This window comes from Coregonus clupeaformis, chromosome 7, assembly GCF_020615455.1.
Source record: "Coregonus clupeaformis isolate EN_2021a chromosome 7, ASM2061545v1, whole genome shotgun sequence".
In the NCBI taxonomy this organism is placed as follows: domain Eukaryota; kingdom Metazoa; phylum Chordata; class Actinopteri; order Salmoniformes; family Salmonidae; genus Coregonus; species Coregonus clupeaformis.
This window is the reverse complement of record NC_059198.1, coordinates 5239587-5363105: the sequence shown is the minus strand read 5'-3', so window position 1 is coordinate 5363105 and position 123519 is coordinate 5239587. Positions and strand designations below refer to the sequence as shown.

The 123519-nt window shown below is 45.6% G+C and overlaps 3 protein-coding genes across 3 annotated transcripts; 1 reads left to right on the top strand and 2 right to left on the bottom strand.

Annotated features, from left to right (window-relative positions):
- Nucleotides 1–29830: 29830 nt before the first annotated feature.
- LOC121568772 (myeloid-associated differentiation marker homolog) lies at nucleotides 29831–33255 on the bottom strand. Its single transcript, XM_041879190.2, has 2 exons — nucleotides 32262–33255; nucleotides 29831–32044 (listed from the first exon to the last, which is right to left on the bottom strand). The coding sequence occupies exons 1-2, from the start codon at nucleotides 32469–32471 to the stop codon at nucleotides 31400–31402; spliced, it is 855 nt and encodes a 284-aa protein (XP_041735124.1). The 5' UTR covers nucleotides 32472–33255; the 3' UTR covers nucleotides 29831–31399.
- Nucleotides 33256–35421: 2166 nt separating this feature from the next.
- On the bottom strand, nucleotides 35422–38562 carry LOC121570357 (myeloid-associated differentiation marker). Its single transcript, XM_041881813.2, has 2 exons — nucleotides 37854–38562; nucleotides 35422–36833 (listed from the first exon to the last, which is right to left on the bottom strand). Exons 1-2 carry the CDS (start codon nucleotides 38118–38120, stop codon nucleotides 36246–36248), a joined length of 855 nt encoding a protein of 284 aa, XP_041737747.1. The 5' UTR covers nucleotides 38121–38562; the 3' UTR covers nucleotides 35422–36245.
- Nucleotides 38563–54330: 15768 nt separating this feature from the next.
- LOC121570736 (Na(+)/H(+) exchange regulatory cofactor NHE-RF2-like) lies at nucleotides 54331–122067 on the top strand. Its single transcript, XM_045221075.1, has 6 exons — nucleotides 54331–55147; nucleotides 56916–57212; nucleotides 106989–107207; nucleotides 120814–120967; nucleotides 121349–121467; nucleotides 121669–122067. Exons 1-6 carry the CDS (start codon nucleotides 54941–54943, stop codon nucleotides 121834–121836), a joined length of 1164 nt encoding a protein of 387 aa, XP_045077010.1. The 5' UTR covers nucleotides 54331–54940; the 3' UTR covers nucleotides 121837–122067.
- Nucleotides 122068–123519: the final 1452 nt, after the last annotated feature.

Sequence of the window (123519 nt, the reverse complement as noted above, 5' to 3'; positions counted from 1 at the left end):
CAACCCCATTGCTCATTATCAAGCTAAACATGTTTGACATGAAAATGAGTGACAAGGAGTTGACATGACAGCACAAACAGATTGACACTCAGGCTACATTTTAATGAATTTTTTACACATAAATGTGATATTATCCTTCCTTTCAAACATTTTACTTTTATAATTTAAACACATGACAGTCACCAACAACAACAGAAAACATACAACCGAAACACAATGCACAACACAAAACAACAGCAACAATGTCAAGGAAGTCCAAAAACATATTAGAAAAAGAAGAAGAAAAACAAGCATTGTCACTATGTTCCAACTCCTCACTCCTTCTTCCCTTCCTTCCCTTGTCCCTCATCTTATTCTCTCACGGGCTAGCCAACCCCCTCAACGAAGCATCCTCTCCCATATACCGAACCACAGGGCTCCAGATTCACAGAGATCTATCAAGTTTCCCCTGGAAGGCATACAGTACGTCAGTCCTTCCAGGGGATATAACCACAACCACAGATTATCTACCCTGGTATAGCCACTACTGTCTCTGCTACAGTAGGGCCTAGACAGGTCACCTACAAGCTGAAAACCTTATAAAGTTGTTTCTCAAATTACAAATCCTGGTCCCGGGGACCCAATGGGATGCACTTTTTAGTTGTTGCCCTATCACCAGCACACCTGATTGAAATAATAAAAGGCTTTATGATGAGTTGATTAGTTGATTCAATGTGTTAGTGCTACGGTAAAAACTAAAATATTCACCCCTTAGGATCCTCATGGCCGGACCAGGATTGGGAAACACTGACCTATAGCCCACATCAGTTGATTTATGCTTGTGGCCCCTTGTGGCCAAAGTCGTACTGATTATGTTCATATGTCTGGATTTACTTCGAACCTCTGCGGTGAACCAACAATTGAAATGTCAGGAAGAGTACCATGAGAAACTGGTTTATATATTTGACTCAATGGCTGTGTTCACATAGGCATCCCAGTTCTGGTTGTATTTTCACTAATTGGTCTTTTGACCAATAAGATCAGCTCTGAAAAAGATCTGATGTGAAAAGATCTGATGTGATTGGTCAAAAGACCAATTAGTGGAAAAGAGATCAGAATTGGGCTGCCTGTGTAAATGCAGCCATTGAGTGACAACGAGTTGGGATGATAGCACAAACAGACTGCCACTCAGGCTGCATAATTGAAATACATGACAGTCACCAACAACAACAGAAAACATACAACAGAAACACATAACACACACAATGCAAAACACAAAACAACGGCAATGTCAAGGAACTCCAAAACAAAAACATATTGGAATGTGGGTTTTTTCGACTCCTCCCTCCTCCTTCATTCCTCTTCCCTCTTCTTCTTCTCTCAGGGGACCGGGATTGAGAAACACTGACCTATACCCTCCATCAGTTGTTTAAGTATTGGCTATCCATCACTCCCATGTGGCCAAAGTTGTACTGATTATGTTCCTATGTCTGGATTTGGCAGGAACAGTACCATGAGAAACCGGTTGATATATTTGACTCATTCCTCAACTTCCTGCCTATACTACTGGGATGTGTTGATGTATTTTCCTGTGTTTGAGAATTGCCTTGTGTTATGGTTTAGTATGCCCTTGGGTTATTTGTATTATATGGAAAACTACACTGAGTGCACAAAACATTAGGAACACCTGCTCTTTCCATGACATAGACTGACCAGGTGAAAGCTATGATCCCTTATTGATGTTACCTGTTAAATCCACTTCAATCAGTGTAGATATAGGGGAGGAGACAGTTTAAAGAAGGATTTTTAAGCATTGAGACAATTGAGACATGGATTGTATGTGTGCCATTCAGACGGTGAATGGGCAAGACAAAAGATTTAAGTGCCTTTGAATGGGGAATGGTAGTAGGTGCCAGGTGCACCGGTTTGAGTGTGTGTCAAGAACTGCAACACTGCTGGGTTTTTCACATCAACAGTTTCCTGTGTGTATCAAGAATGGTCCACCACCCAAAGGGCATTCAGCCAACTTGACACAACTGTGGGAAGCATTGGTGTCAACATGGGCCTGTGGAAAGCTTTCGACACCTTGTAGAGTCCATGCCCCGACGAATTGCGGCTGTTCTGAGGGTGAAAGGGGGTGCAACTCAATATTAGGAAGGTGTTCCTAATATTTTGTGCACTCTGCCTGTCAACTATGTGTCTGTCTATCCCTGTTCTCTCCTCTCTGCACAGGCCATACTCTTCCCTCTCTGTGGATGACTTCGTCAACAATTTAGAAAAGAAGGTTGATGACATCCGATCCTCATTTATTAAGTCAAATGACACCGCTGGTCCTGCTCACACTGCCCTACCCTATGCTTTGACTTCTTTCTCCCCTCTCTCTTCAGATGAAATCTTGCGACTTGTGACGGCCGGCCGCCCAACAACTATGCCCGCTTTATCCCCTCCTCTCTTCTCCAGACCATTTCCGGAGACCTTCTCCCTTACCTCACCTCTCTCATCAACTCATCCTTGACCGCTGGCCATGTCCCTTCCGTCTTCAAGAGAGCGAGAGTTGCACCCCTCCTCAAAAAACCTACACTCGATCCCTCCGATGTCAACAACTACAGACCAGTATCCCTTCTTTCTTTTCTCTCCAAAACTCTTGAGCGTGCCGTCTCTAGCCAACTCTCCTGCTATCTCTCTCAGAATTACCTTCTTGATCCAAACCAGTCAGGTTTCAAGACTGGTCATTCAACTGAGACTACTCTTCTCTGTGTCACGGAGGCTCTCCGCACTGCTAAAGCTAACTCTCTCTCCTCTACTCTTATCCTTCTAGACCTATCCGCTGCCTTTGATACTGTGAACCATCAGATCCTCCTCTCCACCCTCTCCGAGTTGGGCATCTCCAGCGCTGCTCACTCTTGGATTGCGTCCTACCTGACCGGTCGCTCCTACCAGGTGGCGTGGCGAGAATCTGTCTCCACACCACGTGCTCTCACCACTGGTGTCCCCCAGGGCTCAGTTCTAGGCCCTCTCCTATTCTCTCTATACACCAAGTCACTTGGCTCTGTCATATCCTCACATGGTCTCTCCTATCATTGCTACGCAGACGACACACAATTCATTTTCTCTTTTCCCCCTTCTGATAACCAGGTGGCGAATCGCATCTCTGCATGTCTGGCAGACATATCAGTGTGGATGTCGGATCACCACCTCAAGCTGAACCTCGGCAAGACAGAGCTGTTCTTCCTCCCGGGGAAGGACTGCCCGCTCCATGATCTCGCCATCACGGTTGACAACTCCATTGTGTCCTCCTCCCAAAGTGCAAAGAACCTTGGCGTGACCCTGGACAACACCCTGTCGTTCTCCGCTAACATCAAAGCGGTGAACCGATCCTGCAGGTTCATGCTCTACAACATTCGCAGAGTACGACTCTACCTTACACAGAAAGCGGCACAGGTCCTAATCCAGGCACTTGTCATCTCCCGTCTGGATTACTGCAACTCGCTGATGGCTGGGCTCCCTGCCTGTGCCATTAAACCCCTACAACTCACCCAGAACGCTGCAGCCCGTCTGGTGTTCAACCTTCCCAAGTTCTCTCATGTCACCCCGCTCCTCCGCACACTCCACTGGCTTCCAGTTGAGGCTCCCATCTACTACAAGACCATGGTGCTTGCCTACGGAGCTGTGAGGGGAACGGCACCTCCTTACCTTCAGGCTCTGATCAGACCCTACACCCAAACGAGGGCACTACGTTCATCCACCTCTGGCCTGCTAGCTCCCCTACCTCTACGGAAGCACAGTTCCCGCTCAGCCCAGTCAAAGCTATTCGCTGCTCTTGCACCCCAATGGTGGAACAAGCTCCCCCACGATGACAGGACAGCGGAGTCACTGACCACCTTCCGGAGACACTTGAAACCCTACCTCTTTAAGGAATACCTGGAATAGTATAAAGTAATCCTTCTTCCCCCACCCCCCATAAAAAAAAGGTGGTTGTCCCACTGGCTATCATAAGTTGAATGCACCAATTTGTAAGTCGTTCTGGATAAGAGTGTCTGCGAAATGATGTAAATGAAACAGAGAGAGAAAAAAGAGAAAGTAAAAGTAAGGCTGCATTTAGACAGGCAGCCCAATTCTGGTACTTTTTTCACTAATTGGTTTTATGACCAATCAGATCAGCTCTGAAAAATATCTGATGTGGAAAGATCTGATGTGATTGGTCAAATGACCAATTGGTGGAAATAAATATCAGAATTGGGCTGCCTGTGTAAACGCAGCCAAAGAACAATGCAATGGCCTGGGTCAAACACAGCCAATTATATGATGACATGTAAAGTAGCCTTTGTAATCCTGTGGCAGCTGCAGTTTGACTTTCAACTTTAAAAATATCACAAAGCAGAGAGAGCGAGAGAGAGGGGGAAAGGGGGATACCTAGTCAGTTGTACAACTGAATGACTTTAACTGAAATGTGTCTTCCTCTTTTAACCCAACCCCTCTGAATCAGAGAGGGAGAGCGAGAGAAAGATAGCCAGCCAAAGAAAGAAAGAAAGAAAGAAAGAAAGAAAGAAAGAAAGAAAGAAAGAAAGAAAGAAAGAAAGAAAGAAAGAAAGAAAGAAAGAAAGAAAGAAAGAAAGAAAGAAAGAAAGAAAGAAAGAAAGAAAGAAAGAAAGAAAGAAAGAAAGAAAGGTGAGAGAGATTGCATTGCAGAGTGGGGCTGAAGGGCATGAATACACTAGGGGTGAGAGAGGGAGGAAAGGGGGATGAAAGAGGGCTGAGGGAGGGAGAGATGGAAGGAGGAAAGGGGGGGGTGAACCTATTTGACAATGATTGCCTGAGACACCCTATAGCTGTCACTCTGATGAATGAACTGAGTCCACCTCCATTGCCCTGCTTTACCCGGGAGGTAAACTGCCACCACCCCTCTTCTCTCTTCCCCTCCTTCTCACCACCTTATACCTTATTTTAGACCTCATCCTTACCTCTCCCTGTCCCTTCCTTCCCTCTCCTCTTCTCTTCCTCACAGCCCCATTCTCTCCATTCTAAGTTTTCAAATCACCCATATTCTACTTCTCCATCCACCATCCCCACCTGCCCCTACAAGTCTCCCGTAGCCCTGAGACGGGCCGGTAACCACCATGAGATTGCCCAGTGCCCTGGGGCAGCCTCCAGGTAGCGGCAGTGTGAAGCACTGGTCAAGGGACCACTATAGCTACGTGTCACTACTTACTAAGGACTATTGTATTTTAGAGTGATTGTACATTTCTCTCTCCCTTTCTTTTTCTCTCTCTCTCTCTCTCTCTCTCTCTCTCTCTCTCTCTCTCTCTCTCTCTCTCTCTCTCTCTCTCTCTCTCTCTCTCTTACACAAAGAATTATACCTACTTCGGCCTAACAATCAAGACCACAGGTAACTTCCACAAGGCTGTGAACGATCTAAAAGACAAAGCAAGAAGGGCCTTCTATGCCATAAAAAGGAACATAAAACTTGACATCCCAAATACTTCAATCAGTTATAAAACCCATTGCCCTCTATGGTTGTGAGGTATGGGGTCCACTCACCAACCAAGAATTGACAAAATGGGACAAACACCCAATTGAGATTCTGCGTGCAGAATTCTGTCAAAATATACTTTGTATCCAACGCAAAACCCCAAACAATGCATGCAGAGCAGAATTAGGACTATACCCGCTAGTTATCAAAATCCAGAAAAGAGCTGTTAAATTCTACAACCACTTAAATGGAAGCAATGGCCACACATTCCACGACAAAGCCCTCACCTACAGAGAGATGAAGCTAGAGAAGAGACCCCTCAGCCAGCTGGTTCGCGAGCCCTGTTCACAAACACAAACAGACCCAACCAAATTATGAGTAAGCAAAAAGATAACTAATTGACATACTGGAAAGAATCAGCCCAAAAAATTGGAACGTTATTTGGCCCTGAACAGAGAGCACACATCGCCAGAATACCTGACCACTGTGACTGACCCAAAATTAAGAAAATCCTTGACTATGTACACATTCAGTGAGCATAGCCTTGCTATTGAGAGAAGTCGCCATAGGCAGACCTGGATCTCAAGAGAAGACAGGATAATAATAATATGCCATTTAGCAGACACTTCTATCCAAAGCGACTTACAGTCATGCGTGCATACATTATTTTTTTGTGTATGGGTGGTCCCGGGCCTCGAACCCACTACCCTGGCATTACAAGCGCCGTGCTCTACCAGCTGAGCTACATAGGACCACATATGTGCCCACTTTCCACAAAATGAGGTGGAAACTGAACTGCACTTCCTAGCCTCCTGCCAAATGTATGACCACATTAGAGACACATATTTCCCACAGATCACAAAGACAACATTGATAAACTCCCACATCTGTTAGGCAAAATACCACAATGTGCAATCACAGCAGCAAGATTTGTGGCTTGTTGCCATGACAAAAGGGCAACCAGTGGAGCACAAACAACATTGTAAATACCACCAATACTTATCTGTTTATTAAATAGTTATCTTCCCCTACTATTCATACTACAACTATTTGCACGTTGCTAAAACACTGATGATATAACACTTGAAATGTCTATCTTTTTTAAACTTTTTTGACTGCAATCTTTACTGTTAATTTCTAAATCGTTTTTTGTTGATGTTGTTAAATTAGTTTCTTATCAGTTTTGTTTCTTGTTTATTTCACTTGTTTTGGCAATTAAATAAAATTGAATTGAAATTGAAAGAGAGAGTGAGAGAGAAAGAGAGAGAGAAAGAGCGAGACAGTGAGAGAGATGGAGAGAGACGAGAGGGAGAGGGAGAAGTATCCACCAGCATATGAATTGATGGATCCCTAGAGGCAAGGAGAGGAGAGGGAGGAGTGGAAGGAGAGAGGGAGCAAAAAACATCAAATAGAGGAACAGATAAATAGAGGACAAAGGCAGGGAAGGAGGGATGGTAGAGCTAAAAACAAAAAGACAGAGCACTCTTCTAAAGCCTGTGGATGGGGGTGAAAGTTCACAGGGTGAGGAAAGACCTCTGGGGTTGACTCCTCCAATGACGCATGACACCCTCACTTGACTTGGTGTGACAACATTGTCTATGTCCACTCTCTGAACATGCATCACTCAAAGAGATGAGGGTATGGTGACATGTCCTAACTTAAAAAAGCTATATGTTCAATTCAACAATGGACCAGTCAATTTGACAACAAGAGATTTGCTGGCCCCAGTCAATTTGACAATAGTGACAGTTTGTTGTTAAATTGTTACATGTAGTACCTTGTCACGACTTCCTCCGAAGCTGCCTCCTCTCCTTGTTTTAGCCACTGCCACTCCACTTTTCATCATTCCATTTGTTTTGTCTTGTTTTTCACACACACACCTGGTTCATATCCCCTCATCAGTCTCTGTATAAGTATTCCCTCTGCTCCCCATGTCTTTGTGTGTTATTGTTTCCATGTGGAAGTGTCGCTAGATCGGTTGAGCATTATGTAATTTTGTCGCCGGGTTATTCACCCATGTGTTTTTGTTTTCCCAGTACGCATTTTAGGCGCACTGTATTTGGTTTACGCATTGCTGCTAACTGCTGTATTGGACGAATAAACAATATTCTGTGATTCACACCTCCTGTGCCTGACACCGTCCGAATCACCCGCTACAGAATCACACACCCAACAGCATGGAGTCAGCAGGAGCGGGGAATATGCCTGGAGTCTTTGATCGGGTCCGGGAGCATTCCAATATGTTAGCAAGCTTGGGCGAAGCGATGGATCGGGTTCTCCAGGTCATCCAGCGCCTGGAGAGGAGAGGACCCGACCCTGCGGAACCAGCTGAGCGACCGGATCCAGCCTCCCACACACCAGCACCCAGAGGTATTCACCTATCTCGACCGAGGAAATACGACGGGACAGCTGCCCGCTGCCAGGGTTTCCTCCTGCAGCTGGACCTCTTTTTCAACACCAGCAGCCCTGCTCCATCGGATCGGCAGAAGGTGTCCGCCCTCGTCTCCTGCCTTTTGAGGAAAGGCCTGGAGTAGGCCAACGCGGTCTGGAGTGAAAGAGGAGATGCGTTGGACAACTACAGAGAATTCGCTTGCCTCGATTTGGCGCACGCTTTTTCCAAAACGCAGGCAACCAAATTACCACCCCATCGGCCAGGGGATTGCGCGATAAACCTCCGGTTAGACGCTGTGCCTCCCAGGAGTCATGTATATCCCCTGTCGCAGGCTGAAACAGAGGCTATGGAGACATACATCTTCGAGTCCCTGTGTCAGGGGTTCATACGTCCCTTTACTTCACCCGCCTCCTCTAGTTTCTTTTTCGTGAAGAAGAAAGACTGGGGTCTGTCCCTTGCATTGATTACCGTGCACTTAATCAAACTACCATTCGCTATAGTTACCCTCTACTCCTCATTTCCTCTGTGATCGAATCAATGCATGGGGCGCGCTTCTTCACGAAATTACATCTCAGGAGTGCGTACAACCTGGTGCGTGTCCGAGAAGGGGACAAATGGAAGACAGCATTTAGCACAACCACGGGCATTATGAATACCTGGTGATGCCGTACGGGTTGATGAACGCTCCATCAGTCTTCCAGTCCTTTGTGAACAAGGTGTTTTGGGACATGCTTGGTCGCGGTGTGGTGGTCTACATCGAAGACATCCTGGTGTATTCCGCTACGCGCGCCGAGCATATGTCCCTGGTTCGCAGAGTGCTTGGCCGACTGTTGGAGCATGACCTGTATGCCAAGGCAGAAAAATGTCTGTTCTTCCAACAATCCTTCTCCTTCCTCGGATACCACATCACCACTTCAGGTGTGGAGATGGAGGGAGACTGCATTTCAGCCGTGCGTAATTGGCCGACTCCAACCACGGTAAAGGAGGTGCAGCGCTTCATTGGCTTTGCCAATTACTATCAGAGGTTTATCCGGGGCTTTGGCAAGGTCGCAGCCCCCATCACATCTCTGTTGAAGGGTGGGCCATCCCGGCTCCGCTGGTCTGCTGAGGCTGACAGGGCTTTCAGTAACCTGAGGGCTCTGTTCCTCAGCCCCGGTACTGGCCCATCCCGATCCATCATTGCCGTTCGTAGTGGAGGTGGACACGTCCGAGGTAGGGGTAGGCGCTGTCCTATCCCAACGCTCGGGCACGCCACCCAAGCTCCGCCCCTGTGCCTTCTTCTCTAAGAAGTTCAGCCCGACGGAGCAGAACTATGATGTTGGTGATCGGGAGCTGTTGGCTGTTGTCAGAGCCGTGACAGCGTGGAGGCACTGGCTCGAGGAGGCTAAACACCATTTCCTCATCTGGACTGACCACCATAACCTGGAGTACATCCGGGCAGCGAGGAGGCTGAACCCTCGCCAGGCCAGGTGGGCCTTGTTCTTCACCCGGTTTGATTTCACGCTGTCCTATATACCAGGCACGAAAAACGTGAACGCAGACGCACTGTCACGGCTGTACGACACAGAGGAGAGGCCCATTGACAACATCCCCATACTCCCGGCCTCCTGCATTGTGGCGCTGGTGGTGTGGGCGATGGACGCGGGCGTTACGCACAGAGCCATCTCCACCTCAGTGCCCCGCTGGGCTTCGGTACATGCCGTCTAGTTTCCGTGATCGTCTTATATATTGGACACACACGTCCCCCTCCTCTGGTCACCCAGGTATCAGTCGTACAGTGTGCTGCCTGACCGGAAAGTACTGGTGGCCTACCTTGGCTAAGGACGGGAGGGTGTACAGTGAGGGAAAAACGTATTTGATCCCCTGCTGATTTTGTACGTTTGCCCACTGACAAAGACATGATCAGTCTATAATTTTAATGGTAGGTTTATTTGAACAGTGAGATACAGAATAACAACAACAAAATCCAGTAAAACGCATGTCAAACATTTTATAAATTGATTTGCATTTTAATGAGGGAAATAAGTATTTGACCCCTCTGCAAAACATGACTTAGTACTTGGTGGCAAAACCCTTGTTGGCAATCACAGAGGTCAGACTTTTCTTGTAGTTGGCCACCAGGTTTGCACACATCTCAGGAGGGATTTTGTCCCACTCCTCTTTGCAGATCTTCTCCAAGTCATTAAGGTTTCTAGGCTAACGTTTGGCAACTCGAACCTTCAGCTCCCTCCACAGATTTTTTATGGGATTAAGGTCTGGAGACTGGCTAGGCCACTCCAGGACCTTAATGTGCTTCTTCTTGAGCCACTCCTGTGTTGCCTTGGCTGTGTGTTTTGGGTCATTGTCATGCTGGAATACCCATCCACTAACCATTTTCAATGCCCTGGCTGAGGGAGGGAGGTTCTCACCCAAGATTTGACAGTACATGGCCCGTCCATTGTCCCTTTGATGCGGTGAAGTTGTCCTGTCCCCTTAGCAGAAAAACACCCCCAAAGCATAATGTTTCCACCTCCATGTTTGACGGTGGGGATGGTGTTCTTGGGGTCATAGGCAGCATTCCTCCTCCTCCAAACACGGCGAGTTGATGCCAAAGAGCTCCATTTTGGTCTCATCTGACCAAATCTGACTCATCTTCACCCAGTTCTCCTCTGAATCATTCAGATATTAATTGGCAAACTTCAGACGGCCCTGTATATGTGCATTCTTGAGCAGGGGGACCTTGTGGGCGCTGCAGGATTTCAGTCCTTCACGGCGTAGTGTGTTACCAATTGTTTTCTTGGTGACTATGGTCCCAGCTGCCTTGAGATCATTGACAAGATCCTCCCGTGTAGTTCTGGGCTGATTCCTCACCGTTCTCATGATCATTGCAACTCCACGAGGTGAGATTTTGCATGGAGCCCCAGGCAGAGGGAGATTGACAGTTCTTTTGTGTTTCTTCCATTTGCGAATAATCGCTTCAACTGCTGCTTGGCGATGGTCTTGTAGCCCATTCCAGCCTTGTGTAGGTCTACAATCTTGTCCCTGACATCCTTGGAGAGCTCTTTGGTCTTGGCCATGTTGGAGAGTTTGGAATCTGATTGATTGATTGCTTCTGTGGACAGGTGTCTTTTATACAGGTAACAAGCTGAGATTAGGAGCACTCCCTTTAAGAGTGTGCTCCTAATCTCAGCTCGTTATCTGTATAAAAGACACCTGGGAGCCAGACATTTTTCTGATTGAGAGGGTCAAATACTTATTTCCCTCATTAAAATGCAAATCAATTCATAACATTTTTGACATGCGTTTTTCTGGATTTTGTTGTTGTTATTCTGTCTCTCACTGTTCAAATAAACCTACCATTAAAAGTATAGACTGATCATTTCTTTGTCAGAGGGCAAATGTACAAAATCCTCTGCACGGTCTCCCCACGGCCCTGTAAACTGCAGAAGCCCTGTTTACTCACGTCTTCTGGCACTACGGGGTGCCAGAGGACATAGTGTCTGACTGGGGTCCCCAGTTAAGTCTAGGGTCTGGAAGGCGTTCATGGAACGTCTGGGGGTCTCGGTCAGCCTTACCTCTGGGTTTCACCCCAAATCGAATGGGCAGGTGGAACGGGTGAATCAGGATGTGGGTAGGTTCCTGCGGTCCTACTGCCAGGACCGGCCGGGGGAGTGTTCGGTGTTCTTGCCATGGGCCGAATATGCCCAGAACTCTCTCCGCCACTCCTCCACTAACCTGTCACCATTTCAATGTGTTTTAGGGTATCAGCACCGTGGCATCAGAGCCAGACTGAAGCTCCTGCGGTGGATGACTGGTTTTGGCGCACAGAGGAGACGTGGAACGCCACCCATGTCCACCTCCAGCGCGCCGTGCGTCGCCAGAAGGCCAACGCTGACCCCCACCGCAGTGAGGCCCCGGTCTTTGTACCGGGTGATCGGGTCTGGCTCTCGACCCGGAACCTGTCCCCTCCGCCTGCCCTGCCGGATGATGGGCTTGCGGTTTGTGGGGCCGTTCAAAGTCCTGAAGAGAGTGCACGAGGTTACGTATAGGTTGCTGCTCCCTCCTGATTACCGTATTAACACCTCATTTCACTTGTCTCTCCTTAGGCCGGTGATGGCTGGTCCACTCCTGGAGTCTGAGGTGCGGGAAGTCCCTCCACCCCCTCTGGACATCGAGGGGGCCCTGGCATACTCCATCCGTTCCATCCTGGATTCGAGGCGTCGGGTGGGGGGCCTTCAGTTCCTCGTGGAGGGGGTCCCGGTGAAGGATATCCTCGATTCCTCCCTGTTGCGGGATTTCCACCGTCGCCATCCAGATCGCCCTGCTCCGCGTCCTCCTGGCCGTCTCCGAGGCCGGTGTCGGCGCGCTGCTGGAGCTGCGCGTCAAGGGGGGGATACTGTCACAACTTCCTCCAAAGCTACCTCCTCTCCTTGTTCGGGCAGGCTTCGGCGTTCTTCGTCACCGGCCTTCTAGCCACTTCCTTTCCTCTTTTCATCATTCCATTTGTTTTGTCTTGTTTTTCACACACACCTGGTTCATATCCCGTCATCAGTCTCTGTATAAGTATTCCCTCTGCTCCCCATGTCTTTGTGTGTTATTTTTTCCATGTGGAGGTGTCGCTAGCTCAGTTGAGCATTATGTACTTTTGTCGCTGGGATATTCACCCGTGTGTTTTTGTTTTCCCAGTACGCATTGAAGGCGAATTGGACGAATAAACCATATTCTGTGATTCACACCTCCTGCACCTGACTCCGTCCGAATCACCCACTACATACCTTTAACCCTCTATCTCTTTCTTTTGCTCTTTCTCTCTCAATCTCTCTCCCACTTTTTTCTCTGTCTTCCATTTTTCTCTTTCTCTCTCTATAACTGTTATCTCCCTCTCTCTGTGTTTCTTTTTCTTTGTCCTCTGTCTGTTTCTCTCACTCACTCTCTCTCTATTTATCTATCTATCTATCTATGCAGTGTTGCTTCCACAACACCCATTTCCCTCTCCATCCACCAGATGCTGTAAAATAATTGTTTATCTTCTTTGTTTCCACCTGCAGCACTGCATCACTATCAGCTGCTCTCCCCCTAGCCTTCCTCTCTTCATCACAGCGTTCTGTTCCTGCAGTCTATCCTTTGAGCTTTGTCCTTCCTGGTTCCCCCTGTTCATCTGTGTTCTCTCAGCCATGTTGTCTAATCCCAGCCTCGCAATCCGCCTGATCTCTCGAACTTACATGGCTGTTCGCTACGCAGCGGTAATCAGTCTGGTAATTACAAGGCTAGTCTAATCCCTCTGTGACCAATAAATACACAGTAGAAAGTCAGAACAGATACTATCTTCCAGACCTGATTTCAAATACTATTTGAAATCTTTCAAATATTTTGGGTGTTTGCTCTATCGTGCCTGGACTGCCAGATGGGCGAGGTTTGCAATTTTGAGACTATTCTATTGGTCTATCAAGCCAGGCAAGTTCAATCAAGCACAGCTATAGTATTATAAATTATTTCAAATAGTATTTTAAACCATGTCTTCTATAGTCGTTGGCTAAGGGATGTTCAGTGTAGCCCTCCACTACTAGTCACAACTCTGACTGAAGAATAAAGATACAGAAATAATAGTATTCTCCTTTGCTACTGTTGGTGGATTTGATATGGAAAAGTAAGACACCTATTTGGTATTCTATTCAATTTCAGACAGTCTGCAAGTTGGAACGCAAGAAAGAAAGATTTTAAAAGAATACATCTCTGTGCATGTTATTATGTGTATGTTATTCGCAGAAAACAGCAGCCAATAGGTCGGCGCATGGAGCAGACCAGTGACGACAATGGACCCACGAGGAGAGGAGAGGAGGAGGACAAGAAGAGGGTTTGGGCAGGGTCAGTGCTGGCCTTGCTCTCTACTCCTCTGGGAAGAGAGTAAATAAAGACAGAAAAAAAGTTGCATTCTTTCTGATTGACATAGCCTTCCTAAACATACACATCCACTGATACAGTGTCCATATTAGGAATACATGTCCAATGCCAGGGCCTATGGATGGAGATGAGGATGGGCTGGGTAGAGGTAGCGGTTGTTGGAGACTAGCTGTGAAAGTCGTGATATAAATATGCATTTGAAAACTCATTGCATAAATTGAACTGTCAGAGAGACTATACAGTGCATTCGGAAAGTATTCAGACCACTTGACTTTTTCCACATTTTGTTATATTACAGCCTTATTCTAAAATGGAATAAATAGATAAATGTCCTCATCAATCTGCACACAATACCCCATAATGACAAACCGAAAACAGGTTTAAAGAATACATACGTATTCAGACCCTGTGCTATGAGACTCGAAATTGAGCTCAGGTGCCTACTGTTTCTATTGATCATCCTTGAGATTTTTCTACAACTTGATTGGAGTCCACCTATGGTAAATTCCAATTGTTTGGACATGATTTGGAAAGGCACACACCTGTCTATATAAGGTCACACATTTGACAGTGAATGTCAGAGCAAAAACCAAGCCATGAGGTCGAAGGAATTTAGGTGCCTTTTGGCAAACTCCAAGTGGGACAAGTCTCTGAATGTCCTTGAGTGGCGCAGCCAGAGCCCGGACTTGAACACGATCGAACATCTCTGGAGAGACCTGAAAATAGCTGTGCAGCGACACTCCCCATCCAACCTGATAGAGCTTGAGAGGACCTGCAGAGAAGAATGGGAGAAACTCACCAAATACAGGTGTGCCAAGCTTGTAGCGTCATACCAAAGAAGACTTGAGGCTGTAATCGCTGCCAAAGGTGCTTCAACAAAGTACTGAGAACAGGGTCTGAATAGAGTAGAGAGTTGAGAGTTGCACCCCTTCTCAAAAAACCAACACTCGATCTCTCTGATGTCAACAACTACAGACCAGTATCCCTTCTTTCTTTTCTCTCCAAAACTCTTGAGCGTGCCGTCTTTAGCCAACTCTCTTACTATCTCTCTTGGAATTACCTTCTTGATCCAAACCAGTCAGGGTTCAAGACTGGTCATTCAACTGAGACTGCTCTTCTCTGTGTCACGGAGGCTCTCCGCACTGCTAAAGCTAACTCTCTCTCCTCTGCTCTTGTCCTAGACCTGTCTGCTGCCTTTGATACTGAACCATCAGATCCTCCTCTCCACCCTCTCCGAGTTGGGCATCTCCGGCGCGGCTCACTCTTGGATTGCGTCCTACCTGACCGGTCGCTCCTACCAAGTGGCGTGGCGAGAATCTGTCTCCGCACCATGTGCTCTCACCACTGGTGTCCCCCAGGGCTCAGTTCTAGGCCCTCTCCTATTCTCGCTATACACCAAGTCACTTGGCTCTGTCATATCCTCACATGGCCTCTCCTATCATTGCTACGCAGACGACACACAACTAATCTTCTCCTTTCCCCCTTCTGATAACCAGGTGGCGAATCGCATCTCTGCATGTCTGGCAGACATATCAGTGTGGATGACGGATCACCACCTCAAGCTGAACCTCGGCAAGATGGAGCTGCTCTTCCTCCTGGGGAAGGACTGCCCGTTCCATGATCCCGCCATCACGGTTGACAACTCCGTTGTGTCCTCCTCCCAGAGTGCGAAGAGCCTTGGCGTGACCCTGGACAACACCCTGTCGTTCTCCGCTAACATCAAGGCGGTGACCCGATCCTGTAGGTTCATGCTCTACAACATTCGGAGAGTACGACCCTGCCTTACACAGGAAGCGGCACAGGTCCTAATCCAGGCACTTGTCATCTCCCGTCTGGATTACTGCAACTCGCTGTTGGCTGGGCTCCCTGCCTGTGCCATTAAACCTCTACAACTCATCCAGAATGCCGCAGCCCGTCTGGTGTTCAACCTTCCCAAGTTCTCTCTCACGTCACCCCGCTCCTCCGCACACTCCACTGGCTTCCAGTTGAAGCTCGCATCTGCTACAAGACCATGGTGCTTGCCTACGGAGCTGTGAGGGGAACGGCACCTCCGTACCTTCAGGCTCTGATCAGTCCCTACACCCAAACAAGGGCATTGCGTTCATCCACCTCTGGCCTGCTGGCCCCCCTACCTCTGCGGAAGCACAGTTCCCGCTCAGCCCTGTCAAAACTGTTCGCTGCTCTGGCACCCCAATGGTGGAACAAGCTCCCTCACGACGCCAGGACAGCGGAGTCACTCACCACCTTCCGGAGACACTTGAAACCCCACCTCTTTAAGGAATACCTGGGATAGGATAAAGTAATCCTTCTACCCCCCCTTACCCCACCCCCCCAAAAAATTACAAAAATTAAAAATAAATACATATTGTAAAGTGGTTATCCCACTGGCTATAAGGTGAATGCACCAATTTGTAAGTCGCTCTGGATAAGAGCATCTGCTAAATGACGTAAATGTAAAATGTAATACTTATGTAAATGTGATATTTCAGTCTTTATTTAATTTTTTACGAAATGTTCAAAACATTCTCATAACCTGTTTTTGCTTTGTCATTATGGGATATTGTGTGTAGAATAAGGCTGTAACGTAACAAAATGTGGAAAAAGTCAAGGGGTCTGAATACTTTCCGAATGCACTGATACACTCTTAGCACCTTATTTCTATCTAGAACCTAAGAGAGCTATTTGGCTGTCCCCATTGGAAAACCCTTTGAAGAACCCTTATTGGTTCCGGGTAGAATCCTTTTGGGTTCTCCTGTGAGGACAGCCGAATAACTCTTTTGGAACCCTTTTTCTAAGCGTGTATAAGTAGACAGGATTGTTTTTCTCTAACCTTGCAGGCGTCCATAGTGCAGCACCGACCTCTAAGCTCTAAATCCAAACACATACAGCTGACTGAATAAACATGAAGGAAGCAACTGGTGAGGAAGTGGCTTTATGTAGCTGGTCATGGTAGGCTCTGTTGTCTCTGCAGGGTATAGATGTGTGTAGTGGCCCATGTAGAATTTCAGAATATAATATATTCAGACTTTCAGCGACACTCCTTTGATGCTCGTTTTCTTTACTCTTCCATCGTAAATCTTGGGTACTGAAGATCTCCTTTATGATCACTTATAAGTAATGGTACTACTGTAGTCCTTCAGGCCATACTTCATTGTTTTCATTATGTTCTTCTCACAAGCTTCCAATTTAAAAGATGGACTTTTCACAGAGTGGAGATTCAATCAGAGAGCACAGACAAGCCCTTAACAATGACTTAATTAGATATTGACTTGTGTTTTATTATCTGCTTTACAAAATGTTTTCCTCCTTTCTTGGAGAGCTTAATTAATTAATTAATTGATGATTCATTGGTTATTTTAATCAATCAGTCCTCATCTGTAATGTAAATAACATTAGCTGCCAGTTGAGCACTATTAGGTATAAACTAGTTAAAAAGTATTCTAAAGGCTTTTTTATAAACCCAATTATAGTTAGAACATACTGTACAAAGAATTAAAATATGAAAAATATTCCCAAATTCTCTATTAAAATATGTTCTGTCCCTTAATTCTCAGACATTTGAGTGACAGCTTTGTATAATTTAACTTTAATTAGGATAATCAAATCAAAATGTATTTGTCACATGCGCCGAATACAACAGGTGTAGACCTTACCGTGAAATGCTTACTTACAAGCCCTTAACCAACAATGCAGTTCAAGAAATCGAGGGGGGGTGTCAATGTAAATAGCCCGGGTGGCCATTTGATTAATTGTTCAGCAGTCTTATGGCTTGGGGGTAGAAGATGTTAAGGAGCCTTTTGGACCTAGACTTGGCGCTCCGGTACCGCTTGCCGTGCGGTAGCAGAGAGAACAGTCTATGACTTGGGTGACTGGAGTCTTTGACAATGTTTTGGGCCTTCCTCTGACTCCACCTAGTATATAGCTCCTGGATGGCAGGAAGCTTGGACCCAGTGATGTACTAGGCCTTACGCATTACCCTCTGTAGTGCCTTATGGTCCGATGCCGAGCAGTTGCCATACCAAGCGGTGATGCAACCGGTCAGGATGCTCTCGATGGTGAAGCTGTAGAACTTTTTGAGGATCTGGGAACCCATGCCAAATCTTTTCAGTCTCCTGAGGGGGAAAAGGTGTTGTCATGCCCTCTTCACGACTGTCTTGGTGTGTTTGGACCATGATAGTTTGTTGGTGATGCGGACACCAAGTAACTTGAAACTCTCGACCCGCTCCACTACAGCCCCGTCGATGTGAATGGGGGCGTGTTCGGCCCTCCTTTTCCTGTAGTCCATGATCATCTCCTTTGTCTTGCTCATGTTGAGGGAGAGGTTGATGTCCTGGCACCACACTGCCAGGTCTCTGACCTCCTCCCTATACGCTGTCTCATCGTTGTCGGTGATCAGGCCTACCACTGTTGTGTCATCAGAAAACGTAATGATGGTGTTGGAGTTGTGCTTGGCCACGCAGTCGTGGGTGAACAGGGAGCACAGGAGGGGACTAAGCACGCACCCCTGAGAGACCCCCGTGTTGAGGATCAGCGTGGCAGATGTGTTGTTGCCTACCCTTACCACCTGGGGGCGGCCCGTCAGGAAGTCCAGGATCCAGTTGCAGAGGGAGGTGTTTAGTCCCAGGGTCCTTAGCTATGGAGAGCGTGATCACACAGTTGTCCGGAACAGCTGGTGCTCTCATGCATCCTTCAGTGTTGCTTGCCTCGAAGCGAGCATAAAAGGCATTTAGCTCGTCTGGTAGGCTCGCTTCACTGGGCTGCTTGCGGCTGGGTTTCCCTTTGTAGTCCGTAATAGTTTGCAAGCCCTGCCACATCCGACGAGCTTCAGAGTCGGTGTAGTAGGATTCAATCTTAGTCCTGTATTGACGCTTTGCCTGTTTGATGGTTCGTCTGAGGGTGATTATCAGCGTCCGGATTAGTGTCCCACTCCTTGAAAGCGGCAGCTCTAGCCTTTAGCTCAGTGCGGACGTTGCCTGTAATCCATGGCTTCTGGTTGGGATACGTAAGTACGGTCACTGTGGGGACGACGTTGTCGATGCACTTAGTTTTGAAGCCAGTGACTGAGGTGGTATACTCCTCAATGTCATTGGATGAATCCCGGAGCATTTTCCAGTCTGTGCTAGCAAAACAGTCCTGTAGCATAGCATCCGCGTCATCTCACCACTTCCGCATTGAGTGAGACACTGGTACTTCCTGCTTTAGTTTTTGCTTGTAAGCAGGAATCAGGAGGATATAATTATGGTCAGATTTGCCAAATGGAGGGCGAGGGGGAGCTTTGTATGCATCTCTGTGTGTGGAGCAAAGGTGGTCTAGAGTTTTTTTTCCTCTGGTTGCACATGCTGGTAGAAATTAGGTAAAACGGATTTAAGTTTGCCTGCATTAAAGTCCCCGGCCACTAGGAGCGCTGCTTCTGGATGAGCATTTTCTTGTTTGCTTATGGCCTTATGCAGCTCGTTGAGTGTGGTCTTAGTGCCAGCATCGGTTTGTGGTGGTAAATAGACGGCTACGAAATATATAGATGAAAACTTTCTTGGTAGATAGTGTGGTCTACATCTTATCATGAGGTACTCTACCTCAGGCGAGCAATACCTCAAGACTTCCTTAATATTAGACATCAAGCACCAGCTGTTGTTGACAAATAGACACACACCCCCCTCGTCTTACCAGACGTAGCTGTTCTGTCCTGCCGATGCATGGAAAACACAGCCAACTGTATATTAACCGTGTCGTCGTTCAGCCACGACTCGGTGAAACATAAGATATTACAGTTTTTAATGTCCTGTTGGTAGGATAGCCTCGAACTGAGATCATCCAGTTTATTATCCAGTGATTGGACGTTGGCCAATAGAACGGATGGTAGAGGCGGGTTACTCACTCGCCGACGAATTCTCACAATGCACCCCGATATCCGCCCTCTATATTTCCGTCCTTTCTTCACGCGAATGACAGGGATTTGGGCCTGGTCTCGGAGAAGCAGTATATCCTTCGCATCGGACTCATTAAATAAAACGTCTTCGTCCAGTTCGAGGTGAGTAATCGCTGTTCTGACATCCAGAAGCTCTTTTTGGTTATAAGAGACGGTAGCAGCAACATTGTGTACAAAATAAGTTACAAACAATGCGAAAAAAACACACAAAATAGCACAGTTGGTTAGGAGCCCGTAAAACGGTAGCCATCCCCTTCGGCGCCATTCAAGGAAGCACTTGGACTATGTGTCCATCTTTATTCTTCAAGGAAAGCAATAATCTATTCTAGAATTCTGTGTTTTAGAATAATTATCTAATTTGTTCTAGGCAGCCCCATTTATATCCTTCCACTTCAATGTGATTATAAGTTTAAATTCCCTGTCTGAGCCTTGAGGTGTTTCTGTGGTTTATGTTGATATTGGGTAGGTATGACAGTGGCCTAGCTGGCCACACAAGACTTGGTTATGGGTGCCGAGATTAGTGTGACAGGGTTACCCAAAAAAAGACCACTCACACTTCACAAGTGGCAGTGGCAGCTTGGATTTAGGTCACTTGCCTCCCCTTACCTTCCGGCAGAATGTGGCCTGCATAGAGACATGCTGCCAGAGGAAGGAGCTGCAAATAACCTTCCATGAGGCAGGTGTGCGTGTGCGCGTGCGCGTGTAAGTACAATTGGTTCTGAATGTGTGTGCGTGGGTAGCGCAAAAAAATATTTGTTAAAGATACCTCATCAGACACTAAATGTAGACTTGACAACATCTTGATTGACAGGTTGTTGATTGTCAGGTTATTAAATACAAACTTACAGGCTGAATGTCTGTCACAATGCTGTCTGTCTCAAACAGTGGATCTATCCAAATGAAGAAGATGTAATGTAAGACTGAGTGACATATCAGTCTGTCAAAGGCCATCTCTTAATATGCCCACCACGGCTCAACTGCTTTATGGATGAATGGCTCTCCTATCCTGGGGTCCTAGAGAAGTAAGATATTGTAAGAGAGGAGTCTTTAGTTTGGGGAATGCATGTTTGTAGTTTTCCTTTTTGTATGTTTATTTTCGTCACCATCTGAACAAATAATAATCAGCTTGGACGACCAGGAGGTCAAGAAGGAGCTGGCTCTGGACCTAAGGCAAGGTTGCTGTCTCCTGGGTACATGCATTCAACACCTGGTCACATACGCTTACTTCTCACATTTACGCACACATCAAATCAGGTTACAGATCATGTAGCTAGGCCTAAGACCCCTAGACGAGTGCAGCAAAATCAGTGGGCTAGTTACTGGTTTCGTAACATATGGGGGCTCGTCCGGGATGAATGTTAACAGATGTTACCATTTGTGGTTCACCTTCCTCACTAGGGAAAAGCATTTCCTGGGAACCACTGTCGTGCGTGTGTGTGTTTGTATGCATGTATATGTGCAAGCAGACATAGGCATGAGTATGCATATTTTGTGTGTGTCCCCTTATACAGTATGTGTGTATATATAAATGCATGCATACACACTCATTCCACCCCTCTACATCTGCAGTAGCACCATACTTCCAGCTCTCCCCATCTCCCTCCGGACCCCAGACCCAGTGTCAGTCCCCTAGTCTGCAGGTCTTGCCCTGGGTTGGTAGGTCCAGGGGAAGCAGACAGCTGGCAGTAATATATGACTTGTTTCAGGAAATTAAGCTTATGTCGCGCGTCACTACTTCACAGGAGTTTTTTGGCAGAAATGCCTTCTGGAACATGTGAACTTTCATGTGCCTTAATAACAAACTTGTATGCCATCTGTAAATACTAATAAAATGTTTAAATTACGAGCCTTGTTGGTTTAGCCATGGAAAAAGACAGCAACCTTCCAGCTAGCCATGATTGGCTGAGATGAGTGGGCTGGACATGCCGAGAGATTAATTCAGATTGGTCTGCCATGTAGCATGCTTTTGTCTATAATATGAGCTGGTCAGTATATGTAGGTAATCCTTTCTAACACAGCTTTTTTTTAAGATATCACGTAGTAGAACTGCATAGGTGTTGCTCTCCACTTTCTGAAGGACCGAGTTTTGAAATCAGTGGAATTAGAGCATGATAGGTAAGGAGATGGAGAAAATTCTGGCATTTGATTGCAAATATGCAGACAGAGTCGAAAAGAGAACACAGAAAGCTCTGGATTACATCTAGGGTAACCATGGCATCTGTGACAGAGAGGGAGAAACGTCCATCCATGTATACGGGTAAGAGAGTCTAGCTAGCTACATTTTCAGATATTACACGTTTCAAATTTTGTCAGAAAGTCATTTTCATTTCAAGTTAAAGTGTACTGTTAGCTAGCTAGCTAACGTTATGTGTATGATCTGTGTAGTAATATTATTCATATCTCAGAGCCATTTGCATTGCTAGTTATAGCCTAATGTTAGCTAGCTAACATTGAACCTGGTTGGTTAGCTACCTGCAGATTCATGCAGGGTAGTAACGTTATGAGTTGGGATTATGGTTCATTGTTTACCTAGCTAGCTACATGTCTAAACAAAAGACTCCACTATGCAAGTAACTAAACTCAGCAAAAAAAGAAACGTCCCTTTTTCAGGACCCTGTCTTTCAAAGATGATTTGTAAAAATCCAAATAACTTCACAGATCTTCATTGTAAAGGGTTTAAACACTGTTTCCCATGCTTGTTCAATGAACCATGAACAATTAATGAACATGCACCAGTGGAAGGGTCGTTAAGACACTAACAGCTTACAGACGGTAGGCAATTAAGGTCACAGTTATGAAAACTTAGGATACTTGTTGTCATTACAGGCAATCTCAACGCTGTGCGTTACAGGAAGACATCCTCCTCCCTCATGTGGTACCCTTCCTGCAGGCTCATCCTGACATGACCCTCCAGTATGACAATGCCACCAGCCATACTGCTCGTTCTGTGCGTGATTTCCTGCAAGACAGGAATGTCAGTGTTCTGCCATGGTCAGCGAAGAGCCCGGATCTCAATCCCATTGAACACGTCTGGGACCTTTTGGATCGGAGGTTGAGGGCTAGGGCCATTCACCCCAGAAATGTCCGGGAAGTTGCAGGTGCCTTGGTGGAAGAGTGGGGTAACATCTCACAGCAAGAACTGGCAAATCTGATGCAGTCCATGAGGAGGAGATGCACTGCAGTACTTAATGCAGCTGGTGGCCACACCAGATACTGACTGTTACTTTTGATTTTGACCCCCCCTTTGTTCAGGGACACATTATTCAATTTCTGTTAGTCACATGTCTGTGGAACTTGTTCAGTTTATGTCTCTGTTGTTGAATCTTGTCATGTCCATACAAATATTTACACATGTTAAGTTTGCTGAAAATAAACGCTGTTGACAGTGAGAGGACGTTTCTTTTTTTGCTGAGTTTATTTCAATAGAATGTTTATGATGTCACTGTGACAACTGTTGATAGACGTAGCTGGTAAATTCGCTCTGGCTATCTACTCTGATTTCAGAGCACTCTCGTCTGAGAGTGCCAGAGCGCAGAATAACTGACGAATTTACGAACGTTCAACACCCGCTGAATATGGCCAGTGTCAGTAAACATTGTCAGAAAAGCATAATTAAATTGTTGCCAGCAGCACAGTTGCAGTCACCAACGCTCTGGATATCATAAAAACAGCCTAACCAGCTCTGCTAGGGCGAGTAAAATGGTCAGAGTGAGCTGTTCTCTCATTTATGTCTGGAAGTAGCTAGCAAGCTAGCCAACGTTAGCCAGTTAGCTTGGGTGCTTGACTGCTGTTGTTAGGTCAGAATGCTCGGATCAACCCTACTTTTCGGCCAGAGTGTCCAGTGTGCGCCCCGAGAGTGAAACGCTCTGAATTTACGAACGGCCAATCTGACAATGTTCTGAGTTTACGAACACCCAGAGCACACTCTGGCACTCCAGATTAAATTTACGAACACACCCGTAGTATAAACCAGCCTTTAGTCTTGAAATATTTGGTTGTTTAGTACATAGCCTCACATGTGAATCCTTAAATAGATGGGTGGGGCTAAAGCTTAAAAGGGTGGGAAAGATGCTGAATCGGTGTAGACAAAGAAGAGCTCTCCAGTAGATACCAAATCATTCAAGGGCCATTTTCTCAAAAGTGAGGTTACAAGATTATCAACTTTCAAAGCAGAATTACTTTCCCATTGGTCCTCAGCTGTAGTGTATGATATACAATTTTCTAGTTCTGAGTCTCTACTTTTATCCAATGTAAAAAACACAATTTGTCATTTCTAACAAGACCGAATTGAGCCGGTCGGTCACATATGTCTGGAGCCTATCAACTACCTGCAGAAGTAGAGGGATGACCGCAGCACCTGCTGGCCTCGACAATTGCAGCGTGGTCACAATTTTTCATGCTGCCGTCGGGAGCGGCGGTCAGACAGACAACTTTGGGAAGAAAATGTTTTTATGCATTAGCCTAGACCTACCTGTTGTATTAAAAGCACCTCTTTGTCACATTATTCACACACTCTCAGCATTCGCTTCTTCAAGTTCAGTAGCCTACCTCTCCCCTCCTATGGGTTTGCGAGATCAAGTGTGTCTATGTGTGTGGTCTCAATGAAATATAGTAGGCTGCCTACAGTATGCATGGGCGGAGAATCTCGTGGCAGTTATCTTTCCAAGGAAATGAGCTTAAATATGATTAGGCTATAGTTTAGGCCTACTATATTGCCTGGAAATAAATATTGATCAACCATATTTGTATCCGTCTGAAAATCGTCCCGCTCCTAAAAAGGTAGGCTATATTGAAACCGTAGCTCAAGAAAAAGTGTCTGCTCTCTCTCTTCAAACTAAGTTTTACATTTTACGTCATTTAGCAGACACGCTTCTCCAGAGCGACTTACAGTTAGTGAGTACATACATTTTTTTCATACTGGCCCCCCGTGGGGATTGAACCCACAACCCTGGCGTTGCAAGCGCCATGCTCTACCAACTGAGCTAAACAGGGCCTAGCCTAACGGCTGATATAGTCCATACCAATAGCCTAATATATTGGGCCACGTGACAATCTCTAGTAATTCAACCTATTTCTTAGGTTATTTTGGGGCATTTTGATATTGCCTATAGGGCGCAAAATTGCTGGGACCATGGCATTGCGGTTGGGTTCGGGACCAGTTCTTGCGGGAGAGGGCACCGACAGAGATCATTGCGGCGCGGTCATAATTTTTCATGCTGCCGTCGGGAGAGGGCGGTCAGACAGACAACTTTGGGATTAAAATATTTTTATGCGTTAGCCTAGACCTACCTATTAAAAGCACCTCTTTGTCGCAGAAGTGGTTGTTCATCCACCAGAGGGCAAGTGATGTGATGTGCCAATTGTTTAAAAACATGTCATGATTAATTATAATTCCATGGTGCACTGAGATATTTATAATTTAACAATGAGCATGTTTACATGTTCACTAATAATTCGATATTAAACTGATTATGGCAGTAGTCATGTAAACACTTTACTCTGCTTCGGTGTAAGGTCAAAATCGAAGTTAGCATATGCCGATTAAAACATCTGGTTTTCTGAGCAATCTTTCAATTTATTAGGACATGTAAACAGCTTAATCAGTGTTCCAGCTGTGTATTTGATCTGCGCATGTGCCAGCAATGGTAGCACAAGCCTCACTCTTATGCGCGAGTGAAGTGAGTTCAGAAAAACTGAAAGTATGTATCTTAGAAATAGTTTTCTGCATTTATTTAAGTCCCATAAGGTAGCCTGATTTCAGATGTGTCTATGTAAACAGGATTATTAGGGAAATCGTTCTTCTTGCAAAGCAAGACCCACCTCTCTGCTGCATAGCTTGCTCTCAAACTCTTAAGTCATTGGAGGACACCAACACAGCCTCCATCACTATAATTCCTCGGAGGTAAAGTCAACACCTATTTGATTATGCTCAGGGTTGGGTAGGTTACTTTCTAAATGTAATCCATTACAATTACTAGTTACCTGTCCAAAATTGTAATCAGTAACGTGACTTTTGGATTTCCCAAACTCAATAATGTAATCTGATTACTTTCAGTTACTTTTAGATTACTTTCGCCTTAAGAGGCATTAGAAGAAAGGAAACATTTATATTATCAATTGAACGACGATCTATTGCAGAATAAATCAATGAGTTTTCACAGCAGGCCATAAATTGAATTTGCATTTTACCATATGGGTTATGTAGGCTTCTTCTAATCCATTGCTTTCTATTTCAATACAAATATTAATACGATTAGGCTATATCTTTACAATAAAAACCAAAGTCTGTCAGATTTCCAGTCATTCCAATGATTTAATACCCCTTGATTTTCAAGAATAGGACATGTAAATATGGAAATCTAGATTAGCCAAATTGTTTTACCTGAGCAGAACCCCAAAGACAAAGAACGTATTAGCCTACTCTGTTGTTTATGATTTTGTTGTCATGGAGGACTGACTGGGCAAGGAGGACTGATTGCTTTGAGTTGAAAAATAAATGCTGCTCTCATGGAATGGCATGCTTTGAGCATTACCGAAAAGTGCTATTTGCATGTGAAAAATGAATGCCATATGCTGCATTTGCTATAGGCCTATTGTTTACATTTTTGTTGGTGACACTTTGATATCTTAATCATTTGCAGCTGTTTAAGTCCCTCAAAAGTGCATGCGCGAGTTTGAGCATGTATCCGTTAGACCTAGGAATATTATTTTTGAATCAGCACGAATAAGATTGAGCAACAAAAGCCCCACTTGTGGTCTTCGTAAATTAAACTGACAGTATGTGACGCAAAATACCACGGAGGAGTTTAGAAGAGAGGAACTCCCTCAAACGTTTATTCCATAGGCTGGGATCCGCACTATGCAGCTGTTGCAAGAGCGCATTTTTCACTGGCTGTCCACTGGTCGCCATAACAATGATTGATAGGCAGCTTAAACTTCTTCAATTCAACCATTAATAGGTTAAAATGCACATATACATTTGTGAACAGCCATACAAAACAACCGCAATCTTTAAGCCGCAAATAGCTAAATGAATAAAAGAAAAGAATGCTTCATAAACAACAGGTGTAGACTAACAGTGAAATGCTTACTTACGGGCCCCTGTAGTGTATTAAGATTATGACTTTGCTAATGTTTTTAAGTGGAACCTGAGATGATGTTTATTTCGTGTCAGAAGGAATTGTTTTAGTGTGACACCCCGGATGGGACAGAGAAGTCAGTGTGTTGTAGACAGGGGATTGGACAGTAGAGGGAGCCACCCATATTTTGGGGAAGATTATATATACTGGGTTTAAACGAAGAAGCGGTTAGAGCAGACATTACAATTCGAGGACACTGCTCTCCGGGTGATCTGGACACCTGTAAACTTATGCTGAAATCTTGTGATATGAATAAAACTTATAATCAAAGTACAGCCTAAGCGGACTCTTTGTTTCACAGCAATAATTGCCAGCATTGACTCGACACTACACCCCTTCCCAACAATGCAGAGAGAAAAAAAGAGAAACAGTAGAACATTTAAAAATAATAACACAAGGAATAAATATACAATGATAACTTGGCTATATATACGGGGTACCAGTACCGAGTCGATGTGCAGGGGTACGAGGTAATTGAGGTAGATATGTACATATAGGTAGGGATAAAGTGACTAGGCAACAGGATAGATAATAAACAGTAACAGCAGAGTATGGGATGAGTCAAAAAAGTTAGTGCAAAAAGGGTCAATGCAGATATTCCAGGTAGCTATTGGTTAACTATTTAACTAACTATTTAGCAGTCTTATAGCTTGGGGGTAGAAGCTGTTCAGGGTCCTGTTGGTTCCAGACTTGGTGCATTGGTGCCGCTTGCCATGCGGTAGCAGAGAGAACAGTCTATAACTTGGGTGGCAGGAGTCATTGACAATTTTTAAGGCCTTCCTCTGACACCGCTTGGTATAGAGGTCCTGGATGGCAGGGAGATCGGCCCCAGTGATGTACTGGGCCGTACGCACTACCCTCTGTAGCGCCTTGCGGTCGAATGCCAAGCAGTTGCCATACCAAGCGGTGATGCAGCCAGTCAAGATGCTCTCAATGGTGCAGCTATATAACTTTTTGAGGATCTGAGGGCCCATGCCAAATCTTTTTAGACCTGCTCCACAACAGCCCCGTCGATGTGGATGGGGGCCTGCTCGGCCCTCCGTTTCCTGTAGTCCACAATCAGCCCTGTGTTAAGAGTCAGCATGGCAGATGTTTTGTTGCCTACCCTCACCACCTGGGGGCAGCTGGTCAGGAAGTCCAGGATCCAGTTTCAGAGGGTTGTGTTTAATCACATGGTCCTTAGCGTAGTGAAGGTGGGCACAATGGTGTTGAACGCTGAGCTGTAGTCAAATTGGATGTATCATCTTTGCATTCCGACAGCAGTCGCACCCATTGGAAGACATAGCTTGGACTGTAGCCTACAAAAGCCTATTCCTGCTCTTTTCCCACGATCTATAAAATGCATTTGGTGTGTCATCATAGTGGTCTCTGGCTTGTGGTCAGACTCGCTCGGGCAGATCAAAACTTAAATTTGCACCTTTTTTCATTGCTGATTTGAATATCATTAATCTGATTACAATAATTGTGCTGATAACGTAACTGATTACAGTTTTTTGTAATCCGTTACATGTAATATGTGCATATGGATTATATGTAACAGATTACATGTAATCCGTTACTCCCCAACCCTGATTATACTGGACAGGTTCACTCAGAACACAGAGGCAGCAAGAGACGGTCAGCTTACTCTCAACCTATGACCTCCTTTGTGTCCAAAGGTCCAGGCAACTCCCTTACCCATGTACAATGCCTCAGCATGAGTCTATCCATATACACCAAGGGCAGTCCTGAAAAACCAAGTATTTCCATTTTTGTCGATTTTGATTATTTTACATACATTTAAAGTAGTTATTGCCCTGCATATGTTGTAAATGTTTTATGACTCAAGGATAAATTAAAATAATCCGAAACACCATGTCAACTTCCAAGACTCTATGATATTAGATCTGAAAACAATTCCTAAAAAGTAGACATTTTGGAAAGACAAGGTTTGTTCTTTGCACACATGCCTCCAACCAGACTCCGAGAGAGACAAAGAGAATTCCAGACACAAAGCTCAATTTATTCGCATCAACCTGGTCCCATGGAGGTATCAGATTCAAGCTGCTGTCCACAGCGTAATGTATACATGAAACAAGTCTCCATTGACAAGTATGCTCAAAACTCATGACGGACCAAAGAGGAGAGTTAGAGAGGCCAGAGGAAATATGGCACCACATTTAGCTTAAATTGCTCTCTTGAAAGAGTCTGCAGGCAGGTCTGATATATATATCATCATTTATTGGCTGCCACTGACTCTTGGTGCTTGGCTGCAGGCCCAGTTGTTTGACTGGCATGTATTATGAACATGATCTCATTTCTAAAGAAATAGATATGTAAAAAATAAATAAATAAATCAACTTTTCAGTGAACATTTTCTTTGAAATACTTTCTACTTTGTTTTCATATCTGAAGTCCAAGTATCCACCTTGAACGTGTGTCCATAGTTATGAGATATTAACTGTATCCATAAATCGTAAGTCTTCAGTCCCCACTTAAATACCTCATAGTTTTGCTAACTTTTTACTTCCTAGGAATATTACCTGCTCTTTCTCATTCGGAATAGCCTTCTGTTTACCCTTTTTAAATTAAATTATCCAAGGTAGAGAATTCAAAGCCCGGTAGGTCAAATATGCACAAACCACAAAACCTCACTTCCCCAACATTTTGCATGTAAACTTACTGTAGCGGCTCAAACACAGCAGCAACAGAAAAAAACTCAGTCTTTGTCGGTTTAGAAGAACAACAATAGTTGAGAGGAGAGCTTGCAAGCATTTCATTGTACTGTGTACACTTCACTGAATCCTGTGCATATGACAAATACATGTTGATTTGACAATAGACAGTGCTGCAAGGACAAGCCCTTTTCTCTCTAATGGCAGCTAAGTATTCATACAGTATATTCAAAAATCTATCTTCTCTCCAGACTGGTTTATACTTCAAATTTTTAACTTAATGAAACTTTTCAGAAGTACAATGAGAGTCTGATGAGAGAATTCTTTCTCCTCAGTCATATGATTAAGCCATTATTTAGCTCACGCTTCAGCAGACAGAAGTTACAACCGTGAAATCTGTCACTTATTTTTATTGTACAAAATACAATATCACTTCTGCTATTTTCAAGTTGGTTACGTTGATCATGTCAGTAGGACTATTGTTATTGAGTCATAAACTACACATGGCAACACAGCCTAGCAACCCACATCAACACAACCTTTGGGTAATGATTAATATGATCACACCAGGGGGTGTAACGAATGACGTGAACCAGTCGGACTGTTGCGGATAGAGAATGAAAAGAGCTGACACGATTCCCTTTTCTTAATGATACGTTTTACACAATCTATTTCTATCTGAACATTTGTTTGCGTTGCACAGCCCTTGTCCAGCACTCTCTAGTTCAGCCACACAGTGAGGTGGAAGGGAACAAACGTTAATGTGTGTCATTAATCACTCACACATCTCTATTGTTAGCATGTAGCCGTAGATTTTGGTTGTCATTCACTGATATACTCTATGCAAGTGACGCGGCAAGTAGCATTGTAGTTTTTGAATTTTATAGGCTTTTTGAATGGTCTTCAATAGGCAAAACGTAGCGCAATTTTCTTCAGCGCAAAAACGTAATGAAAGGCATCTGGCAAAAATAAATTAATTCACAAACACTATTTTTGTAATATCTTATATGACTTTGTTTTCATGAATTTGATGATACAATCGTCAAGCCCATTCAAAAGCGGACAGAATTAATTCTCTATGTATGCCTCCAAAATGGCACCCTATTCCCTATATAGTGCACTACTGGACATTTTGAATGCACCCTTTGTCTGCATCTGAAAGATGGTACACTTGAATGGAGAAGGTCTCCTGTCCTGTCACAAACTTATTTGGCACTATATAGAACCGTTTCTTTTTAGTGTGCAGTCCACATGGCACTTCAGCAGCTAATCAACTATCTGGCAGTCAGTGAGCCAACTAGCAGAACAACACGAGAACATGTCAAACAACCGAGAAAGAAATGATGAACATGAATATAAGATCACAAATCCTTTGTAATTCACAGAATCTATAGTGCCGCTAGTGCATTTGGCTCTACAGAACGGTTACACATACAGTAGATTTAGAAGAAGCCAGGTGACTTTGTGACACCATGTTGCCAGATTAGACATTAATGTGATATTTGCTTCGGGATCCAAAGTTCTGTAATTTTTATTTATATGACGTCGATACGATCAATCATTAACTCAGCCTATTACTGCACCCTTTAATAGCTGCAAGTGGTAAACAGTGTGTCCTTGCCTGTAGATTCCTCATCCGCAATGAGTTAATTTACAGTGTCATAGGAATAACTTAATATTTTCCACATGTCTGAGGCAAAAGACGTCAGCAAATGTTCTGCCAACGTTCTGCAAATGTTCTTCTTTCAAGCTCTCAGTCATCGATTTGAAAAGAAACTCTTCATTCTCTAGAAATGTAATGGATCTTTTCAACCATATTTGGAGAATAAAGATCACCAATGTGCTGGAGTTTCTTATTCAGTAAACAGTTTTTCTCCATGCAATATGATAGTGTGCGAGTTGTACTCAGTCGTTGACCGGTTCTGGAGAAGTTGGAGTGAAGGTTCCTGAGAATCTGGCCTATTCCTCATCCCGTGTGAAGAAGACCACCTTTATCGAGTAGATCGTATCCAAAATATAGATCACCAGGTTGATCACGGTCATGAACGTCACCACAACCAGATCGTCCCAGGAGCAGTGGGAACACGGAACGGGCCGGGGGTTGCTCTCGAAACCGTACAGCGGCCAGATGACCATGGCGGTCATGTACATCACCGTGGCCAGAATGTTATAGACCGTGAGTAGTTTGTCGAACGAGAAGGGAAAGAGCGACAGCAGCTGACTGACAGTGAGGAAGATGATGACGAGTGCGAAGATGAAGCAGAGGGAATAAACTGCCACGCACCACTGCAGTCCCGGGTACAACGAAAACCTTGCCGGATCCAGCGACGTGAAGATAATACAAGCCACCAGAGTCTCTAGTATCTTGAGGAGGCCCGGGACAGTGGACAGGAAGCCACTGATCTCACCGCCGGGCCGGAGGCGGGCCAACACCACCTCGCTGACGTACACTCCGAAACAGAGTATGGAGATGACAGTGGCGGCGATCTGGTGGTAGCAGGTGGGGCAGGTGAAGAAGGTGGGGTAGATGATGGAGGAGGTGAAACACATTAGTGTGGCTAGCATGGCGAAGGCCGTGGTGAAGTCATCCCAGGAGATGGGCACCTTGAGATGATGAGGAAATCATTAAGGTTATTTCTAGGGCCAAGAGTTTTCCTGAAAAATGTGTTTTCCTGAAAAACTTGCAACTACATCTACTACTGCTTTACAATAGAAATACATATTAGAAAGATATAAGACAGGTATGAAACGATACACGTAAGCTACAAATTCACCTCCCACCAATCTATTCCATCAAATCCAGACAGTAAACATCCCCCACCTTGGCGCTGAAGCGGGTGAACTCCATGATGAGGATGAAGAGGGAGAAGAAGCAGCAGAAGCACCAGGTGAACATGCACCAGGCCCAGTGTGTGGAGAGCACATGGCCTGCCGAGGCCACCAGACTGAAGGAGATACAGGTGAGGACCACCTCCACCATACGGATGATGCCCACCGGCAGGGTGAGAGACCTCAGGTCCAGGTTCACCATGATGAGATACGATTGAATGATCTATCTAGGGACCCTGCGTGACTGTTCACTCACCAAGGGTTCCTTGACTTTTTTGTTTAGCTAAAGTGTCTATTTTTCCTCTCTCTTTCATCTGGCTAATGTTCTTCTTTCTGTCTCTCTCCTTTGCTCGCTTTTAGCAAATGCACGTATTTCACGTTTGAATTAATTACTGATTCTATTAATTGTGATCAATTACTGTTGCCCTCTTAAAGTATTATATTCTCCTCTTAATGAAAGCTCACCCAGTAATTTTCTGCTGTGTCACTCTCTTCTCTCCACTGTGTCACCTTGACATCTCCACTCCTCTCTCTCCTTCCGTCTTTTACTCTATGTGCATTCCCCTGCTGAGTAAGGACCTTATAGTAAAGCAATACAATTCCAAGAGAGGTAAGACCTTCTCTTGTTCCTGCCTTATCCAAGTCTCCTTCCTCATGCTGTAGAGACCAGAGCATGCCTGTGTAGAGCAAAACTCCTCCCGTGTTTATGATGGTGTGTATCCCATAGAAATAGAATGAATAGAACAGGCCTCCCCATTCATGTCGATGATGGCATAATGCGTGGACTGTCGGCCATTGTGAGTGTACCCATAGGCTAGGTTGAAGATAACAAAGGTTAAGACAGCTTAATTATTAAATGCAGAAACGTTCTAAAATAAACAAATTCATTGGACCAGCGCCGGAATGAAAATGACTGGGAGAGAATGGTAGCAGTACAGAAAGTTCACCAACAAAGTGGAAAATAACTACAATCGTAGTGAATTTCAGCTAACTACTCAGCAAACAAATAGCATAACTGTTTTACTGTCATTCTAGTCATTTTAATGTTTTTTAAATGATCTACAGCCACTTCATTACAGGATTTCCCGACCGCTGGTCATGTTTTCAATGCTAATACTGTAGAATCAGCAACTGCACTGGTCCAATGGATGTGTTTATTTTCAAACACTCAGCATGGAATTGTTACATTGTCTTAACCTTTATTTTTTCGACATAGCCCATAGGAGCAAAGCAAGAAGTAAAAGCAGGAAGTGTACCAATCTGTGCTGTGATTTGTGAAATCAACTGACATTTAAAAAAATAAACATTTCATTGCACGAGCAACATCACTTAGCATCATTGGAATGAACATTTTACATTACCATGGAAATAATTGCATCACAATACCAGGCAGCCATTGCGAGTGTACCGATGAGTTTAGAGGCTCCAAGCCCATTCTGTTCATTTTATTTCTATGGTGTATCCTGCCCTCTCTTGGATTTATTGCACGTTTTACGACCCAGATTCAAGGAGCTCATTGGACGCCGGTCCAGTCTTATCTGGCTCGCCCACACCACACATACTGGACTCTGGTCTCTGTCTAAGGTGAACTTCAATACAAACCCCATCCCTGGGAGTGGGACCATATCAGACCTGGGTTCAAGTAAGATTTGAAATCTTTCAAATACTTTGAGCATTTGATTGAGTCTGCTTGGAAAGCCAGATGGGTGGGGTTTGAACCTTTGGGACTATTCTATTGGATACATTGTGTCAGGTAAGCTCAATCAAGCACAGCTAAAGTATTTGAAAGATTTCAGATACTATTTGAACCCAGCTCTGGTCCAAATGCACATCCCCCAAACAGGGAAACCCATGCTTGTGTAAGTAACCTCACGTTTGTTCAATTCAGTGTTCCTAACTTGACTGAAGTCCTTTTTTGACACTTGACAGCTATTGACTGATGTCCTCATCCATGTTCTTGAGAAAGGGAGAGAAAGAGAGGCAGGGAAGGGGGAGGAGTGGTAGGCAAATAATTTGTAGAAGCGCTATTCTGTTTCCACTGATAATAGAAATCGAATAGTGTTCTGGTTGATAAAGCTAATACAATATGCATACTACTGCCCAAGCTCAGAGTGTACCATACCAACTTTTAATTTAACGCACCAGATTTTTTGAATCACTTACAAAATGCATTAGATTTGGATTCCCTGGTGCCACTAAATATTGTTGGTGCATTGCCTAGCTCTCTCTCTATTGTTTTATACCCTCATATCCTTCTTTTCCCTGCTCCTCTCTCTATATACTCCTCTCTCTGTCCCTCTTCTCTCTCTCTCTCTCTCTCTCTCTCTCTCTCTCTCTCTCTCTCTCTCTCTCTCTCTCTATCTCTCTCTCTCTCTCTCTCTCTCTTTCTCTCCCACTCTCACTTCTCCCTCTCTCTCTCTGCCTCATCCATCTTTCACTTTTACCTCCCTCTTGATCTGTGCCAAGGAGACAGCAGCAACATAACTTCATTTATCTTTTGAATAAATCAATAATCCCTGTCAAAGGTAACATGACAGACAAAAAGATGTGGACATAAAATACCTTGACTTCATTACCATAATCACATCAGGAACCTCCATCATTCTGCTGGCTTTTGTTTTGGAACAATGATTCTTCATTCGTCACTTAACTTAATTTCTCTTTTCAAGGAAGGAATAACCCCTGCCATATGTATCACAAAACAAAGTGTGGACATTGAAGACCTTGACATCATTACCATAAACAGATCAGGAACCGCAATTATTCTGCTGTCTTTTTATAAATAATAATTCGTTTTGCAGCCTCAGAATGGCCCAATACGTTCCCTATCAAATCAAATCTGTGGTAAGCCACGGACCGTGAGGGATTGTGTAAGAGAGTGATGTCATCCAGGTGGGACGGAGCGGAGTGTGGTTGAGACTTATCTCGCTCTCGGCTTCCCCTCCGCACTCAGTAAACACAGAAAGAGACATGAAAGCAAAGCCCAGGGCCGGACCTCGACATCCCACGGCATTTCATCCAATGGGCCTCTCATAGCAGACACACCCTAGCAAACAGGGAGAGGAAGGGAGCATTGCTAAATGTCCTTTCCCAGTGTTGTAGAAACAGAATAGGTGTTACAGTAAATAAATAAATAAAATATGATTCTTATGGACTTTTAAGCAAATGTTTTCTTTATTTTATTGTTATATAACATTAAAACAATTTAGTCACATTTCAGCAAAATTTTCAAATGTCAATAGTTATGTGTACCTATTCAGATTCATGTTTGAGCTGAATTCTGTCATATCTGTCTGGACTGTGTGTTTGTCAAGATTAGATTAGGTCCTAGATTCAATCAGTTCAGCGTTAACCCGTGATAACCGACAACTGCATAGCAGATCTGTTAGTTTTTTGGCCATGACGAAGGTGTAACTGCGTTGGAGCTGTCAAATCAGTAAAAACAATGATCAGCTATGCAGTTGTCACTTATCAGGGGTTAACGCTGAATTGAATGAATCAAGGAGAACAGAATAAGAGAAGAAAATGAACATATCATGAACAGCTCTTTGATCTTTCTATTTGCTTTTGATTACAGCCCATGTGGACTGAATAGGGTGCACTGCATGGTTCCATGTGTAGTTTAAAGACATGAGATGGGAAGAAAAAATATAAGTTGAATCTACGTACGGATCCAAGCATTCCAGAACATTCTTATCCACCTCATGGTTTGTGAATTGCTAGCAGAATTATAACCCCATTTTATGCATGATGAAGCATTATCATTCACAAAAAATTTAATCTTGCCAAGTAAAACGGTTATTATCCACCATACAGAAACATTCTATCAATACGCATGAGTGTTCCAAAAAAACAGCATGGTTACAGTTAGCTGTATTCATACAAAAGCAAAGTTCAGTCTATCGTTTAAGATCCGGCACTGTGTTTCAGGGCCAGTGCTCAGGTTGGATAAGGTGGGTGACCTTTGACCTTTGACCTATGCCGGGGTGACGAAGAACACCAGCCTGAAAGAGTAGACCGTGTCCACGATGTAAACCACAAGGTTGAAACAGGTCATGAATGCCACTACGACCTGGTTATCCCAGTCGCAGGAGCGGCCACACCCGCTGGGTCTGCTGTGGTTGTTCTGGAAGCTATAGAGAGGCCATATCACCACGCACGTCATGTACATCAGCACGGCCAGCACGTTGTAGCCCGTCAGCACCTTGTCGAACGGGAACGGGAAGAGCGACAGCAGGCGGCAGATAGTAAAGAGGATGATGATGAGGGCGAAGATGAAACATAGCGAATAGACCGCCACGCACCACTGGAGCCCTGGAAACTGCGAGTAGAGGCGGTGGTCCAGCGAGATGAAGATGATGCAGGCCACGAAGGCCTCGAGGACCTTGAGGAGGCCTGGGACGGTGGAGAGGAAGCCGCTGATCTCGCCGGGTTTGGCCCGGGTCAGGCCCACCTCCGTGGCGTACAAGATGAAGGCCAGGCAGGAAGTGACGGTGGCAGCGATCTGCTTCCCGCAGGAGACACAGGTGAAGAAGGTGGGGTAGATGATGGAGGCAGCCAGCACCTGTTAAAGCCCAAGACAATGGATGATGATGATGGATGAATAACAACAATGGAATAGGATGACAACATCGGAGTTTAAAGGCAATAACATGGAATGTCAGTGGACTTCATTTACCCATTAAAGTTGTCAAAGTGCTATGGGTGTCACCTTTTACCTCCACTTCATCTACTACCAATGTAGCTCCTACTCAATAAATCATCCCAAAATGTTGGCAAAGCTACACAAACTCCAACGCACTCCTCAAGGGTTAAAACCTTTCCTTTTATTGCATTTATCTAATTTCCTCACTGATCTGACTAGAGAGGTGATGTATGGACTACACAAGAGCCAAAGATAGATTAGCTGCCTTGCTGTTGTAACATACTGAAGATGAAATCATCACTTGATCAATAACTCGTTCTAGTTCAGTGGAAGTAGCAATTAGAAATTACTATTGATACATCGGTATCTGCTGGCATGTATGTCTCAGTTTAAGTTCATTTGCAATTAGTGTGAAAGTAAATTTACAGACACGACTAGCAATTGCTTCCATTATTGGATCGACCAACAACTCTAAGTGGTACTAAAATATTGCATGTTTCATTTAACCACTGTGTTCATGTACAGTATGATAACAACAACTGGCTGTCCAAGGTCCAGTGCTGGATCCTCACTCTAGATAAGTGCATTATATACATGTAAAAAAGTAAGTAGCCTTGTCTCAGCCAGAACAGCCCATAGGGCAGGAACCTAACTCCTGTTTCTGAAGCATGAAGCAGTGTGATGTACAAGTACACCTCCTCGACAGGAGTCTAGTCTATCGCAGGGAAGATTGATGTGTAATCTCCCCAAAATGTCCTATTCATTGATTTACAGTTACACAAAAGTAAACTACACACAACCATCTCTTCTCTAGTTTTGAATGCCTATATTGTCTCTAATGTAACTCTCACACATTGACACTAATACGTAGGTATGTGATCTTGATTCTACCCCTTCTGGTCTAACTCACAGACAGAAGACGGCGTGGGCGTTACCCACCATGAGCGTGGCCAGCATGGCGAAGGCGGTGGTGAAGTCGTCCCAGGAGACGGGTACACGGGCATGGAGGGTGGTGAACTCCATGATGAGGATGAGGAGGGTGACAAAGCAACAGAAGACCCAGGTGAACATGCACCAGGCCCAGTAGGATGAGCTGAAGTGACCCACCGAGGCCACCAGGCTGAAGGAGATACAGGTGAGGACCACCTCCAGCATTCTCACGATGCCCACAGGCACCGTCAGGGTACGCGTGTCCAGGGTCACCATGGCGATGCTAGTTCTAGTCAGATCCGGGTGTCGTGTACGGTACGGTAAGGCGGTTATACCCTTTAACCTACTGAAAACGACTGTAGATGGCTGTTTTTTGTTTTCTCACCAATGTTTTTTTTCCCCTGTCGATCTCTTTGGTCCTATTCAGAAACAGTCAGTACTACGATATTCTTCCACTTCCTTGGACAGCTCTCTCTCTCTCTCTGAGCTCTCCCTGCCCCTCTCCCTGACTTGACTCAAAAACAAATATTTCTCTACTTCTTTCTCTCTCACACCTCTCTCTGACACTCTCTGTCAGTCTCTTCAGGCTTCCTTCTTCCGATCTGATCTATATTCTCCTCCTGTATGTGATCCTCCTGTATGTGATCCTCCTGTATGTGATCCTCCTGTATGTGATCCTCCTGTATGTGATCCTCTGTAAAGTCTGGACTACTCTCACAGGGCCACATTAGGAATGCAGAGAAGGGCGTAGACTGCCTGCCACTACCTCTACTACCTTAACAGGACTTCCTCAAATGGTCATCAGGTGTGTGTGTGTGCGTGTGTGTGCGTGTGTGTGTGTCAAGCCCCGGATGTCAATGCTGTGTGCTCATGAAATAGGGTGTAGTCGGTCACCCTTTTCTTATCAGTAAAAGTGAATAATACCTTAGTCATTTAAGTAGTAAATATACTGAGCTGATCTTGCTGTGTATCATACCATGTACTGTCGCCTACTGTATAATGTATACGATACGATATACTTTATTGTCCAGTTACATTCATTTCTTGACGTCAGCATACAAATACACAAACACAACACAAGATATTACATGCAGTACAGAAACACTGGAAAGTTAGCACACAACACACACATTTACATTTTCACATATTCAAAGTCTCTGCGGCCTACTGTCCGACCATGTATTGTGCCTGCATCTGTCCTATGTCCCACTGTTCAGCATCCTACATCTGTCCTATGTCCCACTGTTCAGCATCCTATATCTGTCCTATGTCCCACTGTTCAGCATCCTATATCTGTCCTATGTCCCACTGTTCAGCATCCTACATCTGTCCTATGTCCCACTGTTCAGCATCCTACATCTGTCCTATGTCCCACTGTTCAGCATCCTACATCTGTCCTATGTCCCACTGTTCAGCATCCTATATCTGTCCTATGTCCCACTGTTCAGCATCCTATATCTGTCCTATGTCCCACTGTTCAGCATCCTATATCTGTCCTATGTCCCACTGTTCAGCATCCTACATCTGTCCTATGTCCCACTGTTCAGCATCCTTATCTGTCCTATGTCCCACTGTTCAGCATCCTACATCTGTCCTATGTCCCACTGTTCAGCTTCCTACATCTGTCCTATGTCCTACTGTTCAGCAGCCTGATGGCTGATGGAATGAAACTTGCCCTGCTCCTATTCTTGCTGAACAGTGGGACCCTTAATCTCCTTCCGGAGGCCAGCAGCTCAAAACATTGGGTAAGATTGTGTGTAGGGTCCTTTATGATGCGCTTGGCCTTGTCTATCATAGAGGCCCTGAAGCCCCCTGCACTGCAGCCCACAGAGCTTGGACCCCAGGTTTACAGTCCTCCTGAGGATACCCATATTGGCCACTGACAGCCCAGCGTACCAGGCCAGGAAACAAAAAGTCAGCACACTCTCTATATGACAGGTGTAGTAGTCGTTGTTCGTATTTTTTCACGTTTGAGAAACATGGATAAACGTCTAATTCTGATGTGAGATTGTGAGAGCCGGTAGGTTATTGCCCCAGTCATGAGATGTACACAGAAGGGATGTACACAGAAGGGATGTTGTGTTGTTGAACATGGCATACGGCCCCCTGTTCAGCAGGAAGTCCAGCACCCACAAGGTAATGCTGGGGTCCACCTGTAGGTGGGAGAGTTTATCACAGACAAGGTGAGGCTTCATGCAGTTAAAAGCAGAGGAGAAGTCCAGGAAAAGGATGAGCACATAAGAGTGAGGCAGGTGTGTCACGGCACTGTGCAACACCATCAGGACTGCAGCCCCCACTGATCTGTTCTTCCTGTATGCAAACTGCATTGGGTCAAGGGCTCTGTCCACATGAGACCTGAGACGTGTGAGTATCAAGCGCTCAAGGCACTTCACAGCGACTGATTTTAACGCCACAGGACAATAGTCAATCAGCTCCGCCTTTGGAACTGGTCGGATCTCAGAGGTCTTTCAGAGTGACACACTAAGTATGACAGTAGTACACAGTTGGTTTCTCATTTAGTGACATCACTCTGTCCTGTGTTTGTTGACATTTGACATTCTGGTCTCGAACACTCCAGGGTGAAGTTACAGATCTAGGATCAGCTTCCCCTCCACCAATCATAACCTTAAAGGAAAATCAACACAAAAACGATGTTTAGTTTTTTGTTTCATTAGTCCACTTTAGTCCCAAAATGTTTTGCATGTCATCAGTCAAGTTTAAGATATTGGACTTTCAAGATGAAATAATGTCACTGCAAAATCATGATGAATACCAGAAGATAGTTTGAGTGGAGTTTTAACTAAAGATCAGTGTCTAGGGGCAACTTGACCCTACTCCTGGTCTCGAACAGAGCCCAACCACCTGTGGATCTGTCCAATAACAAAGGGAGGGAGGGAGAGGAACATGACAACACCTCGCTTAACGTCCCTGACCCTCTTCTCTCATACCTCAGAAATATAAAAAATCCATCCAGCTAATTAGACTTATACCATTCAGCTCACTCCAATATACATGATTCACTGTGGGTCAATGCAGTGTTTTTTATGGCAAATCTCCCCATGGACATCTACAGTAGGTTAAGATATAATGGATTGTGTCTCTTGCTATTTTTGAGAATTCAACCACTTTTCCTCACAGAGACTCGATGCAAAGCCCACATACACACCCGATGCAAAGCCCACAGACACACCCGATGCAAAGCCCACAAACACACCCGATGCAAAGCCCACAGACACACCCGATGCAAAGCCCACAGACACACCCAATGCAAAGCCCACAGACACACCCAATGCAAAGCCCACCGACACACCCGATGCAAAGCCCACAGACACACCCGATGCAAAGCCAACAGACACGACTCATCTCAGCATCATTGGACAGCTGTGAGACCAAACGTTCTCTTTGAGAGTTGACCTGAAATAGAAACTTCTGACTTTGTTCTGGAGCGTTCCTGTAACTTACAGTGGGGGAAAAAAGTATTTAGTCAGCCACCAATTGTGCAAGTTCTCCCACTTAAAAACATGAGAGAGGCCTGTAATTTTCATCATAGGTACACGTCAACTATGACAGACAAATTTAGATTTTTTTTTCCTGAAAATCACATTGTAGGATTTTTAATGAGTTTATTTGCAAATTATGGTGGAAAATAAGTATTTGGTCACCTACAAACAAGCAAGATTTCTGGCTCTCACAGACCTGTAACTTCTTCTTTAAGAGGCTCCTCTGTCCTCCACTCGTTACCTGTATTAATGGCACCTGTTTGAACTTGTTATCAGTATAAAAGACACCTGTCCACAACCTCAAACAGTCACACTCCAAACTCCACTATGGCCAAGACCAAAGAGCTGTCAAAGGACACTAGAAACAAAATTGTAGACCTGCACCAGGCTGGGAAGACTGAATCTGCAATAGGTAAGCAGCTTGGTTTGAAGAAATCAACTGTGGGAGCAATTATTAGGAAATGGAAGACATACAAGACCACTGATAATCTCCCTCGATCTGGGGCTCCACGCAAGATCTCACCCCGTGGGGTCAAAATGATCACAAGAATGGTGAGCAAAAATCCCAGAACCACACGGGGGACCTAGTGAATGACCTGCAGAGAGCTGGGACCAAAGTAACAAAGCCTACCATCAGTAACACACTACGCCGCCAGGGACTCAAATCCTGCAGTGCCAGACGTGTCCCCCTGCTTAAGCCAGTACATGTCCAGGCCCGTCTGAAGTTTGCTAGAGTGCATTTGGATGATCCAGAAGAGGATTGGGAGAATGTCATATGGTCAGATGAAACCAAAATATAACTTTTTGGTAAAAACTCAACTCGTCGTGTTTGGAGGACAAAGAATGGTGAGTTGCATCCAAAGAACACCATACCTACTGTGAAGCATGGGGGTGGAAACATCATGCTTTGGGGCTGTTTTTTCTGCAAAAGGACCAGGACGACTGATCCGTGTAAAGGAAAGAATGAATGGGGCCATGTATCGTGAGATTTTGAGTGAAAACCTCCTTCCATCAGCAAGGGCATTGAAGATGAAACGTGGCTGGGTCTTTCAGCATGACAATGATCCCAAACACACCGCCCGGGCAACGAAGGAGTGGCTTCGTAAGAAGCATTTCAAGGTCCTGGAGTGGCCTAGCCAGTCTCCAGATCTCAACCCCATAGAAAATCTTTGGAGGGAGTTGAAAGTCTGTGTTGCCCAGCGACAGCCCCAAAACATCACTGCTCTAGAGGAGATCTGCATGGAGGAATGGGCCAAAATACCAGCAACAGTGTGTGAAAACCTTGTGAAGACTTACAGAAAACGTTTGACCTGTGTCATTGCCAACAAAGGGTATATAACAAAGTATTGAGAAACTTTTGTTATTGACCAAATACTTATTTTCCACCATAATTTGCAAATAAATTCATAAAAAATCCTACAATGGTGACATTGGACAAATGACCAATGTCACCATTCCCATAGAGGAGAAAAGAATTAATACAAATTCATACTGGATATTCATACATGTATTCATTACATTCGACTGCTGTTACACTCCTTGTCCCATTCACTGATAACATCAGCCCTCTGTTACACAGTCTGCCTCTACAATAACAAGAACCCAGCCAGAACCAAGGAGCATCGGGATTATCAGGAATATTCTCCATTCGCAACACTCCATCTTCCCACCCCTGGAAGCCAAAACATCTCCGCTTCTCTTCCTCCTGTAATGAACTCTGTTTGTCTCACAGAAGGTTCTAGAATGGAAACATCTGGCTCCATCAGAGTCATGTGTATGTGTGTGTGTGTGTGTGTGTGTGTGTGTGTGTGTGTGTGTGTGTGTGTGTGTGTGTGTGTGTGTGTCTGTGTGTGTCTGTGTGTGTCTGTGTGTGTCTGTGTGTGTCTGTGTGTGTGTGCACGCATGTGTCGTGTGTGCTTGTGTGTGAGAGAGAAAAAGAGAAAGAGAAAGAGAAAGAGAAAGAGAGCGAGAGAGAGAGAGAGAGAGAGAGAGAGAGAGAGAGAGAGAGAGAGAGAGAGAGAGAGAGAGAAGAGAAGAGTGTGTGGGTGAGGGAGGGAGGGAGGGAGGGAGAGGGAGATTGGAAGAAAAAGAGGGAAAGAGACAGGGCTAAAGATGGGCATAAACTTCAATGTATGATAGAAACACACACTTAATGTTACACACTGAAACAGTCATAACTGATGCACAAACTGCAACAACATACACAACATAAACATTCACATACACACACAAAAATGTATTCTGTCACTGAAGCACTAACACAGACAGACATACACTGCCACACCAACACACACACAAACACACACACGTGACGCAGTACACTCCACTTTACCCCACACTAACTCCTACACACTGTGACCCACACACCCACCTACAGTGTCCATGCAGGACACACACTGCAGCAGTCATCAGGTGTATGACAGCTCTCCTCTATTTATCTGCTGGGATTCTCTGCTTGTTTCCTGTAGTTCTGAACTCATTACTGACTGTGGTGACCTCCATTCCTCCCACACACCTCTACAGAGTCCTGCAGGCATACTGGGTGGGTTTGTAGACTATGTTACAGAGTCCTGCAGGCATACTGGGTGGGTTTGTAGACTATATTACAGAGTCCTGCAGGCATACTGGGTGGGTTTGTAGAATATGTTACAGTGGGTTATCTGTGTGAATGGGGTTTTGCATTCAACATAGCAGTTTCTCTATTTTGGCCCACTGACTCCAAGACACCTCTGTATATGTAAAAGAATGGGAGCACAATCTTCTTGTTACCAGTCCTCTCTCTCTCTGTCAACTTCTTTTAAAAATGTATACCATTCATACTGAAGTTGGGAGATGGCACCTCCATTGTAAACTTTGTCAGTGCTTCTCCTCCCTACTTGACAGTCTTGGATGTCAGCGATTTTAGAAATTGACAGATTTGATAACAACTTTGAGAGGAGGGAAGAGGAGGGAAACTTGTCTCCTATGGACAGTGAGGAGGATAAGGTGAGGGATGACGTTGTGGAGGTGGAGGGAGGGAAGGAGGGAGGAAGAGAGTCATAGAACAGTACTCTGCTGGTCTGCTGTGACCTGATAATGTGCTACTCTTTCTCTCTGTGAGGAAAATAGAGCACACAGACTTCTCTCTCCCCCCTCTCTCTCTCCCCCCCTCTCCACCCCTCTTTCCCTCTCCCCCCTCTCTCTCTCTCTCATGTAAACCTTACTGTAAAATCACCATCAATTAGGCTGCTTAGATCTTTATTTATCCATCAATTAGGCTGCTTAGACATCAGGTACAGCATCTCTCTCCATCCCCGTCTCTCTCTCTCCCCCATCCCTCTCTCTCTCCATCAATCAAGGTCAGATGTAATGTTAATGTGAGAACATGCTCAGAAGAGTGTAGGGCTGAAAACGGGACGTCGAGGAGGATTTAAATTATTCACATCTGCCGTGAACCTGCTGTCATGTTGGACAAATGACCAATGTCACCATTCCCATAGAGGAGCAAAGAATCAATACAAAGAAATACTCTGTATTCATACATATATTCATAACATCAGATTGCTGTTACACTCCTGGTTCCATTCACTGATAATGTCACCCCTCTGTTACACAGTCTGCCTCTACAATAACAAGAACCCAGCCAGAACCAAGGAGCATCGGGATTATCAAGAATATTCTCCATTCGCAACACTCCCTTTTCCCACCCCTGGAAGCCAAAACATCTCCGCTTCTCTTCCTCCTGTAATGGGATGACACTGTGGAGGTGGAGGGAGAGAAAGAAGGAGGAAGAGAGTCATAGAACAGCACTCTGCCTTTCTTCTGTGACCTGATAATGTGTCACTCTTTCTCTCTGTCAGGGAAAGAGAGCACACACACTTCTCTCCCCCCTCTCCCCCCTCTCTCACCCCTCTCTCTCTCTCCCCTCTCTCTCCCCCTCTCTCTCCCTCTCCCCCCTTTCCCTCCACCTTCACTCTCCCCGTCTCTCTCTCCCCCTCTCTCTCCCCCCTCTCCCCCCCTCATGCATACCTTACAGTAATGATGGTTCCAGTCACTCACAGTGACTTGAGTAAATTGCTGACAATCATTTGCGTTTCCCTCCTCACCAATAAAGTGCATTTTCATGCACATTTGTGTATGTACAGTGGGGGGGGGAAGTATTTAGTCAGCCACCAATTGTGCAAGTTCTCCCACTTAAAAAGATGAGAGAGGCCTGTAATTTTCATCATAGGTACACGTCAACTATGATCCAGAAAATCACATTGTAGGATTTTTTATGAGTTTATTTGCAAATTATGGTGGAAAATAAGTATTTGGTCACCTACAAACAAGCAAGATTTCTGGCTCTCACAGACCTGTAACTTCTTCTTTAAGAGGCTCCTCTGTCCTCCACTCGTTACCTGTATTAATGGCACCTGTTTGAACTTGTTATCAGTATAAAAGACACCTGTCCACAACCTCAAACAGTCACACTCCAAACTCCACTATGGCCAAGACCAAAGAGCTGTCAAAGGACACCAGAAACAAAATTGTAGACCTGCACCAGGCTGGGAAGACTGAATCTGCAATAGGTAAGCAGCTTGGTTTGAAGAAATCAACTGTGGGAGCAATTATTAGGAAATGGAAGACATACAAGACCACTGATAATCTCCCTCGATCTGGGGCTCCACGCAAGATCTCACCCCGTGGGGTCAAAATGATCACAAGAACGGTGAGCAAAAATCCCAGAACCACACGGGGGGACCTAGTGAATGACCTGCAGAGAGCTGGGACCAAAGTAACAAAGCCTACCATCAGTAACACACTACGCCGCCAGGGACTCAAATCCTGCAGTTTTTTTTATTTTTATTTCACCTTTATTTAACCAGGTAAGCCAGTTGAGAACAGGTTCTCATTTACAACTGCGACCTGGCCAAGACAAAGCAAAGTAGTAGCAGTGCCAGACGTGTCCCCCTGCTTAAGCCAGTACATGTCCAGGCCCGTCTGAAGTTTGCTAGAGTGCATTTGGATGATCCAGAAGAGGATTGGGAGAATGTCATATGGTCAGATGAAACCAAAATATAACTTTTTGGTAAAAACTCAACTCGTCGTGTTTGGAGGACAAAGAATGCTGAGTTGCATCCAAAGAACACCATACCTACTGTGAAGCATGGGGGTGGAAACATCATGCTTTGGGGCTGTTTTTCTGCAAAGGGACCAGGACGACTGATCCGTGTAAAGGAAAGAATGAATGGGGCCATGTATCGTGAGATTTTGAGTGAAAACCTCCTTCCATCAGCAAGGGCATTGAAGATTAAACGTGGCTGGGTCTTTCAGCATGACAATGATCCCAAACACACCGCCTGGGCAACGAAGGAGTGGCTTCGTAAGAAGCATTTCAAGGTCCTGGAGTGGCCTAGCCAGTCTCCAGATCTCAACACCATAGAAAATCTTTGGAGGGAGTTGAAAGTCTGTGTTGCCCAGCGACAGCCCCAAAACATCACTGCTCTAGAGGAGATCTGCATGGAGGAATGGGCCAAAATACCAGCAACAGTGTGTGAAAACCTTGTGAAGACTTACAGAAAACGTTTGACCTGTGTCATTGCCAACAAAGGGTATATAACAAAGTATTGAGAAACTTTTGTTATTGACCTAATACTTATTTTCCACCATAATTTGCAAATAAATTCATTAAAAATCCTACAATGTGATTTTCTGGAGAAAAAAAATCTCATTTTGTCTGTCATAGTTGACGTGTACCTATGATGAAAATTACAGGCCTCTCTCATCTTTTTAAGTGGGAGAACTTGCACAATTGGTGACTGACTAAATACTTTTTTCCCCCACTGTATGTCTACATTTTCCTCCTATTCCAAAGGCCTAGCAGAGCTTACAATTGTATTATCAATTACTATTTATCAAGGGGCTATTTATTAATATTGGTGCATATTACAGAAAGTATGTGTGTGTAGGTGTGTGTGCATAATAATAATAATAATGGTCCCCTGTAGCTCAGTTGGTAGAGCATGGCGCTTGCAACGCCAGGGTTGTGGGTTTGTTTCCCACGGGGGGCCAGTATGAAAGAATGTATGCACTCACTAACTGTAAGACGCTCTGGATAAGAGCATCTGCTAAATTACTAAAATGTAATAATATTAATAATAATAATTTGGTGGGTGCTTACATTTGTCCTATTTCACACATGTATAAGTCTGTATTAATACGCATGTGTAAATTGGAAATGTGTTTTATGCATATCCAGTGGCATGTATTCATGGATGCCAAGGAAAGGCAGGCTTCCCCAAAAAATTTGACCAAAAAAAAAATATACCAAATAATGTATCTTTCGTCTCTTTCGTCTCTCTTTCCTTCAATTTGTAAGTCGCTCTGGATAAGAGCGTCTGCTAAATGACGAAAATGTAAATGAAAATGTAAAATGCAATTCGCAAGAGGCTGAATATATCTCACCGGAGAAAGCATCTGGTCAGAAAGAGTATGACATTGTTGCAGTCAGTAGCATTGAATGGAAGGGAAGCAAGCGAGCATTTGGCCTCCCTAGATAAAAAAAATATAAAATCATAGCCAATCAGCGTTGAGCTAAACAGAGTGTGAATGGTCTTTGCGCACCAAAAGAGAGTGTCAAGGGGATCCAGTTTGGATTTGGACTTGTGGTTTTACTTAATCCTCTGTACTGGCCAATGATTATAATGGCGATTCTGATCCAACCATAAATTCATACATTGTGCCCCTGGTCTGAGAGGATGGAAGTTCAACACGTAGCTAGATGTAGTATACTAATGTTAATTAGCTGGCCTGGCACTTCGTTGCCCATGAAAGTTAATTAGGCTAGCAAGCAAGCATTTTAGCCAGGCAGCCTAGGACAACAAAAACTAAAAGTGTGTACTGTATGATAGAGGCATGTTTTTTCTACTTGCACGCACGCACACACACACACAAACAAACAGAAATCAGAACCATGGACAGCCACATCATACGTTCATTGGACTAAATTGTTTTTGGTATCTTTTAGTTGTCACTGTATTAGACTAAGCAGAGGTAATTAGATGATGTTGAAATGTTGAAGTTGAAATGGTGCTGGAATAGAGGAGGCAGCTCCTGTTTTCTTTGCAACTTGCTGCAACTCTCCGTGGTTCTAAATCAATAGTTGTTTAGTGGTCCTAAAATGTTGGAAACATGAACTTGCTGTAGGTCATGTAACTGTTTGTTACATGCAATATGCTTAGTGGGCTTCACCAGACAGATGTAGCTCTCTGGTTGAATTTATTCTGCAACTGTGTCTTCTTACTGTCTTGGCCTTAGGCCTATATATCACAGTGTCAAGGCATATGAACTAACAGGTTATAGAGCAAACAATGCAATTATCACAACACAAAGGTTGTAATATGGCTTTTTTTTCTGGCTTGGCTTCCCCAGTGATTTTACCCACGCACCGCTACTGTGCATATCCCAACTCTCCCTGAGACACCCTCGGAGAGTGGGGTCATGGCCAAGGTGTCACGATCGTCAGGGAGAGACCAATGCGCAGCGTGATGAACAAACATACTTTAATTAGTTAAAGTTTAACCATGATACAAAACAAGAAACGACTCGTGAAGTCCACGGTGACAACGACCGAACACGGAACAAAAACCCACAAACACAAAGTGAAAAACAGACAGTTAAATATGGCTCCCAATCAGAGACAACCAGCCAACAGCTGACACTCGTTGCCTCTGATTGGGAGTCACTAAGGCAAACATAGAAAACAACAAACCAGAACCCCCAACATAGAAATAAACCACATAGAATGAACACACCCTGGCTCAACATATAGAGTCCCAGAGCCAGGGTGTGACAGTACTCCTAAAAGGCGCGGACTGCGACCGCGCCTCAACCAGAGAAAAATAGGGGAGGGCTGGGTGGGCACTCCTCCTCGGCGGCGGTTCTGGCTCCGGGCTTGCCCACCACCCTCCAATAAACCCCCCATAGCGCCCCTGGTCCGGTCTGGCCCCGCTGGCTGGAGCTGACCTGGACGTCGCAGGAGCGGCTAGCTTCAGCTCCGTTGGGGAGCAATAAAGCGGTACCTGATTTGGCACCGATGACCCAGGCATGGGTTGTGCCGGACTGACGACGCGCACCCCAGGCTTGGTGCGTGAGGCAGGAAAGGACCGGACCTGGCTGTCGATGCGCACCCCTGGCTTGGTGCGTGGAGCAGCAACGGGCCGGACCGGGCTGATGATACGCACCCCTGGCTTGGTGCGTGGAGCCGGAATGGGCCTCACCGGACTGACGATGCGCACCCCTGGCTTGGTGCGTGGAGCCGGAACGGGCCTCACCGGACTGACGAAGCACACCACTGGCTTGGTGCGTGGAGGAGGAACGGGCCTTACCAGGCTGACGACGCACACCATAGGCTTGGTGCGTGGAGCAGGGACAGGCCGGACTGGGCTGACGAAGCGCACCACTGACTTGGTGCGGGGAGCAGGAACAGACCGGACTGGGGACACACACCACTGGCCCTACACCGGGATCTGGAACGGGCCGGACCGGACTGGTAACATACCCCAGTACCTCTCGCCGTGCCTCTCCACCTTCCATCCCCTCTTCGACCAGTGGCCCCCGTAACCTGGCGGCCTCCTCTGCCAACCCGCTGGACCGCTCTATCGCGGCCTCCTGCTGCCCCGACGTCGTGAGCCCCCCCTAAAAATTTTCTGGGGGTCTCTCCTCCCCGTGGGCCAGGCCTCTATCGTTCTCGCCCAACTCTCGCTCTTCTGCCCCCAATTCCAGCCATTCTGCTCTTCATTAGGCTTGACCCAGTCGAGACTCTTCCTCCACTGTTCCCAAGTCCATCCACTCTGCTCTTTACAAGGCTGGACCCAGTCGAGGTTGCCACGGAGATCTGCAAGCGATTCCCCTGGCGATGGCTCCTGGACACGCTGCTTGGTCCAGTTTTGGTGGGTTTTTCTGTCACGATCGTCAGGGAGAGACCAATGCGCAGCGTGATGAACAAACATACTTTAATTAGTTAAAGTTTAACCATGATACAAAACAAGAAACGACTCGTGAAGTCCACGGTGACAACGACTGAACACGGAACAAAAACCCACAAACACAAAGTGAAAAACAGACAGTTAAATATGGCTCCCAATCAGAGACAACCAGCCAACAGCTGACACTCGTTGCCTCTGATTGGGAGTCACTAAGGCAAACATAGAAAACAACAAACCAGAACCCCCAACATAGAAATAAACCACATAGAATGAACACACCCTGGCTCAACATATAGAGTCCCAGAGCCAGGGTGTGACAACGGTATTGGGACTGACCCTGTATATAGCTTCGTACTTTCTCCTGTTATTTTTATTTTTATTAATATTGTGTGTTTTTGTTCTATCTTGTTGTTTTTAGTACTACATTGATATTGATTACTGCATTGTTGGGTTTGGAGCTTTTACCAACCTACAACCAAGACAGCTTGTCTAAGATAACTCATGAATGCTTATTAATAAAATGTAATGTAATGTAATTAATAAAATAAATAATTATTATTTGCAGTGGGGGCAGCAGGAACAGTCTATCCACCTCTTTGTGACCAAGGAAAATCAGAGAGGCAGCTTGACATTTTGGAAAGCGGCCTGTAATTCCGAAAGCAGGGCATCTGTGAAATTATATTTTGGGTTTAAGTTTCTGACTGGTGAGATGCCGGGTTTTGGAAAGAACTCTATCAAATGATTATTCCATCCTCTCTCCTGTAATCTTTTGGTTGAAGAGAAATGAGTACATATTAATGTAGAGTTGAGAGAAACTCTGTAGGTACTGCATATGGCTCAGTTACAGTATTTACACACGCACATGCACACACGTCAAAGCACGCACGCTAGTTCGAATCCCCGAGCTGACAAGGTGAAAAATCAGTCGATGTGCCCTTGAGAAAGGCACTTAACCCTAATTGCTCCAGAGAATGGCAGACCTTGTGTCACACCCTGGCTATGGGACTCTAGTTGTTGAGCCAGGGTGTGTTTGTTCTATGTGGTGTGTTTCTATGTTGGGGGTTCTAGTTCGTCTATTTCTATGTTTTGCCTGAGTGACTCCCAATCAGAGGCAACGAGTGTCAGCTGTTGGCTGGTTGTCTCTGATTGGGAGCCATATTTAACTGTCTGTTTTTCACTTTGTGTTTGTGGGTTTTTGTTCCGTGTTCGGTCGTTGTCACCGTGGACTTCACGAGTCGTTTCTTGTTTTGTATCATGGTTAAACTTTAACTAATTAAAGTATGTTTGTTCATCACGCTGCGCATTGGTCTCTCCCTGACGATCGTGACAACCGTATTTACAATGTGCAGGGATACTGGATCGATAGAGGTAGATATGTAAATATGAGTGTGTGTGCGTTTGTGTAGAGTCAGTATAAATGTGTGTGCATGTTATGTGTGTGTGAGCAAATTGTCTGTGTCTGTGTCTGTGTGTGAGAGTGTGAGAGTGTGAGTGTGAGTGTGAGTGTGAGTGTGAGTGTGTGTGTGTAGTGTGAGCGTGTGAGAGTGAGTGTGAGTGTGAGTGTGAGTCCAACAAGCTGTTCTCACCATCCCCAGTAAAGCTATACTAGGCCTATACTTGTCCATTTGGAGAGTGAGAAGTCAATGTTAACAGCATAAATGTGAATGTGCATGACACAGCAATACTCTGATGGCTCTGTATAGCCAGAGGGAATTGCCATGTGTTCACAGCGATGCAGATAATATTTAACAGAGCAAACCACAGCAGATGCTGTTTTTTTTTGTGGTCAGGAAAAAGTCATGGCCCGAATCATGGTACAGTATATCAATTTATATCAGCTGCTATTGGTTTTTATTTTTTATTTTACCTTTATTTAACTAGGCAAGTCAGTTAAGAACAAATTCTTATTTACAATGACGGCCTACACCGGCCAAACCCAGACAACGCTGGGCCAATTGTGCACCACCCTATGGGACTCCCAATCACGGCTGGTTGTGATACAGCCTGGAATCGAACCAGGGGGTCTGTAGTGACGCCTCAAGCACTGAGATGCAAGAGAGAGACAGAGAGATACAGAGAGAGAGAAAGAGAGAGAGAGACAGAGGGAGAGAGAGAAAGAGAAAGAGAGAGAGAGAAGAGTAGAAGAAGAGTAGAGGAGGAGTGACATAGAGCCACTTATACTGTAGAGCCTGGATGGATGGATGGATGGATGGATGGATTGTGTTCTTTCTGTCACAGTGTGCGTCTGCAGAAAGTGATCTGGTTCCCTGAGTGACGTACAGCTCCTCCAAGACGAGACACTAATATCCTGGGATGACACTAAAGACAACACTACTCCTCCTCAGTTTGTCTCTGTTGTTGTGTTTAATCCACAGTTTGAAAAGTATGAGAAATAGCACTGTCTGCAAGTTACAAAGAGACAACAACGTAAGAATATACTGTAAATACAGTATGTGAATATACTGTATCAGCATTATTTCCCCAATGGAGAGAAGTGTTTTGTTTTTTTATCCTCGACGGTTGTTAAATGCATTGTATCCACATTTTGTGGTTGTATTGTGTTTTTGAATTGTCAAATAAGACAAAATAAAACAAAATATAGTAGGCTAAATATAAATAGAATCGCTAGAACCGGCATCCCCATTCAAGTCAATGAGACATAATGGGTGGACTGGCCATAGAAATCGAATGCCTAATTCTATTTCTTGATAATGTATCATACCTGTACTGTTGGGCAACATACAGTACAGGTACAGTCTTCGTGGCCTCTGCAAATACATTCCTCTGCTGCCACCTGCTGTTTCTATGTATAGACAGCAACAGCAAAATAATATAGACTACTGTATTATAACATGAAATTACAACATACCGTTACCGTACATATATAGCCTACTATACCGTATATACAGCCTCCTTGGCTTTAGTAAAGACGGAGTAGGGTATCAGCTTCCCCTACCCCAATCCTAACCTTAACCATAGTGAGGAAAATGCTGAACTGACCCAAGGTCAGTGTCTAGGGGAAACTTCACCCCAGAGTGGTAAAAACACTCCTCTGCTGCCCCCCTCTGTCTTCATGTATTAGTGCTCCTCTCACCAGTTTGACTGTGACAATGCAGGCCAGACAGGCTCCCCCTTCTGTTGCAGTTCAGCTTGTACTACTCAGTGGTGAGTGTCCAATAGCTGCGTTCCAATAACATCTCCTTTCTCCTGAAGTGTACACTTGTTCACTAGTTCCCACAAATCTAAAAGCATTGGATTGGTGAAGGCATTGGCAAGGGAGCTTCCACCATATTTCTTATACCAGTCGATTCCTTTCAAAGCAGTGAAGGGAAGTGCACACATTAGGAGGAAGGAGAGACAATTGGAATGGATGCAACCCATGGTCAGAGTTTTTCTTGACCACATGAATCTGGTTCCTACTGATTACAGCTGGAAAATTAGGGAGTAGATTAGCTCTTTTGCTCTACCATTGTGGTCACACACAACCTCTGTCCCACAACATGTTTATTCAACATGTTAACAATGTTTGTTTATCCAAGGAAACAACTTGTGATTAATTCCATTGTTGATCTACATGTTTGGGAGAGGTGTCAGAACACACGTCCAAACGCTATGGGGGGTGATGGAGTTAGGCTGGACCACACACACACACATACAAAAGGATACTTTTCTCAATTGTCATACCCTTTTTACATGTATTTCTTAATTTGACCACTTAGTGGCAGTGTTGTAACATGAACGGTATGCGTAATTGTATGCCATACGTAATGGTGCTAGAGGGGTCATGTTGCAAATAAATCGTTATTTACCTCAATTTAATGACAATAAATCATTGTGTTGTCAACATGATAGAACTGAGTCCTTTCCGACAACAACAAAACAACCTCCCAACTCTTTTTGGTGAGGTCGCCATTTTGGACACTTTGAGACACCCAGCGAGCACACTGATTGGTCGATTACATGCGGAGGCCCCGTACCTGGAACCCCATCCCGTGCTAAACCGCAGCATTTTCATAGCATGACCTTGATTAGGCTACTCAGTGAGAAAGGATCCCTTCTTAGACCACTCTTCAAGCGCTGCGCTCTGATAATGACAGCCCTAGGCAAAACTGACAGCCCTAGGCAAAACGGTTGTTATGGACGGAGGTCGAGAGAGGAGTTAGTTAGTGATTGTTAGTCTTTCCTGGTGCAGCATGTTGCACGGGGGTCTCTCGCTTTATCAGTCCTCAGGATGGGCAGTTGGAGGGATTGAGGACGCTGCGCCGCCAACAAGAATAATTCACTCATTTTTGGAGACCATACGACTAGCAGAGAGCTTGGCTCCACCAAGCAATTCGTTCGCCTGAGTCGATAATTTAGGCTATTTTCAGGAGGAGTTTGCCTTTATTGCATGTGAAGTTCTATGCTGGAATGTCATTTTTAATACGGAGAGTTTTCTTGTGTTTGGAGCGTTTTCGTGTTTGAAGAACCTGCAGAGCTACTTTTGGAACAAATTACGCATACGAAGAGGATGGTGTTTTACATGTAGAGTGAAAGTTTCACTCTGCGCTCTGTTGGGTCATTATTGTATTACATTTTTGTAGTTTTTTCTGCTTTGGAAACTATATTCAAGAATAAAACAGTTTTAAAGTTCTGGACTGCAGGGGAAATGGCCAGCGAACTGAAACCACGGCTTTGTATCATGACAAAGACTGAGAACGGGTACGGGTTTCACCTGCACGGTGAGAAGGGGAAGACCGGCCAGTACATTCGCAAAGTAGAGCCAGCATCGTCAGCCGAAGCGTCGGGGCTGCGCGCTGGGGATCGTGTCATTGAGGTGAACGGGGGAAATGTGGAGAAAGATACGCACCATCAAGTGAGTATAGCACATCACGAACTGTCCAACTCCATTCGATTTTTTCTGTCAGTGGACTACATCGACATGTTTAATATCTTATGAGCCTAGTGTTTCGGTAATGATATTGTCATGGAAATGACAGATAGACAGACAGACAGACAGACAGACAGAGGAGGAAGAGAGAGGAGGACACGGAGGGGTCAACAGAGCTACTGTATCATGCATTGGCATTCAAAAAGTTCAAAACGTTGAAGGAGCACTTGACATTTGATTTGATACTTGAATTTATTCACTGCACCCTTAATATGGTTTTATAAGCTAATTATGCCTATATAAAATAATCATAGTATACAACAATGGACAATACCAAAATAGACCATTACTTTAGCTCCCCTAAAAACAACTCAGCATTTCAAGATGCAGTGGCATAATATAAATCATAACTAAACTCCTAACAACTTTTCCAGGTTAAAATATCCACTTTTTTATGACTAGCCTACTTAGCACATTGAAACCATGTAAAGACACAGTGAATGGTTAACATCGCACTCTAGCCATGTTGTTTAGTCTATAATGTTCTGTGGTCTGTGAGAATAAGCAGACAGTCTAGACAGCCTTTCAGAAGTTACTGGAAGACATCACACATCTCCCTATCATCAGCTGCTGAGAGTGCCTGGTCACACACACACTCACACTGCTGTGTTGATAGTGATCTGAGTTCTTAGTGAATGGCTGTGTTGTATCTCCGATGGGCAATGTCAGCCTGAAGATGAGACAAACACACATAAAGCAGACATAGCATGCATGAGATTGAAGTGCAGCCAATCTATTCCAGTGAGGTAGAACGTCTGAAATGGCTGTCATCATGTTAGTTGCATGTCAGTGTGTGTCACCTCTGACATTGTGACCCAGTATGAGCCATATAGGAAGCCCTGCACTGTAAGTGTGTAACACTTTGGTTCGGTGAGCCACACTCGCATGATGAGGAACCTTGCCTGAGACCTTGTCTGATACATTTACATTTGAGTCATTTAGCAGACGCTCTTATCCGGTTAGTGAGTGCATACATTTTTCATATATTTTTCATACCTTTAGTTAAGACCTAATACTTATAGACTTTAGCTCAGTGGGCTAACACAGTCTTGTGGCGCCCATGCAGGAGACCTGAGATCAAAATCCGGTTAGTCACGTGTACTCCACTGGGTCTGCAATCTGGACCTCATAACCAACTGTCTATAAATCACCAGAGTTCCAGACGTCCTCGTTGTGTTTACATCCCAAACCCCGCCTTCCTTCCTCCCTTACCCCATGCCACTCAGCAGTAAGTAATGAACGGCAGAGACAGACGTCTAATGGGACGTCTGGGACAAGGGAGTCCCACTTTAGACACTACAACAAAGAGGCTGACTTGATGTAGGGCCCAGATACTGTAGAGAGTGTTGGTGTTTCTGTCTCATATCACATCCTATTCCCTGTAGTGCAATACTTCATTGTTATGTCAATAATCATGTTATTACTCTCATTCTCATATTTCTCTCCCTATCTTACCCTTTCATCCTCTCCTCTATTCAATTCAATTCAAAGGGCTTTATTGGCATGGGAAACATATGTTTACATTGCCAAAGCAAGTGAAATAGATAATAAACAAAAGTGAATTAAACAATAAAAAATGAACAGTAAACATTACACTCACAAGTTTCAAAGGAATAGACACATTTCAAATGTCATATTATGGCTATGTACAGTGTTATAATGATGTGCGATAATGATCTCCCCCTCCCCCCAGGTGGTGCAGAGGATCAAGGCAGTGGAGCAGGAGACCAGGCTGCTGGTGGTGGACCGGGAGACAGACGAGTACCTCCGCAGCCTGCGCCTCGTCTGCACCGAGGAGATGGCTGTCCGCATGGGGGGACCCACCTCTGTGTCCCCCGCCTCACCCCCAGCCTCACTGCCCCCCTCCTCGCCCCCGGCCTCCTTGCCCGCCGCCAAGAGAGAGAACGGCTCCGTGTCCAAGCTGCCCGCCACCCTGACTAGAGAGGTGCCCAAGCCCACGCGAAGGTCTCCGTCGCGGGCCACCAAGAAGGTGCGGTTGAGACTCAATGGTTTTTACACTGTAGGGGTGTTGTGGTGGTGGGTTAGTGCTGGGCTGGAACAAAAGCATCCACATGTACAAACACACACCAGAGACCCCCAGCTGACATAGATACATGATTTTTACACTACACTGGAGTAGGGCTGTGTTCTTGTCTTAGTGCAGGGCTGGAACAAAATCCTGCACTCATATCTGCACATCAGATATGGGCTGAAGGCTCCTGGATCAGGGGATGGTATTTTGGGGATTATGGTTAAAAGTAGTAGGGAATGTTCAAGGGTACATACTTAGGCCGTTGAATTCCTTATGGAATTGCACGCTTCCAATCTCTTCCAAACTCTTCTGTCCTGCACCATTCCTTCAAGGTGTTGCTATGTCAACCCCACTTTCTTCATGTCTTGTTCTGCCACACCTCCAGGTGTTCTTGGGTCTTCCTCTCTTGCTTTCACCCTGTGGGTTCCAGGTAAGATCGAGTTCAAGGTTAGCTCAAGGGTCCTAACCCAAACTGCTATCTGTTAATTAAACACTACCATGCTGTCACAGTATGCTGGTATTTTAATGTGGGTCAGCATTCTCTCGCTGTAGCAGCCAGAGAAGCCGATGTATAACATCTGATTGCCTTTAGTCACAGATCTAGGATCAGCTTATCTTCCCCAAATCATAACCTCCACTATTAGGGGGGAGACATAAAAATTGACCTTAGATCAGTGTCTAAGGTTGACTCCATCCTATGCCCGCTGAGATCTGATTACCTGGGTCTTGTTTTTCGAGCTGGCTGACTGAGATCCAACCTGATCTGATGGCCTAGATTAGATTAGACCTGTCCTCTGTTTGAGGCGAGCCCTGTCCAAGACCTGTCAACACACAGTAGTAACAATGTGTTTGTGGGGTGTGTGTGTGTGTGTGTGTGTGTGTGTGTGTGTGTGTGTGTGTGTGTGTGTGTGTGTGTGTGTGTGTGTCGGATGGCAGGATTGGTACTCAAAAGTCAAGGGTCATTACATCACTGTGGTTAGGATTCTGACCTAATGGACAATGCAGCAATTCTCCCTGTGCTTGCCAAGTACCTAAGTGACATCCTGTGGCTGTAGAAACGACTCTCCACACAGTATTACAGTAGACCTCAGAGTTTGAGTACTGATCTAGGATCAGTTTAGCGTTTTAGATCATAATGAATAAGATGGATGGACGGGGGACCTAATCCTAGATCAACACTCCTACTCTGTAACGCTTTATGAATAGGGACCCTTGGGTGAACATTTTCTGGTGAATGGTTGTATGTGCAGATGTCTGAAATATGATAGCCCTTGGTTGTAAACAGTTTGTTTTCTGAAATCTAGTTCAAGTATTGCATGTTGATTTGGAAAACCGGATACATTTCCGTTGGGTCCCTGTCTTCCTGACAATCTACTCTGCTTTTGTTTTACATCTGCCCTATCTGCAAGATGAGGCTTCTCTGCTTCTGTTTCATGCATTAAACAGAACATGTGTTTTCACTTACGCTCGTCTTGCCAATTGGTGCACGATGCAGAACTCTTATTTCTACATAAGCACTGACAAGGCCAATCAGTGTGGGTGTGTGTGTGCGTGTGTGCGTGTGTGTGGTGTGGTGTGGTGTGTGTGTGGTGTGTGTGTGTGTGTTTAGCCTTTGCTCAGCTGCGATCGCTTTGTGAGCCGTGGAGAGAAATCCCAGCAGCCTGAGGGGCCAGAAGGCCTAGCTAAGCTCAGGAAATGTCTCTCTCTCTCTCTCTCTCTCTCTCTCTCTCTCTCTCTCTCTCTCTCTCTCTCTCTCTCTCTCTCTCTCTCTCTCTCTCTCTCTCTCTCTCTCTCTCTCTCTCTCTCTCTCTCTCTCTCTCTCTCTCTTCTCGCTCTCTCCTTCTCTCCCCCACACACACACCCCTCCCTCTCTCTCAATCTCTCTCTCCCCATGCTTGCCTGAAGAGAACATAAAATACACAGAGACCCCAGAAACAAATCCTTTCCAAGCGGAGGAGAGGAGAGGAGGTTTATAAAGACCTTCAGGAGCTGCATGCCAAAAGGCATCCCAAACTAAAAGCAAAATGATTTGAAAGACAAAGCCTGGAGTTTGGAATGGCTCAAACTCTAAAGCCTCATGTTGGAAGCATCCTTCCAACTGAAGTTTCAACTGTCATTCAGTTTACAGTAAAATACAAACAAAGGAAAAGTAATACAAACAAAGGGAAAGTAACACTGTGGTCAAGACTTACAGTAAGAGTTCAACCAGGCAAGGAGAAGTGTCCAGGATGTTACCCAGTAGAGACAGTTCAAACTGGGGGGACTGGGTGTTTGGATGAATGAATGAATGAACGAACCCATGAAGTAGTCATCCATCCATCCTTCCATCCTAACCCCCAGTCAGAGTGCTGATGTCCAGCCCAGATGGGTGACCGTCAGGCTGACATTTGATCTTCCATTTAGTGGCACATTCCTCTGGCTCTCTGTCATCAACATCTCGTACTGTAACGCACTGTTTCCCAAACTCGGTCTTGGGGACCCCAAAGGGTGCACGTTTTGGTTTTCAAAGCTTGATGATGAGTTGATTATTTGAATCAGCTGTGTAATGCAAGGGCAAAATACAAAATGTGCACCCTTTGGGGTCCCCAAGACCGAGTTTGGGAAACCCTGCGACAACAGCCAGTCAGCGGGTCAGCGTAGGGTAGTGTTTAAGTCTGGAGGACACACACACACACACTTTCTCATGTATGCACGGCACGCACACACACACTCTCACGTATGCACGGCACGCACACACACACACACACACACACACGGAGGACTAGGGTCCTGCAGCTGGACATGCCTATGGTAATGTGTAACAAGCTGTGGGTGGACGAGGAGGGGATATTTCCTGTTTCATCACAAAGGGATCAAAGTGTGTGTTTGTGTGTGATATGTGCATGCGTGCGTGTGTGTCCACTCTAATCCACAGAGCTAAAATAATGTATTTATTTGTTGATATAGTATAGCTGGTGGCCAGGACTCATTATCAAATAATAAGGGGACAGTATCCGGTCTGCAGCCTTTAGCTGACCCCAATGCCTGTACTCTGTCAGTGTCCCAACTGAGAATCCATCTTTTATAAGAGATGGATTTCAGTCTAGATATGCAATATAAAACATGGACCATGCATCTGTAACTTCCATTGCAGACTGCAGAGGCTGACGTAGAGAGTGGGGGGGGTTTACTACTGGGATGTCCCTCCTAGTTGTCTGCACCAGCCGTCTGTCTCACACCCTGTCTCCCACACACGTCTGTTTTACCACCTTGGCCTCCGCTGTGGCCCGTAAAACAGACGTATAAATGTCTGACCAGCTGGATGGAGGGGGGAACAGGCAACGAGGGAGGGAGGGTCTCTGTAGCAGGGCAGCAGGGTAGTTGCTCAGTCTTTCACAGGATGGCTACTTAACCACAAAGCAGTTATGATCAGTTTTATATGTTACTTTTTTGGCTTAGTCTACCCAGTTATCTAGAACACTAATGATAGGTGGATAATATAATAGTTAAGATATAATAATAATATAATAATAATATAATAATATAATATTGAACAGTTAGCCAGTTAGTTGAAACAGCGTATCCACTACTTTCAGTCTTCACTGCAGCTCATTCTTGTAAGGTATCTCTTGAAGAGGTTAGAATATCAAACGGTCATCTCAGTGAAGTAGGTAGATCACCACTGAGGTTAGTAGGCTACACCAGAGGCGGTCAGGAGTCAGTCCACAGAAATCAGAGGCGTGGGAGATGGAGAGATGGGATCTCTCTTTTCCTCTCCTCTCTCCTGTGTATGCAGCGAGCCAAGGTTGCTACAGTAAGTGTTGTCAGGGCAGCCAGACTCCTAGGGTTACCTTGAATTCCAGGACTTCCTGGGGGGGAGGAGCTGAGGGATTAGGCTCCAGACTGCAGCCCAGTCTGTTCTGGGGCTGGGGAGTAGTGCAGGCAGGGCCTCTACAGAACTCCACAGACCCTCTGTCACCAACCATAATCACTAACACATTGACCTAATGTGTGTGTGTGTTCATGCATTCACACGTGCGTGTGTGTGTGTCTGCATATGTGCATGTGTGCATTACTGCCTGCGTCAGTGGGTGTATGCCTGTTTGTCTGTATGTCCACGTGCCACCTTTTGCATCAGTGCATCAGTGCATAGGTGTGTGTGTGTAGAAGTTATACGATACTCACTGGGTTTGTTCTGGGTTTTATGGCCCTTCAGCTTCTGGTTTCCTTTTCCCTGCATTCCTCTACTATTTACTCTCCTGTAGATTTGTGAGACAGCTAAGCGACTGTGTGACTGTAGCTGTACTGACTGAGTGACTGTAGCTGTACTGACTGTGTGACTGTAGCTGTACTGACTGTGTGATTGTAGCTGTATTGACTGTGACTGTAGCTGTACTGACTGTGTGACTGTAGCTGTACTGACTGTGTGACTGTAGCTGTACTGACTGTGTGATTGTAGCTGTATTGACTGTGACTGTAGCTGTACTGACTGTGTGACTGTAGCAGTACTGACTGTGTGACTGTAGCTGTACTGACTGTGTGACTGTAGCTGTACTGACTGAGTGACTGTAGCTGTACTGACTGTGTGATTGTAGCTGTACTGACTGTGTGACTGTACTGTACTGACTGTGTGACTGTAGCTGTACTGACTGTGTGACTGTAGCTGTACTGACTGTGTGATTGTAGCTGTATTGACTGTGACTGTAGCTGTACTGACTGTGTGACTGTAGCAGTACTGACTGTGTGACTGTAGCTGTACTGACTGTGTGACTGTAGCTGTACTGACTGAGTGACTGTAGCTGTACTGACTGTGTGACTGTAGCTGTACTGACTGTGTGATTGTAGCTGTATTGACTGTGACTGTAGCTGTACTGACTGTGTGACTGTAGCTGTACTGACTGTGTGACTGTAGCTGTACTGACTGTGTGATTGTAGCTGTACTGACTGTGAACCCTGTAGCTGTACTGACTGAGTGACTGTAGCTGTACTGACTGTGTGACTGTAGCTGTACTGACTGTGTGATTGTAGCTGTATTGACTGTGACTGTAGCTGTACTGACTGTGTGACTGTAGCTGTACTGACTGTGTGACTGTAGCTGTACTGACTGTGTGATTGTAGCTGTATTGACTGTGTGACTGTAGCTGTACTGACTGTGTGACTGTAGCTGTACTGACTGAGTGACTGTAGCTGTACTGACTGCGTGACTGTAGCTGTACTGACTGTGTGACTGTAGCTGTACTGACTGAGTGACTGTAGCTGTACTGACTGAGTGACTGTAGCTGTACTGACTGCGTGACTGTAGCTGTACTGACTGTGTGACTGTAGCACCGGGAAGGCAAGAGAATATGTACCTTGTACAGTGTATGGTTGACTTGATACTGTAGAAAGAGAGGGAGAGACTGGGGAGAGAGAGAGAGATAGAGAGAGGGAGAGAGAGAGAGGGAGAGAGAGAAGAGGGGGGAGAGAGAGAGAGATGATATGACATTTGAAATGTCTTTATTCTTTTGGAACTTTTGTGAGTATAATGTTTACTGTAAATTTTTGTATTTATTTCACTTTTGTTTATTATCTATTTCACTTGCTTTGGCAATGTAAACATATGTTTCCCATGCCAATAAAGCCCCTTACATTGAAATTGAATTGAGAGGGAGAGAGTAGTGAGAAAGAGAGAGATAAAGAGAGCTAGAGAGAGAGAGAGAGAGAGACAGACATATGGTTGTGATATTATGTACAAATGTAAATAGTGGTGGATATAAAACCCAAACAGGAAGGAGAACATTTTCAAATTTTCTTCCTTTTTGTAGTCAGCCATAACAGTAATGTTATACAGTAATGTGAGTCGTGTCCAGCTTTAAAAAAAGTCTTATTTAACGACTCTAATAGAATCCTAATAGAATCCTACTGAAGACAATGACTGCCACTGCAGAGGGAGTGTTATTTAACACATATTATAAACTGGGTGGTTCGAGCCCTGAATGCTGATTGGCTGACAGCCGTGGTACATCAGACCGTATACCACGGGTATGACAAAACAGTTATTTTTACTGGTCAAATTACGTTGGTAAACAGCTTATAATAGCAATAAGGCACCACAGGGGTTTGTGATATATGGCCAATATACCACGGCTAAGGTCTGTATCCAGGCACTCCGCGTTGCGTCGTGCGTAAGAACAACCCTTAGCCGTGGTATAATGGCCATATACCACACCTCCTCTGGCCTTATTGCTTAATTAACAAGGGGCGTGGGTATATCTGAAGGCTGCTCTCCACACAAACATACACACATACACACGCACTCACACACACACATGAAGAGAGAGAAAGAGAGACACACACGTATGCACACATAAACAGACATGGGGTCTAGATATTACAGTAGGCTGCTCTGTCTAACCCAGCCAATACTATTTCCTCTGGGGGTATATATATAGACTGATCTAAAGAGACTCTCCAGGGCCTAACAGCGGCTAACAGCGGCTAACAGCCTCCTGAGACATAATCAAAGAAATAGAATACCCTGCCCCCCCAAAAAAAAGAAAGAAATAGAATTCTATAATAATTATATTAATGTAATTCTGTCACTGGGATGGGAGAGGAGACGACAGAGGGAGACGAGAGAGGAGATTGTGTCATTATCGAATGAAAGAGTTTCGTCTTTTGTTTGCCTCTCACACTCTTCTCTCTCTCTCTCTCTCTCTCTCTCTCTCTCTCTCTCTCTCTCTCTCTCTCTCTCTCTCTCTCTCTCTCTCTCTCTCTCTCTCTCTCTCTCTCTGTCTCTCTCTCAATTTCAATGTCTCTTCAATTTCAATGTAAGGGCTTTATTGGCATGGGAAACATATGTTTACATTGCCAAAGCAAGTGAAATAGATAAAAATCTATTCACACACTTGCCAATCAGCCCTTACCATTGGATGAATGAGTGGGCTTTAACTTGCAGGTGAAATGGCGAAGGAAATGAAAACCGAACCATGTGGTCATGAGGATGTATCCCCTTACCTCTCCACACAGCTTAGGCAGCAGCTATCACCTTAACACTTACCCAGTCACACAACCCCCCCCCCGTCACACCTTCTCCAGAAGAGGCGGGGCTTAGTCTTCTATTGTCACCAGGACCCCGTGACTGTAGCTGTACTGACTGAGTGACTGTAGCTGTACTGACTGCGTGACTGTAGCTGTACTGACTGTGTGACTGTAGCACCGGGAAGGCAAGAGAAAATGATGTACCTTGTACAGTGTATGGTTGACTTGATACTGTAGAAAGAGAGGGAGAGACTGGGGAGAGAGAGAGAGATAGAGAGAGGAGAGAGAGAGAGGGAGAGAGAGAAGAGGGGGGAGAGAGAGAGAGATGATATGACATTTGAAATGTCTTTATTCTTTTGGAACTTTTGTGAGTATAATGTTTACTGTAAATTTTTTGTATTTATTTCACTTTTGTTTATTATCTATTTCACTTGCTTTGGCAATGTAAACATATGTTTCCCATGCCAATAAAGCCCCTTACATTGAAATTGAATTGAGAGGGAGAGAGTAGTGAGAAAGAGAGAGATAAAGAGAGCTAGAGAGAGAGAGAGAGACAGACATATGGTTGTGATATTATGTACAAATGTAAATAGTGGTGGATATAAAACCCAAACAGGAAGGAGAACATTTTCAAATTTTCTTCCTTTTTGTAGTCAGCCATAACAGTAATGTTATACAGTAATGTGAGTCGTGTCCAGCTTTAAAAAAAGTCTTATTTAACGACTCTAATAGAATCCTAATAGAATCCTACTGAAGACAAGGCTCAAGTGACCCGTCACACCTTCTCCAGAAGAGGCGGGGCTTAGTCTTGTATTGTCACCAGGACCCCGTGATAAAGTGTCAGGTGTCACTTTCTCACAGCATCACACAGAGCAGCCTCAGCCAGACCTACACATACATACACACACTCACTCACTCACTCACTCACTCACTCACTCACTCACTCACTCACTCACTCACACACTCACACACAGCCAAACCACTACAGAGACTACTCTTCTCATGCCTCTGTGGAGCCAGGGATGAGAACAGGTGTGTGACATCATGTATGTGGTTGTGTGCGTGCTCATTCACAGTTATATCACCTTACTGTGTGGGCATCAAGCAAAACTATTATGTCACTGTGTGGGGGTTGGCACTACTCATTATGACGTCAGTAGAGTGTGTAGGTGTTGGGGGGGACACACCTTGTTGACCTCCATGTCTGTGTAGCACACACACACACGCACACACACACACACACACACACACACACACACACACACACACACACACACACTAGTGATACGCGGGTTGACTCATAACCCGCAGGCCCCGTTGTTATATCCGCGGGGTGGATGGGTTTAGGGTCATTAAATATTTTGTGGTTGAAGGGCAGGTGGGTGGTGGGTGGTGGGTGGCGGGTGGGTTGAATAAAGAGAAAAACAATACCTTAAAAAAATCCAGAAATGTATCATTCTTGTGCAATTTATATCTATAGGCTATTTTGAGGTTTTTCTTTCATTATTTTCGGCTATCTGGCTTTAGTGCTTAAGCTTCAGGGCCTAACTGTACATGTGCCAAATAGCCTACACACCTATCACCTAATGCTTTAGGGAACGGGCAGAAAAAGTGAAGGTCAATCCACGGAGGCAAAAAGAACATTGTCTTAGTTTAATTCAATAACACAAAAGCTACGAAAAGAGAGTTGAAAATAAAGAGACGGGAGGGCCAGAAAAGTAATGTTTAGGAAAGATTTGGTGAAGTGGTAAAAGTGGATGATAGCAGTGCCGGCTATGTTATGTGTGAGGATAGTGAGGGACTATACAAATTCGATAGTCACAAGATGGGACTTCAAATAGGCCTATGGCGTGTCAAGGGAACTGTAGCCTACTGTTTAGATTAAATCCTGTTTAGGTTAAATCCTGTGTAGCTCAGTTGGTAGAGCATGGTGTTTGCAACACCAGGGTTGTGGGTTTGATTCCCACGGGGGGCCAGTATGGAAAAGGTATGCACTCACTAACTGTAAGTCGCTCTGGATAAGAACGTCTGCTAAATGACAAAAATGTAAATGTTAAATAGAAACTGAAATCTGGACACTGACTGTAGGTCTATAACTTTCACGCCCTGACTCAGGGGACTCTTATATGTTGAGTCAGGGTGTGTATATTCCTTGTTTTGCTTTTTCTATGTGTGGTATTCTAGTATGTGTATTTCTATGTTGGCCGGTGTGGTTCCCAATCAGAGGCAGCTGTCGCACGTTGTCTCTGATTGGGGACCATACTTAGGCAGCCTTTTGGCACTGTCTAGTTGTGGGATCTTGTTCCGTGTTAGGTTTGTTGTCTGTACTACCTTTGGAGTTTCGTTTTGTCGGTTGTTTATTTGTGTTAAATAAACATGTATGCATATCACGCTGCGCCTTGGTCTGACCCGTCATTAAACGAACGTGACAATAACCTCTCACATAGCCTTAATATTACCGTTATTTTCAATTGCTAACAAGCATCGGTCAATACTGAAGCCACTTCATACATGTCTCAAAATAAGCTTGTTCGACCATAACACTGGCAACAATTCTCACTCAGAAAGCATACATTGTCACTCATAACACAATGACCTAAAAAACACTAACAACAGGGAGCATTACAAAAATGATGAACTTTCCTCTTTGAAGTTTGAATGATTTTTCACAAATCAGTATTTCATTATAGAATAAGAATAACACCTTTTCACTTTATTGACTGTACTAAAGTATATGTAACAAGAATGATTCAGAAATGCAGCAATTTGCTTCATTAGCCTTTATTTTGTCTATATCTTTGCATAATAATTTCCTGAAATTCCAGGGCTGCAATAATAATAAATAAATAAAAACATCAAGTATCTTCTGGAATGTCTAATCCAACCCTGGCAGTCTTCAGGAGAAGTGTCTCCACACCCCGCATTCATGGCATCCAGTAAGGACATCTGGTCATGTAGATGGTGGTCATAAATCTTCCACCTCCACGCAGAGAAAAACTCCTCTATGGGGTTTAAGAAGGGGGAGTATGGAGGCAGGAATAGTACTGACATCCTGGGATGTGCAGCAAACCAGTCTGTGACTGCAGCAGAGTGGTGGAATGCCACATTATCCCACACAACAACGAAGGTAGGGGAGTTTCTTGCCCCTCTCTCCTCCAGTGGCACAAGTCGATTATGCAGGTCATCCAGAAAATAAATGAGCCTCTCTGTATTGTAGGGGCCAATGAGTGGTTTGTGTAACAGCAAACCATCATTGGACAGTGCTGCACACATTGTAATGTTAGCTCCTCTCTGGCCTGGGACATCCACGGTTGCTCTCTGTCCAATTACATTTCTTCCCCTGTGGCGTGTTATTGCCAGGTTGAATCCAGCTTCATCCAGAAAGATGAATGTATGTGCGTTTGCCTGGCTTCCATCTCCATTACTCTCTCAAATAAAATCCACAGTTTTACAGTACTTACATTATGCATAGCTGTGTATGTACCCTGTTTGGTTATTGAACAGACATCTTACCTGGACTTATTGATACCGGAGTTCTTTCACACGTTCACCGTTTCTCTCAAAGGGTACAGTGTACAACTGCTTCAACATTATTTTATGTTTCTCTAGGACTCTGGCAACTGTCGTTGTGCTGACCGTATTCACATTCCCAAAAGTGATATTGTCTGCCAGCACTCTGTCCCGAATTTCCCGCAGTTTTATTGCATTGTTGCCAATTACCATATCAACAATGGCAATTTCCTGCGCATCTGATAATATTCTGGCTCACCCTCCTGTGGGAGGCAACCTTTGGATCCTACTGAAAAACACAAAACAATCAATATGTTTCAAAATGTCAGTACATGTAAAAATGTGAACATACTGTATTGTACTGTAATATGTAGTTCAATTATCATTGAAGGATGCACATCTCACCTGTTGTTTTGCCGGAAAACTCGTACTATTGGTGCAACTGTTGAACGCTGCAGATTTGGTTGCACCCTTAAACCGGCCTCTCAAAGAGAGACCATGGTTTACAACATGGTCAATAATTGTGGCCCTTATCTCATCAGAGACCACCGCTCTTGGTCTTCCTCTCCTTTGTCCTCCACGCATTCTCCCTCTCCCTGCCACTCTTCTTTCCCCACCAACCTGTCTTCCTTGATCCATGTTTCCAAACTCAATCATTCCGAAGCCGTCCTCTTTTATCTGTTTGGTAATGAGACTTAAAAACAGGACACTTGGGTTTACTTTCAGCTGAAATTGCAATCAGCTGTGTTTGGAATGATGAAATATTCTGCTGAGATTTTCTATATGTTTCAATCTGGTTACTGCAGAAATGTACGACATTTGCCGTCATTCTGTTTTGAATGTGTTTTTAACCGTTTTGGAAACAGTGTGTTAGCATTTGAAAACATGTGCTGCAAATATATAGTTTTGCAGGTGGTGGAGTATGAATGAGAAAAGAGTTAATGGATTTCGGAGAATGTGGTCATTGAATGCATTTTGTGTGAAAGCAATGAAAAATGATTCACAGTTTGGTCCACATACACTTCTGTTTCGCTGACTGTGTGAAGAGTTTTGACAGTTTGACTTCAGTTATGACCAATGCATGTTAGCAATTGAAAAAAACTGTAACTCCTGCAGAATTAAGCATTTCTTGCAGTACAATTATACACCAAATGTAGGCACAATTTGGGACTTGGGAACAGTAGTGGAGAAACATGATTTATTTATTTCAGCATCTTGAGAGAATGTGAATGCTCAGTTAGATATCGTCTGTAGAGGTGCTGTCTTTATCAGCATCATCAAAATCTGATAGTATTTCGGCCACATAAAATATGCATCCAAGCCGAACTGAAATCTTATCAGAAACACGTTGGGTCATTTTTACAGCTTTCTATTTCCTTACAACCGGTCAAACTTAAGTCATTTGGACATTTTGCACAGAAAATCTTTCCCTTTTTTTTGTGTGTTATTGTATTTTCTCGCCTGTCCCTAAACATCTTTGCTCCGCGAACAAAGATGACAAAGAAAACTTTACTGATGTCAACTAGATTGAAGCATTCATTCTATCTATCTATTACATTATTCTGTTGAGCAAGAGTTTACTTAGTCTTCTAGGGCAACATATAATGACTGAAGAGAAGCTGCATGTATTTAATTATAGACAAGTTAACTAACAAATAGCATAACAAAATGTCGGACATTATAAGCAGAAACGTATTACATTTACATTTTACATTTACGTCATTTAGCAGACGCTCTTATCCAGAGCGACTTACAAATTGGTGCATTCACCTTATAGCCAGTGGGATAACCACTTTACAATGTTTTATTTTTTTATTTTTTGGGGGGGTGGGGTGGGGTAAGGGGGGGGTAGAATGATTACTTTATCCTATCCCAGGTATTCCTTAAAGAGGTGGGGTTTCAAATGTCTCCGGAAGGTGTTGAGTGACTCCGCTGTCCTGGCGTCGTGAGGGAGCTTGTTCCACCATTGGGGTGCCAGAGCAGCGAACAGTTTTGACTGGGCTGAGCGGGAACTGTGCTTCCACAGAGGTAGGGGAGCCAGCAGGCCAGAGGTGGATGAACGCAATGCCCTCGTTTGGGTGTAGGGTCTGATCAGAGCCTGAAGGTAAGGAGGTGCCGTTTCCCTCACAGCTCCGTAGTCAAGCACCATGGTCTTGTAGCAGTTGCGAGCTTCAACTGGAAGCCAGTGGAGTGTGCGGAGGAGCGGGGTGACGTGAGAGAACTTCGGAAGGTTGAACACCAGATGGGCTGCGGCATTCTGGATGAGTTGTAGAGGTTTAATGGCACAGGCAGGGAGCCCAGCCAACAGCGAGTTGCAGTAATCCAGACGGGAGATGACAAGTGAGTTACTCCTTCCTCCCACTCTGGTTTTGAGCTGCTTGCTTTTTACTTATCCCTTATCGCTAATGACTAAAATGTAAATGTAATTAAGTCCTGGATTAGGACCTGTGCCGCTTCCTGTGTAAGGCAGGGTCGTACTCTCCGAATGTTGTAGAGCATGAACCTACAGGATCGGGTCACCGCCTTGATGTTAGCGGAGAACGACAGGGTGTTGTCCAGGGTCACGCCAAGGCTCTTCGCACTCTGGGAGGAGGACACAACGGAGTTGTCAACCGTGATGGCGAGATTATGGAACGGGCAGTCCTTCCCCGGGAGGAAGAGCAGCTCCGTCTTGCCGAGGTTCAGCTTGAGGTGGTGATCCGTCATCCACACTGATATGTCTGCCAGACATGCAGAGATGCGATTCGCCACCCGGTTATCAGAAGGGGGAAAGGAGAAGATTAGTTGTGTGTCGTCTGCGTAGCAATGATAGGAGAGGCCATGTGAGGATATGACAGAGCCAAGTGACTTGGTGTATAGCGAGAATAGGAGAGGGCCTAGAACTGAGCCCTGGGGGACACCAGTGGTGAGAGCACGTGGTGCGGAGACAGATTCTCGCCACGCCACTTGGTAGGAGCGACCGGTCAGGTAGGACGCAATCCAAGAGTGAGCCGCGCCGGAGATGCCCAGCTCGGAGAGGGTGGAGAGGAGGATCTGATGGTTCACAGTATCAAAGGCAGCAGACAGGTCTAGAAGGACAAGAGCAGAGGAGAGAGAGTTAGCTTTAGCAGTGCGGAGAGCCTCCGTGACACAGAGAAGAGCAGTCTCAGTTGAATGACCAGTCTTGAAACCTGACTGGTTTGGATCAAGAAGGTCATTCTGAGAGTGATAACAAGAGAGTTGGCTAAAGACGGCACGCTCAAGAGTTTTGGAGAGAAAAGAAAGAAGGGATACTGGTCTGTAGTTGTTTACATGGTAGTGAAAGACCATGGTGGAACCTGGTGAGGAAGACATGGTGGAACATGGTGAGGAAGACATGGTGGAACCTAGTGAGGAAGACATGGTGGAACTTAGTGAAAACCCATGGTGGAACCTGCACTATTAGAAAGAAAGGTTCCAAGAGGGTTCTTTGGCTGTCCCCATAGGATAACCCTTTTTGGTTCCAGGTAGAACTCTTTTGGATTCCATGTAGAACACTCTGTGTAAAGGGTTCTACATGGAACTCAAAAGGGTTCTACCTGGATCCAAAAAGGGTTCTTCAAAGGGTTCTCCTATAGGGACAGCCGAAGAACCCTTTTAGGTTCTAGATAGCACCTTTTTTTCTGAGAGTGTGGTGAGGAAGACATGGTGGAGAAAGAAGGGATACTGGTCTGTAGTTGTTTACATGGTAGTGAAAGACCATGGTGGAACCTGGTGAGGAAGACATAGTGGAACCTAGTGAGGAAGACATTGTGGAACCTAGTGAGGAAGACATGATGGAACCTAGTGAGGAAGACATTGTGGAACCTCGTCAGGAAGACATGTGGCGAAATTCTTGTTAGAACGCCTCCCTTTGAACCCAGTTGGAGAGAGGAGAGAGGAAGGAGAGAGAGAGAGAGAGAGAGAGGAGTGAATAGAGGAGAGAAAGGGGGATAGAGAAAAAGAGAGCGAGTGAGAGAGACGGAGAGCATAGGAAAGAGAAAGAGAAAGAAAGGGATTTCCAAAGTAATGGAAGCCAGCCCAGACTGACAACCTGCCTGCCTTCAAAGTCCCTACTTCTGCTGCTGGTAGTCCAGTGATGATTATGAGGCCAGTCAGGGACATGTTGCTATTGATGTGGTGTTGATGTGGCTATTCTTCCCACAGTGATTGAGGACAGGGATTTACTGTCTGAACTGTGAGTTGAGTTTCTATTTCTCCTTCTGCTGGTTTTGAAGCCATATTGACCCAGAAACCCATAGCCACAGCTGGGCATAGCGTTCCCCCCCCCCCCCACACACACATCAGACTCTGTAGTGGTGCCTAAGTCTTGATGTAGAGGACATTACAGAGTAAGTTGTTTACTGTCAAATCCTCTGAACTTTTGGTTAATCCACTTGTTTCTGTGGGATTGAGGTTGTTGCTTATGTCTCCAGTGATTTCATTCCCCCACTGGGCACAGACGTCAGTTCAACGTCTAGTTTTGAGTTAAATTTGGTTGAGTAGTCAACTACCGTGAATTCAACGTGAAAGCAACAACAAAAAATCACCATGTCATTGGATTTAGGTTAAAAGTTGGGTGAAGAAAATACGAAATTACCTTATGTTGATGACTTTTTGCATATCCAATCAGTTTTCTATGTTGATTCAACTTCATCACATAAAAAAAATAATAATAATGAAATGACGTGGAAACAACATGGATTCAACCAGTCTTTGCCAGGTGGGCAGTTACCATATGTGTCGTACTTCCCTTTTCCCAGTGTCTGTAAAGTAACATTAGCTTAGTGAAACCACCTGTGTGTGTTTGCGTGCTGTGCTCGTGTCCTATGTGAGTTGTATACCGGTACGTTCATATGCAATTGGTTGAATAGGTGCTAGTATCTCTCCAGGTGTTGCCATTCACTGTGTCAGAACACACTAACACACTCTCCAGGCTGAAACGTGTGTCTGGACCAGGCCAGGGTTAGACTAGTGATTGACCTACTCCCACATAAGCTGGGATGTTCTTCTTGCAGCGTGAGACCCAGACGCACACACACACACACACACACACACAACCCTCCTCCTGCATTACAACATCATGTTGAGGCTTTATGAAGGAAGGCCTTACTGGAAACATCTGCTCTTCTCTACCTCTCACATCTGTATAAACAACCCCAGAGGGGAGTGTGTGTGTGTCCTAATGTGTGTGTGTGTGTGTGTGTGTGTGTGTGTGTGTGTGTGTCAGGTGATGGTGAGGTCAAACAGGCACTGATCTGAATCTAAACACTAACAGAGAGACTAAACACCACAAACTGAGAATAAACAACTACTAGCTACAAACTGCTCATCACTAGCTGTCAGTCCTCACTAGGGATGGGTACAGTTATTCAAATATCCGACCGGACTTTAGTATTCGATTACCTGGAAAAGTATTATTATTTATTTATTTTTAAAGATAGGCCTATTTTAATGAAAAGGCTTTGCCTAAAATGTAATTAAATGATCTATGTGACATTGCTACATACAAGGACAGACCATGACATTAGACATTTTAATAAAACAACAGTTTTATGACAGTTTTTATGAGTGCGCCCCATAAAAAAGACGTACGTTAGCCTACACACTTTTCACGCGTGTAGCTTGTTACTGTCGTCAATCAAAGCAGCACTACAGTGAGGCTCCAAGTGAAGTGGGCGATTTCTAATAATGCCAAATGGAATTACAATTGCGGAATTGAGTTGGTTAAATGAGAAGGAGTAGGCTACAATGATCAACCAACAGGTAGGCTGTTGTTTAATATGAATGGAGTTGTTGTAGACAAGGACGAGGGGAGCACAGCAAAAAGCCTCAATTAGCCTTGCTAGCTAGCTAGCTGGCTAACTAACTGGCTTGTGTACCTAGCTAGTTTCTTTATATCGATTTGATGCAGTCAAGACACACACGACCAGATAGGCTGATAGATAACCTATCCCAGCAACAAGTTTGTCTGAGTCGGTTTGGCTACTTTCTCTCTCTCTCAATTCAAATCAAATGGCTTTATTGGCATGGGAAACATATGTTTACATTGCCAAAGCAAGTGAAATAGATAATAAACAAAGGTGAAATAAACAATAAAAATGAACTCCCTCCATGTCATACACACCAGCCCCTGGTCCTTCAGCACCCCTCCCCCACCCGTCTGTGCTGAAACAACAAGCACAGTGAACCGCCTCTCCTGAGTCACGCAAGCAAGTCCCCATTGAAGTTGGAAAAATATATACCTTTAAAACACAGTATTTAAACTATCCTGATATCAGAGAAAAACAATCATGAAAAATCATTTAAAAGGCCCGTTCCTAGTTCTCACTGCATGATACCATATCACTGCATGATACCACAGTAGGAAATGATGGAGCTTAAGATGGGAATCTGATCCATATTCATGTGTCCGCCTCTGTCCTCGGTCCTCCTCTGCAGGGCTGCTGGTGCAGCAATGGAAGAGAATCTGTGTGGGAATAAATGGTGTGGGGTTAGGGCCAAGGTCAGAGGTCAGAGGTTAGGAATGAGTAAACACAGATACAAGACAGGGAGGGAGGGAGGTAGGGAATAATGACAGAGAGCTGGAGTAGAGTGAAAGAGTGTTGTGTTGAAGGAGAGAAAAAAAGACTGAGGCAGTAAGAGGGAGGAGGTGAGAGAAAGAGGGAGAACGAGAGAGAGAGTTGTGTGTTAGAGGATATGTTCTTGGGTGGTAGCTTTAAAGCAGATATAGGATCCATGACTAATGTAGCCAGTGGACAGTTGCTTTGTAAATACAGTTGTAAAGTACAATGAAGACACAAACACTTCTCTCTTTTTTATGTGTTAAAGCTCAACAGGTCTTTCTGGATCACATGAACTTCATAAATCCCTTCTTTCCCCTCTTCTCCTTCTTTTCTCCTATTCCCACGTTTCTCATCTCTCCATCTGCAAAAGGACTTTGCAAGTGTTGTTTTTGTCTTGCCTCATTGTTTTGATGTAATTCTGTGGGTAGTTTTCTGGCAGTTTTTCTCTGTGTGAGAACTTGTGAAAAGTATCATCTGTCTCTTTGCAGTCTCACATTGTGTCTCGGTCTGTCTCACGTCAGTTCTCAGTAATAGGATAAAGATGACTGGTGTCGGCTCCGCTGGAGAGGGACACAGTACAGGAGTCTGAAGCCACTCAGCTGAGACGAGAGCTGAAAGCACAAAGCAGCTGGTTTAAAACACTCATCTCCTGGGCCCATATTCACTAAGTGTCTCAGAGTATTTGCTTTTAGATCCTAATGTATTTATATGGAGAGGTGGGACCTGATCCTAGATCAGCACTCTGAGACTATTTGTGAATACAGGCCCTGGTCTGTAGGCTGTCACTGAATCACTGAGCCTGTTAGACACTGATCTCATGTCTCACCTTTACCTAATCGCTCAGTGACACTCTCTTCCACCCAAAAAGAGGGCATAGATATATAGTCATGTCCCATATGGAATATTGTAGTGTTTCCTCATCTGTGCTGTGGTAATGGTGAGTCATGGAAAAGCAATGTGTCCTATTTTTCTTCTAAAACATGGCCCCCAGTAACAAAGGTTTTTTTAGTCCCAGTGCTGTACACCTTCTCCCCCCATCTCCGCTGTTCTTCCCTCCCTCCATCTCCACTCCAGGCTCCCCTCCATCCCCCTCTTCCCAAGACCCTGCTGAAAGCCAGCTGTGTTATGTCCAGATGTGGGGGTCTGAAGGGGCCAAGTGGGGCAGGGGGGCCTGGGGCTAGGGCTGAGGAATCATTCTCCCTCTCAACCCAACAGACACACACACACATACACTGTGCTGAAATGTTGAATGTTTGAGGTTTTTTGTGGCCTTTGGCACGGACCATACATCAGGGGAGATGGTTGCTCAACACCCCCTACCCCTCTATGCTCTGGTCTGCCGTGGTGAATCAGGAATGGAGCCCACACCACAGACACACACAGCTATGTGGTTTAGAGGTCGTTTGCTAACCACACACAGGCTCTCTCTCTCTCTCTCTCACACACACACACACACACACACACAATGGTGATGTAACAATAAAGCTCTCAGAATACTGCGTAGGTTCCTCTAACCAGGAAAGGATCGATACACTGCTGCCCACTCATAACCTAACTGTGGGAACAGCAGAGGGAGAGATGGATGGAAGGACAGGGAGAGATGGATGGAAGGACAGAGGGAGTGACGGAGTGAGAGAATCTGTGGATCAGTTGTAGTTGTAGTTGACAGGTCTTTGAAATGAGATCCATACAGCTGTACCGCTTGCTTTAATAGCACCTCTCCTCTTAAACCCTACAAGCATGCCCTGTCACGAGTTGCTAAGCCAGAACCCAGAAGCAGACCAGGACAAGGTAAGTTGAAACGAAGGTGAGTGTTTATTACAAATTCAAGAGTGATGCTGCATAATCCAGGGAACAGAGCGGGCGGCGTTGATTAGTTGTTGGGGGTGCAGTGGTTGATCCCATCCTGGGTCGGCAGCCGCCGACCACCAGGCAGAGGTTGGATGAAGGTTCCGGACGGGTGACTGCAGATGGAACAAAACGGGGGTAAGTAAGCAACAAACCAACAAGGTGCAAAAACAACAAAACTAACGCTAGGCTCTAAGACTGATACTCTGGTAAACCTACTGTTCATGGCTAACGATCCGGCAGGGACTGGATGTTAGGCCAGAACCTAAGAAGGGTGATGATCAGGACCAGGTGTGCAGATTGCTGATGGGATGCAGGTGCGGAAATCAAGAGAGCTCCCCGGAGCGTTCCCGAACCCTCGGGAAACTGGAGATCACGAACAGAAAAACTAGTCACCAGACAGGACCCGACTCAGACTGCCGGGATCGTTACAGTACCCCCCCTCCGGCGACGCCACCGGGCGGACTCCCCGGAGCGCCAGGATGGAGGCGGTAGAAGTCACTGATGAGGTCAGCATCTAGGACCTGTCGCCGCGGAATCCAACTCCTCTCTTCAGGACCATACCCCTCCCAGTCCACGAGATACTGGAAACCCCGGCCCCGCCGTCTGGAATCCATGATGCGACGCACCGTGTAGGCAGGACCACCTCCGATCATCCGAGGAGGAGGAGGAGGAGGCGGAGGAGGCAACAGAGGACTGAGGAAAACAGGCTTGAGGCAGGAGACATGAAAGGTGGGATGGACTCTGAGCGTCCTCGGGAGTTTGAGTCGAACTGCCACCGGATTGATCACCTTCTCCACCACAAACGGACCAATGAACTCGGTAACAACTTCCTAGACTCAGTCCGTAACGGAAGATCCCGTGTGGCCAACCAGACCCTATCTCCGATGGAATAGGTGGGAGCGGGGATCCGGCGACGATTCGCCTGGAGCTGATACCGGTCCGAAACTCTAAGGAGTGCCTTTCTGGCCCGATGCCAGGTCCGGTGGCAACGACGAATATGGGCCTGAACAGAAGGCACTGAGAGCTCCTTCTCCTGAGAAGGGAACAGGGGGAGGTTGGTAGCCATACAGGCACTGGAAGGGAGACATCCCAGTGGCAGATGTAGGGAGAGTATTGTGGGCATACTCAACCCAAGGCAACTGAGAGACCCAGGAGGTGGGGTTGGAAGAGACCAGGCAGCGTAGCGTGGATTCCATCTTCTGGTTGGCTCTCTCCGCCTGACCATTGGATTGGGGGTGAAAACCAGATGTGAGACTGACTGTAGCTCCAATGGCCAAACAGAAGGACTTCCAGACAGCAGAGGTAAACTGAGGGCCACGGTCGGAAACGATATCACTGGGCAAACCGTGGACCCTGAAAACCTCCCTAACCAGGATCTCGGACGTCTCCGAGGCAGAGGGAAGCTTGGCAATTGGCACAAAGTGGGCGAACTTGCTGAATCTGTCCACGATAGTCAGAACGACCGTGTTCCCCTCAGAAGCGGGCAACCCAGTGACGAAGTCCAGGGCCAGATGCGACCATGGTCGCCGGGGAATAGGAAGGGGGGTGAAGTAGTCCAGAGCTGGGCCGATTGGTACTCTTATTCTGCGCACACACTGGACAGGCAGCAACAAAACCCCGAGTATCCTCGGCCATGGCAGGCCACCAAAAACGTCTGCGAAGAAACGCCATTGTCCGAGCCACGCCAGGGTGACAAGCCATCTTGCTGGCGTGGGACCATTTGAGGACAGCAGGACGAACCGACTCAGGCACAAACAACCGACCGGGTGGACCGTTACCGGGACCGGGCTGAGTCCGAAGGGCCGCCAGCACCTCCTCCTCAATCTTCCACATAACTGCTCCCACGACGCAGTTCCGGGGGAGAATTGTCTCGGTCTTGGACCCACTCTCCTCCGTCTTGGAGAACATCCAGGACAAGGCGTCCGCCTTGCCGTTCTTAGATCCAGGTCGGAACGTCAGGGAAAACTTGAATCGTCCGAAAAACAACGCCCACCTGGCCTGACGGGAGTTGAGACGTTTAGCCGATTGCACGTAAGCAAGATTCTTGTGGTCAGTCCAGACAATAAACGGTTGCTCCGCCCCCTCCAACCAGTGGCGCCACTCCTCCAAGGCAAGTTTCACCGCGAGAAGCTCCCGGTTACCCACATCGTAATTCCTCTCCGCAGGCGAAAGGCGACGAGAGTAGTAGGCGCAGGGATGGAGTTTACTGTCCGTGGAGCATCGCTGCGACAGGATGGCGCCAACTCCCACATCAGACGCGTCCACTTCAACGACGAACTGACGGGCCGTGTCCGGTTGAGAGAGAATCGGTGCGTTGGTGAATCGCCTCTTCAAATCCAGAAACGCTCGATCCGCCTCCGGATTCCACTTGAAGGTCCTGATACTGGAAGTCAAGGCAGTTAACGGAGCGGCCACACGGCTGTAATCCCGGATGAATCTGCGGTAGAAATTCGCAAACCCCAAAAATCTCTGGAGCTGCAATCTCGTACCGGGCTGGGCCCATTCCAGAACCGCTCTAACCTTCTCCTGGTCCATCCTAATCTCTCCCCTGGAGATGATGTACCCGAGAAAGGATGTCGTGTGGGCGTGAAACTCGCACTTCTCGGCCTTCACGAACAGGCGATTCTCCAACAATCGCTGCAGAACCTGCCGGACATGCTGGACGTGGTCGGAAGGTTCCTTCGAGAAGATCAGAATGTCATCCAGGTAAACAAACACAAAGAGACCGATCATATCTCTCAGGACGTCGTTCACCATACTCTGGAATACCGCTGGAGCATTGGTCAGTCCAAACGGCATCACCTGATACTCGAGTGACCCATCGGTGTATTGAAACCCGTCAACCACTCGTCCCCCTCTCTGATCCGGACCATGTGATACGCATTGCGTAGGTCTAGCTTGGTGAACACCGTAGCACCCTGTAAGGAGTCGAAGGCAGAACTCATCAAGGGCAGGGGATACTTGTTCTTGACCGTGATGTCATTCAACCCCCGATAATCAATACACGGGTCGAAGAGAGCCATCCTTCTTACCCACAAAGAAGAATCCTGCCCCCAGGGGGTGATGACGAGGGACGAACGAGACCAGCAGCTAGGGACTCCTTGATGTAGGTCTCCAAAGCCTCACGTTCAGGTCGGGAGATACTGTATAACCTTCCCTTGGGGTAGACAGCTCCAGGGAACAGGTTGATGGCACAATCATATGGTCGGTGGGGAGGGAGTGACAGAGCCTTCTGCTTACTGAACACTTCCCCCAAATCGTGATATGTCTCGGGAACCAGGGACAAATCTGGGGGTTTAGCCTCAATCACCTGACTGGGAACCGAATGGGGGCAGGCAGTCTTGAGACAGTTAGCATGACAATCAAGGCTCCAACTCGTTACCTTGCCCGTCACCCAATCGAACGTGGGATTGTGTTCCTTCAGCCAGGGGTATCCAAGGACCAGAGGAACATGGGAAGACGGCAGAATGAAGAATGAAATCATCTCAGAATGATTCCCCGACAACCGCATCTTAACCGGTTCAGTCCTCATCGTGATACGTGCCAGACTACTGCCGTTCAGAGTGGTAGCTTCAATGGCTTCCGGCAATTGCTCCTTGGAAAGCCCCAGCTGTTCCACCAACTCGGCATCTAGAAAGCTTCCATCGGCACCTGAATCGATAAAAGCGTTAATCGCTAAGCTCTGATTCCTGTTCATAAGGGTAGCCGGGAAACGGGGTCTGACAGAGGTATTGAGAGGTCGAAACTGGCTCGCTAAAAGTCCTCCCAACTTTAGCGAGCCGCGCAGTTTGACGACCCGACTGGAACCTGAGAAGCTGATCGGTTGGACGGAACCCATTGCTTCTCCCTCCTTCGCTCTCGGACTCGATTATCCACCCGAATAGACAAGGCTACCAAGCTGTCCAGGTCACTAGGCTCCGGATAGGAGATCAACTCATCCTTGAGCTGCTCCGACAGACCCTGGTAAAAGGCCGCTTGCAGAGCCTCCTCATTCCACCCACTCTCCACAGCCAACGTCTTGAACTCGATCACGAAGTCGGCCACGCTGCAGTTCCTTGGCGAAGCGAAAACAGGCGCCTAGCTGCGTCCCTCCCTCGGACGGAATGGTCGAAGAGCTTCCTCATCTCGGCCGTGAACCCCTGGTATGAAGCCATGCAGGGATCCTGTCGTTCCCAAACGGCTGAAGCCCACTCCAGCGCTCGACCACGCAGCAACTCAATCACAAAGGCTATCCTAGCCTTGTCTGTGGCATAAGAGTAGGGCTGTAGATCGAACACTAATCCACACTGCATAAGGAAGGAACGGCATCTTCCCAGCTCCCCCTCATATTTATCCGCGTCGGAACCTTGGGCTCGCGGAAGGACACAGCTTCAGAAGCGGCAGGCGAGATGGGTGAAACCGGTAGTGGATCCTCCACCGGACACTTGCGTTGGTTCTGGACCTCCGTCAGACCGGTAGAAAGGTTCCGAACTGACAACGCGATCTCCTGTAGTACCGTGCTATGATGGCCCAACATCTTCTCCTGCTGGGTAATGGCATGGCGAACAGAGTCCAGGTCCGCTGGGTTCATTACTGGCCGGATCGTTCTGTCACGAGTTGCTAAGCCAGAACCCAGAAGCAGACCAGGACAAGGTAAGTTGAAACGAAGGTGAGTGTTTATTACAAATTCAAGAGTGATGCTGCATAATCCAGGGAACAGAGCGGGCGGCGTTGATTAGTTGTTGGGGGTGCAGTGGTTGATCCCATCCTGGGTCGGCAGCCGCCGACCACCAGGCAGAGGTTGGATGAAGGTTCCGGACGGGTGACTGCAGATGGAACAAAACGGGGTAAGTAAGCAACAAACCAACAAGGTGCAAAAACAACAAAACTAACGCTAGGCTCTAAGACTGATACTCTGGTAAACCTACTGTTCATGGCTAACGATCCGGCAGGGACTGGATGTTAGGCCAGAACCTAAGAAGGGTGATGATCAGGACCAGGTGTGCAGATTGCTGATGGGATGCAGGTGCGGAAATCAAGAGAGCTCCCCGGAGCGTTCCCGAACCCTCGGGAAACTGGAGATCACGAACAGAAAAACTAGTCACCAGACAGGACCCGACTCAGACTGCCGGGATCGTTACATGCCCTCCAACATAAGAGTAGGGGTGTTAACCCCAGTGTCCTGGCAATATGTCCTATCTGGTCCTCATACCGTCATAGCCACCTAATCATCCCCAGCTTCCAATTGACTCATTCATCCCTCCTCCTCTCCCCTGTAACTATTCCCCAGGTCGTTGCTGTAAATGAGAATGTGTTCCCAGTCAACTTACCTGGTAAAAAACTGTTTTTTAAAAATACAACAAAAATAAGGGTTAAATAACAACATCTACCACACGCACTCTTTTCCACACCTTCAACCTCTTTTCATTTCACCATCTCCCAACCTCCATCTCTGTTAAACCTCCATTACCAATGAAATCCTCCTCACTGCCTCACAGCTGCTTACGGTACAGCCAAACAGGGAGAGACTTTGATCCTATCTCTCATCAGCTCTGATATTGGATCAGTTTCTCTGGATCCCATTGTCTCAGCCCACAGATGGAGCTTCGGGATCCGTGTGATTCCAGCCATCCCTCTCTGGATTTAACCTTTTACTGTAGTGGGCTAAATCAAGGTCACACAGTGTCACATTAGTTTAAGGACGGGTCAGACCAAGGCGCAGCGTGAAATGCGTACATGTTTATTAAACTGATAAACACACGACAAAACAATAAACAAACGAAACGTGAAGTCCTAAGGTTGAACACACAACAAACCTATACACGGAACAAGATCCCACAACTAACGAGTGCCAATAGGCTGCCTAAGTATGATCCCCAATCAGAGACAACGAGCGACAGCTGTCTCTGATTGGGAATCACACCCGGCCAAACACAGAACTACAACATCTAGACTGAAACATAGAAAACACAACATAGAACACCACACCCTGACTCAACATATAAGAGTCCCCTGAGTCAGGGCGTGACACACAGAGTGTTTCTTGGTAGTCTTAAACAAATGTACTTTGAAACAAAAGTATACACCTCACACGCATGGTTATGGGCTTTAAAAAAATAAGACACCTGTACCATGTCAGATATAGAGTTGAAATGTATTCAATTTTGAGTTTGCATCCCAATATTACACCTTATATACATCACAGAAGACTGAAATATAACAAAACCGTTTGACATAAACACCAGATTTCTGGCAGTAAAAACAAACAAAAGTTTATTCATTATTAAATTATGAAAAATATTAATAACATTCCACCCATGAGGCCACTAGAGTGCGATTTGGTAATTTTACTGTAGGAAAGGGCTACGGGAATGTGGAGTGGGCTGGATCAGACGGGAATTACGCTTTGGGTGTGGACTGGGATAGATGGGAATAATGCTTTGTATCCCTATGGATGAGTGGAAATGCTATGGATCCAGCCATCCCTCCATGGGTTCCGGGGAATGTGGAGTGGGCTGGATCAGATGGGAATCAGGCTCTGTATTCCTGTGTCGGGGTGTGGACTGGACTGGGATAAATTGGAATTATGTTTTGTATGTGGACTGTGATAAATGGGATGAGAATAATTATCTGTATCTCTATGGATGAGTGGGAATGCTTCAGAATGCTACAGACACTCAGCTGCTTCCCAAACTCAGGGATTAACACATGGGTTTGTGAGGCGTTGAGGTGACATGCATGAATTACATGGGCCCCAATGCTATGTGGATGGGAGGACATGGTGTACGCAGAGAGGAATTCAATCTAATTGATTCAACATGGTTTTTGAGACACATTTTTGGGAAGCACTGCCTGAAATGCATGGTCTGTCATATAATTGTGAAAGAAAGAATGCTTTGATTAAAATTGGACCATGTTGGTTGGATTGTCGGATTTGAATTGAAAAGGTACATTGTGATTTGGATTAACAAATTGGTGGTGTAGATGGTATCTATCCTCCTCGCTATCACTCTCTCTATATATATATATACTTTCTCTCTCTTTCACCCACTCTTTCTTTTTTTCTCCCACTCTATCTTACTCTCGCTGTCTCTTTCACACACACACACGCACACACACACACACACACACACACAATCTCTCTCTTTGTCACTCTTTCTTTTTCTCCCTCAATGTCCCCTTCCCTCTCAGCTACCATCACTGTACATGCTGTTGGGCCTCATGTTTCTTGGCAGGGGGTGTTGGTGCTCTCGCCTCTTACATACACACACAAACCAGGGTATCTGTCCCCGACAGTCATAGGACCAATGTCGTCATCTGGGGGCCTCCCGGGGTGTGCTTGTGTCTCTGTGAGGTCACGTGTCACCCCTTCAGAAGGCCCAGTCTGCCCCCCACCCACACTAACACACACATGCGTGCACACACACCCACACCCCTGAGCCAGCAGAGGGCTGGCTGCTCCAAACTGATAACATGGGTGTGGAGCTGCCTGTGTGACACATCATAACACTAGGACAGAGAGAGAGTGTAATGTTTACTGTTCATTTTTTGTTTTGTTTATTTCACTTTTGTTTATTATCTACACTACCAGTCAAAAGTTTTAGAACACCTACTCATTCAAGGGTTTTTCTTTATTTTTACTATTTTCTACATTGTAGAATAATAGTGAAGACATCTAAACGATGAAATAACACATATGGAATCTCAAATCTAAAATATATTTAGATTTGTTTAACACTTTTTTGGTTACTACATGATTCCGTATGTGTTATTTCATAGTTTTGATGTCTTCACTATTATTCTACAATATAGAAAATAGTAACAATAAAGAAACACTTTTGAATGAGTAGGTGTTCTAACACTTTTGACTGGTAGTGTATTTCACTTGCTTTGGCAATGTAAACATATGTTTCCCATGCCAATAAAGCCCTTAAATTGAAATTGAAATTGAGAGAGTGAGAGAGAGAGAGAGAGAGAGAGAGAGAGAGTAGAGGGAACGAAAGAGGCAAGGGAGAGAAAGTAGGTAGTTGAGAGAGAATTAGAGCGAGGAGGAGTTCTAATGGAGAGACATTGAAAATGAATGAGAGATAAAGCGAAAGAGACGAGATATTGAGACAGAGAACATTTTTAAAAAAGAGAGCGATATTGAGGCAGAGAGAAAAATATGGAAAATTAGAGATATTGACACAGAGAGAAACAGACAGAAAGAGCTAGATATTGAGACCGAGAGAAACAGACAGAAAGACAAATGGGTGGAAAGAAATCTAGGGTAAAGGTCTTAGCCAGCTGTTTGGATTCCTCACTCTGTTGGAAAACGACCAGAAAAGCAAAACAAGAAAATTAGCCAACCCAATATGGCTGTTTTCAGTTACATGATATTCATATCAAGGTAATCTCCATGTAGTCTGATGCTGAGGGCAATATGATAGATACGCATTACAAGTCTGGTAATGGTTCAGCTTAATTTACGAACAGAAATGCATGCAGTCTTTTAGCCCCCAACTGTAATCCACAATGAACTTGAAAACCCAGCCAGCATGTTTCTGAGAGAAAGGGTGTGTTCAGCCTCACACACATTCCCATGGACGCGCGTGTGTCTGTGTGTGTGTTTAGAATGACAGGAAGATGACACAATGTGTAAGTCACTGATTACGTCGTGAGGCAAGACCTTGTCTCTCTGTCCGTAGGTGGTCGTTTTGTCAGTTTGTCAGTTACCGCCTTTTGATTTCTTGGAAATAAGGACCTCCACACAAACCTCTTGCTTTCAAGATGGCCGCTGTCTCTCAGATATCTATGGTAACGCTGATGACTGGTTGAGTCAGACATAGAATGCACAGAAATGGACCCATTTTCAAAAAGCGTCTCAATGTGGGTGTGCTGATGTAGGATCAGTTTAGCCTTTTAGATCATAATGAATACGATTATAGGAACAGGGGGGACCTGATCCTAGATCATCACTCCTGAGATGCTTTTTGAATACTGGCTCTGACCTTGTTATTCCACAGGAAACTGAATGAACCCACCATTATGTTTAGCAATGGAATATTCCATCCCAGCATGCCAAGATTAGCTACTTAGCTTTGTTTTAAATGGTCAAATGCAATGCTAAATCTATGGCTGTGTCTGAAAGGCTACTAGGGGCTTGATTCAATACGTAGCGCAGAAGATCAGTGTTATTGCGCGATTCACATTTAAAAGCAATGTTTTCACGTTTGGAGACTACATTCGCTGTAAAACGCTGTACATGTCGGCTCAATCACAAATTACCTTTCAAATTCTACCGCGCTACAATGCAGATGTTCTGCGCTACAGATTGAATCAAGCCCTAGCTGTCCTCCAATTGGCTTTAAGAGAAATTGAGGAAACAAAGAAACGGGGTCCAGGGTCATATTCATTATTAACCAAACGGAAGAAAACAGAATGAAACAGTGATGAACGACCTGTACTTTGTCCAATGAGAAACGCTAATGTTTATTTTCTGTCGCAAAAGGTTTTTAAACATTTTCAGTCGCTTGTCGTTATGAATGCAACCCTGGTGTTATCTCCTAGCTGGGCCACAACGGCTGCTTTCTGTTCCTTTCCTCAGTCTGCTGTTCATTATCCTTTAGTTCTGTGCTGTAAAGAAGCACTGTATTAACAACGTTTGATGGACTGATGCACTGTGGGACTTGTGTGTCCTCCTGGTTGTGATTGGTCACGGTGCAGACTTCCTGTCTGTCTGTCCGCCTGTCTCAGAGGGGTTTTAGAGGGCTGTGATCAGCATGGATTGGAGATGTTAGGGTAACTCGCACCAGATGAGCTGCACTTGCAACTGAGGAGAGAGAGAGGGAACTGGGGAGAGAGGGAGTGGAGGGGGGAAGAGGAGGGAGTGTGGAGGAAAGAGTGAATGGAAGAGAGAGGAAGTGGAGTGGTGGTGAAGAGAGAAAATGAAGAAGAGGGAGAATAGCGGGGGAGGATAACTGAGGAGAGAGAGGGAATGAGGGAGAGAGAGAATGAGGGAGAGAGAGAATGCAGCAAAATGGTCCAGTATTTCAGTGAAGTGGATCATATCTGCATGACTAACAGATGATCTCTCTCTCCCTCTCCTCTCTCTCTCTCTTTCTCGCTCTCTCTCTCTCTCAGGGTCAATTTTATTCAGGTGCCGAGTTGAACATTACCCCTACCCTGTACCTAGTTGCTCCCAGTTGATCCAACCATAGAGTGGTGTCCCTGACTCCCTACCCTGTTGTCCTAGAAACTCACCAAGCTAGAAAGAACAGATTAATTAGCTAGCGTGTGATGCTGGGCTGGGTTTCTATTGTCGTCAGCACACTGGGTTGTGTTGTGTTCTGTTGTGCTTCAGCAGCCCTGTCTCCCGGATCACTGGGGATTGGAGCCTTTCAAAGCTGAACAGGTGACATGCTTTGACAGGAATAAGATGTACTGCCAACACAATATTGCCATATCTGACCCTGTCTTGTTTTTGTGAATGTGATTGTTTTGCACAGAAATAAGATACAGTGTACTTGGAACCAGAGCTGTGTGTGTGTGTGTGTGTGTGTGTGTGTGTGTGTGTGTGTGTGTGTGTGTGTGTGTGAGCGCGTAGTGATAATGGGCAATGCCATATCAGTTTTATTAGTCTCATTTAAATCTTTCATCTACTGCTGAACATTACACTCAGCTGGTTCCTCTGACTGAGACTCTTCACATGGTGACTACTGTAAAGTCAGTTTGGCTGAAGGTGTTTGGAGAATACGTTATCACCCACACACACACTCTCTTTCCCTACCAGCTATCCATGTTAGTGAAAAAGCCTTAGGACCTTGATAAGGTTCAGGAGAATATGTTCTATGTTCTATTGCTACGTGTTCTATTGCTACGTGTTCTATTGCTGCGTGTTCTATTGCTGCGTGTTCTATTGCTGCGTGTTCTATTGCTGCATGTTCTATTGCTGCATGTTGTATTGCTGCATGTTCTATTGCGGCATGTTCTATTGCTGCATGTTCTATTGCTGCATGTTCTATTGCTGCATGTTCTATTGCTACATGTTCTATTGCTGCATGTTCTATTGCTGCATGTTCTATTGCTACATGTTCGTTCTGCATATTCTATTGCTACATGTTCTATTGCGGCATGTTCTATTGCTGCATGTTCTATTGCTACATGTTCTATTGCTACATGTTCTATTGCTGCATGTTCTATTGCTGCATGTTCTATTGCGGCATGTTCTATTGCTGCATGTTCTATTGCGGCATGTTCTATTGCTGCATGTTCTATTGCTACATGTTCTATTGCTGCATGTTCTATTGCTACATGTTCTATTGCTGCATGTTCTATTGCTACATGTTCTATTGCTGCATGTTCTATTGCTACATGTTCTATTGCTGCATGTTCTATTGCTACATGTTCTATTGCTGCATGTTCTATTGCTACATGTTCTATTGCTGCATGTTCTATTGCTACATGTTCTATTGCTGCATGTTCTATTGCTACATGTTCTATTGCGGCATGTTCTATTGCTGCATGTTCTATTGCTGCATGTTCTATTGCTACATGTTCTATTGCTGCATGTTCTATTGCTGCATGTTCTATTGTTACATGTTCGTTCTGCATATTCTATTGCTACATGTTCTATTGCGGCATGTTCTATTGCTGCATGTGCTATTGCTACATGTTCTTTTGCTGCATGTTCTATTGCTGCATGTTCTATTGCTACATGTTCTATTGCGGCATGTTCTATTGCTGCATGTTCTATTGCTACATGTTCTATTGCGGCATGTTCTATTGCTACATGTTCTTTTGCTGCATGTTCTATTGCTGCATGTTCTATTGCTACATGTTCTATTGCTGCATGTTCTATTGCTACATGTTCTATTGCTGCATGTTCTATTGCTGCATGTTCTATTGCTACATGTTCTATTGCTGCGTGTTCGTTCTGCATGTTCATGTAGCTTATGTGGATAGCATTCATTCTCATCTCAGAATGTCAGCTTGGCTTCCAAAGAGTTCCAACTGTAGTCTTTTCACCCCCCTTTCACCCTCAGTCAATCACTGTTGGGGTCAATTCCATTTCAATTAATGTGGTTCAGAAAGTAAATTGAAAGAAATGATACTTGGAATTTCAATTATTCTCCTAATTAATTGACTGGTTTGAATTGGTACTGAAACCCCAACCCAACCCTACCGTTAGAGTGCTGGGGCTACAGGTGATTAAAAGGTTGTGTGTGTGTGTGTGTGTGTGTGTGTGTGTGTGTGTGTGTGTGTGTGTGTGTGTGTGTGTGTGTGTGTGTGTGTGTGTGTGTGTGTGTGTGTGTGTGTGTGTGTGTGTGTGTGTGTGTGTACATGCATTTGTGTGCTTTTGCATGTAAGTGTGTACGCACATAAGTGTGTGCCTGCGTGCGCACTTGTTTCTAAATAAGTGTTCAGAATGAGGTTCATCCGAGGCCAGTGCTCCATACAGAATACATCAGAGGACTATAGACACTGGTTCAAAAGAAAGCACAATGCTGAACACGTCACAATAAAACACTTGGTACGTTGTGTGAGGAGCTTCACACAGATACACACACCACACACACACACAGCCTCACAAGGACACACACAGAAACACAATACAGATTAATTATATGTGAAGGTGGCTGTAGTGTGAAAATAATAGGTTGGATCCAATCCCAGCCTTTACAGTACAGCTGACAGCTGCTGATCTCTCACTCCAACTGAAGGAGGAACAGTGTGACTGTGTCCATTATGGTTAGGGACAGGAGTTTTTCCTCTATAGACAGTGACCATGTTCCTGTTCCTCTATAGACAGTGACCATGTTCCTGTTCCTCTATAGACAGTGACCATGTTCCTGTTCCTCTATAGACAGTGACCCTGTTCCTCTATAGACAGTGGGCTGATAAGGAGTTCACCCAGAGGTCAACACTCTTCCCTCTAGAGCAACATGTCCTCTCATCCTTTTCCTCGTTCTCTTGATATCTCTCGGTCCCTATCATCCCCTCTTTCTGCTCTCCCTTTATCCTCAGCCTTCCTGGCCTCTGTCTGTCTGTCTGTCTGTCTGTCTGTCTGTCTGTCTGCCTCTCTCTCTCTGTCTGTCTGCCTCTCTCTCTCTGTCTGTCTGCCTCTCTCTGTCTGCCTGCCTCTCTCTGTCTGCCTATCTGTCTGTCTGCTTCTCTCTGTCTGTCTGCCTCTCTCTGTCTCTCTCTCTGTCTCTCTTTCCTTTATAGGCTCTCCTCTCCATTTCTCTATCTCTTCATCACTGTGTTGTCATGTAGACTCCAGGAAACACTAAAACAGCACATAGCCACCAGGTCACAGTGAGGTGGTCCATACCTCACCACCCTCCCCCCTCCCAACCCCCCTCACCCCTCCCTCACCCCTCATACCTCTCTCTCCCCTCTCACTTTCCTCACCCCCGTCACTCTCTATCTGATGATAAACCAGAGGAGGAGTCCATGAAAACAGATCACAGCTATTGGCCTGACCTGTGTCTCTCCTTCCTTTCTTCTTCTCTCTCTCTCTCTCTCTCTCTCTCTCTCTCTCTCTCGCTCTCTCTCTCTCTCTCTCTCTCTCTTTCTCTCTCTCTCTTTCTCTCTCTCTTTCTCTCTCTCTCTTTAGCTCTCTCTCTCTTTCTCTCTCTCTCTCTCTTACTCTTTCTCCCTCCCCTCTGATTGAGCAACGGGGGGACAACTGTGTGTGACAGACACACACACACATTCTCTATTTGAGGGCAGAACTGCTACAGTTGAAGTCAGAAGTTTACAACCACTCCACACATTTCTTGTTAACAAACTATAGTTTTGGCAAGTCGGTTATGACATCTACTTTGTGCATGACACAAGTAATTTTTCCAACAATTGTTTACAGACAGATTATTTCACTTATAATTCACTGTATCACAATTCCAGTGGGTCAGAAGTTTACATACACTAAGTTGACTGTGCCTTTAAACAGCTTGGAAAATTCCAGAAAATGATGTCATGGCTTTAGAAGCTTCTGATAGGCTAATTGACATCATTTGAGTCAATTGGAGGTGTACCTGTGGATGTATTTCAAGGCCTACCTTCAAACTCAGTGCCTCTTTGCTTGACATCATGGGAAAATCAAAAGAAATCAGCCAAGACCTCAGAAAAACATTTGTAGACCTCCACAAGTCTGGTTCATCCTTGGGAGCTATGTCCAAACGCCTGAAGGTACCACGTTCATCTGTACAAACAATAGTGCACAAGTATAAACACCATGGGACCACGCAGGTGTCAAACTGCTCAGGAAGGAGACACGTACTGTCTCCTAGAGATGAACGTACTTTGGTGCGAAAAGTGCAAATCAATCCCAGAACAACAGCAAAGGACCTTGTGAAGATGCTGGAAAAACAGGTACAAAAGTATCTATATCCACAGTAAAACTAGTCCTATATCGACATAACCTGAAAGGCCGCTCAGCAAGGAAGAAGCCACTGCTCCAAAACCGCCATAAAAAAGCCAGACTACAGTTAGCAACTGCACATGGGGACAAAGATCGTACTTTTTGGAGAAATGTCCTCTGGTCTGATGAAACAAAAATAGAACTGTTTGGCCATAATGACCATCGTTATGTTTGGAGGGAAAAGGGGGTGCCTTGCAAGCCGAAGATCACCATCCCAACCGTGAAGCACGGGGGTGGCAGCATCATGCTGTGGGGGTGCTTTGCTGCAGGAGGGACTGGTGCATTTCACAAAATAGATGGCATCATGAAGAAGGAAAATGATGTGGATATATTGAAGCAACATCTCAAGACATCAGTCAGGAAGTTAAAGCTTGGTCGCAAATGGGACTTCCAAATGGACAATGACCCCAAGCATACTTCCAAAGTTGTGGCAAAATGGCTTAAGGACAACAAAGTCAAGGTATTGAAGTGGCCATCATAAAGCCCTGACCTCAATCCTATAGAACATTTGTGCGCAGAACTGAAAAGGCATGTGCGAGCAAGGAGGCCTACAAACCTGACTCAGTTACACCAGCTCTGTCAGGAGAAATGGGCCAAAATTCACCCAACATATTGTGGGAAGCTTGTGGAAGGCTACCCGAAACGTTTGACCCAAGTTAAACAATTTAAAGGCAATGCTACCAAATACTAATTGAGTGTATGTAAACTTCTGACCCACTGGGAATGTGATGAAATAAATAAAAGCTTAAATAAATCATTCTCTCTACTATTATTCTGACATTTCACATTCTTAAAATAAAGTGGTGATCCTAACTGACCTAAAACAGGGAATTTTTACTCTGATTAAATGTCAGGAATTGTGAAAAACTGAGTTTAAATGTATTTGGCTAAGGTGTATGTAAACTTCCGACTTCAACTGTATGTACAGAATCTCAGAGACACAGCAATTGCGCTAATTCAGACTGGCCTTACCAAACTATCCTCATTGTGATGACTAGTTTTGTTTAGGCCCATGACTATAGTTACTCATAATGTAATGTTAATGCATAGCCTCACAGATATGAATAGACTTTGTGTTGTGGTTATCCTATAATTACTTTTAACACCTAATGAGATTGTGTCTGATTTTGAAAACTCCTAACTGTTGACCTGTTGATGACCTCTTATCTGACCCTTTACCTGAAGGACCACGCCCCCAAGGTGAGACCCGGCGATGTCAGTTAAACTGGCCGTGCTGGTTACACTACTGTCACCATGAAAATAGCTTGTACTCATGACTTCAGCAATGTGCTACTGCTGAGGGCACATTCACTCTATGATGATTTGTTTGCCATAATGTCACTAGGGGTTGTAACATGTTCTGTACTGTCTTGTGCAGTTAGTGTCTTTTACAGAAAACGTTACAACCCTTTCTCCATAAAGTTTCACTTGGAGTAAAGTACGAGCACTTGCCATGGAAAGTGCAATATTGTCACAAGAATGTTGTTATCTCTTTGTTATTGTTGAACTCAACTATCACTCAAGCTTTTCCCAGAGGGTGTAAGGCTCTGGTTTAATAATGAATTAAACAAAGTCCCGTTCTGCGATAGGTCAGTCTTTTTATTCAGAGAGCGCTCTGGCGCTAAAAACACACAGGCTTTTTATATGCCTTCACACAAAGGAACTTTGCTCCGCCCACCTTTAGGCGGCCTGTGACTTTCCACAGTATAGAATGTTTAAGTTTGACAGTTTCTAGGTCTCCTTTCCCCTGGAATGTTTGTCTCCAGCAGTTTCTACCCCTCTTCTCTGTTAGTGGTTTTATTGTCTTATAACTCTAACACAGTTTACACAGTTAAACAGTATTGGGGTGGAATACTTTTAGTAATTACTCTAAACATACAAAATCTTCTATCAATTCACCCTTTGACTAAATTTTTTCACACTCAGGATAAATGTATTTACAAGCATGATTAACCTCAGAGATTAGTTCTATTAACTACTTTCCAATCATAGGTCTTCTTTTTGAGATTTTCCCTATGACCTTCACACGTCAGAACCAATAAAAGTTGTATCTAATTGCAGGTTATCAGGTCCTTGTTATCCACCAAGCCTGGAGGATCGTTTTTCACATTCCACTGGTCAGAGTCCGGAGTCCGTCCATATCTCACCATCTGTTGAGACCAACCCTCGGACACAGGGAATAAGACAACAACTACATAATACAAGCATACCCATACAAGCGATGGCAGCCCCCAAGATGGTGGCTGCTATGGTTATTCATTTACCAAACATTTAATCAAACCACCCTATCAAAGATGTATTAACTCCTGAGTTCTCAGCCCATTCTTCACTTAGAGCAGTCAATCCAGCAAGAGCTCTGGTGACCGTCCCATCCGGTGCGGTGTTGTTAGGGATAAATGTGCAACAATGGCCCCCCACCATTCTACAGACACCGCTCTTTTCTGCCAGCAACATATCTAGAGCCAACCTATTTTCCCAAGTCATGAGTGAGGTGGCGGATAATTGTTCAGAGATCCACTTTACTGCATCCCTAGTCTGGTTAATAAATCGTTGTTGGTTGTAATAGATATAATTAATCCAATCCACATTTTTGTTTATTGTCACCCACCAGAAGAACGTTGTGGTAAAGCCCTCCCCTATTTGATTCATCGTTTTGTATTCATCTGGAACACCCCTGGGGATGCCTATACCATCTATCCAAATTGGGCTATTTCCTTCCTGATTATCCCCCATCTGGACGTCCAGTCCCGCCCGGTCTCATATCCCCGTCCCCAAGTGTGTCTAAACACCTGAGCCCAGGAACAATCCGCAGAGGGAGCTGAACATAAATATAATGGGATTTTATAATCCCAAATTGCTTTCTTACCCGCACCGATAAAATCCCTAATCTTAATTTCGAATCTTGCCGTCCACCCTTCTCTGACTCCTATTTTGTAGGTCACTCGTCCTTGACGGTCGGTATGTCGGGTCGTTTTTTCTTTTACTTCTTAACAATGGTAAGGGCATAGCGTAGTTGGTGCGGGGTGGTGGTGGATCTTGACATATCAGGACCATTGCAGAGACTATGATGCAGCTCAGGGTTACCCATATTCCCAAAAACCGCCAACCCTCTCCTGCCCTTAGTCTTTCTGCTTGTTCTCAGTTTCTATCTCTGCCTGCTCTGGTCCTCCTAACTCAGGCATTCTGTATGGTCTTCCAAATACTTTCTCGAATGGGGACAGTCCATTTTTATCTGGGGTTATCCTTATAGTCATTAATACTATTGATAAACATTGTACCCAATTTCTACCTGTGCTCCTGTGTGTTTTCCTTAACCCCTCTCTAATCATACCATTCATATTAGTATTTTCTTTCTAGACTGTATCCCAAAAAATATATATATATTTAAGTATTTAGTCCTCTCCTCTGTCTAGTTAGCTTTAATCCTACCATCTACCATCATCCCCCCTGTTGACACATGGCTCTAAACAATCCCTTAGGTAATATTGGTCAAATATTCTTATTCCATATCCCTTCTTTTGAGACTGCCCCTTGCTTCTTTATCACTCCTTGCTTCTTTATCGCTCCTTTGTCTATTATGGCGGCTAAATTCGACTTTCATTCAGTTCAGAATCAATAGTAATACAATCAATCAATCCCTTACCTTGTAAAAACACTCATGTTTAGTTTAAACTCTGTTCAACCCCGGCTCTCCCGGGCTTGACCTGAAGACTGATTGTTGGTCCATACTTAAATCTTTCAAACATACACAAACCCCACCCCATCATGCTGTAATCAATCAAGAAGATAGCCAAGGAGAGACAAAGGTTTAGCCTGAACTCTGCTCAACCCTGGCCACTTATTCCACTTTGTTTGAGGAGAGAAGCAAAAGGCCACAGTCTGCTTTCAGTCACTGATAACGTAGGACAGCCATGGATTTAAGTAAGAGCAAGCAATTCGACCCTAGGTCAGATTCCCACTTCACCCACACACACAGTGAAATGACCCAATTAAGTTATTTGCCTAGCAACAAAGAATTCTAACTCTATGTTCGTGATTAACCCAGTTTTATCTCATAGTCCACTAAAGAATCTCCCTCATCACCTTGTTTCTGAGTCAAGACCAATGTCATATATCCCTCCCTACAGTCTACCGTTTGGGTAAAAGGCCTGTCATATCTAGGAAAAGCTAAGACTGTTTGGGAAGTTAGCAACTTTTTTATCTCTATAAATTGTTCCTACGCCTTAGAGTTCCAAATTATTTTATCATGGCCTGCCATTGCCTTCCCATAGATAAGATCACTTTATTTACCAGTATGCAGTGCATAAAGGGGTACCCAAGCTCTACAGTAGTTTATAATTCCCAAAAAGCTCATCATTTGTTTCTTGTTTAACGGTTTTGGTGCTTCAAGTATAGCAGTTTTCCTGGATGAGTTTAACATTCACCCCTCCTGAGTTATGGTATGTCCTAAGTAAATCACCTTGCTCTGCCAGAGCTGAAGTTTCCTTTTGCTAACTTTGTGCCCCTGTTCTGCCATAAAGGTTAACAATTGGAGTGTATCTTTCTTACATCCCTCTTGAGTGGGATTAGCCAATAGAATATCATCTACATAAATTAAAATCTGGCTTCCTTCCTGAGGTTCAAACTTTCCCAAATTCCTGGTTCTAGCCTGGCTCTCCCTCCCCGCTCACTACCATGTTATCCCGTACCACATATGCCTTCATACCCCTCTCAGTCGGTGTTTCAGCTACGTTCAACTGAGTCATAGCATCTCTTCCTAGCAGATTAACTGGACATAGGCTTTATATCAGTATGGGTATGCATACTTCTCCTGAATTTTCATGTTTTAAAGTCACAGGAGCTGATAATCGCTCTATAAATTGATGGCCTGAGGCCCAGCGTACCAGGATTTGTTCCCCATTAATCCTAATCCCTTCGGGCCTGTCGACTGCACAGATCGCTGTGCGACATGCCCCTGTGTCACACAAGAATGTCATATTTTTTCCCCAATACTGTTAAGGTGAGGTATGGTTTCTCTTCTTGCTGCGGCGCTAATTCAATTGTTGCCAATTCAAAAACCTCACACGTATCGTTCTGTATTTCGTCTCAGCATTTATTCCTTAACTCATCTTTTTTTGTCTATATCTGGACAGCTAGTCCCTATCCTAAATTCTTCTACCTAGATTTCTATTATTACTATCATCCTGGTCTCATTACTGAATCAATGACATAGGTAATAGCTGTTTCACATTAGATTGTGCCTTTTTCTGGTAATGTTATTACTGCAGCCTATGGCATTAATTTAGTTTCAAATACCAACTTGTTGTTTAACAAATCTAGAACCTACATAAAGTTGGTGCTATCCCATCAGCATAATATTTAAAACTACCTACACTCCACTGGTCAACGTAACGAAAACAAATTATCGTTCTAGAATTCATTAACTATTTGCATATGTCACTGGTGTTACGCAACCTATAGAATAAAGTATTAACAATTAGAATTTGTCAAAGAAATGTTCTCCATTAAACTATTCAGATTTCTGCTTCAAGTGTCTCTTAAAGCTTGATTCGTACTCGCTGGACTGTCTCTCTTTTACTCGCGAACTAGAACATGGCATTAGTAAAGTCTATTCATATCAACCAAACCATTCGTATTTCTAATGATTCTTTATTGCCACAAGTTAGTTTACCATAATCTAGTTCCAATCGGACCAACAACGTTAACTACCTAGACCCTGCCCCCTCAGTCATAAAATCCTCCCAGAATCCTATAGACTGGTCACTATTCCCTGAACTAACATCTCACACTATTCTATGACAAGCAGTGTTTTTACAAACCCCAAGATATCATTATATCAACCGCTTATTCTCAAAACTTCAGATTAACTCATTCCCATATTCACACAACTTTCATATCACATTCACACAACGCTATTTCCCAACACACAATCAATATTCGTACAACCTACAGGAATATTTTCTTCTATAATAGTGGCCAAATTTGGAATGTTAACCCTATCAACATTTGACATTTCACTATGGTCAATTTGACCATAATCCTACATTACTTCTACATTTCCCAAATATAATGACCACCTGAAAGCTTGACCGAAATACAATGTGTTGACGTCATATGCTCAACCCCGTACACGTGACCTTTTTCTCCAACAAGATTTCTCAAACGCCTCCTGATAACGACTCCGTTAGTAAATTAATATCCACATACTATTAATTATCCTCCTCCTAATGCAAGATTGGGCTTGCCCTCTCTCCACCAGCCTTCCTTCTTCTCCACTATCTGTACTACTATCTTCCCCTTGTTCTAGTCATGCTCCATCCTCCTCCTCCTCTGACTCCTGATTCCTATTTCTCCCGCTCTTTTTTTCTTTCCCCTTATCTGCCTTTTTCTTTGTTTCTGCAGTGTCGGGATTGATCCCCTCTCTTATTACAGTAAGTACAAGGTGCCTTACACTCTCTTGCAAAATGACCTCCCTTGTTACAGTTAAAGCACTTATTCCCTCCCCCATAGCCCTCACTATTTCCTTCCCTATCTCCTCTCTCTCCTGGGTTTCTACCCCTACCAGCTATTTCGCCTAGTGTGGCTATTAAATACTCCGCTCCCTTCTGTTCTTTTCTTGCTCGGTCCTGTCTATTATTCTCCCTACTTTCTCTAAGTTTTCTGAGTTCCCTTCCTAACACTTCCCCCTCTTTCTTATCTTTACTGGTCTCCCCCCCCCCGGCTTGGCCGTCATATGGCGGGGGAGGTGCGGGGACCTGTCCTACTCTTCTTCTACACACAACAACCTCATCATCTGGGTTCTCTTTCCAAGCCTGTTTTGCCAGGACTAGATATAACCTTTCTGCCCTCTGCTCTGGGGGAGGCACTGAGACCTCAATCTTCACTTCTCTTTCCCTCTGCATAACTTCCTTTTTCCTTCTCTGACCTTCCTCTCTCTTCCGAGCCTCAGAGAGCCACACCCTAGCAGTGTCTAGCCCCTCTACTCGCTGTTTCTTTAGATCAGTTCCACAGTTTACATGCATCTGTTTAATCATAGCCTCTAACTTGTCTACATCGAGATGCCCAATAAACCCATACTTCTTCCCCCAAATGGGTCCATAGTATATATATTTATTTTATCCTTTAACACCATATACCTCTCATCCCCGGTTAATTCCAGGACCTCCTTTGAGGATTTACCTCCCATGGCTGTCTTAGTATGTTCAGGATATACTATGCCTTTAGGAGACCTCCTGCTATTGTATAGTTTTGATATTTCTAGAAAGTCTCATACACAAAAGGGTTAGACTCCTGATGTGTCAATAGTAATGGGAAATATCTTCTATTTCCTCTGGATTACTACCGCCTGTATGTGGATTTCCATCCTGCTAGATTGATTAAATGTATATGTACATTAATTATCCAACAAGTTATTATCCTCCCTGGTATCTTTTAATAGTCCTTTTTCATACTATTTCACTACAGGGTAGTTTCTATTGGTAATGGCCTCTACTACCTTGAGTCTTTACGGACCCACACTCCCACTTTTTGATCATAGAATACTGGTGCATGGTTTTCTTTAGATAAACATTGAAAATGGTATACCGGATGACGATCCCTTTTTGGATTATCGACGGATTACTACCCTCACTACAGCAGATTTAAACTGTACATTTTTTCCTACTGCAGTTTCAAGATATCAATCCCCCAAAATTCATGAATAAAAATTACTGACCTTATCCTTGCAGCTGGGATTTCAATTTTGGTTCGATCTCGTCACCGTTTCTGTCGTCTACCAGTTTGCCACTGGCCTGAAATATACCCTCAATTTCAGAGGCCAGGATCATGGACCCGCCCGTGCACGGTTTCGGGGTTCCCTGGAACGACAGAAAACGGGTGTTGAGATCCGGCTCGAAGGACCAATTGTCACAATAATTTTGTTATCTCAATGGTTGAACTCAATTATCACTCAAGCTTTGAATAATTCCCAGAGGGTGTAAGGCTCTGGTTTAATAATGAATTAAACAAAGTCCCGTTCTGCGATAGGTCAGTCTTTTTATTCATGAGAGCTCTGGCGCTAAAAACACAGGCTTTTTATATGCCTTCACACAAAGGAACTTTGCTCCGCCCACCTTTAGGCGGCCTGTGACTTTCCACAGTATGGAATGTTTAAGTTTGACAGTTTCTAGGTCACCTTTCCCCTGGAATGTTTGTCTCCAGCAGTTTCTACCCCTATTCTCTGTTAGTGGTTTTATTGTCTTATAATTCTAATACAGTTTACACAGTTAAACAGTATTGGGGTGGAATACTTTTAGTCATTACTCTAAACATACAAATCTTCTATCAAATGACAAGCTTGACATTTAGGAATAATCTTAGTAGATTCTTAGACTTCTAGGAAAACTCATAGTACATTTTTGGTCTTTTTTTGGACTCTTATGGCCTAAACTCACCAAAGGCGAGCGTGCGAGGCATCTGTATGATTTATTTGAGAATGCATGGTTTTGAATTATAATGACCTAACCGAAGCCAGAAGGGCGGGTTGTCCGCTTTGATGCCTCACTTTTTTCAGAGCTCATTTGAATTGGAAGAGGTAGCTAAGGGTTAAGGCTTTACCATACATGGTACATTAGACCAATTCATCCACTAATGGAAACATAACATCGCTATCAGTAAAGATGATTGGAGATATGGACTATCCTGCTAGCATACAGCCTGTCCTGTCCTTTCCACCCGCCTCGCTCTGCTTGCTCCACCCTCCCGCCCGCTTCTGGTTAGTTTTCCACTTTAGTCGAATGTTTCCATATACAGTATGTGTGTATCACAGGAGGCTGCTGAGGAGAGGACGGCTCATAGTAAAACCATGTGTCCGATGTGTCGTATACCATTCCATTAATTCCATTCCAGCCATTACTATGAGCCCGTCCTCCCTAATTAAGGTGCCATCAGCCGCCTGTGGTGTGTGTGGTTTTCAGGACACAGTGCATACACTGTAACCTTTAGGGCTCATCAGAAATGTGATCCTCTTCTCCAGAAGATATTGGGTTAGCATTAATCCCCTAATGGGAATCATACAACTGAATACATCGATGACAACATACACACACATTAAGGATTCCCCTACTAGGTTACCAACAAAGCATCACCACACACACACACACAAACACACACACACACACACAGTCTTGTAAAACTAACCTTGTGGGGACACACAATTCAGTCCCATTCAAAATCCTATTTTTCCTTACCCCTAACCCTAAACCTAACCCTAACCTTAACTCTAACATTAACCCGAAAACCTAACCTTAACCCTAGCTCCTAACCCTAAAACTAACCCTAGCTCCTAAACCTAACACTAATTCTAACCTTAATCCTAAACCCCCTAGAAATAGCATTTGACCTTGTGGGGACTAACAAAATGTCCCCAGTTGGTCAAATTTTAGTTTGTTTACTATTCTTGTGGGGACTTCTGTTCCCCACAAGTATAGTTAAACATGTCCACACACACACACATTTATGATACACCAGATTTACTCACACTAAAACACACACACACAGTAACACACGCACATTCACTTCACACACACACACACACACACACACACACACACACACACACACACACACACACACACACACACACACAGGCTGATACAGTCCTGAGTAGTACTACTAGACAGAGAGTCAGTGATCCTTGGTAGTGAAGGGGTTAACAGTGGTCATGATCCAACTATCCCAGTAGTCGCTTAGTGAATAATTCAACAACAGCACCGATCTAATTTCATCAACACCAAACATACACACAAACACACACACACAGCCAGTGGTCACATTTGAGAAAAAACACACAAACATTGACACATGCTCGATCATAATCTTACTCACACACACCACATACTGTACAGACACACACTCAGGGCAGGCTGACGTTTATTGGGATGAGTCTTGTCCTTGAGGCAGGACTGAGGGCACACGCTCTCACACACACAGAGACTGTGATGAGTGTGATAGAAGGAGTCAGGCGCAGTAGGGTAATCACTGAATGCAGAGTTTATTCCGTCGTACACAAATAGCGCTGGATAGCGACAAACGAAACAGGCACAGGGGAAAATCTACCCTGGCAATACAAGGTAACGGTAGCTCCAACAATAACAGGCACAGGGGAAATATCTACCCTGACAATAACAAGGTACGAGTAGCTCCACCGAGCTACACTACTCTCACAAATAAACAATCACCCACAAGGACAAGGGGGGCAGAGGGAACACTTATACACGGACTAATGAGGGGATAAGAACCAGGTGTGTGTGATTGACAAGACAAGACAAATGGAATGATGAATAATGGCGCGGCAGTGGCTAGTAAGCCGGTGACGACGAACGCTGAAGCCTGCCCGAACAAGGAGGGGAGGCAGCCTCGGCGGAAGTCGTGACAGACACACACATCACACACATACACAGTGAGACAGACAGACAGACAGACAGACAGACAGACAGACAGACAGACAGACAGACAGACAGACAGCACAATTCCTGGGGTGGGTCAGTGTGGAAGGGCCAAAGGGACAGAAGACTGGGGAGGCTGGGTGGGTCAGTGTGGAAGGGCCAAAGGGACTGGAGGCTGGGTGGGTCAGTGTGGAAGGGCCAAAGGGACTGGAGACTGGGGAGGCTGGGTGGGTCAGTGTGGAAGGGCCAAAGGGACTGGAGACTGGGGAGGCAGGGTGGGTCAGTGTGGAGGGGCCAAATGGACTGGAGACTGGGGAGGCTGGGTGGGTCAGTGTGGAGGGGCTAAAGGGACTGGAGACGGGAGGGACTGGGGAGTGGAGGGAGTGGACGAGAGCATAGAAATATCATCTCAATAGTAATTATATTTCTATGGGTGAGAGACCGGACAGTATGTACTAGAAGCAGGCTCAGGAGTTTTTCCCCATTTGACCTCACCTGCCTAATGGACAAACTCCAGGCCCTAGTTCTATTCTAATACCAGGGCCTAGTTATATGCCAATTCCAGGGCCTAGTTATATCCTAATACCAGGGCCTTGAGTTCTATCCTAATACCAGGGCATTGAGTTCTATTCTAACACCAGGGCCTAGTTATTTTCTAATACCAGGGCCTAGTTCTATTCTAATACCAGGGCCTAGTTCTATTCTAATACCAGGACCTAGTTCTATTCTAATACCAGGGCCTAGTTCTATTCTAATACCAGGGCCTAGTTCTATTCTAATACCAGGGCCTAGTTCTATTCTAATACCAGGGCCTAGTTCTATTCTAATACCAGGGCCTAGTTATATCCTAATACCAGGGCCTTGAGTTCTATCCTAATACCAGGGCATTGAGTTCTATTCTAATACCAGGGCCTAGTTATTTTCTAATACCAGGGCCTAGTTCTATTCTAATACCAGGGCCTAGTTCTATTCTAATACCAGGGCCTAGTTCTATTCTAATACCAGGGCCTAGTTCTATTCTAATACCAGGGCTTAGTTCTATCCTAATACCAGGGCCTAGTTCTATTCTAATACCAGGGCCTAGTTCTATCCTAATACCAGGGCCTTGAGTTCTTCCTGGTCATGTCATGTAGTCAGGAAAAGCCCTACACCCAGCCTTTAACCAGGGCTCCTGGTCCTAACTATGTAGTATGGATGTCATGATGGTGGAAAACATTCTGTTTTAATTTCCCTTTAGGAATCACTATGATTTATGCCTGTTAGTTTCCAACAGCCGTGTTAAGAACAGAACAGAAACGTAGGCTAGAATTGGATCAGTCCAAGCCTTTTCTACAGTGATAGCGATGGATTAGTCCATTTCTCCCTCATAAATAGGGGTGTGAATGAAATCAGTCTGAATCATTCCATAGTACCGTACTCCAGACCAGGCCTGGATGACTTTCTCAGGGCATCCTGCCCGGAACACAGTTGGTTTAAGCAATTTTATGGAATTCTGTCCATGACATGGGCCATGTTTTGGTGTTGAGGGGAGAGAGAGAGAGAGAGAGAGAGAGAGAGAGAGAGAGAGAGAGAGAGAGAGAGAGAGAGAGAGAGAGAGAGAGAGAGGAGAGAGAGAGAGAGAGAGAGAGAGAGAGAGAGAGAGAGAGAGAGAGAGAGAGAGAGAGAGAGAGAGAGAGAGAGAGAGAGAGAGAGAGAGAGAGAGAGAGAGAGAGAGAGAGAGAGAGAGAGAGAGAGAGAGAGAGAGAGAGAGAGAGAACAGATTTTTCCTCCCCTATTAGATATCTACCTCTCAATGCTTCTAAAAGTGACATCCATACATCTGCGTACTCCTTCCATCCCACTCCCATCCTTCCTTCCATCCCACTCCCATCCCTCCTTCCTTCTCTCTCTATGCCCACTTGTTGTCCCTCCATGTGAGCCAACACCCTGGCAGGACTGGATGTATTGTCTGATGACAGGCAATGCATAATGCAGATATTGTCTGATTAGTACATTTACATTTTAGTCATTTAGCAGACGCTCTTATCCAGAGCGTTTAGGGTTAAGTGCCTTGCTCAAGGGCACATTGACAGATTTGTCACCTAGTTGGCTCTGGGATTAGAACCAGCGACCTTTCGGTTACTGGCACCTGCCGCCCCCATAGTACACACACATACACTGAAAGCATGTGGCAGGTACAGGTATGTGCTCTTCATTGGGTGTTTGAGCGATGGGGTCCTATATTGGGGTTAGCCCAGACCCCCTACACCCTCTTTACCACTCCCTAACAACTCATTATCACCCCACAGTGGAGGTGAGGTTACACCACGTCATTAATAACAATTACTATGACACGAGTGACACGTATTGTTGGTGAATGAACCTAGATGCTCAGTGTGACCTTTTACACAGATACAACATTTACTACGATTCCCATGGACAGTGTAGTCTACACTCTTAGAAAAAAAGGTGCTATCTAGAACCTAAAAGGGTTCTTCGGCTGTTTCCGTAGGAGAACCCTTTTACTTCCAGGTAGAACCCTTTTGGGTTTCATGTAGAACCCTTTCCACCGAGGGTTCTACATGAAACCCAAAAGGGTTCTACCTGGAACCAAAAATGCTTTACCTGGAACCAAAAAGGGTTCTCCTATGGGGACAGCCGAAGAACCTGTTTGAAACCCTTTTTTCCATATCACTTTCCTGATAATCAGTTGTTATGTGTGGTTGTGGTGTTGGGAAGAGTTACTCTTATACAAGGTGAAGGTCTTTGAGTTTGAGAATGTATTTCTATACTTAAAGTCCAAATCATTTAAATTCGGATTATAGAGTTAGTACACTCTAAAAAGAAAAGGTTCCTGGAAGATCTTTTAGGGGTTCTTCAAATTGAAACTGTGGGGGAACCTCTATAAGTTCTTCGAAGAACTCTTTAAAAGGCTTCTTCAAAGAACCCCCTTTAATGGTTCCTCGAATAACCTTTTGGGGTTCATTTTTTATTATTATTAATAATCAGCACAACAATAACAAAAATAACACAATATTTTAGTTGTCAGTGTTTATTATGATTTTAGTGGCAAAAAGCTATATATGAGGTAAATTCCCAGCAGAGCTCCTAGTTCAATCAGTATATCCTCTGGCGTGTTAATGTGTTGAAATCCTTCGTATCCATAGCCAGAATGATTTTGCAGTGCATGGTGATTGAACAGGTTTCCATTTATATTCATCAGCGTTGTAGGGAGGGTGAAGTCTGTGAATACAAAAATAATAATTATACAGATTATCAACAAAACGTGCGCACGACAGTATTCATACCTTGGTTTTTGTGGTAAATGTGAATGAAAAAACTGTTCACTTTTGACAACGGTTTTAATACACATACCTTGTCCATAATGTAGAGACCTCTGGGATCTTCATTGAAGAGGTCAGGGAGGAGGAAGATGGCTGCTGTGACCGAGTCCTAGAGAAACCATTTTCTGTTTTAGAAATAATTTTAAAGGGGAGAAAGTGCCAGACAACACAGCCATTTGCACAACTATGAAAAGATAGATGGTATCATCATAAATCAATATCAATTTAGATCATAGAAGGGAGAAATCTTACCTTAAATTGAGGAGATCTTAAAAATGTTAAGTTAAGTGCCTTTCTCAAATTCAAATCCACATTTATCAGGTGGGCAGTTAGGTTGCCAGAAGAACCCCCAAGAACTAAGGAGGTTCCTCGATGAACCCCATCTCCTATGGGGTTCTTGGAAGTACCTTTTGGGGCCATTTTTCAGTGCCAAGAACCCTAAGGTTCTTCAAAGAACTTTGAGGATCTTAGAAGAACCCTTGTTGAATCCCTAATTTTTTGAGTGTACAGAGAACCTGCTGAATGTTTTTTCCATTGATAGGCTAGCAGTGTTAAGGAGATGCAGGCCTACATATTAACATTCCTGTGGCGTAATAACTATTTTATTCCATTGACAATCATCTTACTGGAATAACATCATGATGATCCGTCACAGAGGATTTCCCTCTCTGCTCATATGGCCTTAGTACTTAGTATGGCCAAGTTAACAAACAGATCACCAACCATTTCGAATCCCACCGTACCTTCTCCGCTATGCAATCCGGTTTCCGAGCTGGTCATGGGTGCACTTCAGCCACGCTCAAGGTCCTAAACGATATTATAACCTCGATCGATAATAGACAGTACTGTGCAGCCGTCTTCATCGACCTGGCCAAGGCTTTCGAATCTGTCAACCACCGCATTCTTATTGGCAGACTAAATAGCCTTGGTTTCTCAAATGACTGCCTCGCCTGGTTCACCAACTACTTCTCAGATAGAGTTCAATGTGTCAAATCGGAGGGCCTGTTGTCTGGAACTATGGCAGTCTCTATGGGGGTGCCACAGGGTTCAATTCTTGGGCCGACTCTTTTCTCCGTGTATATCAATGATGTCGCTCTTGCTGCTGGTGATTCTCAGATCCACCTCTACGCAGACGACACCATTTTGTATACATCTGGCCCTTCATTGGACACTGTGTTAACAAACCTCCAAACGAGCTTCAATGCCATACAACACTCCTTCCGTAGCCTCCAACTGCTCTTAAACACTAGTAAAACTAAATGCATGCTCTTCAATCAAACGCTGCTGGCACCCGCCCACCCGACTAGAATCACTACTCTCGACGGGTCTGACCTAGAGTATGTGGACAACTACAAATACCTAGATGTCTGGTTAGACTGTAAATTCTCCTTCCAGACTCACATTAAGAATCTCCAATCCAAAGTTAAATCTAGAATCGGCTTCCTATTTCGCAACAAAGCCTCCTTCACTCATGCTGCCAAACATGCCCTCGTAAAACTGACCATCCTACCGATCCTTGACTTCGGCGATGTCATTTACAAAATAGCCTCCAACACTCTACTCAGCAAATTGGATGTAGTCTATCACAGTGCCATCCGTTTTGTCTCCAAAGCCCCATACACTACCCACCACTGTGACCTGTACGCTCTTGTTGGCTGGTCCTCACTACATGTTCGTCGTCAAACCCACTGGCTCCAGGCCATCTATAAATCACTGCTAGGCAAATCCCCGCCTTATCTTAGCTCATTGGTCACCATAGCAGCACCCACCCGTAGTCTGCGCTCCAGCAGGTATATCTCACTGGTCATCCCCAAAGCCAACACCTCCTTTGGCCGCCATTCCTTCCAGTTCTCTGCTGCCAATGACTGGAACAAATTGCAAAAATCTCTTAAGCTGGAGACTCTTATCTCCCTCACTAACTTTAAGCATCAGTTGTCAGAGCACCTTACCGATCACTGCAGTTGTACACAGCCCATCTGAAATTAGCCCACCCAACTACCTCATCCCTATATTGTTATTTATTTTGCTCTTTTGCACCCCAGTATCTCTATTTGCACATAATCTCTTGCACATCTAGCATTCCAGTGTTAATACTAATTGTAATTATTTTGCACTATAGCCTATTTATTGCCTTACCTCCATAACTTGCTACATTTGCACACACTGTATATATATTTTATGTTGTCTTTTTTGACTTTATGTTTTCTTACCCCATATGTAACTCTGTGTTTTTATCGCACTGCTTTGCTTTATCTTGGCCAGGTCGCAGTTGTAAATGAGAACTTGTTCTCAACTGGCTTACCTGGTTAAATAAAAAAATAAAATAAAATACAAAAAGTACATGTGCTGGTGTTGTACCTAATATGTGTGTATCTTCAATCTGTGCTGCATCGCTGACTCAAGTTGAACAGGATATACAGTAGATAGGTAGGTGTTGGGATAAAGCAGAAGACACATTTCCATTTCCCTGTGATAATGGACAACAAAGTAAACACTTCTTCTAGGAAAATACATTAGTGGTGTTTGGTTGGTTGAGAACACAAACAAGCAATAAAGACTATTGGAGGGATCCAAACTTCTTCCTTCTGCACTTACATCTGACAGGACTTCTATGAGTACTCAGTACTGTATATGACTAGACTGTAGATTACATTGTGTATCTTTCTCTCTGTTCACTACAGGAGGCTCTGGCCCATGTTAATGCCCATGCCCAGGCAGCGCGGCCACCAGTGGACCCATCAGAGCTGTTCCCCAGGCTGTGCCACCTGGAGCGGGCCGAGACGGGCTACGGCTTCAACCTGCACAGTGAGAAGTCCCGGCCGGGCCAGTACATCCGCTCCCTGGACCCTGGGTCTCCAGCCGACCATGCTGGGCTCAGACCACAGGACAGACTCATAGAGGTGAGGAGGATGGGTGGAGGAGGGGAGAGGTGAGGAGAGGGGAGATGGGTGGAGGAGGGAGAGGTGAGGAGGAGGGGTGGAGGAGGGGAGAGGTGAGGAGAGGGGAGATGGGTGGAGGAGGGGAGAGGTGAGGAGGATGGGTGGAGGAGGAAGGTGAGGAGAGGGGAGATGGGTGGAGGAGGGGAGAGGTGAGGAGGAGGGGTGGAGGAGGGAGAGGTGAGGAGAGGGGAGATGGGTGGAGGAGGGAGAGGTGAGGAGGAGGGGTGGAGGAGGGGAGAGGTGAGGAGAGGGGAGATGGGTGGAGGAGGGGAGAGGTGAGGAGAGGGGAGTGGGTGGAGGAGGGGAGAGGTGAGGAGAGGGGAGATGGGTGGAGGAGGGGAGTGAGGATGGGTGGAGGAGGGGAGAGGTGAGGAGGGGGAGATGGGTGGAGGAGGGAGAGGTGAGGAGGAGGGGTGGAGGAGGGGAGAGGTGAGGAGAGGGGAGATGGGTGGAGGAGGGGAGAGGTGAGGAGGAGGGGTGGAGGAGGGAGAGGTGAGGAGAGGGGAGATGGGTGGAGGAGGGGAGAGGTGAGGAGAGGGGAGATGGGTGGAGGAGGGGAGAGGTGAGGATGGGTGGAGGAGGGGAGAGGTGAGAAGAGGGGAGATGGGTGGAGGAGGGGAGAGGTGAGGAGGATGGGTGGAGGAGGGGAGAGGTGAGGAGAGGGGAGATGGGTGGAGGAGGGGAGAGGGGGATGGGTGTCGAAAGAGGGTAAGTGGTTAGAGACTGAAGGAAACGGGTGGGGGACTGTGGAGCTCCGTGAAGGGGTTTATTTTTCATGAAGGTGAGGAGGATAGGTTTGTGAGGAGGAGGTTGGGAGGAAGGGATAGTCCAGGAGGAGGTTGGGAGGAAGGGCTAGTCCAGGAGGAGGTTGGGAGGAAGGGCTAGTCCAGGAGGAGGTTGGGAGGAAGGGCTAGTCCAGGAGGAGGTTGGGAGGAAGGGCTAGTCCAGGAGGAGGTTGGGAGGAAGGGCTAGTCCAGGAGGAGGACAGAGGTGCAGGGGATTGGTGGGAGGGGGGGGAGTCTGATGTCTTAATAATCAGGGAACTACGGAACAGTAGAGGCTTGGTTTGTCAACTTTAGACAAGTGGTGAGAGAGAAGGAGACAGACTCCAATCAAATCGTTTACAATGGTCCTAATGAGACCCTAATGAGGTGGGCTTTGAGAAATGGGGTCGGGGATGGGGTGGTGGGACACCCTAATTAAGGGGGTTTATAGAAAATGTCAGAGAGAGAGGGAGTGGGGTGATTGAACATGTGTCTGAGATAAGGGATACAGAGTGAGACCCCAAGAGGCCTCTTACTCCCCTATGTGTGCATGCCTGTGAATGTTTGGGTTTGTGTTTATCAGTGTGTATGTGTGCATGCCTGTGAATGTTTGGGTTTGTGTTTATCAGTGTGTATGTGTGCATGCCTGTGAATGTTTGGGTTTGTGTTTATCAGTGTGTATGTGTGCATGCCTGTGAATGTTTGGGTTTGTGTTTATCAGTGTGTATGTGTGCATGCCTGTGAATGTTTGGGTTTGTGTTTATCAGTGTGTATGTGTGCATGCCTGTATGAGCCCATGTGTGTACACAGGTGTGACCTTGTGTGGCAGCGGTCTCAATGCTCATCCGTCATGCGTGTGCAGGGCCACATGTGCCTGGTTTAACCCCTCTGTAACGTTACCACTGCTATAACACGGCCTGGACCCCCGGCCTCATCTCTCACCTGTTTTAGTTGAGATGAAAGAGGTCAGGCTGATAGTGGGGAGAGGTTGTTCATCAGTCTGATGGCAGGACAGGAGAGAAACATACGAGGCCTGAATGTGTGGGAGAAAGAAGGGATGGAGGGATGGCAGAGGGTAAGAGATAGAGAGATAGAAGGAGACAGACAGGAGAAGCAGATGCAGACATGTGGAACATAGTCATACTGATCCTGCTCACCATACACCCTTTCAATCAGACCCCCAGACACATTCCCATGAGCCCTGACCCCAGAGCAGTACATCAGGGCCTAACAAGGCCACATAGGGCCAACACAGGGCCATACAGGGCCAAACAGGGTCAAATACAGGGTCAGACAGGGCCAAATAGGGCCAAATACAGGGTCAGACATGACATAATATACACTGCATCAAAAACACAGGGTCAAATGAAAGTCACACAGAGCCAAACAGAATCTAGCTTAGTTTAACTAAACCTAACCTGGCTCGTAGCATTACCATGACGTTACCATGACGTTACCATAGCATTGTGGTGAAAACACAAGGCTGGAAACAGTACTAAACAAAGTGTAATATGACAGGCAGAGCAGTTGGATACAGTAGACCCCAACAGGGTCAAAGAGACACACACACAATCACACATGCAAACACACACACACACACACGGCTATCCCAGTCCAGTCCTGCCCATACAGTATGAGTAACACAGACAGCTGCACACACTGGCACTAGAGGGAGAAGTTACTTTCAATGCTTTGATGTCCCTCTGTCTGTCCAACAACAGGAAACAGTGAGAGTGAACTGTAGCTATGGGAGCTAGCTTCCTGTGTCTGTTAGATGACAATAGCAGGCCAAGTGACTCCCTGTCCATGTCCTCTAAGGTCCATAAATAGGCTTTATCATGTTTATATAGATACTAAAGAGTCCCTGCCCTGAACCTGAATACACACATCAAGGGAGAGAGACAGAGAGACCCTGCCCTGAATCTGAATACACACATCCAGAGAGAGAGAGAGAGAGAGAGACCCTGCCCTGAACCTGAATAAACACACGCACTGGGAGAGAGAGACAGAGACAGATGACAACACAGGACAGTAAATACAATGGGCTCCATTGGGTTAATACAGGGTATAGTTCAATGCAGTACTGTAGGACATTCCACTGACTTCCCTCCCCACTGCCTAGATACTGTAAGCACTCAGAGACCAAATACTTCAGACAATACAATACAGTACTGTCTGTCTCTACTGTGCTCTTCAACCAATAACAATAGACTCTCATTCAACGTCTATGCATTACCTTCCGTACAATATGTCTGCAAAAGCAGCATTCAGCAACCATCTGTGACATTCCACCACATCATATTCAAAAAGGTCAAGATCAAGAACCTGTATTGGTGTCCTCTTCTGAACACAACACAGTTAAAAGCCTTGGCCTTCTCCCTTCCTGTATGAATGGGGCTCAACAGTATCAGCTGTGTTTTGACAGGGCCAAGTGAAAGGGATTTCTAATGAACACAGTCTGGGTGTACAGTTTCAGCTCAGAGTGGTTCATCTATTGTCATTGAAACCCTGTGTGTGTTATTTTAGATTAGCGCTAAGTGAAGTTACTCCCTACCCACTGATTCAGGGTGCCTATAATCAGTGGTGGAAAAAGTACCCAATTGTCATACTTGAGTAAAATTAAAGATACCTTGATAGAAAGTAACTCAAGTAAAAGTTAAAGTCACCCAGTAAAATACTACTTGAGTTAAAGTCAAAAAGTATTTGGCTTTAAATATACTTAAGTATCAAAAGTAAATGTAAATGCTAAAAGTAAAAGTATAAATCATTTCACATTCCTTATATTAAGCAAACCAGTTGGCACGAGTTTCTTGTTTTATTATTTTATGGATATCCAGGGGCACACTCCAACACTCAGACATAATTTACGAACAAAGCATTTGTGTTTAGTGAGTCCGCCAGATCAGAGGCAGTAGGGATGACCAGGGATGTTCTCTTGATAATGTCAGTAGCTGAGTGTAGATGCGGTGAGGAATCAAGCGCAGGAAACACGGACGTTCGTCAACAGACTTTAGTCACAAAATAACAGCAGCAAAACAGGCGAACAGCCAACCCAACCGGGAGGCAAAATACACAGTACGCACAAAACACACAGTGCGTAAAAAGGCGATAGCGCACACAGTGCGGACTCTCAGAACAAACAACAATCCTGAGAGTAAATATCACAGAGCAACAGCTTGACAAATAAACAATACCACATAACACCTGCCCCCACACACGAAACCTAAATAGGCAACCAAATCACACACTAACAAGGGACAGGTGTACAAACAGACAAAACCAAACAAACATGAAACATCGAACGGTGGCAGCTAGTACTCCGGGGACGACGACCGCCGAAGCCTGCCCGAACAAGGAGGAGGAGCAGCCTCGGCCGAAACCGTGACAGTACCCCCCCCTTGACGCGCGGCTCCAGCCGTGCGCCGATCCCGGCCTCGGGACGACCAGGACGACGCGGAGCAGGGCGCGTAGGATGACCCCGATGGAACTCGGTCAGCAGGGACAGGTCTAATATGTCCCTCCTCGGCACCCAGCACCGCTCCTCCGGGCCGTACCCCTCCCACTCCACGAGATATTGGAGACCCCCCATCCGGCGTCTCGAATCAAGGATGGACCTCACAGTGTACGCCGGAGCCCCCTCGATGTCCAACGGGGGCGGAGGAGTCTCTTCTATCTCATAGTCCTGGAGTGGACCAGCTACCACCGGCCTGAGGAGAGACACATGGAACGAGGGGTTAATATTCCTGTAATCAATAGGCAGTTCTAACCTGTAACACACCTCGTTCAACCTCCTCAGGACTTTGAATGGCCCCACAAACCGCCGACCCAGCTTCCGGCAGGGCAGGCGGAGGGGCAGGTTTCTGGTCGAGAGCCAGACTCGATCTCCAGGTGCGTATACAGGCCCCTCACTGCGGTGGAAATCGGCGCTCGTCTTATGCCGACGGATGGCCCGCTGCAGATTAACGTGGGCAGCGTTCCATGTCTCCTCCGAGCGCCGCACCCACTCATCCACCGCAGGGGCCTCGATCTGGCTCTCGTGCCAAGGTGCCAGAACCGGCTGGTACCCTAAAACACACTGGAAAGGGGTTAGTTGGGTGGAGGAGTGGCGGAGAGAGTTCTGCGCCATCTCGGCCCACGGAACGTATCTCGCCCACTCCTCCGGCCGGCCCTGGCAATAAGACCTCAGAAACCTACCCACATCCTGGTTGACACGTTCAACCTGCCCATTACTCTCCGGGTGGTAACCCGAGGTAAGGCTCACCGAAACCCCCAACCGTTCCATAAAGGCTCTCCACACTCTGGAGGTGAACTGGGGGCCTCGATCAGACACTATATCCTCGGGTACCCCGTAATGCCGGAAGACATGGGTAAACAGAGCCTCAGCGGTCTGTAGGGCAGTAGGGAGACCCGGCATGGGAAGGAGACGACAGGCCTTCGAGAACCGATCCACAACGACCAGGATGGTAGTATTCCCCTGTGAGGGGGGAAGGTCTGTAACAAAGTCCACCGAGAGGTGGGACCAGGGTCGTTGCCGGAACGGGCAGGGGTTGTAGCTTACCCCTGGGCAAATGTCTGGGCGCCTTACACTGGGCACACACCGAACAGGAGGAGACATAAACCCTCACATCCCTGGCTAACGTTGGCCACCAGTACTTAGTGCTAAGGCAGTGAACTGTCCGGCCGATACCTGGATGTCCAGAGGAGGGGGGACGTATGAGCCCAATAAATGAGGCGATCGCGTACCTCGAGCGGAACGTACGTCCGACCCACTGGACACTGTGGAGGACTTGGGTCGGTGCGTAACGCCCGCTCGATCTCTGCATCGACCTCCCATACCACCGGTGCCACCAGACAAGACTTTGGTAGTATGGGAGTGGGCTCAACGGACCTCTCCTCCGTGTCATACCGCCGAGACAGGGCATCTGCCTTCCCGTTCTGGGACCCAGGGATGTAAGTGATTTTAAACACAAACCGGGCTAGAAACATAGTCCAGCGGGCCTGGCGAGGATTCAGTCTCCTAGCTGCCCGGATGTATTCCAGGTTACGGTGGTCCGTCAAAATGAGGAAAGGGTGTTGAGCCCCCTCAAGCCAATGCCTCCACACCTTTAGGGCCTGTACCACGGCTAACAGCTCCCTGTCCCCTACGTCATAATTCCGCTCCGCCGGACTGAGTTTCTTAGAATAAAAAGCACAGGGGCGGAGCTTAGGTGGTGTGCCAGACCGTTGTGAGAGGACGGCCCCAATACCGGCCTCAGACGCGTCTACCTCTACCTGGAATGGTAAAGCGGGATCTGGATGCGCCAACACCGGCGCCGAGGTAAATAGGTCCTTCAGTCTCCCAAAAGCCCTGTCCGCCTCAGCTGACCACCGCAAGCGCACCGGACCCCCCTTCAACAGAGACGTTATGGGAGCTGCCACCTGACCAAAACCCCGGATAAACCTCCGGTAATAATTCGCAAAACCCAAGAACTGTTGCACCTCTTTCACAGTGGTTGGGGTTTGCCAATTACGCACAGCTGACACCCGGTCAACCTCCATCTCCACCCCTGACGCAGACAACTGATAACCCAAAAAGGAGACCGACTTCTGAAAGAACAGACATTTCTCTGCCTTGACATATAGGTCATGCTCCAACAGCCTCCTCAACACTCGGCGTACCAGGGCTACATGCTCTGCTCGGGTAGAACTGTACACCAGAATATCGTCGATGTACACGACTACTCCCTGCCCCTGCATGTCCCGGAAAATCTCATCGACGAAGGATTGGAAGACTGAGGGAGCATTCATTAACCCATATGGCATGACGAGATACTCGTAATGACCGGAGGTCGTGCTAAACGCTGTCTTCCATTCATCGCCCTCTCTAATGCGCACCAAGTTATATGCGCTCCTGAGATCCAATCTTGTGAAGAACTGAGCACCGTGTAATGATTCCGTCATCGTCGCAATCAGAGGAAGTGGATAGCTGTACTTCACCGTAATCTGATTGAGACCGCGGTAATCAATACACGGGCGCAGACCTCCATTCTTTTTCTTCACAAAAAAGAAGCTCGAGTAAGCGGGTGAAGTGGAGGCCCGTATGTATCCCTGTCTCAGAGACTCGGCGATGTAAGTTTCCATCGCCTTCCTCTCTTCTTGAGACAAGGGATACACATGGCTCCGCGGGAGGGCTGCTCCTACCTGGAGATCTATCGCACAATCCCCCTGTCTATGAGGCGGCAGCTGCGCCGCCCTAGTCTTACTAAACACTAGTGTCAAATCCTCATACTCGGGGGGAATGTGCAGTGCAGGCATTAGATTCGGACTTTCCACCAAGGTCGCCCCTATGGAAACCCCCAGACACAGCCCCTCACACTGAGCAGACCACCCTTTAAGAGCCTTCTCTCGCCACGAAATAGTAGGATCATGGGTAATCAACCAGGGAAGCCCCAGCACCACCGGATAAGCAGGAGAGTCAATCAGATAGAGCTGAATCTTCTCCTCATGACACCCCCTGCGTCTCCATCTTAAGGGGCGCTGTGACCTCCCTAATCAACCCAGATCCTAACGGACGGCTATCTAGGGCATGTACAGGGAAAGGCTTATCAACGGGAAGGAGGGGAATCCCTAATTCTACACAGAACTGGCGATCTACAAAGTTCCCAGCTGCGCCTGAATCGACTAGCGCCTTATGCTGGGAACGAGGTGCTACCTGTGGAAAACAAACAGGCAAGGTTATGTGAACGACAGAAAGCTCTGGGTAAGTAGGGCGCCTACTCACCTGGGAGGACTCCCCAATGCGTGGCCTGCCTTCACCTCCACCGGGGACCTTCCCCAACACCTAGCCGCGGTGTGCCCTCCACGGCCACAGTTGGTGCAGGGGACGGCCCCCCTCGGGTTCCTACTCCTCCTTTCTCTAGCGCCAGCACCTCCGAGCTCCATAGGGCTCGGCTCGGAGGTGCTGGAGGGTGAAATGGGCGACCCCCATCCGGGACGCCCACGGGTGGCGAGCAGGGTGTCCAACCGAATGGCCATGTCGACTAGTTGGTCAAACGTCAACATGGTATCCCTGCACGCCAACTCTCTTTGGACGTCCTCCCGGAGGCTACAACGGAAGTGGTCTATGAGGGCCCGCTCATTCCACCCTGCATCTGCCGCTAGAGTCCGGAACTCCAAGGCAAAATCCTGTGCGCTCCTCATCCCCTGTCGGAGGAAGAACAGACGCTCCCCCGCCGCCTTCCCTTCTGGTGGATGGTCGAACACGGCCCGGAAGCGGCGGGAGAACTCCGCATAAGTGATGGTCGCGGCGTCCATTCTCCTCCATTCGGCGTTGGCCCACTCCAACGCCTTGCCGGTGAGACAGGAGATGAGGGCGGAGACGCTCGTGTCCCGAGGGCGCCGGGTGTACGGTGGCGAGGTAGAGCTCCACCTGTAGCAGGAACCCTTGACACCCGGCAGCGGAGCCGTCGTACGCCCTCGGGAGCGAGAGCCGAATCCCACTGGGTTCCGGAATGTGGACAGGAGGACTGACCGATGGGGATGGTCCGGTAGGTGGGGGCGTGGGTACCCCGCTGCTTTCCCATCGGTGGAGAGTGTTCATCACCCGATCCAAGGCGTGCCCGATCTGGTTAATCCGGTCCTCCTGTCCACGAAGACGGTCCTCCATGACCTCTGTCGGCGCGGGTGCTCCTGCTGACTCCATGGTGTGATGTGGTATTCTGTCAGTAGCTGAGTGTAGATGCGGTGAGGAATCAAGCGCAGGAAACACGGGCGTTCGTCAACAGACTTTAGTCACAAAATAACAGCAGCAAAACAGGCGAACAGCCAACCCAACCGGGAGGCAAAATACACAGTACGCACAAAACACACAGTGCGTAAAAAGGCGATAGCACACACAGTGCGGACTCTCGGAACAAACAACAATCCTGAGAGTAAATATCATAGAGCAACAGCTTGACAAATAAACAATACCACATAACACCTGCCCCCACACACGAAACCTAAATAGGCAACCAAATCACACACTAACAAGGGACAGGTGTACAAACAGACAAAACCAAACAAACATGAAACATCGAACGGTGGCAGCTAGTACTCCGGGGACGACGACCGCCGAAGCCTGCCCGAACAAGGAGGAGGAGCAGCCTCGGCCGAAACCGTGACAGATAAGTGCGTGAATTGGACCATTTTCCTGTCCTGCTAAGCATTCAAAATGTACTTTTGGGTGTCAGGGTAAATGTATTAAGTAAAAAGTACATCATTTTCTTTAAAGTAAAAGTTGTCAAAAATATAAATAGTAAAGTAAAGTACAGATACCCCAAAAAACTACTTAAGTAGTACTTTAAAGTATTTGTACTTAAGTACACTATATATACAAAAGTATGTGGACACCTCTTCAAATTAGTGGATTCGGCTATTTTAGCCACACCCATTGCTGACAGGTGTATAAAATCGAGCACACAGCCATGTAATCTCCCTAGACAAACATTGGCTTTAAAAGTCTAGGGTGGATGCAAAAGAGACCCGTAACATAACTCATGCGAATTAGAATATTGACAAGGAACAGTGAGAACAACATACACCGACAACCATATGCTACCGTCAAACACAAAATGTTTATTATAAACACACGGTAAACGATTTGGGGAAAAGGGGCTGAGCTGGACCCAAGGAATGAAACAATAAAGTCAAAAACCCCTAAACTGATCTTGCCTGCCTCTAGAACCGCTAAGCTACTGCTAACCATACAAAAATACAGTGGGTGGTCCGCTCAGGTCTAACTAGTGTGCCTGTATCCGTAACACCCCCAATGCATAGTGCCAACTGTAAAGTTAGGTGGAGGAGGAATAATGGTCTGGTGCTGTTTTTCATGGTTCGGGCTAGGCCCCTTAGTTCCAGTGAAGGGAAATCTTAACGCTACAGCATACAATGACATTCTAGACGATTCTGTGCTTCCAACTTTGTGGCAACCGTTTGGGGAAGGACCTTTCCTGTTTCAGCATGACAATGCCCCCGTGCACAAAGCAAGGTCCATACAGAAATGGTTTGTCGAGATCAGTGTGGAAGAACTTGACTGGCCTGTACAGAGCCCTGACCTCAACCCCATCAAACACCTTCGGCATGAATTGGAGCGCCGACTGCGAGCCAGGCCTAATCGCCCAACATCAGTGCCCAACCTCACTAATGCTCTTGTGGCTGAATGGAAGCAAGTCCCCGCAGCAATGTTCTAACATCTAGTGGAAAGCCTTCCCAGAAGAGTGGAGGCTGTTATAGCAGCAAAGGGGGGACCAACTCCATATTAATGCCCATGATTTTGGAATGAGATGTTCGATGAGCAGGTTTCCACATACATTTGTTCATGTAGTATACTTTACACCACTGCCTATAATCATTTAGGTTAGGATCGGGGGTAGGCTGATCTGATCCTAGATCTGTGGTTAAGGGTTAAGGACTACTTTTACCTTATGCAGTTAGAGCAGTTTCCCCTATACAGTCAGTGTCAGTAAACTGTAGTCAGTGAAGCCCTGTTTCACTCAGTCATTGGTTTTAATGCTGTGTATGTTAGTTATAGCTGGATTAATGCTAAGTGGCTAGGTCACTGTATCTGCAGAAACTGCAGGCAGAGCCCCTGGGGTTTGGCCTAGGTATCCCCAGGCAGGTGTGTGGGCTCAGTGGTTGACTAGAGGTTGATTATGTTTGTGTTATTCTCTGTGGCTAATGGAGGTTGTCTCTGACTAAGCAACCGTGTGGCACAGTGCACTGCTTGGTCCGTCTGTCAGCAGCTCGTTAGCGAGGTGAAGACCCATGACAGACCTCTCTCTCGCTTCAATGAGGATGGCGAGGACGAGACTCTCCTCCCGCGCTCATCTTTCTCTTGTTCCTTTCATAGCTTCTCATACTACATCAGTTCATCCATCCAGCCCTCTCTCTCTCTCTCTCTAGAATATCATCAGTTCATCCATTCAGCTCTCTCCACTTCCCAGGTGTGGCTTCAGCTCCTGATAAAACAACCACACACAATCCTAATCTCCTGGGTTGTGTTCATTCAGGCATGCAACATTTCAAAATGTTTTGCAACAGGAAACAACATTTACTGTTTCTTATTAGTCCCCTGTAGCGCAGTTGGTAGAGCATGGAGCTTGCAACGCCAGGGGTGTGGGTTCGATTCCCACGGGGGGCCAGTATGAAAATGTATGCACTCACTAACTGTAAGTTGCTCTGGATAAGAGTGTCTGCTAAATGACAAAAAATGTAAAAATTTGACTAAACCAGGTAGCATCTCCCTGTTCAAGTTGTATTTTTTGTGCCTAATGAACACAACCCTGACCTGTCTTAGCCCCATTAAGCCAGGAACTCAGTGTACTGTCCCTGACACCTTGGCTAGGACACCTGGGTACAGTACAGTACAGCCGGGTAGTGGACGCTTACACACACACACACACACACACACACACACACACACACACACACACACACACACACACACACACACAAAACATCAAAGGTAAACCATTGGAAACATTCCAGGGTCTACGATCTAAGCTAATACTGACGATTATGATAGTACCTTGAAAACGACTGCTCTGTAAAGCATTCAAACAGCACTATATTCCAATGAAAAACAGGTTTGGCCCACTAGCACTACAGTGACTTTTATTGTGTGGGAGTCGTCTAATGAACAAGGGCCCTATTAATTAGCTTGAGTGGGCTGTATTGTTGTGTTGGATTGTGAAGACTTGCTGCTGCTATGAAACATGACAACACCTGCTCCCCTAGCCCAACACAAAGGGGACTTGTTCCTCCTCATAAACTAGGGCTGGTATGATGACAGGATTCTCTACCAATTAGTGTGTGACGACTCCACTGAGCCTTATGTTCTGACACCTACTCTAATGGAGAGAGAGAGAGAGAGAGAGAGAGAGAGGGAGAGAGAGAGGGGAGATGGAGAGAAAGAATAGATGGAGATATTTTTCTGATAGTGAAGGGGTCAGCACAGTAACTGTTATCACTGCTTAACTCTCACTCTCTCGCTTTCTTTCACGCTCTCTTTTTTCTCGCTTTCACACACACATACTTAAGTTCTCTCTGTTTCACACACTTATTCATCTCCCCTTTCTCTCTATATCTCTCCATTTCATACACACACACTCAACTTCTCTTGGTTTTACACATTCTTTCCTCCCTTTCTCTCTCTTTCCCTCCTTCTCCTAGTCTCTCCCTAGCCTTAACAGGCACTCACTCATTTCCTATGTAACAGTTAGTTATGAGAGCGTAGGCGGGTATCTAGCCGTGCTGTTACAGTGCATTAAACCAGTCTGGTATCTAGCCGTGCTGTTACAGTGTATTAAACCAGTCTGGTATCTAGCCGTGCTGTTACAGTGTATTAGACCAGTCTGGTATCTAGCCGTGCTGTTACAGTGTATTAAACCAGTCTGATATCTAGCCGTGCTGTTACAGTGTATTAGACCAGTCTGGTATCTAGCCGTGCTGTTACAGTGCATTAAACCAGTCTGGTATCTAGCCGTGCTGTTACAGTGTATTAAACCAGTCTGGTATCTAGCCGTGCTGTTACAGTGTATTAAACCAGTCTGATATCTAGCCGTGCTGTTACAGTGTATTAGACCAGTCTGTTTCACAACCACCTCCTACTGCCCTCACTTCATAAGCAGCAGCGTTAGTGAATTTTAAAACAATATCCCCCTCAGGACACTGATACCTGAAACCCACACTATTGGTTCAGCAGAAGCTAGGCATCAATATTTGATGGTGTACCAGCGTTAAGGCAGGCAGCACCGTGCAAAGCTACAGTACTAGCTGAATAAAGTTAATGGGATATATAGGAGTCTGTGGAAAGTCACAGTGAGAAACTTTCCAACAAAAACTTGCTGACATGTTAGTGACTGGGGTGTGAGGGCTTCTTCTCACCTTTCTTACACTATCACTCCCCTCTCTTTCTCTCCCTCACACACTCACCCCTCACTCTTTTTGAGCTGAATTCACAAGTTTCCGAACCAATGAAAGAGGGATTACTATGACCAAAGAGAGAGAAAAAAAGTGTTTGAAAGGGAAACAAATAAATAACATTCTACTGTTAGAGCCCATTAGCTTACATGCTCGTTCCATCCTTGTTGTAATGTGGTATGGAATGTAAAATATATTCTGTTCGGCTTGTAGGTCATTGAGGAAAGAATGAAGAATAGGCTCTCTCTCTCTATGCACCCTCATGCAAAAATGTGTGTCTGATACCTCACAGGTTTTGTTCTCACTCTTCATTGAGTCCCGTAGAAAATTATTGTTTTGGTGCATAGCACCTTCTACTGGTTGGATCAAGTAACTGTTTGCATATTCAGTTGATTCTTATCTTAATAAGTAAGTACTTTAGTTTAGGCTATACCATAGTTTTGGACAGTGTTCTCTATAAACACTGGATCAGGTAAAGAGAATGTTGTTGGATTGAGACCTGTGAACTGCTGCACTGGTCCAATGTGGACATATCAGAAATCAACTGTAAGTCAACCAGTGTAAAGTCTGCACACCAGTAATGACAGATGACCGACCAACCAACATCACTAGTGTGCTTTTTAAAAACTTGTTTTGGATACTTAGTTGTTCCTGTCTAAACCAGCACCAGGATCTAGATGTATTGTGAACAGGGTTCCATCTGTATTCATATTCACAACCAGACAGCCTTGAACATCTTTCGGGCATTGAAACATTGAGACAATGACGAGGCCAGATCACAGAAAACAGTATAGATGGAGACATCTAACATCTCTCACCCATAACACCCTTTCTTCCCTGCTCTCTCCCTTCTCTCCTTTCAGGTGAATGGGGTGAACGTGGAGGGCATGCGTCATGCGGAGGTCGTGGCCTTCATAAAGAGAGGAGGAGATGAGACCAGACTTCTGGTGGTGGACCCTGACACAGACCATCACTTTAAGAAGATGGGCGTCACCCCATTGGCCAGCCACGTCAAAGGTAGGCCTACACCAATGTATACCTGTAAAACAGAATCTTTATTCAAAGTGTACTCTTATAAACCACAGTACAGCTCAGTACAAGTCTCTAGTCTAATTGTACATCTACATTTTACAGTTACATATTGAGAAGGCAATAATGGTGTTGATGATCTTAATCTATAGTGAAATGTTACAGTGTAGTTCATAAAAGCCAGCATCAGATTACTTACCTCGAAATCTCAGAGCCTGCAATTCTGGGTATAGGGTGAAGTTGCCCATAGGGTGGGTCAGTTTTGCATTTCCCCCACTAATGATTAAGGTTAGGATTGGAGGAAGGAAAGGGTAGAGAAGCTGATCCTAGATCTGCACCTAGAGCGTAATTCTGACCCTTCTTTCCCAGACTATGACGGTCCGTCCATATCCAACGGCTCCCCAAGTCCTCAGATCAACGGCAGCTTCACCACTCGCTCCATCCAGTCACACCACTCTGACCTGAGCAGTCCAGATAACAGCCTGCAGGTGAGACGTGTGTGTGTGTGCTCGTGTGTGTCAATCCACACTATAAATACCCAGTAATCTCCGATATTAATCTCTGTCTCTCTCTCTGTCTGTCTGTCTGTGTCTCTCTGCCTGCCTGCCTGCCTGCCTGTCTGCCTGCCTGTTTGTCCGTCTGTCTGTCTGCCTGTCTGCCTGTCTGTCTGTCTCTGTCTCACTATCTAGCTGGGAGAGGACGAGGTGGACCGTCTGATGGACCCGTTTGCTGAGATCGGCCTGCTCCTGAGTCCCACGGCGGCCGAGGCCAAAGAGAAGGCCCACGCCAAGAGAGCCAAGAAGAGAGCCCCTCAGATGGACTGGGACAAAAAACACCAGCTCTTCAGCAACTTCTGAACTTTTCTGCTACCTAATGAGAGAAGCAGAAAGACTGTCAATTTTCAGACATTTCTGAAACTTACGTTCAACATCCCTACCCGGTACCCCACCACCACTACCACCCAATCCAACAAAAGAGAATATGCAGATAGAATGATGTTCTTTGAACGTTGGCAATCCTCATCCGTCTTCCCCTCATCCCTCCTTCCCCTCATCCCTCCTTCCCCTCATCCCTCCATCCCCTCATCCCTCCTTCCCCTCATCCCTCTTCCCCTCCTTCCCCTCATCCCTCCATCCCCTCCTTCCCCTCATCCCTCCTTCCCCTCATCCCCTCATCCCTCCTTCCCCTCATCCCTCCTTCCCCTCATCCCTCCATCCCCTCATCCCTCCATCCCCTCCTTCCCCTCATCCCTCCTTCCCCTCATCCCTCCATCCCCTCATCCCTCCTTCCCCTCATCCCTCTTCCCCTCATCCCTCCTTCCCCTCATCCCCTCATCCCTCCTTCCCCTCATCCCCTCATCCCTCCATCCCCTCATCCCTCCATCCCCTCCTTCCCCTCATCCCTCCTTCCCCTCATCCCTCCATCCCCTCATCCCTCCTTCCCCTCATCCCTCTTCCCCCTCATCCCTCCTTCCCCTCATCCCTCCATCCCCTCCTTCCCCTCATCCCTCCTTCCCCTCATCCCCTCATCCCTCCTTCCCCTCATCCCTCCTTCCCCTCATCCCTCCATCCCCTCATCCCTCCATCCCCTCATCCCTCCTTCCCCTCATCCCTCCATCCCCTCATCCCTCCTTCCCCTCATCCCTCCTTCCCCTCATCCCTCCTTCCCTAAACCATCCAATTCTCCTAATTTTCTACCACTAAATCCTACCTCCTCTGAGGACTGCTCTGGAGAGAGGAGGCACTTATTTTTGTATTTAGAAAGTATAGAACACCACCTATATGGAGTATGGGGAATACGGACTATGTGAGATGTTTGTGAACACTGTGACCTGATCTTGAACATTGGGGTTTGTTTTGACCCTGTAAGAGAAGGAAAGGACGCCCAAAGATGGATAAAACTCTTCCTCCCATGATCCTCCTGTGATTTTAGTGTATGATCGATGCACCTCAGGCTTCAAGCATTCGATCACCAGGAAAAGCACAAACTAGAGGCTGAATAACATTGCTTCTGTATCATCTCTGTTCAGTTTAGTTTTGTATTTGTATCTTTGATCTGTTTTCTCATAATGTCATAACATTTCCACTTTGCTCCCTATGTTGGATATGAACTGGTATTCATAGATGGTGTTAACAATGCATAGACAATCAAAAGCCTTACTCCATCCATCCCTCCCTCTCAATATGAAAGCATTTAAGATACGTTGAATAAACGCATGCATACATGCACACACACACATACGCCCACTATGATTATCTAGCCTAGAGCCCTGCTTCACTCATTCCAAAGCGGTGTTAGTCTATTTAAGGGACCCTTATCTTTATAACATCAATGACATCCTCTCCACTATTTCATATCCCAATGTCCCCGACATAGAAATATAATTACTCGAACGGAAATTCCTCAATCAAGTCATTGTATTTCTATGTCCCCAATAGTGTTACTTTGATCATCAGTCAAAGTAAATGAAGACAGAGAATGACCGCTAATGTAAAGAACCACATGGACAAACTGGGTATTGTTACAATCAGACTGAAGGT

What these genes read in the sequence shown, in the direction of transcription:
- LOC121568772 (XM_041879190.2), bottom strand. Translation starts at nt 32,471, where the DNA reads ATGGTGAACCTGGACCTGAGGTCTCTCACCCTGCCGGTGGGCATCATC. An exon ending in TCACCCGCTTCAGCGCCAAG is followed by an intron (nt 32,045 to 32,261) that starts GTGGGGGATGTT and finishes CATCATCTCAAG; the next exon opens with GTGCCCATCTCCTGGGATGA.
- LOC121570357 (XM_041881813.2), bottom strand. Translation starts at nt 38,120, where the DNA reads ATGGTGACCCTGGACACGCGTACCCTGACGGTGCCTGTGGGCATCGTG. An exon ending in CCATGCTGGCCACGCTCATG is followed by an intron (nt 36,834 to 37,853) that starts GTGGGTAACGCC and finishes GGGCTTTAACAG; the next exon opens with GTGCTGGCTGCCTCCATCAT.
- LOC121570736 (XM_045221075.1), top strand. Translation starts at nt 54,941, where the DNA reads ATGGCCAGCGAACTGAAACCACGGCTTTGTATCATGACAAAGACTGAG. An exon ending in AGAAAGATACGCACCATCAA is followed by an intron (nt 55,148 to 56,915) that starts GTGAGTATAGCA and finishes CCCTCCCCCCAG; the next exon opens with GTGGTGCAGAGGATCAAGGC. An exon ending in CGTCGCGGGCCACCAAGAAG is followed by an intron (nt 57,213 to 106,988) that starts GTGCGGTTGAGA and finishes TGTTCACTACAG; the next exon opens with GAGGCTCTGGCCCATGTTAA.